Below are 121,896 nucleotides of genomic sequence, written 5' to 3' on the forward strand. Positions count from 1 at the left end.
AGCCAACCTCATTTTTTCCCCTTCAATTTTATTTGAAAGAAAAAGACATTTGAAAAACACAGTTTGCATTTTAGGATCATGAACGGACAAACATCTTTTAAACACGTTCCGAAACTGTTATGTTTCTCCCAGACTTGAGTTCTTTCAGTTTGAAGAATGGAAACCCAATTCTCTTATTTGTTTTCCAAAAATACTACATTTGTGAGTCTACATTTGTTCCTTTTTCGGTACACAATCGCCTTAAATCATGTCAGGTTTGTGTGTGGCTCAAAGGGAAGCGTCCCGATCCTTTGGGGGAGAAAATATTTGTGTAAGAATTGCTACTATCTAGTTCCTTTTTATATGCTTTTGGAAGGAAAGATGTCTATTTTTATGTTTATATATATTTTTTGGGGGAAAGGATTGCTATTTGTTGTTGTCTGACTTCCTTTTGCAAGTTCTTCTCAATTAAGGTTGAGGCTGTTGGATTTAATAAAGAGTTTATAGTTCTTGCATCAAACTGTTGTTAAGAACTGGTTGAGTTATCTTCAGTTAGTTGCCTGTAAAGGGAAGGATTATAACTAAACAGACTTATTTGGAAGGACGTTCCAGTTACTTTAGGGCAAGGAGCGTTTCAAAATTATATATATCTAGCATTGCAGAGATGATCTTGCTAAAGAGGAAGGGCACAAAATGTGGATGTTGACCTCCCAAATGATTAATTTTTTTCTCCGGTCTCCAAATTTCTAGCATTTAAGTAACTCGAAATGTCACTTGAGCATTAAGAAATACAGTCTAAGCATCCAAAAGAAAAAGAAAGGGAAAAGATGGGAAAGTGACCATGCAAACACAGCAGATGGAAAAGATCTAGGTGTGAACCATGTTCAGTGTTTCTCTTTGTGCAATGTTAGAAATTTGGGGACCAAAAATTTAACGGAGGGAACAGAATTTATTTTTGGGGAGCAATGCCCTCAATTCCTCCTTCTCCCCTTGAAGATATGCTTCTTTTACCTTTGCATCCATGATGCAGGTATCTAGTTGATGCAAGAGATCATTGCACCAATATAACTGGCCTAAACTGCAGAGCTATTGTGGAGCATTTTAATTTGGGACGGAGGAACGCTATGCTGCGTTTTCATTCAAACCTCCTCCGTGGAAAAGGAGATTTCTGCCCTTTCGGGTACCTGCCCTATTTTTGCAACCCGAACATTGGTTTTTGCATTTCCTTCCCCTGTGTCCTATTTCAAAGATTTTCATCCTGGTGCTACATAATCCATTTGAATTAAAACCTCCATTTCAGGATCTGAAAATTAAAGTTTTGTGACATTTTAGACAACGAAAGCATGATTGTGACACATGCTTTTGTGGGCAAGGGCAGACTTCAACAAGATGCATGGGTTACTCTCATAAACTGCAGTGGCATATAGCCTCATTTCTACCCTTTTGACACCCTTCCCCTGAACACTGCTTCAGATATTGTACAGGTAAAACAGACATAGGAGAAAAGCAGTCCATATAATATAAAACAATGATTCCCCAAACTCTGACCTTCCAGGTGTTTTGGACTTCAGCTCCCAGAATCCCAGACCATTGGCCAAGATGGCTGAGGCTTCTGGGAGTTAAAGTCCAAAACATCTGGAGAACCAGAGTTTGGGAATCACTGAAGGATATCTTGCCCCAAGAACAAATTACAGGGATAGTCAATAGACTTAATAAGTTCTATGAAATGGTGTTATTGCTGGGGCCAGGCAGACCTTCCTGGGGAGAGCATCCCATAAGTGGGAAAACATAACCAAACAGGCCTAGTCCCTTGACATCATTTCACAAAAACTACTTAGAGGAAGGCCTCAGAGGTTGATCCGAGTTGTTCCATTGATTCCAATTGATCTCCATCTGAATCCTCTCCATGATTTGGGTGGATTCTCAGCCATGAAGTCAGAGCAAAGGACAACTGCATTTCATAGTCTCCAACATTTCACAGGCCGTCCGTGGCCAAACAGCATCAGAGTGTGGCCAAGATGGCAAAAGGTTATTAATGGGGAAGAACAGACCAGCTAGGAGAGGCTGCAGCAGTTTGCTTTTGCCTGATCCCACTGAGAAGGGCACGATTCTGCCCCTGCCTCTACTTTCTCCACTTCTGAGATAAATGAGTGACCAATTTTGGCACTTTCAGCTCAGTTTGCAGCAACTGAAAGTTTGCAGAGGCCAAAGGGCAAAAGTGGGAAGAAGAGAGAGAAATGGGTACATTTTAAAAGCAGCTGGAAAAAGAAATGGGAGAACTGATGATTAAATGGGACTCTTTGCCAAATCAAGAAAGTTGAAGGATACGGCATTCAAATGTTAAGGTGACAATTCACAAAACAGTATCAATGGAGGTATATAATAGAACTGGGGTGTGTGACTCTGCATGCTAAGGACATACATGTGCACCTAAGATGGCATGTTATTACTGTGAGCCTGAATGGAGACAGCGGTTTGTGCCTTTTCCCATCCAAGCGAACCAACATAAGCCATGATTTGATTTCATGACTTCTGTTGCCATTACCTTAGGGTTTTGGTTTAAAACAAGCTGGATTTCAAATGCAGGAGCTGTGCAGGTAAAATATGTTGTGGGACTACAGTTCCCAGTTTCCCCATCACCTCTCCCTCCGCTGGACAGGACTGATGAGAGTTGGAGTCCAGCAACATCTAGAGAGCAAATGATTCCCACCTCGGCTTGTTTAATGGCTACACAAGCTTTAAGCAATGCCTAGATTGTTTTGCTGGCATCTTGAATGGACATCTTGATTCCTGGTTCATTCAAAGCAACAGTTCAAGGACTAGAACGTGAATCAAAACCACAATGTTGGCTTTTTTCCCGGTTGCATGGCGGGAGATATGGGGAGGGCATAAACCTGGCGCACGCACAGACTGTAATTTGTATGATTCCTGGTTCATACAAAGCAACGGTTCAGGGACTGGAAAGGGAAAGCCAAATCACAATTTCAAAGTTTATCACTCTGGGGAAAAAGGCAGGAGCATCATGGGATGCTTGCATCAATATCGCACAACTTGGCAAAGAATATCGCACGATGTCACAAATATCCCACAATTCTCCCATGAATAAAGAGGAATTTTAGTGCTGCTTTTTATTCATGGCCACATGGAGGGAAATGTGGAGACAGCATCATCCTGGGGCTTTGAACTCAGGGATACTCTAGAGTAAGAATGCTAAACCTTTCCATTCCTTGCCAATCTGGTGTGAACCTGGTCCTAGACTGATAAAAATAACAACAACCAAAACCCATTGTTTTGATTTAGGTCCAAAGGGATGGAACTGGACTCCGTTCTTTCAATAATTTCAAAGTGCAGTCTCTGTCTGAAGGCCCTGTGTTCAGTAATGGTTACATTAAGGATATTAGCATAGCATCTGCAGCCAGGGTTCAAAGCAAGGAGTGCCCCAATAATCACGTGAATGTGGTTTGCTGATGGCGGCACCCAATCGTTTGAGTGAAGTGAAAACAAAAAGTGATGCACAAAGTGCAAAGTGATGTATGCTGGACTTTCAGCTTTCAGGTGGGATTCACACTTATCCGTAAATAACGGCGATCATGTGAAAGGTTTTCAGATGAAGTTGCACAGATCCGGTCATTATCTCCCCATTAAGCTGTCATAAAAGTGACACTTGGCAGGATTTTGCATTGCGTTACTGCAATGCTGCTTTAATGAAATGTAAATGGTGGGATTGGCGCTACGATTTGAAAGCCTTTTGCACCAGGACAAGGATGAGGGAGCGATCCCATCCCTATCCTGTCTCTGTGTAAAAACGTCCTATGCTCTGATCCATCCTTGCAATTCTGCTGATGTTCCAAGCTGGTTAAAAGCAGAGCAACGTCTCACCCGCCTCCTATTTTTGGATAAACACGTTTTTAGATATACAATAAGTAGAATTTTGTATCCTTTGCGGTGCCAGCTGTCTCCTCCAGGAGTTCAAGACCTGAAGCTCCATCTTTTGGAACTGAAAATAGACATTGGGAATCAATAGAAAGGATAGGCCTTCTCCTCCCGGCCAGCAGCCCTCTCCTTATATTTTGGGATAAACAACGGATTAAAGTAACTGATTTTCTTTCTTTTTCTATTTTTGTTAAACCATCCAAGAACATGTTTTAGAAAATAGCCTCAAAAGAAACAAATATTCCTTCCCCAGCTTACTGGGAATGTGTGTGTGTGTGTGTGTTGTGTGCCTTCAAGTCATCTCCAACTTATGGCGACCCTAAGGCAAACCTTTCACAGGGTTTTCTTGGCAAGATTTGTTCCGAGGGTATTTGCCATTCCTTCCTCTGAGGCTGAGAGAGTATGACTTGCCCAAGGCTACTCAGTGGGTTTCATGGCCGAGCTGGGAATCGAACCCTGGTCTCCCAGTGTCTTAAGCCAACACTCAAACCACTATGCCCTGCTGGCTCTTTCAATAGGAATAGTAGACTGGCATCCTCCTCATGGCCTGGGCACAACTGGTCCTCCTAACCCCTCACTCCTATAATATGCTTTGTACCCACCGGGCAGTGAAGAAACCCTATAGTTCATGGGGCATCTATCTCCTTGTGGCCATTTACGGACATTATCCTGAATCTTCAAGTTGGTTAAAAAGTGGGTTTACCAAGGTGAGGGTCCATACCCTCCAAGATTTCACAGATGCAAACCAGGATGCAGGTGACCAAGCAACACCTGAATTTGGTCAAAATGGCAACAGTTAAGGAGGAGGAGGAGGAAGAGCACACAAACTAGGAGAGGTTGCAGCCGTTTGCAAGGCATGGTTTTCCTCTGCTCTCCTCTGTCCTCTTCTAAGAGTGCATACTACTTTTGCACTTTGCAGCAATAAGTTGAGGATAAAGGATGGAAATGGGAGGAGGAGAAGGAAACAGCTGAAAACTGGGATGACGGAGGATGAGTGAGGACTGTCCCAAATTGTTAGTGATGGAAGGTATGGATGGTCCACATTTGCAGAGCAGGGGATGCTCAGGCAATGTCTTGCTGACTTTTTGGACAACAACCCACTAGCATGGCCGCTGGTGATGCTGCGAAGGAGATTCTGGGAGTTGTGCCCCCCCAAAAGTGGCATTTCCAAGCTCAATAGGCCCATCGACTCCTCTATGATGAGACCAGTGCCAGCCTGGTTTTAATAGCTGTACAGAGAATAACTGCAAATGGCAATCACTGCCAGTCTTTTAAAAAGTGGTTTTTAAAAATTATATGTATGCAAGAAGGAAGATGGGGTCTTAGGACATGGCATGCAGGTAGGCATCCTTTACAAATACACCCAAAGTACTGTATGGCTTTGCCCTAGTGGTTGCATGTGTGCGTGCATGCCTTCAAGTTACCTGTCAATTTATGGTGACTTCCATGCATTTCACAGGGTTTTCCTTAGGCAAGGTATTTGTATAAGTGGTTTTGCCAGTTCCTTCCTCTGAAATGCAGTACTCAGTATCCATTGGCAATCTCTCATCTAAGTACTAACCAGGGCTGATCCTGCTTAGCTTCCAAGATCAGATGGGATCTTCTGCCTTGAGGGTCTTTAGGCCACCTTTAGTGGTTTTACTCATACACAGTTCTGACCAGTTGATCAACTGGTTAAAGATTTATTGAATGAAGTAGCAGCTCTAATAAAGAGGGGTATTAATCCCTCCAGTCCAATAAGGGTCCATGGCCATTTGAGGAGACTAGAATACAGTGCATAAAAATGGTGCCAGAAACACCAAGGGATCTCTTGACATAATGTTCCTGGATGTGCAAAATGCTCTGGGAGAAACCCCTGCTACTTAAAGCTGGGCCAAAGCATTCAGCCCAGTGTGCATGTGTGTTGGGAATGGCATTCTAATGCCTTTTTCTGGGTGAATCTTTCCTTTAAAAACCAGATGATCAAAGACTTCATTTTAAAAATGAAGCAAAGGGTGTTCCTGCTGCTCCCAGCAGTTTGCAGCTGCCTGCAACAGAACCTCACTATTAGCTTCCTGAGTTTGGAAAGTGTTACTTTTTGGACCATTCCTCAGTAGCCCATAACTAGCATGGCCACTGGTCATGCTGAAATGGAGCTTCTTGGAGTTATGTCCCCTGCATGAATTCTGGAAAATCGGTATTATTATTATTATTATTATTATTATTATTATTATTATTATTATTATTTGAGCTAGGTTACAGTTGCATCTACGCTACAGAATTAGTGCAATTTGGCACGGCTTTAACAATCATGACTCAATGCCCAAGAAGTCCTGGGTTTTGTAGTGTTGCATTTCACCTTCTCTGTCAGAGAGCTCTAGCGCCACAACAAACTACAAATCCCAGGATCCCATAGGATGGAGCCATGAGAGTTAAAGTGGTCTCAAACTGAATTAATTCTGCAGTGTGGCACCAACCTATGAGTTTCCTCCTTGTTGACCCTTTTCTTCCTTTCTTTTTATGCTAGTGCTACGTCACGATGATAATGATGATTCAGTTAACAAACTAATATCAACCTATGTCACGTATATGGTATCCTGCATATAAATATCACAGCTAGTATTGCATCTGTGCATCATTTAAAAGGACATCCAGTCCTAACATATTTATCACAGCTTTTGTGGCACCATCGACTGCATGGGAGACTTTGTTTCTCCAAATCAAGATCAATTATGTTCACCGCATTCCCACAGTCCATAAAGCAGAACGCAAGCAAGCCAAGGAGGAGAGAAATTCAACCTTCCCTTTGGAACTAGTATTCACAAATCATCGCTGGCTCCCATTGCAGATGCTTACAAATGGGCTCCTTCCCAAGCCATTTTCCCCAGTATGGAAGTCGGAGCAGACATAATGTCATTTTCCAGATCTTCCTATCCCTACGAGGATAATATTGGTCAGTCTCTAGACAAACGGCACGTCGCCTCTTAGAATACCTGTTCCCCAATATTTCTCAAAGACAGAAATGTTCAGAGGATGCCATAACCATTTAATACCTGAGGATGCGATTCATCTGACCCTGCGGAGATGTGCATTCGCTGGTATGTCTGCATGGTTCCTTTGGAAACGTATCGCTACCCTCTTGCTTCTCGATAGCCAAGAGAAATCACCTTCGGATGAGGAAGAGGAGGGAGGAAGTTATTACAAAAGCAATCCGCAAGCTCTGCTGCTTTAAACTCCACATTGAACTGAGCTGCTTTCCAGTCCTACCTTGTCTGGCAGGTGTAGAAGGGACTGGAACCCCAAACTCCAACTTTCTTGGTTAAGAAATCCCAGATACTGTAGGGACTCACCCAGCCCATTTTGGGTTGGATCTCCTTCACAGGAAAGGCGAGGAAGATGTTTTCTTTTCAGACTGGTGGATTTTCAAGCCTTTCCTGGACAGAGTTCCTATTGCCATTCCAGGCCCAGCCCTTTCTGCCCACCTAATCCATGCTTCCCCATGTGCTGCTCCATGACCATAATAAACATGAACAAGTTAGAACATGTTTCCCTCCACCAACCTTTGCCTAGTTTCCCACCAAATGTAGCCAACTAAATTCTTCTTTCCAGTGCATTTAGCCTGGCTGGGAGGTTGCATTTGTTGTTGTTGTGTGCCTTTTGTTTCCAAAAGGTGAACCTATCATGGGGCTTTCCTGGCAAGGTTTGTTCGGAGGGGGTTTGCCACAGCGATCCTCTGAGGCTGAGACAGTGTGGCTTGCCCAATGTTTTCATGTGTTTCATGGCAGAGCTGGGAATCAAACCCTGGTCTCCAGAGTCATTGCATAATTATGCCATTAAAGTCACGAAGAAGCATTAGCACGCATCTTTTTACTTTCGGGATATGCATGTCTGATGTCACTTTATTTGCGCAGTTGCGTATGATAATCATTTGTGCATTTTCACATTAATTGCGGGATGCTTTAAATGCATTTAAATCTCTCTTTAATGCCGAAATCAGCCCTAGTGTGATAAACTCCTATCGCAGGAGGGAGATTCAGGGGATTAAAAAGGTATTTCCCAGGAAGATTGTGTGATCGCGGCAAAGATTTTCATGTGTACCGCCATCTGAGAGGACCTATCCCAGGAAGAACCAGGAGTGCTCCAGCAACAGAGCCTTCATAGGGAAATCCCATTAACGATTTCTTGCTGGAGCATTCCTGGTTCTTCCCAGTGAGCCATTGTCCAGAATCTTCCTTCCAGGATGACCAGTGAGCCATTGTCCAGAATCTTCCTTCCAGGATGACCAGTGAGCCATTGTCCAGAATCTTCCTTCCAGGATGACCAGTGAGCCATTGTCCAGAATCTTCCTTCCAGGATGACCAGTGAGCCATTGTCCAGAATCTTCCTTCCAGGATGACCAGTGAGCCATTGTCCAGAATCTTCCTTCCAGGATGACCAGTGAGCCATTGTCCAGAATCTTCCTTCCAGGATGACCAGTGAGCCATTGTCCAGAATCTTCCTTCCAGGATGACCAGTGAGCCATTGTCCAGAATCTTCCTTCCAGGATGACCAGTGAGCCATTGTCGCTGGCGATTCTGGGAAATGTGGTCCAAAGTTTTCTAAGCTCTATAGCCAAATAAAGGGCATCATCAGTCGCTTCCAAAGGCCTTTGCTCTAATCCAGGACTTGGAAAACTTGAACGATCCGTGACTTGGAAAAGGAGAACAAAATATAAGCACAGGTAGCTGTGTTTGCATCCCTTTTGTGGGCTGAAGAAATGAGCTTTTCTGGCTGCAAAAATTACAGGTTTAGTATCGAAGATGGCAAAGCAGAATTCACAGCCTAACTGGCCAAAGGTTTAAAGCAGCTGCCAGGAAGGAGAGCAAAGAAAATCCAATGGCTAGGAATTGCCAGATTGAAAACTAGAGATGGTTCCTGTACCTGTATTGGTTATATACCTGAATTTCAGCAAGTTTTGCTGGTGGCATGATAAGCAATGGCTATTGGAATTCCCTCTTCAGCGCAACAGGGACCTTCTCTAGTTTGGAAACTGAAACTACAGATCTGGGATGCATCTATGCTGTAGAATCAATGCAGTTTGATACTGCCATGGGATTCTGGGATTTGTAGTTTTGTGATATATGAATCTCTCTCTGTTGGAGAGCTCTAGGGCCACAGCAAACTACAAATCCCAGGATTCCATCGGCCGGCACATCGACAGTTAGTGCCAAACTGCATCAATTTTTGCAAGTGTGGCAGCAGACTTGGAAGGTTATAACAATCTGGAAAACTTTTTTATTTCCAGGAAAAACTAAATTTAATAATGTTACATTGGTGCGATGGCTACATTTCTTGCCTGACTCTCTGTGCAACGAATGAGGAAATGTTCTCCTCCAAGGAAGCGAGTAAGAATATATTATATAGAGGCACATCTCAGATCACAAAACCTCTGAGCAAAGCAGTTGCTTTTTGTAAAGTCTTTTTATGTCATTCTTGGCATCACCATTTTTTCCCATATTCTTTCCTATGTTCTTCCTCATCCTCTGTCTAGCTGGAGGTTTTTAGAAGCAGTTTCCCACTCTATGGTTCAGTCCTATGGAATCCTGGGATTTACAGTTTTGTCGTTGTTGTGTGCTTTTGAGCCATTTCCGATTCAAAGGCAAACCTACCATGGTTTTTTCTTGGCAAGGTTTGTTCAGAGGGAGTTGGCCTTTGCCTTCCCCTGGGGAGGCTGAGAGAGTGTGACCTGCCCCAGGTCTCCCACTGGGTTTCCATGGCTGTGCAAGGATTTGAACCCAGACTCAAACTACTGCACCGCACTGGCTCTCGATTTGTGGTTTAGCGAAGGGTGACTAGGAGAGCAAAGTGGTTTAAACGTTGGGTTACGACTCTGAAGACCAGGATTCGAATCCCTGCACAGCCATGGAAACCCACTTTGTGACTTGGGGCAAGTCACACTCTCTCAGCCTCAGGGGAAGGCCATGGCAAACCTCCTCTGAACAAATCTTGCCAAGGAAACCCATGGATAGGTTTGCCTTAGGGTCGCCATAAGTCAGAAATGACCTGAAGGCACACAACAGCAACCAAATTGAAGTGCTCAGCTCTAGTGTGTCACTAGACTGCAAACACCAGGATGTTAAAACAGGATGATTGCACTATAAATGTATAGTGTGAACGGACTCTCTCCCAGTCTAGAGACTGACTCAGACGTTTCTCAGCAGTGAACGGAAAGCAAGGATGCTGTTTATTCCAGAAGTTGCTGCTCTGAGCACTAAAAGTGCTAAAGGCAATATCTTGCAAAGAAGTGACATGGTTCTCTTGAACTGTCTCAGCCCATTTCACAGCTGGAACGGCTCTATAGTTTCTCCTCTGAGAAGAGATAAAAAAGGAACAGGTAAACATTAGCGGTGGAAGAGCCCCCTTCTTTTAATTCCCTCCCCATCTGTGCTACTCGAAGCAGGAGAATCAGATTAAAGATAATGGAGACTTCAATAGTCACAGGGCTCCTGCAAAATGCAGAAATAGAGCACCAAGGGGGCATCTGCACTGTAGAAATAAGGCAGTTTGACACCAGCTCCAGGCCATGGGTTTTGGGATTTGTAGTTTTGCAAGGTCTGATGCCTGCGTTGCCAGAGTGCTGGTGACTCACAAAACTACACAATCCCAGGATACTGTCGCATGGAGCCATGACAGTTAAAGTGGTATCCAACTACATCTGGAGACACAATAAGCACCATTTAATCCAGCTGACCTGGGTCTAGCCAGAAGAATGATGCAGAGCAGAGTGGAAGGTGAGCCCTGGTTTCAGAGAATGAGGAAGATTAGTAAATTGGCACAAAAATCTGGAGAGTCTTTGCAACTTGAAGCAACAAATGCTTGCAAATTGTAGCCAGCGGCTGCTTTGTTAGTTGATCTGGAGATTGGCACAGAGCCTTTTTCTCTTGCTTGCAGTGGAGCCCTTCAGAATTGGAGACTCTACAATGCCTTGGAGATGATGACCCATGAAAAAGGGAGACTTGGGGCCATATCTGGAAATCTAGCAACACGACTGTCTTCTCTGACACTTCCCAAGACTATGTATAGGATGCATGGAGTTATAGGTCCAAATAGTATTGTTTCAGGCGGCGATGACTTACCTTTTGTTCTCTCCTTGGCAGGTGCAGGCACCTAAGAAAAACCAAAATTCAAAACCTGTGGAAGGGTCCCAGTTTTACTCTTATTACATCCAGTTCATACATTTGTACTTACATTCATAGGTTTAAGCAACATCTCACACAAGTGATTCAACTCACCGTTGCAATGCATCCGTCCTTTATTTACTTTCTTTGATCTGCTTACCTTTTCCTTTTCCTTTTCTGTGTTTGAAACTCTTGTAACAGAGTTGCTTGTTTCACTGTTCTTGTTGTTTTAAAGAACTCTTGTACAAATAAATAAGTTTGTTTTTTAAAGCTGGACTTGGTTTTAAACGGTTGCAAGCTGCTTTGTTGGTGTATAAAAAAATTAAATTAAATTAAAACTGTTAAAAAAACAATAATAATTTTTAAAAACAAAATTGCAATAAAATGGACCACAATGAAAAATGATCCTGACAAGGAGAAAAAAGGGAGAACCTTAACCCAGTTCAAGCAGAATACAGCAGTCCAATGGACTCAAATATATACATTAACATTACATCTTGTCTTTCTTTTCCCAGTAGACTCAGGCAAAAGCAAACAGCTGCAGCCTCTTCTACCTTCTGCGTTCTTCCTCTTTAATATCTTTTGCCATATTGACCACACTCCAATGGTATTTGGCCACATTCCTCCCATGTTTTCATCTCTACAATGTCAGATGCAAAATTATTCATAAAGAAGAACGCATAAACCAGGAGATGCTGCAGCGCTTTGTTTTTGCCTTAGACTAGTGCGAAGGGGAAGATTAGTTTTGGATGCCATCTTGCCATCTTGGGAGAAAGCAGGGTATGCATTCAATAAAGAAATGAATAATATCCCCTTCCTTCCTCTCCCATCCCTGACTTTTGCATTTTTAAATTTAGTTTGCAGCAATGGAAACTAGCTGAGGACAAAGTGGGTAAAGTGAGAGGAGGAGAAAGGAACCGGGACATTTTAAAAGCAGCTGAAAAGGTGGGACAGCAAAGAAGGAATTGGGACTCTCAGCACAAATCAGGACAATTTGAGGCTGTGACACTCATTGGTATACAGTATGCTAAACTTCAGAGAAGATGCTCATGTCACTAGGCAACTTCTTCTAATTCAAAAAAGATTGTATATAGGTTGCATCTGCATTGCAGAAATAATGCAGTTTGACACCACTTTAACTGCCATGGCCCAATGCTATGGAACTGTAGTTTTGTGAGACATTCATCCTGCTGTGTTGGAGAGCTGTGGTGCCGCAACAAACTACAATTCCCAGAATTCCATAGTGTTGAGCCGTGGCAGGTAAAGTGGTGTCAGACTGGATTATTTCTGCAATACGGTTGCAGCCATATGGATATGTGTCCTCTCTCTCTCTCTCAGTCTCTGCACTCAGCACATGTTAATCCATGCATAAGGAAGGAAGATCACCAACCCATGTGCAACTTCCTTTCCTCTCCGTAAGTTGTTTTTACTAAGATGTCAGTTTGCATTATATCCCCAAAGTCAGGTCCTTTGGGGAGAAACCATTTTAAAATGTTGTCTCTAGCCCCATCTTAGGGTGACTTACACAGCTGTTCCTCCAGGACGTAAATATCATCTTGCTGGAAATAAGAAGAGAGAAACATGTTACTTGGATAATTATAGAAACTGACATTTCCTAAACACCTTTGCAGGAATCAAGCCAATCCGGAGGAAAGGAAGGGCTGGTTTAGGCTGGCAATGGGTGACGCATGGCGCTGCGCCATTTTGTTTCGCTTCCTGATGCTTCCCCATCCAAATGCCTTCCTGGCTTTTGAAAAATGCCACCAAAAAGGGTGGCACTTTCCAACTTATGTTGACCCTAAGGCGATCGCATCACAGGTTTTTCTTGGCCAAATTTGTTCATAGCGGGTTTGCCTTTGCTTCTTCCTGAGGCTGAGGGATTTGCCCAAAGTCACCCAGTTGGTGTTCGATGGCGGAGCAGGGATTCGAAACCTGGTTGCAGCCTGCTTCTCTCACTCTACATTTTAAGCTTCAGATTTTGAGGCCCTTTCAAACTGACTGATCATTTTTTATGGGTTTTTCGGGCGACGAGGCCGTGTCCAAGAAGAGTTTATTCCTGACGTTTCACCAGCAGCTGTGGCTGGCATATATATGATTCTATGATCTTCCATGCCAGGATTCTCCACAGATGCTGGCAAAATGTCAGGAATAAACTCTTCTAGAACATGGCCTCATCGCCCAGAAAACCCACAAAATACTATATATAGGTGCTGGCTGTGAAAGCCTTCAAATTCACAACTGACTGCTAACCTCCCCTATCCATTTCCTCCCCTGAATCTGATGGGATCCAGCACAGACTTCAGCAATTCTCTGCAGAAGGGAATGATACCCACCAGTGATTCTTGAAGTTCCTTCAGCTGATGCACCTTCTTCTTGATCTTGTCATTGTCCCTGGAATGCAAAGGATAGAGAGTGGCATGAAGGAACTGTTTGATGCCAGGCTTCTCCAGTGCTGAATCTCAAGGAACATTCAGTCGCCTCCAAAGAATTTGGGCACATCTACATTGGCCAGAATACTCCAGGCCTCAGTGCTGCCCCAATTCCCACATTTGCCTCTGCACTGATGGTGGGCACTGTCTACACATGTGCCTCCATTGGCACCTGATGCCACCATGAACTGCTTTCCTTGCAGTCAGAAATGAGATGCCCATGCCCAGCATCGATCATAGGTCTGGACACTTCATTGTGACTTCAGAGGGAGTGACGCACATTGGTGGCTGTGCCACTGGGGGTTATTCAAATGGGGAAAATAATGCAGGTAGAATCTGGGTTGAATCTTTGTTGTTCACAAGCATTTCAAATGCATCACCCACTTAACCTGAGATAATCAATGTCGGATTTTTTTGCTGGGTTTCCCTAAAAGATTTGGCTTTTCAGATGTGTGAAAAAACAGATGCGAATAGACCTGGGATAAAGCTCCGCATGCCTTGAACATGTTTCATATAATTCACATTTTTTACCTCGTCTTATTCAAGTGCTGGCCCACGTTAGCACACCAAAGTTGCCAAAGATGTGGTTCCATAGTGTGCGCAACAAACCTGGAATGTGTTCGCGTCATTGGGTTAAAAACAAGGTATGAATGACCCCCGGGTGGCACAATGGCATGTTTGTGTCAACACCCACATTGCGTCACTGCAAAGTGCCCCAGGTTTTCAAGCAGGAATAGGTGGATTCGGTGCAGAATTGTCCTTCTATCATGGAGATATTCTGCACTCGAATTGGGGATCATGAAGACAGGGTGCCATGACAGCGGGGGGAAAGCGGTTTATTTCATCCATGTGGACATGCCCAACATCTCAGTCCAGAAAGCATGTCTGGGAGATGCCAGATGCAATTTCTATACAATTAATTCACAGTTCGAGATGTTTTCAAATGGAATTACATTTGGCCAAAGTACAGTTTATATTGATCCCTTTTAAAAATCATCAGATAAACTAATGCATTGATATATATATATATATTAAAAAATTACCTAAGTAAGATTTCTTCTGTTGACTTGAAGACTGTTAAAGAGGAAAAAGATGAGAGAGAAAAATCATGATTCTTTTGAGAAGAGAGGCAGGTGGTTGTTCAACGAAGCTTTCATCTGTTTTGCTTATATGGCCAGAAGGATGACCACCGGGTGACAAAGTGGCATCTAGCTGTGATCAGCTTTAGTAATGGGATTGTCAACATGCATGAAATCAGAGTTCTGGTGTTGTTGTCGTCTTTATGCATTTTGTATTTTATGTCTTTGAGTAATTTCCGACTTATGGTGGCCCTAAGGCGAACCTATCACAGGGTTTTCTGGGCTGAGAATATGCTCAAAGTCACTCAGTGAGTTTCCATGGTCAAACAGGAATTGGACCCAGGTCTCCAGAGTTGTAGTCCAATGCTCAAACCACTGTCCCATAATGGCTCTCTCAGAGGCCTTTAGGGCAGGTTTAAATGTGGAATGGGTTTAACATGGTAGGGAGGGTGATACTGTGTACCACTATTTACATAACAAATGTGGGCTGGAAGCATAGGGAAAAGATGGTGGAATAAAGGGGTATTTATTCTTTTCCCTTGAATATGCTGGTCAGTACAAGCAATTGCTTCATCTTTTCATGCTAAAGATGGGCCCAGATGCGGGAATAGCCTAAGACATTTAGCAACTGGAGACACAGATATACTGTCTGTTTCGCATCTGTTGGATGAGGCGGCTGCCTCACTGTGCCTGGATGACCTGTCATCAGATGGCCAAGCAACAATCGGAGTATTGCCAAGATGGCAAAAGTTATTAATGAGGAAGAACCCATCACCTAAGAGAGGCTGCAGCTGTTTGCTTTTGCCTGAGCCTCTGCTGGGAAGGGCATAATTCTGCCTCCACTTTTCCTTTCCTTTCTGCTGAATTGGCCGCAGACTGCTTTTGCAGTTTGAATGCAGTTTGCAGCCATTCAGGTAAGCTGAGGACAAGGGTGGAAGTAGTAGTAGTAGTAGTAGTAGTAGGAAACTGGGACATGTTAAAAGCAGTTGAAAAAGCAGATTAATCTGGACTGTCCCTACCAAAGTGGCCTCGAAGAATTGGTCCCACCAATCAGGCTAGCTATCCTTGGAATAAATGCAAAAATTAATCCATTTTTATGCCAACAAAGGCCCAGATCAGTTTCTCACCTTCATTTTCTTCCCTCAGTCTTGAATTCTGTGGAGAACAGCAGAAGATAGATTGGATTAGACATGGAAGACGTTTGCCTATGTTTGCTATCCTTCTGAGAGCAGAGGAAACATGCTGTGAGGAATTGAATAACTCCCAAAGAGTGTTTCGGGACAAACAGTGATGTAGGTTTTCCAGGGGGAAAGTGTGGTTACGGTGGTGATGTGTATCTCCAAGTCATTTCTGACTCATGGCACCCCTAAGGTGACTCTTGTTATAGGTTTTTCTTGCCCAGAGGAGGTTTGCCATTGCCATCTGCTGAGGCTGAGAAAGTGTGACTTGCACAAGGTCAACCAGCAGATTTCATGGCCAAGCTGGGACCCGAACCCTGATCTCCAGAGTCATAGTCCAAAGCTCAAACCACTACAAATCCTGGAAAAAAAAGTGGTCCTGGAAAATTGCAGCAGTTTAGCTTTCTTGCACTTAGGCTGCATCCGTCCTGCAGGAATAATCCACTTTGACACCACTGGAACTGCCATGGCTGAATGCTATGTACTTTGTTGTGGCACCGGAGCTCTCTGACAGAGAAGGCGAAATGTCTCCCAAAACGTCAATTCCCCAAATTCCATAGCATTCAGCTCTGGTGTCAATCTGGATTAATTTTGCAGTGTGGATGCAGCCTAACTGAGCAGGAAGAGCATTTGCAAGACAGAAATAAGCTTGTTTAGCAACGTGTTCCTCTGTTAGTCTATTTCCTTTGAATTTTAGTGTTTTCCATTTTGGACATTTTCAGAAAATTGAGTCATTTCTGCAGAAGATTTCCCAGCCCACATCTCTGGGGCAAGTAGTCTTTGGGCTGAATGTCATCTTCCTTCCTCAAGAAGGCAAAACATTGAGAAATCACATTTGCTAGCCATCCCACCTCTTAAAACCCAAGGAGTGCGAAGGATGCTCAGTGGTGCAACGCTTACCATTTGACGCAAGTTTGCATTGGCCTTCTGAAGGGATCTGATTTTCTCCATCTGTAGGGAAGAAAAGTTTCAGCTGCTTGGGATCCATCCTAGTGAGTGCTAGGATTTGTAGTTTAGCAAGAGGCATATACTTTTCTGCTGGAGAGCTCTAGTGCAGTAATTCAGATGAGTTCACTAGACTTTTCCAGCAGAGAATTCTAAATCCCTTGGCAAATCTCAAATCTCAGGACGCCATGGTTTTAGGGTTGCCGTTTGTCCCGGAAAACCTGGAAAATCCCAGATTGACGGGACTAAAAAAAGATGTCCCAGCTGCTAGGCCAGTTGAAGCAGTAAATCCCGGACTTCTCCTTTGTCACAGGTCAGTGGATAGGTTAAGATGTGGCAGTGGCAATGAAGCAAGGAGACTGGCATTGGCGGGAGCCTCATCCTGCCCTGTAGGCTCTGGTTGCTACTGCAAAGGCCTAGCGTTGCCATTTTATTCTTCCATTCCCTCCAGAAGCTGGGAAAGGGAAGCAGAGGTGGCCTTCTTTTGTGACTGACAACCAGGGTTACCAAACTGCTGCAAAGTTGGAGAGTAAACACACTCTTGTATTTTTTGGTTTAGCACTCACCAGAGTTTGATTCCGCTGTTCCAGCGAGAGCAGCCTCCTCTCTCGTTCTGCCATGTTGGGCAGCTACACATAGAAAGGGTTTGATAGGTTAATGCAACTACCTCTCCCATTCTCCTGCCACCCATTCATACCCAGTTTGGCAGGGACAGACCCAGTTCATCCTCTGCCGTCCCACTTTTTCCAACTGTTTTAAAAAATGTCCTGGCTTCTCTCTCCCTCTCCCTTTGTCCTCAGCTTACTCCAAGTTGCTGCAAACGGAGTTCAAGGTGGACAAAAAGTTTGCACTCAATTCAGCAGAGGACGATAGGAGAGGCACTCTTGCCTTCCCAGTTTGCAAAAGCAAACTCTTGCAGCCTCTCCTGGCTTATCTGTTCTTCCTCCATGATCAGTTTGGGCACCTTGGCCACACATTGATGTTGCTTGGCCATATATGTTCCAATCTTCATTTGTGAGATGCTGAAGGGTGTGCATACTTATCCTCTCACCCAGTGGTTCCCAAACTTTGGTTCTCCAGATGTTATGGACGTCAGCACCCAGAATTCTTGACCATGTTGGCCCAACTTGGAGGGGCATCTGGGAGTTGAAGTCCAATACACCTGGAGGACCAAAGTTTGGGAACCATTGCACTACGCAGCTTACAAATGTTGTGGCTATATGCCTTCAAGTCTATCAAGACCATCAACATACCTCTCTCAGATGCTGTTGGTGCTGCTGTTGTCTCCAGTGCACTCAGGGGTCACTCAGCATCTGGTGTCCCCCCATCTTGCCTTGTGACCTCACTTGTGACCTCACAGGATGCCTTGGTTTCAGAACCTCCTGGAAGGGTATCCATTTGGCACCTGCAAGAGTTTGGCTAGGGGAGCTATTTGGGGTGGAGATACGGCACCTTTCTTGGCATCCTTCCATAGGTAGATGTAGATCATGCATGGATACAGATATGTATGGATATGTGCATGCAAGGATGTGGATATGCATGGAAATGTGCATGGATACAGATTTCAGTAGGACTCTAGAGAGCAGAGTTTGAATCACAGCTCAGCCATGTAAACCCACTGGGCAAGTCACACTCTCTCAGCCTCCTGGGAAGCTTTGGGGAAAGCTCTGGTGCCACAAACGACAGTTCCCAGGATTCCATAGTACTGAGGCACATGGCAGTGTTGTCAAACTGGATTATTTCCGCAGCCTAAGAAGCAAACGGGGAAGGGGTGATTTCGAAAAGGCCAAGAAAGGGCAGAGGCCATATGTGCCTAACCCCTGAAGGATGCCCCGTCGTTGCCGTGGCAACTGCAGTGGCTGCATCTTGTTGCCATGGGAACCAGGAGGGGCTTTTTCGGTGTTATCCCTGCTCCCAAGGACAGGAGGAAAGAAAGGCAATATGGAGAAAAGTGGGGAAGAAATGAGGGGAATCAGGAGGTCCAGGGCTGAGAGGAACACATTTTTAGCATTGGGGAAGGTCAAAATAGGGATGACCTGAAGCCTTGCATATTGCAATCCTCTGTTTCCAAACTGAGAGTGCATCTATACTTGGTGATCTTGGCCGGGTCACACTCTCTCAGCTTCAGAGGATAGCAAAGTCAAACTGCCTCTGCAGAAACCTTTCCAAGAAAACCCTAAAATATGCTGGCCTTAGGGTTGCCATAAGTCGGAAATGAAGGCACACCACAACAACAACAATCCCAAAAAGAGGGCCTGACACACAGTTGTCAAACTTCTGCTGTCATTTTGCAAAAGTGCCACTAGAAGGCACCGGATGCCTTAATATATGGCAGGGAGACCTATTTCAGGCAAAACCTTGCAAGGAGATGCTTTCAAAAGCCTTCTGCTTCTTCATATGTTCCCTGCAAAAAAATATGCCTAAATCTGATACCTAAATTTGGCGTTTCCATCCATTCAGGATTGCTGGCACCTTCCTTTTTAAGGCCCTTCCTGCGAACTTGCTTTCAAGGGGAAAAATTAGAACAGTTTAGGAACGGCAGACAATGCCATAGGTTTTGTACCGTTTCCTCTCTTTGAAAAAGATCCTTTGGGTCGTGCGTTAAAATAGTCTCCCGCTAGACTCATATTTCTAAGGAACGGGGAAGGCTTAGACTCTGAAATATGTCGGATTTGGCTGAATGAGATGCTTCTGAAAGGCTGGACCCAGCAAGGGTTGGGATACAATAAAGGCGGCAGATTGTCGTCATCTCGGAAATGGAGCAGGTGGCCGGTTCTTTTGGGGGAATGAAAAGGGAGAATAATTCAGATTTGTCTCCTTGATGCCCGGCTTTGCCATTTTTCTATGGAAAGCGCAGGAGAAGCTATATGATACGGAGCGCTCAGGGGACAAAATATAGAGGAAAAAGGAAACCATGCTGAAAATTATTATGTACCGCCGACTCCAGCTTATGGCATCCTTCTCATAGGATTTTCTTATCAAGGGTTTTTCCCCAGAAGAGGTTTGCCATTGCCTTTCCTCTGAGGCTGTGAGAGTGTCACCAAGTGGATTTCCTCAGCTGAGTGGGTTTTGAACTCTTATCTTCCATAGAGCCTGCCGTTGTTGTTGTTGTGTGCTTTCAAGCCGTTTCCGACTTACGGCAACCTATCCTGGGGTTTTCTTGGCAAGTTTCTTCCGAATGGGTTTGCCATTGCCGTCCTCTGAGGCTGAGAGAATGTGACTTGTCCAACGTTGCCCAATGGGTTTCCATAGCTGAGCCAGGATTCGAACCCTGGCCTCAGAGTCTAGTCCAATGCTCAAACCAGTAAAGCACAAATGTGGATATTATACATGAAATGTTCATACTGTGATTATTGCAATTTTCAATTATTAGAAAATGGGCAATAAAAGAGGGGGAAATACTGTTTTTGTGGCTTGAGACTTTCAAAGGAGCATCATAGATCGCAGTGGCCCAAGGCGGTGAAGGATCAATCTGTCTCCCCATCTTTACCACGCTCTTTCCTTTCCAAATTTGGTCCACTTCCGGCAAGGATCTTATGGGGAAAGGGAAAGCATGATGCAACGCCAACACGATTTTGATTAAAAACCCAAAGTATGTGTTATTCCAGTCAGGGGAAATGAAGATTAAAAGAGCAGAATACTGCAAACACCCCATTTTAAAATTTGCTTTATTTGGCCACTGTCAGGATGAAAACTGCCGGGCAAAAAGGATGGCAGTGACAGAGGGCGGGGGGGGGGGGGTTTGCCTGTCTTTCTGTTAACTGTCCCTATATTGTCTCATCCGAAATTGCCTTGGAATGGATTGGCACAGCTGCAGCACTGGGCCTCCCTCGGCTTCCTTTCACATCCCCGGCCCAAACCCATCCAGCTCCCTGCCAGCCTGCATCCCGTTGCCATAGCAATGTGGTCCAGCTGAAAACCCTCCAGTCTCCTTGAAATAAACTAACACTGCTGGAGTGTGAAGGAAGGTGAAGAAAGGAGAAAGAGAAGATGGAAGGGAGGAAGAAGAGGAGGAGGAGGAGGAGGAAGGAGCATCATCACCGGCCACTTTTGCTCCTATGTTGGGCGGATTTGCTTGGCTCTAGTCTACATCTTCCTATGTAATACTAGATACTTAAGTTGGCCCTGTCATGTCAGGGAAGGTGAGGCAATTGCTTCACGTGGCAGATTCTGGGTAGCCTTCAAGGTGTTTGTTGTTGTTGTGTGCCTCCAAGTCGTTTCCAAATTATGGCAACCCCAAGGCAAACCTATCATGGGGTTTTCTTGGCAACTTTCTTCAGAGGGGGTTTGCCATTGCCATCCTCTGAGGATGAGAGAGTGTGACTTGCCCAGGGTCACCCAGTGGGTTTCATGGCTAAGCCGGGAATCGAACCCTGGTCTCCAGAGTCATAGTCCAACACTCAAACCACTACGCCATGCTGTCTCTCCGCCTGTAAAGTTATATACCCTCAAACATTTAATAGATGAAATCTGAGACATGTGTGACTGAACATTTGGTGAAGACATGGGACACAACCTTCTCAGTGGTTGCCCCAGCTTTTGGCATTTCCTCCCACGGCGAGTTATGTTAGTCCCCTTTTTGCTTTCGTTACACCAATACTCAAAGCAGATCGTCCAACATTTCACAGGGGAAAACAGCGTTTTTGTTATATGCGGTTTTTCCACATTGATAGGGGTCCTGTGCCCTTAACCCCAGTGAATGCAGACGGACGAATGTCAATGATGGCCAAGAAGGAGTACAGAGATGAAAGCATTTTACCTCCACTCCCTGCAAGAGATGCTGGGAGGCCTCCGGAAGCGGAGTATTGCAGCTGGACTGCCTTGATGCTATTTTATATCCATTCATTAACTTGTCCTTTTTCCCAGCCTAGCATCATCAGGGTATGAGTATGAGCCACTTTGCAGAATTCATTTCACAGGCAAAAAAGGATGCCAGCTGCAAAGGCGCTTGCTATATTGGGAGAAAACAGCAGCCAAGTGGAAGGAAGCGAAGGAGGGGCACAGGAAACAATGGGCGAATGGAAGAACATCCAGTGGCATGTAGTTTGGTGGCGCTTTGTTTGGAGGTGATGGTATCCATCCAACAGTGGCATCCAAGGAGATAAGCAGATATCATCTAAGCCTGAGCTCAGGTCTGGACAGAAAAGGCCACATAGTTCCATACCTTCCAACATTTCACAGCAAAAACCAGGAGACATGTGGCCAAGCAACATCAGGGAGCGGTCAAGATGGCAAAAGGTCACAATGAGGAAAACCACACAAGCTAGGAAAGCCTGCAGCAGTTCGCTTTTCACTGAGTGAACTTTGGGACTTTGAACTCAGTTTGCAGCAACCGAAATCAGCCAAGGACAAACTGGGACATTTTAAAAGCAGCTGAAAAAGTGGGAAGTCAGAGGATCAATCCGGACTGTCCCTGCAAAGCTGGAATAATTGTAGGGTATATGGTTTTAAGGAGAGCCAGAGTGGCTTGAGCATTTGACTCAGACTCTGGAGATTCACTGATCTGCATTAGAAACAACGCAGTTTGAAATCACATTAAGTGCTGTGGCTCTGATCCTGGGATCTGTAGTTTTGTGAGGCACTAGCACTCTTTGGCAAAGAAGGCTAAGGACATTGCAAAACTACAAAACCCAAGATGCCATAGGATGGAGCTACAGCACTGAAAGAGGGGTGTCAAGCTGCATTATTTCTACAACGTAGATCAGTGGTTCAAAAAATTTGGTCCTCCAGGTGTTTGGGACTTAACTCCCAGAAACTCCAGCCAACTTGGCCAGGAGTCAGGAATTCTGGGAGCTGATGTCCAAAACACCCGGAGGACCAAAGTTTGGGAAACACTGCTGTAGATGCACCCTTCTTCTGTGCCACAGTGTTGGCAATGGTGGGGACAACCAGGTATGTCCAAGGAAGGTCAGAAGAGAGAAGGATGCAGCAGGAGTCTAGGCAGATGACCAGAGCAGAAGTTTGTGTTGGAAACCAAAGAGATGGATTATTTTCCCAAGGGCTGAAAGAACGAAAGCTGTGGCGACACAGCTCTTGCAGCTTCAATGGTTGAAGCATGTGTTTCATCAGGTGTTGCTTGGCATGCAACCAGGTAATAAGCAGCACCTGCTGCTATGAAAGGCGCAAGAGCCCTCTCCGGTTTGCACCCTGGCAACCTAATTTTTCCAGCTCTCGACGGCTACAAGGCGACAGCCTCCTCTTCTTCCGTCTCAAACAGGCTTTCCGAACCGCTGCCCCTCTCTCCCCGTGACACGTACCATCCTCTCTGAGGACACCTTGGTGAATAATTCAGGGCTCTGGCTGGTTCTGACAGTCCCATGTCTTCTCCTTGGATGGGGCCTGTCATATTCCATCCTGTCTCTGAGACGCTGAGCTCCGGAAAGTGGCAAGAGTCCTGGCGCAACCTTCTCCGTTAAAGGAAAAGGAGGAGAAGGGCAGAACTTAATCCTCTTGGAACTTGAACCCTGAAACATAGCAGCACATGGAGATACTGCGTGAAGAAAATCCCAGTCCACCCCTGTGGCAAAATTCAGACTTTTACACACTCCAACTTGAATTGACAAAAGAGGGACAGAGAAACAAGCAATATAGTTTAAGGAGAGACGGCATGGCATAGTGGTCTGAGCACTGGATTATGTCTCTGGAGTCCAGGGTTTTATTCCCCACTTGGCCATGAAACCCACTGAGAGACTTAGGCAAGTCACACTCTCTCAACCTCAGAGGATGGCAATGGCAAACCCCCTCTGAACAAATCTTGCCAAGAAAACCCCATGATAGTCTCACCTTACGGTTGCTATAAGCTGGAAATGGCTTGAAGGCACACAACAAGAACAAAGTCACCAGCACTCAACCATACGAACCATGAGACTAAAAGATTCAAACAACTTTTCATTGGGAGAAAGTGTCCCTGACTAATAAGTTGAAATATGATTTTGAATGGAAATGCCTCCCCCAAAAAGGGAGCAAGACTGTTCCCATCTTTAAAAGGGACTTTCTCGCTTCCTCTTCACCCAGCAAGGAAAGATTCTGATCAATGATTCCAGTTACAAAAGATGTATGTGTGGCTGATCTGAAAACAGCAACAAGAAGTATGTTTTCTGCTTTAGAAATACTATTTTACCCATGACGTTTGGACTCGTACACCTGTGAAATGGCCCAAAGCTGCTGCAAAATGCAGACCTCCATGACCCTCACATACTTTAAAAACCCGCCAGAACCAGCACCATCCATTCATCCAAACTGAAAATAGAAAGTGATCAACATCTCCTAGCAGCTGCTTCTGGGAAATGCGGTCCAAAAAAGGTAACTTTTGTAAACTCTGGATCCAGCAGCGATTGCTAGGTGCTTAACACATAATGCATTGATGTTTCGTAAGCTCATTGTGAGTCTGAAGCAGGGAATGAAATCTGGGTGGGAGAGAATGGTGCACACCACCCTGAGCTCCGGAGAAAGAGGATTTATTACATTTGCATCACAATACATTTTATTTATTTATTCATTTATTTATAACATCACGCCTTTCTCAGCGTGAATTTAATATTAATACTGTTAATATTAACAGAAGGTCCTATCTTTTTAACTTTCCCTCCGCAGCTGCCATCTTGGGGAAAGGCACTTACAGGCAAATACCACCAATTGCCAAAGCAGCATCTAAGTCACCTTTTGGCAACTCAGTGCCCTCCTGATTTATTGGATTATAGTTTCTAGCACCCCAAGTCAGCATGATGGGAGTTTTAGTCCATTGCCAGTGCAGGGCAGCAAACTGGGCAGAAGAGGAGAGGCTGCTCTCATCCCAATGGTCCAGTGGAAGCTGATACCTTCCATATCAATGGAGCAGTTAATTGGTTTCTAGGTTTTAATACAAACCAAAAAGGCACTAGTCAAGGTAGTGAACTGTATCCTTGAAATAGGAGTTGGCCCTTCAGTAGCTCATTTAAAGTTCAACCTAGACGCCAGAGCAGATCTAGTTCCAACCCATTGGAGGCACCAGTATGTTTCCTTCTTCTATTTTGCCCATTAACATGTAGTCTAAGGAAGTTTTCATTCAACATTGTTGGTGATGATAGTGGAGACGGTGACGGTGAGCGTATTAGCTGTTCCGGATCAAGCACTTACCCTTCCTTTTTGTAAACATATCCAGGGGAAGCTGGGTTGGCCATACAGCAAAAGCTCCGTAACACCCCAAAATCATAATTTTAGGCCAACCAACATGCAGAAAATACACATTGCAAGCTTTCGAAGCGCCACTGGCTTGCAATGTTATGTAGAGAGATACTGCAGCCCCTTTGAGACTAACTGAAAGGAGTTGGCAGCAGGAGCTTTTGTAGACTTAAGTCTACTTCCTCAGATGCATTTGAAAATTTAGACAGAACGCAAAATGCATCTGAGGAAGTAGACTGAAGCCTAGGAAAGCTCATGTTGCCAACTATTTTTAGTTAGCCTCAAAGGTGCTGCAAGATCTCTCTACAGACTATGACTATATATTTGAATTCTGGCTTGCAACATGTGTTTTGTGCATTTTTATTGGTTAAAAAAAGGGGGGATCGCTGTTTTGTGGATCTTGGATGTTATTGTACCTTTCCTTCTGTGCTTTAAAAATGTACCTATTAAAGCAAATGTACGCAACAAAAGTTTTCCTTTTCTTAAATGTATTCCTCGGATCAATGATTGTCTGCATTCAGTTTTTGTTAAGCTACTTGAAGGAGGGGAAATAGACCCAGCCTAGTTCTTGGAAGCCCATATTCTCCAAAGTAAATTGTTATGTTCCTGTTTCCGTCATACTTGCTTAATGGTACCAAGCATTTTTAGTGTCTTCTAAGATACCTAGATAGAAGGGACTTTCCTGCCATACCATAGTGGCTGTTCATAATTTTCCTTAATCTGTTTAAATATGGCTTCATGCTGTCATCCTCAGTCAGGAGGAGCTGAAGATGATGGTGGTAGAAGTTAATGCTGATGAGTAAAGCACCATACTGACCCCTAGTGACAGAACAATGCCTTTACAACATCAACCATAAGGGAGGGGAAACGCATCTGTACTCACACCGAGGACTTCGGTTTCAGCTAAAAACCGCTCAGTCCAAATAATCCTGTTCATAAACTGATCAGAAACCCACCTCGGATATTTGGAATCACTTAGGTCTGAGATTCAAGTCGCTCTATGTCTTCCTTCTTGTCTCAAAGCCAGGCAGGATGAAGGGGGAATCCGCACAGTTTTGCTCCCGTAATTCAGTCCCACCCTCCTCCTTCCAGGCTGAAATAATTACGCTGATGCTTTCCAAACTTATTTTTCTCTGAGTTAACATTAGAAGCATGCTTTTCTCCTACAGGCAAAAGAACGGTTTACTTGCAGTGCATGCAGAAGTAGGGGAACCTATGGCATTCCAGAGGTTGTTGGCTTATGACCCTCATGATCTCATGATCTCTGGCCATTGGCCATATACAGGCCGGGGCAGAAGTGAGTTGAACCCAATCACATCTAGAAAGTCACATCTAGTATAAACAGTGTTGATTTAGCAGAGATCACCCATTGCCTCTCTCTAATAATCCCTTGAAATGTCTTGGGTGGTCTAGTTTTTCTGTTGCATTTGTGCCTTAAGAGCAATCGGATGATCCTATGCAGAGATGTGGCAAAGTTGACTTGTATGCAGTGGAAGGCAAGACGAAGGATAAGCTCACTCTCTTACGTCTTTTCAGCAGGAATGTTTGGATCATTCAAACGCGTAAGGGACCTCTCCCCTATCGACAAGCACTTTGGGGACAATGGGTTCACCCTTCTATGGTTTATCACATATCCTCACAAGACGCAAGCCACAGAGTCGGGGGGACGAATGGCCTGACCCCTTGGTCCAAGGGAGAGGGAACCTCTGGCGCCCGAGGACCACGCTCTAAGCTGACCCCACACTTCTTGGTTCATGGGACAAGGAAGGGGGTGGTGGTGGTGGAAGGGGAATGATGAGGCCTAGATGGCGCTCCCTTGCTGTGACACCCCCCGGCCCCCACCCGCCACCCGCAGCTCCATTAGTAAAAATGGGTTAAGAGATTGTCGTGAAATGTAAAGAAAAAACGACAACGGAAGACGGAAGTGATGTCGTGAGTGGACATTTATCATGACAGAAATGAGTTAATAGTATTAGCACTAAAAAAAATGCTGACTCCACTGAGCACAAAATCAATACACAACTTTACACTAAAAACACACAAAACCTACCAAGACATTCAATTTTTTTTGTTGCTATGTAGCCATGATGATGGGAGTTGGTTACTTGTTTGCTCTTATTCTATCTCTCTCTCCTTTTCTCTCTCTTTCTCTCTCTTTCTCATTTATTTATTGTTAACATTAAAAACATTTTCAATCATATCCTTCTTGTTTCCCCTCCTCCTCCCGGCCCACCCACCCCTTTGGCACCACCCCACCAGAATAAATAAGATTGCTGTCAAAAGGAGAGGTTGGATGGAGAACAAAAATCCAGAATGACTGGAGACAGTTGCATAAAAGGTATCGGAGCTTTGCAATATCGGTCCATGGTCACTGGGAGAGGCCTCTTGGCTAATAAAACCATCAGCCGATCTACTCCAGTGTCGCTATTCTGGCCGGCACTCACTCTCTGGAGCCTCAGACATGAATCCTTACTAACCTAAGATCCTGTATGAGAGATGTCAGTATTTTAACCCAGAACCTTCTGTGTACAATGTGTCTGCACTTCAGCCCACTGAAGGAAGAGATGGGCATTTGCAAGGTAATAGACAAAAGGGATTTAACCGCACATGGCCATCTCTGGTGTTGTGTAAGAAAAATCCCTTATAGGATACTGCATTCAAGGGAGATACTTGAAGAATCTCATTTGTGAGATGTGAATGCAGCAAAATTTAAAACGTCCACATTTCTCCCAATGTTGTCATATAAAGATATGCTTTCCCCACTCGCCAGACAGATTCGTAGCCAAGCGAGCGGACAAAATATGGTGTCAGGAGTGGGATCACAACCACTTCAGTAATACTCTGGGTTCACCCAAGACTGCCAATTTTCACCCACACGCTTTTCCCCAACAAGGTTTGGACTGCAGAGACGAAATTAAAATAGCAGCCCCTTCCAAGTCAAAAGCCATGGTCTCCTTTATCACAGGCTTGAGGTGGCAAAGGAAGCTGGCATCACATCATTTGCTGAACTGAACCAAATCCTGCCAAGCTCAGGTCCTGAAAGGAAACCTGAGGAGTAGTCACCTCTTGTTTGAATGTCATGACAGGGAAGAAATCTTTACATGTGTCTCTCTGCGTATGTATTTTTAAAGAGGAGAGAACATGTTGTGGCACATCTTTCTGTCTGACACACTTATTTACTACATACAAGTGGCTTGGTTGCTATTGTATGGGGCAATTCAAGGTACAACACCTGAACCTCTCCAGCGGTGTTTCCCAAACTTTGGTCCTCCAAGTGTTTTGGACTTCAGTTCCCAGAAATCCTAGCCAACAACTGGGAATTCTGGAAGCTGAAGTCCAAAACATCTGGAGGACCAAAGTTTGGGAACTACTGCTGTACAGTTTGAAGTGGGCTGACAGCATCATCTCCATCTATCTTTCTCTCCTACCTCCCCAAACCTTCTGGGACATGCAAATAGTTTTTTCTGTTCCCTTTTCCAAACCTCCAGCCCTTTTATGCACTGACATGTCTCTGATGTTTGAGAACACAAAATCGATGGCCTCCCGCTCTCTTCCCTTCCCTCCCCGCGCCCCGCAAACATGTTCAAACAGAAACAGAGTATTTACAATGAAGCGATGGTGGAGAAACATTTGCTGTTGTTGTTGTTGTTCACAGTTAAAAGAGGAAAATGTGACATCAAATCATCCCATTCAGTAGACTAAATTGTAAGAATTTGACAGTCTGTTGCACTTTTCATTTTTTCCCTAATATTTATATATTTATATATATAATTTTAATTTATTTTACTTCTGTTTTTTGTGGTTTTTTGTTTTGTTTTTTGTAACATGGAAGATGAGGAAAAACTCCAAAAAACACAGGTTTGATGAACACAGAAGGAGGGAGGCTAAAAGTTCAAAATGATGGAAGGGTGAAGCTCAAAAGTTCAGAAGACGGGTTGAAACATGGTGACGGTCCCCGGCAGCGAGAGAATTCGAGATGGAATCCCCCAAATTCGGATGAAGCAAAAGTTGACGTTTTAGAAAAACAAACAAACAAACTTTTGAAAGGTGAGAGGCTGCGTCCCCTGAAAAAACAACACGGCTAGAAATGTTCTTGATGCTGAGGAGGAGGATGAAGGTGGGTTTGGAAAAGCAGTCCGGAGGTAGCCAGCCACGGTATAAATAGTCCCACGCTGCTTTAGATAAGTGTTTTTTTAAAATAATAATAATATATATATATATGTACTTATATATATATTTATATATAGAACTTTGTGGCGGTGTGCGAACTTGGTCAAAATGCTGAATGGAAAGGATGCTCCAGATAATGAGTGTGTCCTGACACAAATTAAAAAGGCTTTTGGAGGAAGGGAGAGCGGCGGAAAGGGAGGATGAAGGCTTGGCACTCAAAACGGGGATGTAGACACACAAGTGGAGGAGAGGACTTTCACCTGGGATGTTCCCATTCAATCTTATCGAAGGCATTTCCTTCCTTTTTCCTTTTCTCCCTCACTTTGCCTTTCTCCTCCCGCCCTGCCATCAAACCCTCTTATCGTTTTAAACACGACTGCCTAGAAATCAAACAGAAAAGAGAAGAAAAACAAGAACAGTGATATGGCAAATGCAAGGAGAACAGTAAGTGGAGAGGAGATGATAACAAGACGGCTCTTGCTCCCCCCACTGCTCCCATGAGTCTGTCACTGGGCAAATGTATATGTTCGCTATGAGATATATAGGTGCATATTGGCCCTTCCGGACTCGGAATACGTATCCTTCGGTAAGGTACAGCCCATTCCTGCCTTGCCTTCCAAAGCTCTTTCTTGCTCCTTTAATTCAGAAGCACCCTTTGTACACACCTTGGTTTGGCAGGAGCAGCTTGGATGGCAAACCTCAAATGGAGAAAGTGGAGTTTCCCTTTAGGCTAGAGACTGAGGGCCAGCAGCAAAGTCCAGCTAGACCATCTCCATGGCAGACTTTTTCATTGTTTAATTCATAAAAATCTGGCTCGTATTTGGCACATTGAAAACTCATGGAGTCCCAGCTGTCACCACAGCAGATCTCACTCAAGCAACAGCATCTCCGTCTGAAGATGATGAGAGAGGGTCAAAGCACCCAGGGATTGCTGCCTTTGGAGCTTATTCAAAATAGAGGGAAAGAGGAAACAGGGTTTACCAGGACATCCTGGGAATGGAGTCTGGCGAAGAGAGAGGAGGCAATTGAAAAACCCAGCCGTTCAAAAGCGTGCGCAGTTATCGCCAAGGTTCACCATGTCTGTCATTCTATACAATATTATTCCCTCCATTTCCCATCCGGGCATCAAGGTCATAACTATGACCAAAGAATAAACAGATATTACCTTTTCTTATGGAATTCAGAGTTAAAGGGCTCTGGGACAAGCAGGGGAAATGTGTCTTCAGTTCCCCATCAAGACCCAACTTTGTCCCAGGATATCATGGAAAACAGCAAGAGGGTACAACCCAACAAAAGTGGATTCTGGTGGCAAAAGTTAATTCAACTTAACCTAGAAAATAGGTTCCAGTAGAATCAATGAATCTAATTCTGAGAAAACTGGTTCAGGACTCGGGTGCAACTCTACCGGAAAGCAATGAAACGGGACTTAAAACCTCATGGATTTCACCTCACTTTTGCTGGATTGTGCCCGCTAGATGTCCAGAGGTGCGTTTTCCTCCCCTATTCAACACTCCAGGTTGCCAGAGGAAGGATATCAAGTGTTAGCTAAGACTCAGAAAACACTGTTCACCAATCTACAGCATAGGGTCCATTTGAAAAGGTCTCCCCCACCATGTCCCCTCTCCTCTTTTGCACCTTTGCTCCAAAACCAGCATATGCACAAGGTGAGAGACGTTTCTACCAAAGTAAGATCGGGCTCAGCAGATCCAAGGAACTCTTCCTTGCTCTGAAAAAGCATGGTGTTTATATCAGATTTTTTTCCCTTTTAAACCATAAACATATAGACATTGAACATTGTTTCACAAAGCAGATCCCCTTCCCAAAAGGAGTCGGTACACAATTGCATGCTCCCTCCCTCCCTCCATTTTATGGTGCAAAGTATTTCAGACTCATACCTCCATCGCTGCAATTCAGCATCAAGACAGCTACAGAGAAAGAGAGCTGCAGAACGGACCAGAAGGTCTCTCGTTTTATAGAAAAAAGGTAATATATTTATTTAAAAGCCGCTAAGGATCCTGACTTCAGATCCACTAACAAGTCCTATGCTTCATTTTTTTTGTTAAACTTTTCTTTTTAAATATCAAAACCCCTGCAGCCCCCCGTTCCCACCCGCCCAACCCTAACCATTTTTTCCTTGTTTAAAAATTTGTTTAAATAGCTGCATGTCTATAAATAATAGTTTGGCACTTCAAAAATGAGGGGAGGAAAGGGAAAGTGCGTCTTTTTAAACAGGATATGTCAACAATATCCCCGAAACTCAATTGTTCCACAAAGGAGACATTCGGTCACGATACAGTAATTGTTCCAAAAGTGCAGTGGATACAAACGGTTTTGCAATGCTGCTCTCACCCCACCCGGCTCCCCTCAGCAAATTTGGTTTTCTTCGAAGAGAAGAGAGAAAGTGATTTTGCGGATTTGAAGGAGGGAAATGGAAGAGGAGCTAGGGGAAAAGTAAGACACAAGGAGCACAATGCTCCTGCTGCTGCTGCCTTGGAATGGGCAGGAGATGGACAACTTGGAGCCCCTTCTGCTGGCTCACATTTCAGTGGATCTGGTACCCTGGATGCTATCCCTAGTGTGGCAGTTGGGTCTTTTCAATGAAGGGCAGAGAAGAATCACATCCATCACATCTTCACCAAAAGCGCCTTTTCACTGAAGAAAGGAACTTGGCACAAAAAGTACATAAAATAGTCTCAGCAAGGAACTCCACTGTCCAAAGTGATTCTGCTGGTTTGTAACAGGGGCAGGTGAAGTTGCCCATGCACTGTCTGCTTGGACAGGTTCAGCATGGGCTCACCAAGGTTTGGCGCCCAAGATTCTTTGTGTTGGAGGTAACAGAAGTTTGGACACTGGGCAACACAAGTCAACAGAGAAGAAGAGAAAGAAAAATGGTTTTGCCTTTTGGAGAGATCCAGCATCTGAGCCAGTCACCAGAATGTTTATGGGATCCAAGGAAGTGCTGTGCCTGAAGGATGTATTTGTCAGGCTTAGAAGCCATCAACACTGACTTCTGCCAGTGTTTTTGTTTTTTAAAGTAAGTAAAGCATTCTGCAGAATGGCACACAATTCTGCAATCTAAAGTGCCATTGGCAAGGAGCTGGTGGTGCAAAAGGTATGTGTTCACAAACCTGGTGATTCAAATTTTCTGTCTTCAGGGGCATGACATTTACAGTGCAAGCACTGGAATTCTAAAAGTCTTGCTATCTTTATTTTCCATTAATCATATTTCTTGCTCAACTTGTCCTAAAAGCCCTAAAGGGAAGACTGCAGACTCTACAAAAGACTGGATGACCCACTCCCAAACCACACAAGGCACTATCTCCTATATGAGAGATCCTCAAGCAACATGCTCTTAGAATGCCTATTTGACTGGAAACTGCCCTGTTGAACTCATTGGGAATCCATGCCAGGTAGGCATGCTCAAGATTACACTCTGTATAAAAATTAACAGGTTAGGGAATTCAATAATAGCCCCTAGATGTTTTGTTCCAAGATTGTTTAAGCTATAGCCAGGTATTTGATATGTGATATATTGTGCCAATGATTGCAAAATTCTATGTCTTAATTTCATCTTGCAGTTGGGGGAGAAAAGGAGTTGACAAGAAGAAGTTCCCTTAAAAAAACTTTTCCAAACCAAGTGACGGAGTTGTGGAAGCAGTTTCCAATTGACATGTTTGGAGGTTCAGCCCATCTTCTGTCCCCTCCTCATGACTTGCAGAAAGAAGAGAGACTATGCAAAATTAGTAAGAAGTTGCGCAAGTCTGCCAAAGAGGAGAAAGGATTTTTTAAAAATGGTTTTCTACTACAATTGACCAGGTGGCAGCATCCATATGTGCCTTGGCACAAAATCATGATCCTGACAAAAGCTCTGTCTCTGAGCTCCCAAAGTAGGAACAGGAGGGCAGAAGAAAGATGACAGAAAAGAGTAGGAATGACAGATACTGTCAAAGTATCTGCAGCATTTTGGAGAAGGCAAGGGATGGAATGTAGCCACACTGCAGAATTAAAGCAGTTTAGCACCACTTTAACTGCCATGATTCTATCCTACAGAATACTGGGATCCACAGTTTGTTAGGTATTCATCCTTGTCTCTGTCAAGGAGAACTCTGAACTACAAATCACAGCATTCTGTAGGGCAGAGTCATGGCAGTTCAAATGGTTCAATCTTCATTCTCCTAACTCTTTAGAATCATAGAGTTGGAAGAATCTGTTTTAATTCTGCAATATGGATGTAACCTGGGTGGGGAATGTCCCTCTTTGTCTTATGCATCCGTAATATTTAAAAAGACGCAGACGAAAGAATTTGGCACAAGACGTTTCCTTTTTACCCTCCCCCCCCCCAACACAAAAGCCTGATATGCAACACACGTCTAAAACAGCAGCAATATTTTGTTCATCATAAAAACCGGGAGGCCTAGTGGAATCTCAGCCAGTGTAAACAGAGGCCACTCGCCGCTGCCTGTTTCCCCTCCACTAGCTAGCTAGCAAACCTTCCCAAGATAAAATGCTGGCTTCAGCAGCTCTCCTCACTCTGTAAGATCAGTGCAAGATACTATATAGATATTGCTTCCTTTACATTTTAATAGTATATAAGTTTCACATTTGAGTTTTGCTCCCTAGTGGTTTTAGAGTCTTAAGACTCTCCCTTCAGTCTAAGAAGGAAAAACAGAATCAAGATACATGCTACCACATAATAAGATATTAATTCTCTGCCCCTTCCCACCCCCATATATTCCCCAGACCCCACTCACCCCCGGACACAGAGTTGGCCTAAGAACTAGTCTAGCTGTTGCTCAAACTAACCTAGAAGAAGGACGGAGGGAGGTGCAAAGTCTTCTCCCACCCCGCACCCCGACCCAATACACATCCCTCCACCTCCATGCTTCAGAAAGAGTCAGGAAGGAAGTAACCTCTAGTGGTAATTGAAATATTGCACAAGTCCACACGCCTTGAAGCTGGGGTACAAACATTAGGCAAGTTGGACGTCTACACAACAGCAGAAAAGTCTGTGCTAATGGGAGCTACCTGTGCACTAAGAAGCAACCAAGAGGCAAAATCACCCTATAACTTCCCTTGCCTGCTTCCTCAGTATCATTTCCCCCAAACCCCAAAATCTTGGAGCATCACATGCTCAGTTTCTCCCCTATTTGAAACACTTCAGTGGTTGCAAAATAGGATTATCTCTCAAACTTAGCTCTGCCAAACAGAGAAATCTCCTGTCAGCAAACCAGTGCCAAACAGGCCAACCTATGCAGATATGTGTAGTTGAAGAGAAACACCTCACTATCTTGTGTTAGCCATTAACAGGTGCAATGGTTTGCCTGCAGGAATGCATGCACACAGCCTGAAAGAAAGTACAGTATAATGTGCCACAGGACGTCTAGGCGAGATCACAATGCGATTTGGGGTGATGAGGTAGACATCCACTTTGCCTCCACTTCGCAAGCCAGCGCTGTGAGCTCCCACTCTGCCTGGCTTCTAAGTGGCCTTTTAGTTTCAAAGAAAGAGAGGAAAACTGATGCAACCCAGTGCTTGACTTTGCAAGGCGGCTGTGTTCAGCCTCCTGGCAAATCCTGAACTTGCATGTTCCTATGACAGACACAAAACAATACTTGTGCAACAGCAAAGCTAGGCTCTTATTAACATGCTGGCACCTGCAAGAGCAGAAAGGGCTAAATCTTCTTCATGATTTAGGAGAAGCTCCAGGCCCTATATGTAAACACTACAGGGTGGTACCCTGATTTATTTCATTCCCCCCCCCCCTTTAAGGATGATAGGTATATGGGGTATCCCATGTCAGTCACTGAAAGACTAGCAAAAAGAGATAGCTCAAAAAAGATGACAGCAACACACAGCTCTGTGCTTGGACTACCAAACTGAAAGCCATCATTTGGATGAGGACAAAGAAAGAGGTTGGGGGTCATACTACATCGCGCAAGTCCCATGCGCCTGGTACTTGTCACCATTAAAATGCTAGCCTACATCCCTTTGGAAATTGGAAGCGCTGATCAAATTGCTCTGAGACTGAAACCTCTAGAGCAAATATTCACAAAGAAGCAGGCAAGCAACTGTAGCAGGGAAGTGGGATCCCTGCTGCATAATCACTGGGGTGAGGGCTTTCTTCCCCCACTACAGGACCATAATACTGCCATTTTTTACATGGAAGGGGATTAAAAGAGAGAAGGAAAGCCAAAGAGTGAGTCGAACAAGAGAGGCTCCACAAGAGGGGCGTCACAGCCTCTTTGCTGATATTCAGCATCACACAAAGCACTAATACTGATAACAGCTGCCCTCACAAAATGGCCGAGTGCTTTTCTTATGTTAGCAGAGGGCCAGGTTAGAGGGTGGCACTGAATTCAATAAGCTGGACTGGCAACAAGATAAGTGCATCAGTAGCAAGCATTTCCTTTCCACGTGTGCCATGCAGATTTTACCGAAAGGGGTGGCACTTGTAGATGAAATGAGGGTGGGGTTTGGGGGGGCTGTTGTTCTTGTCTTTTAAGAAAACAGGCCTCCCCTTCAGATGACAGCCCCTGCAAAACCAACAAAAAGCTTTCTTCCTGCTCTCAAAACACAATACGAGAAGAATTTCTGAAGTTTGGTGAAGGAACTTTATGAAGGGACAGTCAAGACAGGAAGTAGGCAAACACCACCCAAGAAGGGGACCACAACCTCAGGGCACCTTCTGAAGAAGTCACATAGACTGCCTAGAAATGGAAATCTGACTCTCACCTTAGAGAAATTAACCCTCAGTCTCAGCCATTTCTCATATCTCACACTACTTATTTGTCTTCTCTCTGGAACTGTGTTGTTTCTATACTCACAGGAGGACCAACCTAAGGGCTTCAAAGTCCCATCAAGTTATGACTTGCCCTTGGAAAAACTTCTCCAGTGTGAACGCTCAGATCCTGTTCTCTCGACTTCTTCTGTATCATGCAGTAAAACCCTTCAACCACAAACCTTCCACCCAAGTACCTCACTTTTTCTTCTTATCATACATATGACTGGGAAAAGGGAAAAGTATACCCACAGGGACACTTTTCTCCCTCCCAGATAAAAATATGCATGGAAGAATTGTGTCTTTTAAAAAGCCCACCACTTTGAACAAACCCACTCCCCTGTTCAAGAGCTCACTAATCCAACCCCTTTCCTCACTGTATTTTTCCTTACAGAGTACCTCACTTTAGTACACACTAGGCTGCCTAGAGGAAGAAAACCCCCACGTTGCTTCACTATGAACAATGGGTAGCTAAGATAATACACAAAGTAGTGTCACTTTCCGAGATCAAGATCATGAGGCAGAGGAGCCACCTCCTCATGAACTCAACCCATATTTTCCCTCCCCACTTATATCTTGAAACTCAAGTTTGAACATCTACAGGTGACAATACCTTGGGTGGGCATGAAGAGAAACACCAACAACCCATCAAGAAATCCTGAACTTGATCTACATACTCTGGGGACGGGGAAAGAAGAGACAGACCTTTCCCTGTCAAGATTGTTGAGAAAGAAAATTGGAAAGAAAAGAGGGAAAGAGGACTTCTTTTTCTTAAAAAAGGTTTTTCTATTAAAATCCATCAACTCAAAAAAGAAAAAAAAATGTTGCCATATATATATATATATATATACACACACACACATAAACAGATCGCACCATCAGCGAAATAAAGTTCCAGTAGAACAAATGCTGGGCTACTGCCCAGAAAGGGGGGTGCGTGTGTGAGAGATGGACACTGGACAGGGGCTGGTGTTGGGTAGGTTACAATTTTAATGATTAAAGAACTGATTTGAACTCTACTCCTTCCCCCAACCTTCTCTCCAGCCTTATCTTAACCCACTTTCTGTGGGTTGGTGGCCCGAACTCCTTGCTCATACGTTACTCGCTGGCTGATAAGATACTGTGCTGCTTGAGTAGCAGCCGGAGTGCCTGTGATGGTGACTTTTCGGTTCCTAGTACCCGGAATAAACTCCCCCTTTTTGGAAATCTGGATGCGGGCGCCCGTCAGCTCTTGGTACTCAACTAACGTCTTGCCGCCTTTTCCCAAAATGGCGCCCACTAGGTTCTCCGGCACAGCAATCTCCACCATATCTTTGGTGCTTTCCACAAGCTTCTCTGTGGCTAAGAAGGAGCTAGCCACCAAAGGAGAGGCTGTCCCCAGGTAGCCATTTGCTGCCCCAGTGGCTGCAGCTAAGGAGCCCAAGGTGAAGGCTCCGACTGCACCAGCTGGGGTGGTGGTACTAGTAGATGCTTCGTTGGCGTAAGAAGCTAAGAGGTTGGCAGCAGCAGCAGCAGCTGGATTTGCACCAGCAGCTACGGCAGCCAGCACCCCGGAGGCGGCCGCGGAGTTGAGGCCAAGCCCCAAAGAACTGGTGTTATATCCATAGCTGGCTAAGGTGTTGAGGGCTGTGCTGATGGCCAAAAGGTCACTGCCAGAGAAACCTGGCAGAGCAGCTGGGAAGGCCCCTACTCCAGCAAGGCTGGTGTGACCCAGGAGGCCGGATGCTGTGGCTGCAGCGGCAGCAGCTGGCAGCACGTCCGTGGAGTTAGCATAGGGTGATCCGGTTGGGTTGGAATTGGCCACTGGACCAGTAATGTTGGCATAGCTAATGTTGAGGCAGCTGCTGCTCTGAGGATCCTCCTGGATCTTCTGGACAATGATGTCAACAGCTTTGTGGATCTGTTCGGGTTCGCCACTGATGGTCACCACCCGTTCCTGAAGATTGATGCCCTCAGGCTTCTGGCTCAGCTGTACCCAGGCTCCGGACTGCTCCATAATGGCCTTTACTGTAGCCCCTCCTTTGCCGATGATCAACCCAGCCGTGCTGTTAGGAACGATCACCTTAGCCTGCATGGAGAGAAATGAGAGAAGTAGTTTATAGTTGCTGTTCTACATCTTTAAATGGCTATCTACTTTTACACCTACAGATCCTTCAAAATGACTGTGTTGACCTAGACTGTGAGTTTTGCTTGACATCACAGTGAGAAGACTATTAAATCAGAGGAGTAAATGCCATCTAAGAGGAAGTGGAGGAGATGGAGTCGAACTATAACTCATAACTGTAATTTTCCATCCTCTGCAAAATCCTATTATCCTGCTTACTTGTGTTGTGGAAGGGATTGTAGGTTCTTGAAGGCTTTGCTAGTGGAGTGCAAGCTTTGACAGTTTCTACCAAGCTGGTAGAGCTTTCAGTATGGCCATAATGTCAGAGTCCGAAGACTAGTCTAGATAAGTAGGGAGAAAGTCACCATCAAATAATGAATTGTCCACAACAATTACAGGCACAACAAAGGTGCAAAAAAGGTCTAATTTGCATCACAATAAAATCCCAGGAATGCCACATACTCAATTCTTTTCTTTTCTTTTGTTACCCATTACTATCTTATTCACCATCTAGGCTTCATGACAATGCATCAGACTAGAGCAAATAATAGGATGGAGGAAGCTTTTTCAGCACCACGGAGAGCACCACACTTCTTGCATTCAAGACACTAACCTTCATCTCTACTCAGCTGTGTTTGACCAGACAGCTTGGATTAGTGGTCTGAGAGTTGGACTAGCAGAGCAAGAGACCAGGGTTCGAATTATTACTCAGCCATGAAAACCCACTGGGTAACCTTGAGCAAGTCACTCTCCCTCACTCTCAGAGGAAGGCAATGGCAAACCCCTTCTGAAGAAATCTCGCCAAGAGAACCCCTTAATAGGATCACCTCATGGTACTACCAGTTGAAAATGACTTGCAGACACACAAAACAACCAATGCATCTTGCGTCCAGTGTGTTCAACTTAAACACAACTGTGAATGAAGGAGGGACACAGCCAACAAGCAGACAGGAGTCTTCCAAAACCATCCAAGTTGGGACTGTTCTGGGCTTATGGTGTTTTGCCAGGATTCTTCTGAATTAGGGTTTCTGTGTTGGGTTGGAGATGAGATTTGGGGTGCATGTCTTCTATCCTCACCTTGGTGGAAATAACAGCTTTGAAAAGTTAACTTCAGTTGTTTTAATTTGGTTTTTGTTATTAATAAATTGTTTCTTGCGTTAATTGTTATAGTTTTATTCAGGGGGATGGAGCTGAAGGGTTGGGGCGGAATTTAGTTTAGTTTAGTTATATTGGTAGATTAGTGTAAGGTTATGGTTTTTTTATATGTCATGTAACGGAGTGGTTTTTAGTATGCTTTTTGTGTTAGAATTAAATTTAAAATACAGATTTAAAAAGTTAGATTTCAGCAAAAACAAGTTAACTCCTCCAAGCTTTGAATACACAAACACACCAACATTTGAACACAGAAACTTTTCCAAACAGTGCGGAAGGGGGGGGGGAACCATTCTCCTTGCAGGCAGAGAGCCACATCTGTTCTGTGCTAAGACAGGGTGGAACGAATCAAAATTCTGCTCCAAGAGCTGAATCCTTCAGTTTGCATAATATGTGCAAATGGAGCCTGTTTGCCTGACTTCTCCCCTTCTGCATAGTTCACTCGCTTACTGATGCACAAGGAGAAACTGTGCTAGGACACACTTCCAGCCACTAATAAAATCTTCTACAACAATTCTGGCTTCTGAAATTTCAGTCAGCATTGCTCACCTACTTTTTATAAACAAAGCAAAATTTTCACAACTCCAAGGACCAGAAACATTATTATTACTATTATTTAGGTATTTAAAAAATTAAAGTGGTAATTCTGATGCATTATGCATTCCAGAGGCAATTCTACCTTTTGTTCATTTTCTCATCTGCAGAACTTCTGGCTACACAGCTCTGTTTCTAGCATACTCAGCTTATACCAGGAAAGAGTGTTGACTGGGGAGAAAAATGTGATTAAATGTAATGAGGGGGTGCTTCAAACATGGGGGTGGTTGTTAGAGTAGATCTGCAGTGAGGATCTGAAGCAATTCCTCCGGCTCCTGAGATTTCAGGAGAGATTGGGCCATTTTTTAGGAGCTGTTCAAAGGATAACCGTACAGGAGGATGGGAGCAGGAGGGAAGCAAGAGTGGGCTTTCAGAGAGATGGCTTCAGGGACTCTGTGATGAAGAAGGAGGGGGCTCCTCAACCCTGCCCACCCCACTGCCTTTTATATAACCACCGAGAAAGAGAAAGCCATACAGATTTAGCAAGAAAATGCTCTTATGTAATCAAGTCAGAGGCGCCTCCCGAAATCCATCACCTCGACCAACCCACAGCGATAGTGCTGGATTAGTGGAGAGGGAAAGCAAGAGAGCAGGAGGCAAGAGAAAGTCCTTCCACGCAGGCAGACTAGGTAGGACTGCATCCCGGATTTAAGGGCCATGTAATCTGAGAGTCAGCTGTCGCCTCCAAGCCCGCCAACTCTACAAACTCCCAATTTAAATCAAGAAAGATGCTTCTGAGAGGAGCCCAGAGAAGGAAAATGCCTGAAAAAAGCAAGGAAGAGGCCTCAGGTTTACCCACCGCAGCAGGAGTCCATCACAATCTGGGCAGATGTGAGGAATACAAGGAAAGGGTAAACCCAAGTTTGGAGATGGGAAGTAGATTCTTCCAGGGTTGACCTGTGCTTCCAAAATACTCTGAAGCATCACCAGAGCAATGACTGTACTATTTCAATCCCCTTTTCCAGCTCTAGAAGACGTCTGGGGTTAGTGTTTGTTCCATTGTGTTTCTAAGCAGAGCTAGGAAAACATTCCTTTTGTTAGACTACAACTCTCATAATGCCCCAAGCCAGGGAAAACAGTGGTCATGGGGGAATCTGGGTGTTTGTGGTCCAAAAAAGGAACTTTCCATGCTCTGTTTTTGAAACACAGCACAGAGGTGGGATGATGCATTACCCACTTAGAAAAGGACAAATCTAATAGAATCATATAATCCTAAAGTTGGAAGAGACCCCAAGGGCCACAGAGTCCAATCCCCTCCTGCTATGTAGGAACTCACAATCAAGGCACTCCTGACAGATGGCCATCCAACCTCTGTTTAAAAACCACCAAAGGAGAAGACTCCATTACATTCCGAGGCAGCGTCTTCCACTGGTCAGAACAACTCTGACCATCAGGAAGTTCTTCCTAATTTTTAGGTGGAATCTCTTTTCCTGTCATTTGCATCCATTGCTCCATGTCCTGTTCTCTGGAGCATCAGAAAACAAGCTTGCTCCATCCTCAATATGGCACCCCTTCAAATATTTAAGAGATGCAGATCCTCTTTGTCTTGGAAACAACCTACTCCCTCTCTCCCCAATAAAAATGGGGGTGCCACATAAAATCAGGGACTAGCCCTCCTCGCCTGTATTGGTTGCCAAGGCCAGATAAATATGTTGACACCTTTTCTATCCTGAGAAAGACATATAAAACCAGCTTGCTCACCTTATAAGTATCTTGAGTCACCTGTCCCAATTTGTGTCCCATTTCTGGTTATTTTAGGACTAAAATTAGTCTCTCCTGAAATACATACTCACCTTGCTAGAATGTCCTTTAGGTCACTCATTGGGACAAACACTTCGCCTTTTTTCTTCCCAGACATGACCTGCCTCCCCCCCTTGTAGGAACCCTGCTTCACGGTTTAGCCTAATCTCACATGTCAAACTATTGGTCTCAGAGCTTAGAGAAGTTATTCTTTTGGATTGATGCTTTCTGAATCTCCTAGCCAGCATGGCCATGGATGTTTCTGCGAGGCCAAGGCCAAAAATGTAAACTTTCCAAGTTCTGGAACTTTGACGCTATAGGATTTCTATCAGGAGTTTCTTTTTCAGGTGTTCTGTGTGTACAACAACAGGTGCTCTGTCACTGCACTAGAGACCCATCTCAATTTCTATACATGCTTTTTAGCTCTTTATGTTTGTGGGTGGAAATGGTCAGTTGCATAGAGACGCTTGCACATTTGGTGGAAATTCAGACTGGGACTAATTCATTTTAGCATTTATCTTGTGGAAAATCTTGGCTTCCAAAAAGAAAGGAAGGAAGGAAGGAAGGAAGGAAGGAAGGAAGGAAGGAAGGAAGGCAGGCTTGTTTCAATTACTCTGGGCCTTTTCCTACCCAGATTTTGTAACTTTTCCCTCTGTCTTTATCTGTTTGTTCTTAATAGCCATCAAGTCAACTCTGAATTATGTCCAGCTTTCACAAGCATACACAGAAATGGAAAATAGGATGGCGTGCATTATCATGACCTTAGTTTTCAATATCATTACACTATCTTGTCTAGTTCTTTCATAATCACTCTTCCAAGTCTTCTGATTTCTTAACTACAGCCTCTGTACCTGTTCTTAATTGTATTATAAGCTGCTTGAGTCAAAGGTCTGGGATAAAATCAGGATACAAGCCAAACAGACAAACAAACTTCCTATAATCTATGGACATTTCGGAAGAATTTCTGTAGCTTCCCTCCAAAAGGAAAGGCGCCTTTTTAACTGACAGGGGGCAGGAATGCACTTTTCATTCATTTCTCCTCATCCTAGCAGCCATGTAAATTCCTACTCCATACATACTTCCTGACCCCCACTCAAAGGTGGCTCTGCCAAGATCTTTGCTTTCAGCTTCCAACCCATAGCTGGCTTTCTTGTGCGCTGCCATAGCGACGGCACAACCAACAGACAATGAACAAACCTGCAGGCTGGCCTCTTCGACACACAACAACCTTGAGTGGAGGAAAAGGCACACCCCTCCCTGTTTAGCCATCTTTCCCTTGCAATGGGAAAGCAATGCACTGGAATAGAAACACCATGCATTGCACACTCCCACCAACATCTTGGCAGACCACTGTCATGTTTATAGATGGCTCAAGGATGACAAAAATATTGTCACATTGATCTTGGTCTTTTATGCTGTTCATGTTTTCTATTCTATTGGTTGGGAGGTGACACGATAGCCCAGTTTAAATGTCTGAAGGAAGATGGAGCAAACTGCTGCTCCAGAAACTAGAACACGAACCAATTCATTCAAACTGCAAGAAAAGAGGTTCTACTAGAACATGAACCAACTGATTCAAATTGCAAGAAAAGAGTTTCTGCTAGAACATGAGACTAGACCACGAACCAATTGATTCAAATTGCTTAGTAAACTTCCCCAGCATCAAAACCCAAAGTGGGTAACTGAATGTACAAAGCACAATACATTTTCAAATTCTCATTTGCAAGGACGCCTTTACAAAAAAAGTTTCTGCACTGAACTTCAGGGTGATGGTATTTTTTCTTCATCCCAAACTGACAAACAAAAATAGAAGCATAGGATCTTAGAGTAGGGAGGAACTGCAAGGGCCATTTTGTCTAATCCTCTGCCATCCAGATACACACAACTAAATCACTCCTGAGAGATGGCCATCCAACTTCTGTTTAAAGACCTCCAAAGAAAGAGACTCCACCACCCTGCAAGGCAGTCCACTCAACTGCTGAATAGCTTCTATCATTAAAAATAACAACGTTTCTTCCTAATGTTTAAGTGGAGTCATTTTTCTTGTATTTTAAATCCATTGGTTTGTGTTCTAGTCTCAGGAGTAGCAGAAAAGTAACAGGATCCATCTCCCTGTCATGCTGGCTGGAGATTGTGTAAGATGTGGTCCATAAACATGGCTTTTCCACACTCTGGACTGGACCAGACTTCTGCAACCAGTTCCCTCCAGATGGTCTATGTTGCTGTTACTGTGTGCCAGCAAGTTATTTCTGACTTATGGTGACCCTAAGGTAAACCTATCATGGGATTTTCTTGGCAACTTCCTTCAGAAGGGGTTTGCCATTGCCATCATCCAAGGCTGAGAGCATGTGACTTGCCCAAGATCACCCATGGGTTTCATGGCTGAGCTCGGATTCGATTCCTGGTGTCCAGAGTCACAGTCCAATGCTCAAACCACTACGCCACACTGGCTCTCATATAACAATCCACATGCTGGCTGTGGACAATGTAGGATTGTAGCGAAGGCACCAGATTGGGAGAGGCTGGACTAAACTGATGTTTGGTCCCATCGGGCAGAGTATCTTCTTTTCTTATAAGGGGCATTCCAAGCTGTATCCTCTCCTAGTAATCCCAAACCCTACACAAGAATGAGGTGCCTCCTTTCAGAGGACATTCACCTGCTTGGCTCGGTCAGGGTTCATGGTTGTCTGGGGCTGGAGGATGTTGACCGACTCAGGCTTCACCACGGACTGAGGGATCTCTCGGACCTTCTCCGCAATGAAGTTGTGAACTGCATTGAGGGCTTCCGCCGTGCCTTGGACGAGGCACACCCGCTCCGTGGTTCCTGTAGGGGCAAAAAAAGGTTGAGGATGTTTAAAGTAGAGTCTGGTGGCAACATGGGTCAGGCTTATCCAGAGGGTTTGGTTTCCCTGTATGGAATGAAAGGAGGAAATATCAGGAGGAAGGAATAGAGATAAACATGGAAGCAGAAGGAAATTTTAGGGCAACAGGCTGGGTGCATGAAGCTGGATGGTGGCAAATTCAGGACCGACAAAAAGGAAGTACAGTCGACCCTTTCCATTTGCAGCTCTGACTTTTACAGATTTGATTATTCACAGATGTGATTCCTATGTTCTCTCTAGGAATCTCTAGGTCCTCCAATGCAAGTCTGCCAAAAGTTGACCATAGAGTTGTGCTGGAGAACCAAGAAGTTCCTAGGCATTTGTAGATCCTCCAGCATGATTCTACTATCAACCTCTGGCAAATGTTGAGCATAGAGTTGCACTGGAGATTCCTAAAGAGGTGTTCTCTCAAGTAAAAAGAATAGAGGAGTTTTTTTATTTGCATTTTTTCCACGTTCATGGGGGTCCTTCACCCCTAACCTCAGCAAACTGTACTTCTTACAGCATGTAATCATGATGGTGGCTGTGTAGAACCTCAGGACCAGAGGCAGCACACCTTTTAATGCTAACCTCTGAGGAACACCAAGTAGGAAGGTGGCATTGCATTCATGTCCTCCTTCTCAACAGGGATCCAACTGACCACTCCAAGAAACAATAAGGCATTGGATGAGAGAGGCTTTTGGTCTGACCCAGGATAGTTCTTCTTAAATTAAAAATCCACCAATTTTTGATTGATTGGATTTGCAAAGTGGCCAACATGGCTACCCCTGGATGTCTTCTTAAATTAGGAATGGAAGAAGCTGCCTCATGCTCAGAGCTGGGAAGTCTTACATTTCTCGACTACAGCTCCCAGAGGCCCCAGCCAGCAGACCACTCCATGTTGGCTTGGGATTCTGGGTGCTGTAGTCCAAAGGGTAACAATTCCAGGTACTGCTCAAAGTGGGAGCGCTTATTCCAGACTTTTGGTTTGTTTTGGGGGTTTTTAGTGTGCCATCACCTTGCGTCAAACATATATAGGGAATCCTGGGAATTGTAGTACTAATATGTATTATGTTTAATTACAGTACTTTCATAGAATGTATGCCATCGGCAGGTTTATTTTATCTGTGAATTCAAAGGCTTTCATGGCCGGCATCCATAGATTTTTGTGGGTTTTTTGGGGCTATGTGGCCATGCTCTAGAAGAGTTTATTCCTGATGTTTCGCCAGCATCTGTGGCTGGCGTCTTCAGAGAATTTCTATTTTAATTGATTGTATGTACAGTTTGATGATGATGATAATAATAATAATAGTTTATTATGGCACCATTGCTCTCTGACAGAGGACTAAATGTCTCACAGAACTAGTACTGTATTCAGGATTCCCTAGCATTCAGCCAGGGTGGTTAAAGCGATCTCAAACTGGATTATTTCTGCAGTGTGTTTTGGACTTGTGTGGGAAGAGACACGGAAATGCTTTTTGCAGATGGAGGAGGCAAAGAGGAGGCAATGCTTTCGATTCTCGGAGACTGAAGGCTCCCATTTTCTAGCAACACCCTCCTCCTCTCCTCCTCCTTCTTGGGCCAAGTTCGGCTTCTGCATCTTCTCCTTTTCCTTCCTGCCTTCCCCTCAGCTGCTGCTGCTGCAACAAAGCCCCTCTCTGGCTCGGGGTTGCCATGGCAACACACAGAGGCCTTCTCCTCCCCATCACTACCACCAGTAGGCCTCAAGGGCCTGCCATCCTCGTTGTCATGGCAACCGGCGCCCCCTCATCTGCAAAATGGAGGAAGGAGGAGGGGGGATCACCTAGGCAACAAGACAATTCGGGATATGGGGAGAGAGGACCCCCCCACACACACTCATGGGGAAGGAGTGTTGGGGGACCCTCCATTGTCCTCTCTCTACTTATGATGGTGGGGTCTATGAGAAACCGGTCAGGACAGGTGCAGGGACAGATACCTGAGGCTGCATAAAAAGAAAGAAACATGGTCTCAATTCTGGAACATTGGTGCACAAGCCACATTGAAAACACTGGCGATGTTGGATTGCCACACTGAAAACACTGGGTTGCCACACTGATAACATTGCCAACTTAAGGACTGCCACACTGAAAACTAGAAAGGGCACTTCTACTTTTAGTGTAGAGAGATCTTGTAGCACCGTTGAGACTAACTGAAAGAAAGATGTTGGCTGCATGAGCTTTCGTAGACTTGACTTTACTTCCTCAGATGCATTTGGTTAAGTAGACTTAAGCCTACGAAAGCTCATGCTGCCAATGTCTTTCTTCCATGTCTCAAAGGTGCTACAAAATCTCTCTGCAGACTAACATAACCATATCTTCGAATTCTTTTCATAGTTCTGTGTGCATTGTGTGCCTTCGTTCGAAGTAGGTGGCCCTAAGGGGAAGCTATCAGTTTCTTGGCAAATTTCTTCAGAAGGTTTTGCTTTTACCATCCTCTGAGGCTGAGAGAGTGAGATTTGCCCATGGTGGGTTTTCATAGATATGAACCCTGGTCTCCAGAGTCATAGTCAAATGCTCAAACCACTACACTGGCTCTTTTAATAGTCGTGTATTACCGGATATTGCAGCAAGGTGTTGCTTGTCATGCAGTCAGGTATCAAGCCACGCCTTCTGAAATTCCCTCTTCTACATTACCATGAAGATGATATTTTATTATTATTATTATTATTATTGCAGAAGAAATGCAGAAGATGGATTCAACAATGTGCATGCATTCAAAACACATTCAAGGCATGCAAAGTTTTATTCCGGTTTATCCCCAGGTCTATTCACACAGCCGACAATGTGAATCGTTTAGTAAAACTCACGGGGGGGGGGGGGGGAATGTAAGATTGGTTATCCCGGGTTAAGTGGTGTGTTCCCACACATCTAGAACTACGACAAGATGGAAGTTTGTCACATAAAACGTGCAGCCTCTGGGTATAGAGGAATTCAAGCACCGCTCACATAAGATATGATTCATAACAGTGTTGCTAAAGCATGCTTCAAGCATTCTCTCACCAACCCTTAAAACAGCTGTGCAAAGTAAAGTGGGGGGGGGGGGAGTAGTAAAAATGCACAAATATTGTAGGATATGTGTGGAACTGAGATCTATGGATATGCCTCTGGTAAGATTTCCACAGGCTGCAGCCACACTGCGGAAATAATCTAGGTTGACACTGCTTTAAATGCCATGGCTCAATGCTATGGAATTTGTGGGCACTGTAGTTTATTGTGGCACCAGAGCTCTCTGACAGAGAAGGCTAAATGGCTCACAAAACTGCAGTTCCCAGAATTCTACAGCACTGAGCCATGGCAGTCGGACTAGGACTGGACTGATTCAAATCCCTTACAAACATAAAGCTTAGGAAGTAACCTTAGCCCAGCCCTGATCTTATAACCTGGGTTATTGTGAGGATAAAATGGATGGGGCAAGAAGGTACACTGAATGCCCTGAGCAACAGTAAAAGTTGCCACCCAGCATTTCCATGGAGTATTATATCCCCTTCCCATTAAATATCATCCCCAAAATACTGCCACAGAGCCCTTCCTCCTTATATGATGCTCTCCAGATGTCTTGGCCACAGTTCCTATCATTCCCTTCTGTCTGAGGCTGATGGGGGCTGTGGTCCAAATGGAGGACTTTCAGGCAGGAGCAAGTTGCACCAAAAATTATATAGCCAGCAATGATTTGTATCGCAATGCACATTATGAAGATGGCTGCTGCAGTAACACTACACAACAGACCAAAACAGTGAGCAATCAGAACAACCATGTCCACCCTTATAGCTATAACAGGATGACTAAACAGGAGTTAAAATTACTATTAATATCCATACCTGATGAAGAAGCTTGTGAGTTTTGAAAGCTTGTGTAATTTATTTTGCTCCTTTGGGTTGGCCTTAAAAAAGTATCATTGTAATGTGTTTCTCAGAAGTAGCTGTAACACATACACACCCCAAAACAAACCTGGATGCTGACAACATTCACCATAAACAGGTGTCATCTGAGTATATACCACTAATATTACAGTCACACCAATATAAGGCACCAGAACTTACATTCAGTACCTCCCTAAACCATTGTTCAAAGTAGAAGCCGCCATTTAAACAAACCAGCAGATTTTGTAAAGCAACTCACTAGCCACACCAGCCACCCAACTTGCCCACACTTGGGACACCACAGTATTGTAGATTCTGGAGACAGAAAGGGGCTGCAAGGGCTATTTTGTCTAATCCCTGCCATGCAGGAATACACAACTAAAGCACTCCTCAAAAATGGCCATCCAGCCTCTGTTTAAAGACCTACAAAGAGAGAGGGCACTACCCTCTAAGTCAGTTTATGCCACTGCCAAAAAGCTCTTATAGTAAAGTAGTTCTTCCTAATGTTTAGGTGGGATCTTTTTTCTTGCAATTTGAATCCACTGGTTTGGGTTCTAGTCTCCAGAGCAGTAGGAAACAAGCTCACTCCTTCTATATGATATCCCTTCCAAAATGTAAAGATCGCTATTACTGTATGTTACTTCTTGGGAGCCATTCAAATGATGTTGTTTTTAGTGCAACTATGCAAACAATCTCACTGACGCATTCCGGCTTTATTGTCCACGCTATTTTTTAAACCGGAACTGCACCTAGGTGCATCTCTGTGAGTTCTGTTGCTCACAGATGCCAACACTGTGAATAAAGATGGATTCGACAATGCGCATGTATTTGAAATACATTCAAGGTATGCAGAGTTTTATCCCGGATTATCCTGGGCCTATTCGCATCAGTTATTCACACAGCCGACAATGCGAATCTTTTAGGAAAACTCCGGGAAAATACTCGAGATCAATTATCTCAGTTTAAAATTGAATGAGATGTATTCTAAATGCATGTGAACAACAAAGATTCAACCCAGATTCTACTGGGGTTATTTTCACCATCTGAATAACCCCCTCAGTCATCTTTTCCCCAAGCTAAATAACCTAAGTAGTTTCTTATGAGACTTGGTTTCCGGACTTTGGATTATCTTCGTTGCCCTTCTCTGGACATGTTCCAGTTCCTTTTGAACTGTGACGTTCAGAAGTGGACACAGTATTCCAAGTGAGATCTTCCCAATATATTCAAGCAATAGTCAATAATCATCAATAATCCAGCCAGCCACAAAGGCCTATAGTATGTTCAAAGACCATTTAACCTTAATTAGTATCCTTAAGCCCCGTCCTTTGAACGAAGCGAGGGTTACATAATACAAGCTGTTGACTCCTGTTTCCACTAGTCACCTGGCGGCATACCTCCTTGGCATATCCTGTCTGCCCTTTTTATGCAGCTGTTCACTGCGAGCTGGACTGTCGTCCATCGAGAGCTGACTTCCAGAACAACCTCGAACTATCAGATATGCCAAAGGGAGCCTCCAAGTTCAGAGGCAGTCTATTTCAGAGCAAGCCTTGGAAAAGTCAGCTTGTTTAGACAGCAACCAGACTATCTCATGTTTATGCTGGCTGAAAGATTCTGGGATATGCAGCCAATAATAATAATAATAATAATAATAATAATAATAATAATGATGATGATGATGATGTAGCCTTTTCAGTCTCTCCCTGATGCTAGAGACAGATCAACATAGGAAGGTTTCCTTATGCCCTTATGCTTTGTTTGTGATCTTTGTTGGAGGCATCCGACTGGCCACCGTTGGATACAGGATGCTAGGCAAAATGGTCTATCCAGCGGGGACTCTTCTCATACTCTTATGTAGCACCCCATGGGTGCTATGAAGCTTACAGAGCAGCCAAGTCTTTTTGGAGGGTGCCTTGTGTTTGTGTTTCATTTTTGCAGCAGTCAACATCCAGCACCTCCAGAGACTTGTCTCTCTGACCACAGAATAAAAAAGTCAAGGGATCCATCACCTCCTTGCATGCCCTCCCCTGGCCACTACTACTGTACTAACAATCCCTTCACTTTCCCAGGAACAAAAACATCCCCCACCAAAAATTACTCAGCCCTGGAAAAATAGGAAAGGGAGCGGAGGGACCTGGTGCATTCCAGGGTCTGGAAAAACAAGGGGAAAGGAGGCTTCCAAGCTGGCAAAGCAGAGAAGGCTCATTGGTGTTCCCTCTAGGTAACCCAGATGCCTTCTGGCCTTCCTGGATAAATTGGCTAGGTGGAGTAAATTGGAAGTAAGGTGTTTGGTTTCTCAGAGGCCCAATACTGGTTGCTATTGTGTTTGTAGCCTGGCGGCCAGGCCTTTAACAGCTGTTTGGCAACCAGAAAAATTCAAAGCTCTTTGCTTTTTCTCAGCATGCAGGTGCAACACTAGGGACAGAGTTTGCTCTCAGACGGTTGCCCTGTGACCTGGCTGGCAAACAGGGACAACCCAACTGAGAGCACTAAGGGTTTTCTGTGAATGTTGCTGCAATTCACTGAAATGGCCAGGTTTAGACGTGTAAGAAATTGAAGCATCTGCACAGCCAGTCCAAATCACAGAGTTAGAAGGGATAGTAAGGCCCATTTAGTTCAACCCTGCACAAAATAGGAATACAGAACTAGGGGTGCATTTACACTGTAGAAGCAATGCAGTTTGGTGTCACTATATCTGCCAGGGCTCTATCTTACACAATCCTGGGATGGTAGTTTTGTGAGACACCAGCACTCTTTAGCAGACAAAGCTAAATATTCTGTAAAACTGCAAATCCCAGGATTCCATGGTAGACTGGAGCTACAGTGCTTAAATCAATTAAACATTAAAAAAACCAAACTGCATGACTTTTACAGTGTTGATGCACACTAGAGCACTCCTGAGAGCTGCCCATTCAACTTGTTTAAAGCTCTCCAAAGAAGAGGAGTCCGCCACCTCCTACTATCCAGAAGTTCTTTCTAATCTTGTTCTGCTTATCAACATTATTTTGTTTTTATTTATATATGTCAAGAAGTATTTTAAACGCCTTTATCTTTTCAACTATATTTTATTTTTTATGCAATCTGTTTCAGTATTGTAATAATTTAATTCTGTTTTAATGTAACATTTTCCTATGTTTTTAATTATGAGAGATAGATAGCAAAGAGCTATGGAGCCTTTCTGATACAAGACTGAATGCTGGATTTGAGTGTGGAAGAGAAAAACTCAAATTCGTCATCACAGTCCTCATTCTCCATCCTGCCCACTGCGCAGAGATGTGTTGGGGGATTATGGTTGTCTTCGTCGATAGAACAAAGTTTGCCTGTATTTAAAATTAAAGATATCTATAGAAAATTGCTACTTATTCGTGTAAATCACTTCTGTAATTCTAGGAACCAGGGTGTGTTAAGAATCGCCTCTAGGCAATCATGTGTTTGTAAAATGGAAGACAGTTGCATCACCCCATATTCCTTTTCAAACTGTTGGTATACCCCAAGTGGCTGTATACACTTTTAAAAAAAGGATTTTTAAAAAGAAAAGAAAAAACCCTGCTTGAGCTGAATGCTTTTATTTGAAAGGAAAAGTCGCTGCATGGAAAGCACCTGATCCAGCTTGAGGCCACACACCCATTTCCTGTCCAAACAATTTCCAGCCTCGGATGCTGGGAGTACAAACTGGTTCAGGCCTCTCCACGGCAGCTCTTCCTTAAAAATAAAAGTGGCCAAAATTCCTTTAAAAATACATGTATTTCATGCAACCTGTTGTTTGTCTCTTATGCAGCTGGGGATACATGATCCGGTTTACTTGCTTGTGGACTAGAAACATGTCAGATCTAGGTAGATCTGGAATAAGAACCATCTGGCATTCTCCAAGCATGAATTTATATGTGACTTTTAATTTTCCATACCATTCCCCAGATGGAAAACCTGAGCATACGTAGCCAAGCAGTATCACAATGTGGTCAAGGCAGGGAAAAAGGTACTAATGAGGAATGAATGGGGTTGCAGCAGTTTGCTTTTGCCTGAGTGTATTGGAAAGGACAAGATTTCACCCCTCCTCTCCTGTTCCTCCTGCTGAGTTAACTGAATTCAAAGTAGTTTTGCACATTGAACTCAATGTTTAGTCGAAGGCTTTCACGGCCAGCATCCATAGTTTTTTGTGGGTTTTTCGGGCTTTGTGGCTGTATTTTGGAAAAATTTATTCCTATAAATTGTTCTAGAACAGGGCCACTTGGCCTGAATTGAAGTAAGCTATAGACCAAGAGGGTACGTGGGAGGAAAAGAGAGAAAGTGGGACACTTTTAAAGCAGCTGAAAATGTCGCACAACAAAGGATGAATTGGGACCGTCCCTGTAAAATCAGGACAGTTGGAGGATATGGTTTTCCGACAGGCAGCCCTGTCGGCTTTCACTCTGATTTTTCCAGAGTGCATCAGCGATGACACACACAGGGCTCTTCCATTCCTACTTCCTCTCCCCTTTGATGTGGCATCTATTTCCAAGCATCTCAGGGCCACATGTACACCCTTGCAACAAGAGATGCCTCTGCCTGCGACCTCTAATTTAAGAAGATCCTTCCTGTTGGGTATTTCTTTCTTTTTCCTGCTCTTCAGGACTCCCAAATCTGGAAAAGGGGCAATGCACTCGGACTGGCTGGAGCAGTTACTCTATCTAGCCTGCAACCTTCTGGCCACCTTATCAGAAAGAGTGTTTCCTGCCATTCAGTCCATTTCCCTAGCTGGCCAGCCCAGCCAGGCTGCATTTCCTGTTTCCTTTCCTTACACTCCAACCCCCTCCAAATCCAGCCAAAGTTTGCAGTTGTAGAAATGAAGTATTGTTATGCTCTCACTGCCTTCTGCATGCAAATCCTGGAGCGCAATGACATACCTTCCAATATTTCAAAGACAAAAATGGGCACATGAGTGGCCAAGCTGCATCCAAGTGTGGTGCAGATGGCAAAGGTTATTCATGAGGATGAGCACAGAAGTTATTTGGGCCACATGACCGTTAAAGGGACAGGAGCCCTCTCCAGTTTGCATTATGGCAACCCTGATGTTTATAAAGATCTCTTTCATTTTCACATAGATATACACTACCCGCTGTCCAATTGGAAGGGAGTAGTAGCAGTAATATAGAGCCAGTCTAGTGGTTTGAGCTTTGGACTACAACTCCAAATCCAAGGCCAAGCAGGGTTTGAATCTTGGCTCAGCCATGCAAATCTACTGGGTGACCTTGGGCAAGTCACAGTCTCTCAGCCTCAGGGGATGGCCATGGCAAACCTCCACTGAACAACTCTTGCCCAGAAAACCCTATGATAGGTTCGCCTTAGGGCTGCCTTAGGGTTGCTGTAAATCAGAAACGACTTAGAAGCACATACAACAAAGGTAGCAGTAACGTTGCCATTAATTCATGCAGAACACAAGGATGCATTGTGTGTGTATGTGTGCATGTGTATATGTGTGTGTGTCTTAAACCCCTGCATCTCAGTCTCCATCTAAAGAAAAGGGCTCCATTAGAAATGCATTTGCATCCTACCCGCCAAACCCCATAAGCAATACAAAGGGTTTCCTTTCCCTTGGAAGAGAGGGGGAGGGAAGCAAAGGGAAGGGGGGGGGTCCTTTCCCGGAAGCCACAAACAAACAGGGCACCTGCTCCCTGTTGCCATGGCAACCAGATCCAGGCCTATTTCTCCCTCTCTGCCCCCTCCCCTCCATCCCTCTCCATCCTTTTGCACTGGTGAGGATTTGCAGTCTCCCAGCCCATAATCCCGCAATCAAGACCAGAGGATGTGGAGGGAAAGCGGCTTAGCCAGGGCTGCCCCATCGGGGCTTTGTCTGCCCTTCAATCACAGCCCGGATTAGCGAGAATGAGAGGGCAAGCGGGTCTCGGCCGTGCTAGCCCCACAGGCTATGAGCTCAGCTCATGGGTTTGGCTTGAGGATCTTTGCCAGGACAGCCCATGGGGTGGTGTAGTGGTGTAAGCATTGACTACAACTCTGGAGACCTGGGTTCGAATCCCTGCTCGACCATGGAAACCCACTGGGTGACCTTGGGCAAGGCACACTCTCTCCCAGCCTCAGAGGAAGGCAAGGGCGAACTCCTTCAGAAAAAATCTTGCCAAGTGAGGGATTCACGCTGTCTTTGTGTGCGTGCCTTCAAGGCAGCATCCACACTGGAAAAATAATGCAGTTTGACGCTGCTTTAACTGCCATGGTTCAATGCTATGGGATTCTGGGAATTGTAGTTCATTGTGGTGCCAGAGCTCTCTGAGGGAGAAGGCTCACAAAAATGCACTTTCCAGAATTCCATAGCATTGAGCCATGGCAGTTAAAGTAGTGTCAAACTGCAGCCCAAGTGGTCTCTTGAGTTATGATGACCCACACAAATGTCATAGGGTTTTCCTAGGCCAGGAATACTTAAGAGGTGGTTTTGACAGTTCCTTCCTCTGAAATAGGGGCAGTGGCACTTAGGATTAATTGCTGGTCTCCCATCCAAGTATGAACCAGGTTTAGGGAAATGATTGGAAGCCACACAACAACAACCACTTTTGCCAAATCTTAAAGGATTGGCTTTTTAAAGACCAAAATATCAAAACTCCCTAGACTAGCTGTCAGCAAACTTCTGGAAATTCAGTTCCCAAAGTCTTACTTCTCTGAAACTCTACAGTTTTCATTTTAAGGATCTTCTCATATCTTCCAACAGATAAAAAGCAGGACACGTGTGGCCAAATAACAATTAGAGTGTGCTTAAGATAGTAAAAGTTATTAATCAGCTAGGAGAGGATACAATAATGTGCTTTTGCCTTAGTTTACTGGGGAGGACAAGACTTCACTCTCTGTCCTCCTCTCTCACCTTCTGAATTAACTGAGTGCAAACTACTTTTGCACTATGAACTCAGTTTGCACCAATTGAAGGAAGCTGAGACTGAAAGAAGAACGTGGGAGGAGGAGAGAGAAACTGGGACATTTTAAAAGCAGCTGAAAAAGTGGGACAATAAAAGACATATCGGAACTGTTGGCAAGTATGTACTTGGATGACAGCCATCACATGAGGTACAGTTAGGTATGAACAAGCCTCTCTGTTTGCAATTTTGGAGAGTCTCCAAGGAAAAGGAAAGTTTGTGCAAATATAACAGTTTCCCCTACTTTTCAGTTTATAACCTGAAAAATGAACCCTTCTAACTGCTCACTCTCACCTGGATAGAAGTCCTTGGATTTGGAGAGCTTGATGGTGGCTCCAGTTTCCTTCTGCAACTGGACAATGGTTTGGCCTCCTTTGCCGATGATGGATCCAGCGGCATAGCTGGGAATCAGGACCTTAAGGAAGTACTCACCGTCCTCTGCAAGACAGGGAAGAGAAACAGATCTCATGAATGAGACATCATCCAAATCCTGGGCCAAGCAAAAGCCATTTCACACAACCATCACAGACTATGCTGCACTCAGCTGGAAGAAAAACCATTGTGTGCCAACTTCCAGATGCACCAAATCAATAAGAATCTGATGGTTTCTGCAAAATTCAGCTCAAATCAGCAACAGAATGGCTCAAAAAAAATTAGCAGGAAGATGCAGCTGGAATCAAGAAAAGGTGGCATTTCCTTCCATGGTTGCAATTGGCAAAATACTTTGCTCTTTTATAGATAATACATTCCCAAACAAAAAAAAATTGTATCAAGCCACACTGCAATTCCTTGGCTCCTACAAGGCCCTAGATCCACATAAACCATCCAAACTGGGCTCCTATGCCCTCATCTACAAATTCAGGTTTCTAGAACTCATGATCAGTAGTAATACATCTATCATCACATCATTCATGCACCTTCCAAAAAGGCCAGCGTTCAGGAACAAGAGTGCATTTATGTTCACGGCCAGGTATATAGTGCAATTCCACTGTAGAAGCAGAGAAATTTAGCACCCTGAAATGTTCAATTTATAGTCAATGGCAAGTTTCTAGCCCTCGAGGCTGTAGATGTAGATCGTGTTTGATAAAACCTCCAAATCTTAGAAGGTAAGGAAAGGGAGGAAGAATTAATCCTCCAGAAATTTCTTCCCTTGCCTAAATCTAGTGGGATTAGTACCACTAGCGTTTTTAAAGTCTGCACAGAATTTGTATGAATTTTTGTACACAATTTGTCCTACAATAGTTGCTTTTCCAAGCGATCTCCTCTAATGTAATATAGTTTTGTACATTATTTCCACAAATATGCACATTTTGTATGTGTTTTTTTAAACACAGGACCAGCACCGCAACATCCAGGAAAGTGTGAGTATCAGAATAACACAATATTCTATCACAATGGCAAAATTGCGATTTTGCACAACATAACTTTAAATATATTCTTGTTGCTGTTTTTTTTAATTTAGAGAAAAAAAACTTGTCCTTCTAACTAAAGGAACTCTCCGACATTTCACAGATGAAAAAACACGACACATGTGGCAAAGAAACCTCAGCGTGTGGTCAAGATGACAAAAGGTATTAACACAGAAGATCACACAAGGTAGGAGAGGCTGCAGCAGTTTGCTTTTGCCTGAGGTTACTGGAAAGGGCCCGACTCTTCTCCTCTTCCCTCTGCTGAGATAACTGAGTGCCAACTACTTTTGCACTTTGAATTCCATTTGTAAGCTGTGAATAAAGGGCACAGTGGGAGGAAACTGGGACTTTGTAAAAGCAGCTAATAAATAAAGACAGCAAAGGTTTAATGGGGACTGCATCTCTCAAATCACAATAGCTGGAGAGTTTGGAAACCATGCCTCATTCATTCACATGCTCTCAGCCTCAGGGGAAAGTAACGGCAAACCTCCTCTAAACAAATCTTGCCAAGAAAATCCTGCAATAGGTTAACCTTAGGGTGGCCATAAGTCGGAAATGACTTGAAGGCACACCACAGCAGAAGGCACTACTCCATCCATTGCATCATCCAGGCACAGAGCCCTTGCAACAAAATGCCTACAGTTCCCATTTCCATTTCCTTACCCCTGCTGCTTTAGGACCCCTGAGGACCAGCCCCACTGTTCCCCATTGCACAGACATGGGCTTTTAAGGCTGCTGTGCTTTATTTGCGCATGCCTGGCATAATAAGGGAAGAAGGGTTGCTGGGAATTTAGGGTCCCGCAGTTATTTCTAGCTGGTTGTTAAGATGCTCCTGAAGTTGCCACTCCGGAGCAGACTGGCTTCACCGCAATTTAATAAATGCTGCCATAAGCTACTGCTGAAACCTCAGACTACTCAGAATAAGAGCTTTTCCTGATTATAATTTTTTTAAAAGAAGCACACACGCACACCCACACACTGCTACAATTCTTTACAGGAGAGGCATGCCAGAGGAAATGATAAAAGCTCACTCACCTGGCCACCTCAATCGCTCTCCTTTAAACATTTATTTTTAGACTGAGTTTTGAACTGATTCGGTTAGCCTCAGCAAGTCCCCTGGGTCTCCAAAATGGCAGGCATTTGGATATGCTCTCTCTCTCTCTCTCTCTCTCTCTCTCTCTCTCACACACACACACACACACACACACACACTCACTCACTCATATCAGAGTGTAATGAATCTCCATGTGCAAAGAGAACAGAGGTGGACTGTTAAATGCTGTAACTCCATCCTATGGAATCCTAGGGTTTGTAGTTTTGCAAGGTCTTTAGCCTTCTCTGCCAAAGAGTGCGGGTGCTTCACCAAACTACACATCCCACGGATTCTGTAGCATGGAACCCTGGCCATCCAAGTGGTGTCAAACTGCATTATTTCTACAGTATAGACTGAGAGCCCTTGGAACAACAAACCACAAGGGATGGTCACTACTTCCACATCTTACTTCCAGAGTGACTTACTCATGGAAGCAGAATGCTAGCTTAAAAATTAGCATCCAAAGGGACTGGATCCAAAACCATCACCTTTCCTCAGGGTTGCCGGATCAGGACTAGCCCAAGTCCAAGCAATGTTTATTGTTAACTGCCTCCAAGTCGATTTTAAGTTTTACCAACCCTATAAATGAGAGCCCTCCAAGTCACCCTATTCTCAGACAAACGGTATCCACAGAACGCTTCTCCAGCATCACATTTCAAATGCATTGATCCCCCCCCCATCAGATTTCTTCATTCTCCAGCTTTCACAACCATACATAGAACTGGACTGGCCAGTGATAGAAAAACAACATTTTATTTCGTAATCAGTTCTAACAAGGAACAGCCCCTCGCCTTTATATGACAGCGCCTATTTTTATCTGGCCCCTGGATGGGTTATTGCTCTTGCATAGAGCTTACCTGAGATACAGACCTGACCTACTTATGCTTTCAGGCCCACGCTGGGGAAGATGCTCATGCCAGGACTGGTGAGGCACCTTGTGCTAAGCGATCTGGACCTGCTGTAGTGTCCAGATTGCAAAGGTCTCCCAGGGTACGAAATCAAAGAGACCTTGGTCGACAAAAACAGATCTCTGCTCCCTCTCCAAAGATCTCTGTCTCTTTGCCACAGCGAAAGAACTCTAAGAGATGGATGGATAGCAAGGCATATAGCTTGTGGTGTGTGTGTGTCTGCATGACTCCATGCATCTGTGCATGAATCTCTAACATACCTTACACATCTCATTCCCTCCACTGGAGCAGCTATTGCTCCTTCGCCATCACCTTGGTACCTGAAGTTGAAAATCTAAATGGCACCCCTAAATACAGTCAGCCCTCTGTATCCACAAATTCAAAAATCCATGGCTTGAAAGTATTTTAAAAATATATGAATGCCAATAAGCAAACCTGGATTTTGGCATTTTGTTTATAAGGGACACCATTTCACTGTTCCACTGTATTTAATGGGTTTTGAGCATTCATGGATTTTGGGATCCATGGGGGATCCTGGAACCAGCGGATACCAAGGGTTAACCGTACTCTCCAACTATCCCAATCTGACTGGGACAATCCCGATCAATCCCCTGTTGTTCCACTTTTTCAGTAGCTTTTAAAGTGCTCCAATTTCTCTCTCTTCAGTCTCCCTTTCCTCCTTCTGTCTCAGTTTACTTCGTTTTCTGCAAACCGAGTTCAAAGTGCAAAAGTAGTTTGCACACGCAGCAAGGGGAGAGGAGGTTGGTAAAGGCATCCATTATATACCGAGAAGTGTTTGGATTCCCAGCTGGACCATGAAACCCACTTGGTGACCTTGGGCAAGTCACATACTCTCAGCCTCAGGGGAAGGCCATGGAACAAATCTTGCCAAAAAAGCCCAATGCTAGGGTTGATTTAAGGTTGCCATCAGAAATTACTTGAAGGCACACAACAACAAAAGTGCTTGGAAAAGTTACTCTTTTGATCTCACAAAATAATAGTAGTAGTAGTAGTAGTAGTAGTAAAATAATAAAAGAAACCCAGCCTGGCCATTAGATTCTGGAAGTTGCAGTCCAAAAACAACCCCTAAAACCATGCTGACCCCTGATACTGAGAAACATCAGGAAGCTTGTAAACGCTATGAGCTTTTGTGTTTAGCATATTTAATGCAGTTGTTTAATAAATGATACATGATAACGGAAGCTGTATTTATGTCTGCACTAAGTGAATCGCTCTCTGATATGCTTAGGACACTATATTCTTTAAAGGTTTTTTTTAAAATAATATCTTTATTAAACATTTTAAAGGCATTTTTAAAACAAAACACAATACAAAACAATTATTAAACATTTATTTAGATTACATCTACATCTTCTTCCCTTACACCAGAATTTTGGTTACACATTTGGGATATGTCCACCTTTCCACACTATACTTTTAAATGGATTTTGATGCTAGTTTAACTTCTCTGGGTCTCAGCTAAAGAATCTCAACAACTAGGGTCCTGTATAGCTAGGGAATTCTTGAGAAATGTCCTACGGCTTTCATGCAAGAATAATTCCCAGATTGCTTTGAGTATTTCCTTCATCACTTCCTTGCACACAATGCTCTGAAGCTACAAGGCAAACTCAGTTACTTTCTATAGCTGAGGCTGAAGCCATAAGACACAAATCTATTATTATGGTGGGCCCTTGCTATCCACTAAGGTTTGGTTCCAGGACCTCCCATGGATACCAAAATCCATGGATGGTCAAATCCCATAATATACAATGGTATAGTAAAATGGTGTCCCTTATATAAAATGGCAAAATCATGGTTCGCTTTGGGAATTTATTTATTAAAATATTTCCAAGCCATGATAATTGAATCTGTGGCTAAGGAGGGAATCACTGTATTTAATGGACTTTGCTCCTGTTAAGTTGGCATCATCATGGTGCACTTTTGATCACAACAGAAACCATGAAAAAGCCCCAATTAATTTTGTTCTAAATTATATTACTGTACCCCCCAACATATTACAGATGTAACATCAGAATATGACTAAGATGGCAAAAGTTATTAATGGGGAAGATGATACAAGCTAGAAGAGGCTGCCGCAGTTTGCTTTTGCCAGAGATGACTGGGAAGGGTGAGATTCTGCCTCTCTCCTTTCCTCCTTGTTGAGCTAACTGAGGACAAACTAATTTTATGCTTTTAATTTAGTTTGCAGCAATGGACGTAAGCTGAGGACAAAAGGAGGGCAGAGAAACTGAGACATTTTTCAAGCAACTGAAAAAGCAGAATGACAGAGAATTAATTGGCATTGTTCCTGCCAAACCAGGACAGTTGGAGGATATGTATTAATGCAATGGGAAATAGCTGGCAGATTGAGTTCTAGGTGGTTACAGCCTTTGTTGCATCTCTTAAAATAAGGGAAAATCAGTGACCTTACTAAAAGGAAAATGGAGGGACGGTGTCAACATCCTCCATTTTTGGCGCACCTCTGCCTTCCATTTGGTCCCAACGCCTTGGCGAGCTTCCTGCCATAATTTCTCTAAGCTGGAGGATCTTCTGCCCAAATCCACTTAAAAGAATTCCCTCTTGGGTGGATTAAACCAGTTAAGTCATTAGAAGGCTGCGATGGAGTCCAAGCTGATCAGCAATGTGCAACCTGCTGTCCCTCTTTCCCATCTCTCTGCCCTTGGCTCCATTCACTCTCATGGCCTCTTTCCATTCAGAGAGAGTCATTCCCCTACCTATAGCAGCCCCTGTCCATGGTTCAAACCAAGTACAGACATGAAGGCCATCCCTGCATCCCTTGCTCAAAGAGGTATACTGCTCCTGGACATGGGAGGTTTATAACTATCATGGTTAAAAGCCAGTGGCCTCTCTGTATTTGTTTTATCTATGACTATCTTCTTTTACAATATCTCACAAACAGCTCCCAAATATCTTCCCTCTCTGTGATTATCTTATCTTTTAAGTACATAGTCTATCCAGTTGCATTATGTCTAATGTTCTCAGTAGCCAGTCACCTATGGAAGGTATCTCTTGAGTTCCTCCATTGTCTTGCAAATACCATTCTTGCCATAGTTATCATATATAGGATTATTTCCAGATGTTTTCTACATTCTTTTTCCTTTATTATATTTAATAAAAATAGTTCTGGTTCCATTTTTGTGTTTATCTTCAATATATCTTGTGCTGTTTCCTATGTTAGATCTTCCTGAGACGGGGCTTACAATGCAAACCCTCTACCTGTCCTGGTTTGGCAGAGACAGTCCCAATTAATCCTTTGCCATCCCACATTTCCAGTTGCTTTTAAAATGTCTCAATGCTTTTCCCCACTGTCTTTAGCTTCCTTCAGTTGCAGATGGCAGAACCTTGCCCTTTCCAAAAGCAAACTGCTGCAACCTCTCCCGACTTGGGCGCTCTTCCTCATTAAAAACCTTTGCCACCTTGGCCACACTCTGATGCTCCTCGGCCACACATGTACCACTTTTCATCTATGGCATTGCCTTTCTTCTTCTGCTTTTAACCCGCCTTTAGAACTCAAGTCTTTATGAATCAGAAGCTCAGAATACCTGACCCAGTTTTATCAGCCTGGGACAGGGAAGAATCAGGCTGATCACAGGGAGGGACGAAAAGCTAGTATTTTTAGCAGAAAGCTAATACTTTTCACAAGCATGGGGCTGAAGCCTGATGTAGGCTCAAATTAAAGAGATGTTGTGTTCAAGACTGTAGCTTTGGATCGTTTTTGGACTGCTAGGGTTCCCAAGACAGCTCCCATCACTTTTAAGGATGTAAGTATCAACAAGCTCAGGTCTGTCCAGAAGAACCTTATAAAACCCATTTTGCTGCTGTTGCTGTGTGCCTTGAAGTTGCTTTTGACTTATGGCGACCCTAAGGCAAACCTGTCGTAGGGTTTTCTTGGCACATTTCATCAGAGGGGTTTTTCCATTGCCTTCCTCTGAGGCTGAGAGTGTGTGACTCACCCAAGGTCACCCAGTAGGTTTCCATGGCCAAGTCAGGATTCAAACCCTGATCTCTAAGTGTCCTAGTCCAACGTTCAAACCAGTACACCACGCAGGCCCTCAAAACCGATTTTACAGATGGGAAAAACAGAGCAGCCAATAATACCAGGTCAAGGTTGTGAATACGCACACAAGTATTATTAGTAGTATTAGTATTAGTATTTGTATCCGGCTCTTTTCCCAGAACGGGGATCCAGAGTGGCTCACAATATTAAAAGTACAATTAAAAACATAGAAAAGTGGTACAGATATTCTCCCAGGAATTGGAAAGAAGAGTTACAAAACAACGAGTAGCTTATAATTGTTTTTTTTAATCCAATAATACAACTTTATATTATATTATATTTTATATTCTATTTTCTAGAATGTAGGCCACTTGCAGGTCCATTTTATTTTATTCTATTTTATGTACAGCACTGTGTAAACTTACAGCGCATTATAAATAAAGTTTAATAATAATCATAATAATATATTATATTATATCATAGCTGTAACTTAGCAAGGGATCATTTCATTCCCCTTCCTTTGTAACCTAATTTTAAGATACTGTTGTGTTTCTGGGTTGTGGTCTCACTAAATGTTGGAGAAGGAATATCACATGGTTCAAGACTTGGTTTGTGCCATGCACAGAGCGTGGAAGGGTTCCTTTTTCTTCCTCACTGGCCATGCTGGCAAGGGGGAATTTGGGAGTTGTGTATTCCATAAAAAGTACCTTTGTCAGGTTCAGTGAATTGTGCGGCTTCCTTATGATGTATTGCAGCTGTCAAAGTGACAAGAAGATGGATTGTGGATCAGAAGGAAGCATGCTTTGTAGCACAGGTCAGCAGCTTGTAGCATTCAGAGGTCTTTGCAACTAAAGCGTAACCAGTTACCTTTGATGATGAAAAGTCCAGAAACAAGTTACTTGTTTAAAATTGTAACTGCAACACTAATCCTGCTGTTGGGAGAAAATTCAGAGACATAGCTGTGTTAATTTGGAATATCAGTGTGCAAAAGGATCTTGTAGCACCTTTGAGACTAACTGTGCAAAAGAAATTGAGGCATAAGCTTTTGTAGACTTGCAGTTTGACACCACTTTAACTGTCATGGCTCCTTGCTATGGAATCCTGGGATTTGTAGAGAGCTCTCTGAGAGAGAAGTAGTCCACAAAACTACAAACCCTACAACTCCATAGCATCGAACCACGAGAAATTAAAGCGCTGTCAAACTGCATTAATTCTGAGGTGGAGATGCAGCTGTTTCTCCAGGTAGATCAGTAAGCCTTGTTGTATCCTTCAAGCACAGATTTTCAGTTCTTTTCTAGACTGGATCAGGTGCCAGATGTTTTGGACTTCAGCTCCCAGAAACCTCAGCCATCTTGTCCAATGGCCTGGGATTCTGGAAGCTGAAGTTCAAAACATCTGGAAGGCCAGAATTTGGGAATCGCTACAGGTTCATGACCAAACATCTTACTGTTACTTAGGTGCACAGGGTATTAAAACTTAACTAGAAACATTTGTCAAAATGTAAAAACCTTTAGTGGCAGCAGACTAAATATGAAGGAGCCCACACAAAAATTAAACTGGGGAGAGGGAGAGGTCTTTTAAGCAATTTATGTGCTTTCCAAATTAATTAAAAACTGTACAAAATCCATCCCAGTTTATGCAAAATTACAGGAAATCCTATGCCCAGCAAAATAGAGGAGGGCTTGCAAAAAGTTATTTTTCTCTCTACTTTCACAAGCACAGTTTGCGGGAACATGAGACGAAAAGCCTTCTTGGTGGCTGCTCCCACACTTTGGAACTCTCTCCATAGGAAAAATAAGGTGGCTCCTTTTCTGTTGTCTTTTTGGCAGCAGGTTAAGACCTTCCTTTTCCAGCAAGCTTTCGGGAACTGATTTTTAAAAAGAGAAGGGCTTTTTTTAAAATGGTGCTTTACTGTTTTTAATTGTTGTTTTAAAATAAGATTTTAGGCTCAACTCTCTGTGGAAGAGCGATGACTAAACTGTTGTCGTATTTTGGCCATATCCTGCAAAGACATGACTCACTAGAAACTAGAACTGACTACAATGCTTGGGAAAGTGGAAGGTAATAAGAAAAGAGGAAGACCACATTCCAGATGGATAGATTCAACCAGAGATGCCATGGCTATGAGTCTGCAAGAGCTGAGCAGGATAGCTGAGGATATGGTGACTTTGAGGTCCCTCATTCACAGGGCCATCATGAGTGGAGGTCAACTCAAAGGCTTAGTTCCTAGACTTAAGTCTACAATCTAAATGCATTGGCGGAAGTAGACTTAAGTCTATGAAAGCTCATGTTGCCAGCTTCTTTCATTTAGTCTCAAAGGTGCTCCAAGAGCTCTCTGCATACTGATTCCACAAACTAACGCAGCTGTATCTTTGAATTCTACCACTATGCAAAGCACCAAATTTAGCCGAATGGAGTGGAAATCCATCAGCCTCTAAGAAACTTGAAAGACCAAATGTATCTGAGGAAGTAGACTTAAGTCTACGAAAGACGCTCATGCTGCCAATCTTTCTTTCAGTTAGTTTCAAAGGTGCAACAAAATCTCTCTACATACTTTCTCTAGGAAGATATCAAGTATCACTTCCTGGTAGTAAAAGCTGTTTGACAGTGAAATGGACCGCTTCCGAAGGTAGGCAGAAGTTGGATCGTCACCTTCCAGACTTGTTTTAGGTGTGTATTCCTGAATGGCTGGGGTTTGGACTAAATTACCTTAGGATCCCTTCCAGCTCTGTGGTTCTTTTCTAAATAATAACTCTTTTCCATGGTTCCAGACTCTTTGCCCAAACCTGCCTGCTTTTAAACTGATGACCTGAAGGATGGGAAGAGGCATAAGGAAGATAACACAAGACAGAGAAAAGCAGGGCTAAGAAAAGTTATTGTTTGGAAAGCTGGCAGGGGAGGAAAGCTCTGGATTTATGGTCAAAAACAATAACTTTCTAGAGCAGAGTGCATGATACAAATACTGCCCATGACAATGCACTGCAGTCAATGGGCAAGTAAGGTGGGAAAGGCAAGTGACCAGCACACACAATACTTGTAAAGTTTTCTTCTAGCCCCTGAACCATCGCTGTCGCTCTTTAGTGTGCAAAAGTAGGTCAGGTTCAAGCCCTAGTCTTCACCATCCCCGGATCAGATCCGATGGCCGATTAGCCTCAGCCGCACCAGCTGCAGAAATCGGGTGATGCTGCTCACGTAGTCTGGGATGTGTGTAGAATTGTTTGGAACAAGACTGGTTATGTCTAAGCTAAAACGATTATCAGCCTCCCCCCCCCTTCCCCCAGACAGAACATCTGCAAACAGCTGCAAAAGCTCTGATCTCAAAGGACAAATCCTGAGATCAACAATGAGCCAAGAATTATAACCTCTTTGCCCCTTCCACCGCGCCACTTCTATCTGTTGGCATGATCGACATGGCAAACTGCACACCCTCCAACTACCCCAGTTTGGCAGGGACAGTCCCAGTTAATCCTCTGCCATCCCACGTTCCCAGCTGCTATTAAAATGCCCCGGTTTCTCTCTCCTTCTATCCCCCTTTGGCCTCAGCTTAGTTCAGTTGCTGCAAGCTGATCTCAGAGGGCAAAAATTGTTTGATTTCAGTTAACTGTTTCAATGGTCCTCAGGGCCAAAATGATCTCTAGGGGGTGTGGAGGCACTTCCACCACATTTGGAGACCCCAAGGAGTCAAAATAAAACTTTGCAGAGAGAGAGAGAGAGAGAGAGAGAGAGAGAGAAAGTAAAAATATTGTTTGTCCCAAAATGACCCACCATTCCCTCTAGGGAGGCCAGGAAGGAACAAAAACATGATGAGAATGGACCCTAGACAGTGTTTAAGTCATTTCTTGGCCAAAAATTGATGAAGATGATGAAGATGATGGTGAAGATGATGGTGTTTTGGGGGGAGGAGGTTAAGGGGGTGGGTGGGGTAGAAGGTGCAGCCCTCCAAGGTCTTCTGGGGGGCTAAGCTCCCTAGCCTTCCAGTTACCTACCCCTGATGTAGAAAAACAAATGTGCCCAAAGTAGTATAATACAGGCAGAGACTGTGATAAAAACTCTGGTCATGATTTTGAGTTGGAGGAAGAAATTGAGAAGGTACCTGAAGGGAAGAAATGCAACACATGGTAAAGCTGACTACCAGTACCTTGCTTGGTTGTGGCAATATGTGTGTGTGTGTGTAAATAGACAAAGGGTGGAAGACCAGAAAGTCTCTGATTTGGTTCCTGGTTTTTCCCCCCTTATTTTATTGTAGAGACCCATACAATTTTGTTTATTTATCTCAGAATATTTCTGCCAACTCCTGGGTACAATCAGAGAGCTTTTATACTGGCTTCCTAGGTTGGTTTATTTTAACCCAGTATAAAATTGGAAAGAAGAGGAACAAAATCTTGCAATCTGCTTCTGAACAGAAAGCACTGGGGCAAAGACAGGAGAAGGCAGCAGCATTTAGGCCCTTTCGCACTGCACAATTTTAGTGCTACAATTCCACTTGGACACTGCCATTGTTCCATCCTATGGAAACCTGGGATCTTTAGTTTAGGGAAAGGCATTTAGAATTGTGAGAAAGAGAGCTCCAGGGCCTCACTAAACTGCAGACCCCAGGATTTCATAAAATGGAACTATGGAAATTAAAGTGGAATCACAATACTGTAATAGTGTGGTGTGAAAGAGCCATTTGTGTCCTGGTTGTAGGCTTCCCAGAAACATTTGGCTCATGTTCTGGTCACCAGTGCTAGAAATGGAACGCTGGACTAAATCAGGGGGTGGAAATCATGTGGTCCTCCAGATGTTCTATGATTGCAACTCCCAGCAGCCATAGCCAGCCTAGTCAATGATAAGGAGGGTTAGGACTTGCACTCCACCAACATCTGAAAGGTTGCATGATTCCTGCAGACTAGATGGACCCTTAATCTGATGCTTACAGGGCATTTTGCTTGTGTGTAATCTCTATGGCATCCCACCATGCAGTATGGCAGTGCACCCTCCCAGGATGCTTTGCTTCTTGATGCCCTGGTAAAATGCATCAAATGATGAGAACCAGATGCCATCTCCCACAGAGGTTGCAAGATGGACCCACAGAAAGGTCTTCCTATTCCGCTCTTTTCGGAAACATTTGTTCATGCATACATTAAGAACTTTGCCATTCTCTCTCCCTATATTAGTGATGCCAGGGACCATACAAACAGGCCAAGGGACTGTCCACAAAGGTGTCTTCAAGTCCTGATGAGGTCCATTCCACATCAGTTGGAAAAGGAAAAACTGCTCAAAGCAGAGAGGAAAAAGAACAGACAGGCAGACTATCTATAGTAGTAGTTTCCAAACTGTGCTTCTCCAGGTGTTTGGGACTTCAGCTTCTAGAAGTCCCAGACAGCTTGGCCAACAGTCAAGAATTCTGGGAGATGAAGTCCAAAACACCTGGAGGACCAAAATTTGGAGACCACTGATCTAGAGCCAGGGTGGGCAACTAAGAAGGACCTGGGGGCTATTTCAGTCATTCACACCAGTTTCTCCAAAATTGGTTTAGGAGCTAAACTAAGGGATGGTTAGTTTATAGGGCAACCACACAACCAACTGTCCTGCTTTGATAGGGCCAATGCCAGTTAATCCTCTATCATCCCACTTTCTCAACTGCTTTAAAAATGTCCCAGTCTCTCTGTCTTTCCTCCTTTCTCCTTCACTTACTTCAATTGGTGCAAATTGAGTTCAAAATGCAAAATGAGTTTGCACTCAATTAAGGGTGCAGTTGGTGGAATATGCCCATTTCCAGAAGACCACAGAAAAAAGTTTTCCTCGTTCTCCTTCTTCATATGGAGGCCCTCACTTCAAGAGACCCCAATACTCCATAACAGCAGAAGCAGAGCTCGGAATAAAATTACTTTTTTTGGATCCCAGAATGGTCATGCTGGCCACAGAATTCTGGGAGCCGTCAAAAGTTTATTTTCCAAAGTTGTGAACAAGTGTTCAGCAGCCTGAGAGTGGAACTTCTCTACCACCTTCCCAATATCTTGCCTACATATCTTTGGGTTTCTCTCCACAACTACTAGTCAGCTACCTCAGCCTCAAAAAGATTTCAAAATTGGGGACTCACTGCACTGATCACACCCACTTGACCGCAAGCCATCATTCCCACAATGTCAGCAAAAAGCCATCACATAACTGGTATCGCACCTCATTACAAAACACTAGGTCACTCCCACAGAGCTGCTAGAATGCTCATTTTATTTGGGTTTTGATCATTTGAGGGGCTGTTGTTGTTTTATGCCAGGGTCTGTGTTTTGCATGTTCTCCAACTGTCCCGATTTGGCAGGGGTAGACCTGGTTAATCCTCTGTCACCCACTTTTTCAGCTGCTTTTAAAATGTCACAATTTCTCTCTCCTCCTCCCACTTTCCCCCTTTGTCCTCGGTTGCTGCAAAAGAGTTGAAAGTGCAAAAATAGTTTGCACTCTATTAACCCATCAGTAAGGAGAGGAGAAGAGTGGGAGGAATCTTGCCCTTCCGAGTGGGCCCAGGTAAAAGCAAACTGCAGCAGCCTCTCTTAGCATGTCTGTTCTTCTTTAATAACCTCTTCCATCTTGACAGAACTCTGATGTTGCTTGGCCACATGGATCCTGGTATAGGAAGAGGAGGAACAGACGGAAAGACCAATGTTTTGACTGGTTTCCACACCTTGCTTCCCAACTCACACAGGTGTCTAACTCACCTAGCACATTCTTCTCTCTTTCACGAGGCAAGCTTTCTCCTGTGCTCATAAACCTGCAATAGGTTTTATTCTCTCCCATTTCTCTCTCAACTCACCCCAAACCCATCTTGAGCAGAACAAAAAAACCCTTTTGCTGTGAAAGTGGTCTGCAATGGGCCTGGTTTCCCCCACCGCTGTTAAACAAGCTCAGGATGGGAAAAGAGTCGCTTTTGCAGCCATTTTGGGAAAGGAGGCGGCATGCCCGCATTCCAGCAAAAGGGAGGCTATGGTAAAGGAAACCCATTTTCCTCAACACTCACACAGGAGAGCTTCTTCTTGTTTTTAAAAACACCACACAAAATCAGGAAAGCAATGACTCCTCCAAGGTCATGGAGAGATGTCAGGAGCTGAACTCAAGACTCCCAGTGCTAACCTTGCCTTCTGGGCCGGGTCATCTTAAGGCTGCAAGAATGATGGGGCTGGAAACCTCAGTTTACAATCCTCTGTGTATATGTGTGTGTGTGTGTGTGTGTCCTTGCTGTGCATTTCTTTCTGCATGTCATCACTAGCTCTCACAACGCACACTCTGCAGCTCCAACCCAGAGGTCCTCCTTCACCCCTGGCTGCCCAGAGATGGAGATCCCTTCGACTGTGCTACAAAGCCGACAGTCACTGAGACAGCGAAGGTCTTTATCTTCCTCTGGCCACCACCGCCACCACCATCACTACCACTCCTTCTGGTGACGTCGGCTCTTCCCACTGCTGGGAAGGCCTGGGTTTCACTCCTAGAGCTCAAAGGGGACGTCCTGGTCTCAGTGGTGGAAGTCCCCAAGGGACCCACCAGGCCTGGCAAAACAATCTGCACCTTTGCTGCCAAAGAGTCTGAATGAATCAGATCATATACGCAACCTCGAATTTTGGGTCCCACCATTGCTAGTCCAGGCCAGGGGCAGAATGTCTCCAATCCCCTGAAATTCACCCTCCCCTTCTCAAGCAGAAAACGTCCCACCCCATTTGACCTTCACCCACCCATGAGGGATGACACAAAGACAGACAGACGGATGGCAGACACACACATGCACACACACACACACACACACACACAGATGATGATGCTCCTCAGCCACCGCACGCACTAACCTCCCAGCTGGGCCATGAGGCCTGCATGGCTCTCGCTTGTGTGCATTCTGTCTGCCATCGGTGTCCTTTGGCAACGCACACTAGTAGGTACCACTAATGCGTCCCCCTCCATCTCCGTCACACTCCTTCTCCCTCTTCCACCCCCCTACCCCGCAGCACCATCAATGCTTCCCCTTTTCCCTCCCCCAAATCCATCACTGGAATCAGCCCAACCGGCCAATCCTCCTCAACCCCAACCTGTCATCGCTTTGGAAGAAAACAACCCAGGAACAAAACAAGGTAGACTTATTGACCAGCCAAAGCAGGCAGGCACAACACATTTATCATATGTGCATGTGTGCATCCATATATATACACACACACACACACACACACACACACACACGCCATATTCTGGACAATATTCGGCAATATTCTGGTCAATACATGCATGCACACATGCAGTATTCTGGTCAATATTCTTGCTTGTATCTTGCAGCAACACCCACCAGATCTCCCTGCCATCTCCTCCAATGCAGCCAAGCCAGCCTCCTAAGACATGCTTAGAATATATATTTCCAGATCTTTCTCGCCTCCTTCACGCTCGCCGGTCCTGCCCCTGCCTTATTTTCTTCACCCCAAATCACAGAAACACATTTTGGGGTAACCTCATCCTCCAACTCCATTTTTATTTCTTGCCCATCGCTCCATTAGTGCCATCAGAAAGGCTTGTCCTATAGGAGGGAGATTTCCCCAGAGGGACCCAGGGTTGTTTCAGACTTGCAGTATTTATTGCTTCTTGCCTCTAATGCTGACACTCCAAATGCATCTCAAAATGTTAATTACATCTGGAGGGTGAGTGTGTAAAGTGTGTGTGTGTGTAAGAAAAAGAGAGAAAGAAAGGGAGAGCTTGCTCATGTGTGTCCATATACTCTCATCATTCCAAGCAATGAAACAGAAACACATTCAATTACTACCACTACTGCTACTAAATAATAAAGATTATTACAACTGGTCAGGCAGGAAAGTAAATAGCGATAGACAGCTATGACTGTTGGTTCAAAGGCACTGAAAGAAGCAAAATCTGCTCTTTTCACAAAAGGAGAGACACAAGAGAGACAGAACGTGGCATTTGACAAATACCTATTTTTATGCCGCCTAAGTGACAACTGCAAGAAACAGCAATGGTGCATTTTTAATGCTTCTTTTGCAAAATCCACCACCTTGGAAATGCTTAAGCATTTGCCTTCAGCCCTGCATTTGGTTGGTAATATTTCTCTCCCTCCCGCCCCCCATCATCTCTTACTAATCCCTGGATTCATAAAATGGCCCTTTTCAACATCCCAGTTCTCTGGCATCCTCTTTTGAGTTCAAAATTTCACATCCTTCCCGTCTTGACTTCCTTAGACAGATGGGAAGGCGGGGTGGGGTGGGGGTTAGGGGGCTGACAGGTTTTCCATAGCCTGTGTGTCTATGGGGGGGTGGAATAATTCTCCACCCCCTTCGCCTTTTCCCTTGCAAGCATATAGTTATTCTAACAGACTCCATTTTGACAGAACCGGCTGCATATAGACTGGGAAAATCTTTGCAGGGAGAGAAATAGAAGAGCTTGAAGATGGGGGGGGGGGGGGAGGACTGTTACATTTCCTACACTCCTCTTTACAAGTCAAGGGGAAATAAAATGGTGTATAGGATCCCCTGGATATGGTGAGGGAGGGGGACTGGAAACCAGGCTGACCAATACTCATGACAGTTTGTAGGAGGGAAGGTACAGAAGAAATTCACTGGGGGGGGTATTAAATTTGAAACAAAAACTTTATGGGGCTGAATCAGAAAAAATGGCACCCTGTCCCTTGAATCCTACACAACAGAGGTTGGGTTAAAGCCCCTATTGTTTAGGGAGGTAGGGATAAGGATGGAGAGCAGATTTGTAGGCTCTAGGTCCCCGAGAAAAATTTGATGAAGGAAGCAATTGAGGAATGGGAATAAAAGAAAACTAGACACAGAAAGAGAGAGATGGTAATAAGGTAATAATGAAAGAAGGGCCAGATGGAGGCAGGCGAGATATAGGGTGCCCATATGGAGGGCTTGGAGGTTTTTGGTGCAGAGGTGGAGAGAACAGGCTCAGGTGGGCGCACAGATGGAGGGCAGGGATGGAGTTGAAGAGAATATTTATGGGAGGGCGGGTAAAGAAATACAAATGCCCAGGGGGTGGGGGATGGATTTGTAGGGCAGATTTCGGGGTGGGGATGGGGAGATCCAAAGAGTAGGCCTCTAAAATGGGGAGATCCATTTAGAAGGGCCAGATGGCCCTCTTTGTCTATCCACCCTCCAAAAAATCAAAATAAAATCTCCATCTTGCAAAGAAAGCATTTGGGGGAAATGATCATCTCAAGGAGGGTGAGATTTCGGTGCCTTCTCCCCCATATCCCAGAATAGCCTTCCTCCAGGGCTCAAACCCCATCCACCCTCAACTTCCTCAACCCCTGTCTTCCTCCACAAAGAACATGTCACTTTCCAGCATCCTCCATAACCTTCCTCCAGTCCCCTTCTTCCTCCACAACCCTCAAAATACCACCCTCCACCTTCCACTGGCCTTTCGCTGGCAAGCAAAAACATTTCTATTCAAGAAAGCTTTTTTAAAATCAAGCAAGCCTGGTTTTCTTTGGGGGAGAGGGTTGGTTTGGATTATGTTTTAACTTTTGTATGTTTCACATTTTGATTTTTGAGTGTTTAATGAGGTTATTTTAATTGTTTTCTAAAATGTTGTTTTAATGTGTTTTTGTATTGCAAGCCGCCTTGGGTCCCTTTTGGGGAGAAAGACGAGGTAGAAATAAAATAAAGAAATAAATCTGCCATAGCCTTTCTCCAGATCCCCCCAATCATTTCCCAACACCCACCATAACCTTCTTCCATGCTTGTCTTCCTCCACACACCCTAAAAATACCACTTTCCAGCATCCATCATAACCTTGTTCCAGTCTGTCTTCCTCTATACACCCCCAAAAATCCCTGTCCAGCATCTACCTAGCCTTTCTCCAGATCTCTCCCAAAACATTACTTTCCAGCATCCTCCATTCCTGCCTTCCTTCACATCCCCCCAAAGAAAACAATGCCATTCCAACATCCCTCATAACCTTGTTCCAGTCGGTCTGTCTTCCTCCACACCCCAAAAACCATCACTTTCCAGGACCCTCCTAGCCTTTCTCCAGATCTTCCCCCTCCCAAAATCACTTCCCATCACCCTATCACCTTTCTCCAGGTGCTCCCCACAAAGAAAGCATCACTTTCCAGCATCCCCCATATAAGCCTTGCTCCACTGTCTTCCTTCCACTATAGCCTTTCTCCAGATCCCCCCCATGAGAATAATGCCACTTCCCAGCATCCCCCCCAACCTTTCTCCATCCCTGCCTTCCTTCACATCCCCCCAAAGACAATGCCGCTTTCCAGCATCCCCTCCAACCCTTGGTCCAGTCTGTCTTCCTCCACACCCCAAAAGATGTCCTTGTCCAGCATCTGCCTAGCTAGCCTTTCCCCAGAGAAGCCTGCCTGCCTGCCTGCCTGCCTGCCTTCCTTCCTTCCTTCCTTCCTTCCTTCCTTCCTTCCTTCCTTCCTTCCTTCCTTCCTTCCCTCGGCTGACCCACCTCCGGTGTTGCTCCTCTTGGTGCTACTGGCTTCGGTGGGGGTCTCCAGGGGCCTCTTCCTGGAGTCGGGGGGCTCGGCCTCCATGTGGGGGGCCTGGGCGGGGGCCTGCTGGCTCTGATGCTGATGGTGCTGATGCTGCTGGGCCGAGGGCCCGCTCTGCTGCTGCTGCTGCTGCTGCTGCTGGGGGCTCTGCTGCTGCTGTTGCTGCTGCTGCGGGGGCCCCGGAGGGAAGAGGCCGTTCTGGTGGAGGGAGCCGCCGCCGCCTGCCATCATCTTCATGCCCGGGAGGAGCACTGCCCCCCGGCGGGACCCACCGCCACGCTCAGCCTCCTCCTCCTCCTCCTCCTCCTCCTCCTCCAGCAGCAGCAAGGCAAGGCAAGGCAAGGCAAGGAGGATGCGCAGGGACCGCTCGAGCCTGGACGCTGGACCTTAGGCTCTAGTCTCTCCAGCCCTCCTCCTCCTCCTCTCCATCCCAGGAAAGGAAGGACAGCCCCTGCCCCCCCCAAACCCCAAGAGGGAAGAAGAAGGGGGAAAGGGCTCACCCCCAGCAAAGAGGTGGAGAAGGAGGGAAGGGGGAAGAGCAGGAGGAGGAGAGAAAGAGAGATGAGAGAGGGGGAGAAAAAGAGAAGGAGAGAGAGAGAGAGAGATGGATGGATAGATAGAGAAGAAGGAGAGAGAGGGAGAAAGAGGAGAGATGGAGGGAGAAAGAGGAGGAGGAAAGATAGAGGAGACGGAGGAGAGAGAGAGAGAAGGAGGAGGAGGATAAAGAAAGAGGAGTAGGGAGCAAAGGGGGAAAGATGCTGCTCCAACTTCGGAGGAGGGTCAGCTTTTAAAGCCAGCAGGGTCTGGGGAGGGGAGCTGGGGAAGAAAGGGCTGGGCTGGGGCATAGGGTCTGGGGGCTGCCAGGGGGCATGATGGAGGCTAGAGGGGGGGAAGAGAAAAAGTGGGGACCCAGCAGCACCCGAGAGGCTCGAGGGGGGGATGGAGGGGGGGGGATGAAGCAAGCAAGCTGGAGCCGGCCAGAGAAGGCTTCCTCTTCACTCACAGCATCCTTCTTTGAGGCTGCCCTGGGTGGCAATGGAGCCAGGAGGAGCCCAGCCCAGTCCCCCACTCTTGGAAAAGAGAGAGAGAGAGAGACCCACCTCCCTCTTCCTCCTCCTCCTCCTCCTCCCCTGGCAGGAGCAAGGCCAAACTGACAAGGGAAAGAGAGAGAGAGAGAGACTGAGAGAGAGAAGCTCTTCTTTGCCTTGGGGGCTTGGCAGGGCTGGGAGGAGGAAGGAGAGGCAGCTGGGAGCTGTGGGGCAGGGAGGGAGGGCAGAGGGGATGGGGGATGGCTGGAAGGGGGCTGGGACACACACAGACCCTGCTTTCCACAGGGAGAACTGCAAGGCAGGAAGAAGGAATGCATAGGTATAGGATGGGGGGGGGGGGGGACACCTGGCTGAACAAGACAACATGTTATGCATCTGAGGAAGTAGACTGAAAGCTCATGCCACCAACTTCTTTCTTTCAGTTACAGCCTCACAGGAGCTACAAGATCTCTCTACGGACCAAGACGACAGGTGAAAGGGACTTAGGAGTCCTAGTGGACTAAAAGTTGAACATGGCTCAATAGTGTGATGCAGCAGCTGCAAAAGCCCATGCAATTCTAGGCTGCATCAATAGACGGATAGTGTCAGACCAGAAGTAATGGTGCCACTCTATTCTGCTTTGGTCAGGCCTCACCTGGAATATTCCTGTGTCCAGTTCTGGAGAAGCTGGAGCGTGTCCAGAGGAGGGTCACCAAAATGGTGAAGGGTCTGGAAACCAGGTCTTATGATGAGAGACTTAGGGAGCTGGCTACATTCAGCCTGGAAAAGAGAAGGTTAGGTGATATGATAGCCCTGTTTAAATATCTAAAGGGATGTCATGTTGAGGATGGAGCAGAAAGCTTCTTTTCTGCTGCTCCACACTAGGACCTGGACCAATGGGTTCAAACTATAGGAAAAGAGATTCCACCTCAACATTAGGTAGAACTTCCTGAGGCTAAGGGCTGTTTGACACTGAAAGACACTCCCTCAGAGAGTGATGGAGTCTTCTTCTTTGGAGGTTTTTAAACAGAGTCTGGATGGCCGTCTGTCAGGGGTGCTTGGATTGTGAGTTCCTGCATGGCAGGGGATTGGACTGGGTGGCCCTTGGGGTCCCTTCCAACTCTACATCCTTCCATCCCTTACCTGACTACTCCTCCATAGTGGTCTTCCTGCCACCAGGGCATCTCCTCAATCCTCATCCTATTCTGGACACATTGATCTTGTTCAGTTTGGGAAGCTAAGCAGGCTGAAATTCCGGTTAGGACTTGGGAGGGAAACTGCCAGGGAATTCCTGTCTTTGGGTGGGTGTTGTGTGCCTTCAGGTCCTTTCCAGCTTTTATTTTTGTTGTTGGTTTTGTGCCTTTCTGACTTATGGCAATCCAAAGACAACCCAACCATAGGGCTTTCTTGGTAAAATTTGTTCAGAGGGGGTTTGCCATTGCCATCCCCTGAGGCTGAGAGAGTGTGAGTTGCCCAAGGTCACCCAGTGGGTTTCATGGCTGAATGGGGATTCAAACCCTGGTCTCCAGAGTCTTACTCCAACACTCAAACCACTATGCCACGCTGGCTCTCCATTTCCAACTTATGGCGACCCTTAAAGCAAAACCTAGTCCTAGTCCAGTGCTCAAACCACTCCACCGCACTGGTTCTCAAGCTACCTAGGCTTCCACAATTTCTCCACTATTTTAAGGATCTATTCATCCAGGGGCCCAAGGGCCTTAAACCAGAGTGTCCCTTACAACATAGCAATAACATAGTTTGACAATAGTGCCACCTGCTGACTTGCTGAAACATAAGGATACTTTTGCACATCCTCAAATACTTGTTTTGAAAAGGATGGGAAGCTAATAAATTTGACACGCCACAATTCCTGTAGGATTTCATAGGAATATAGATAGGGTTGTGATATGGCAACAAGACGTGAAGTTATGGTTAAAAAGAATCTCTTCAAAGTTTGTGAGTGGTCCTTAACACATTTTGCAAGACTGATGGGTTACAAAATGACATTGCCCCATAAAAAGGGTAAAATTTATGCACAGAAGTATAGTTTCCTGCACATAAAATGGTGCTTTGTGCATGTACGAATTTTGCACAGCACAAGTCCCCAAAGGTGAATATTTTTGCCAGTCCAGGATTCTTCTCATTAACATTTATCAACACTCAAGAAACCTATTGTCTGACAATGTCTTGAATATTGTAAAAAATAGCCTCTGTCACAGCCTAGCCAGTGCTACTTAAAGCCTACTATGATCTCTTTTTTAAAAATAAAATTACCAGCTTGGTAGAAGTAGGGAATGCTGTGACTGTAGAGTATTTTGATTTCAATGAGGCCTTTGACACGGTCCCCCCATGATATTCTTACAAACAAGCTAGTAAAATGTGAACTAGACAATGCAACCATCAGTTAATGGGTTAATTGGTTAAACAATTTAACCCAAAGGGTACTCACCAATGTCTCCTCGTCTTCATCCTGGAGAGAAGTGACCAGCAGAGTGCCACAAGCTTCTGTCCTGGGCCCAGTGTTATTCAGCATCTTTATCCTTCCTTCATCTTTACTTGGATGAAAGAACAGAAGGTGTGCTTACCAAATTTGCAGATTTTTAGATCCTTCACCAAATTAGGAAAAGTAGTTAATAACCCAGAGGACAGGATCAAAATTCAAAATGACCACAATAGATTAGAAAGCTGGGCCAAAACTAACAAAACAAATTTAAACAGGGAGAAATGCAAAGTACTACACTTAGGCAGAAAAAAAAATTAAATGCACAGATATAAGATGGGAAACACCTGGCTTGAAAACAGTAGATGTGAAAGGGATCTAGGAATCCTAGTAGACCACAAGTTGAGCATGAGTCAACAGTGTGATGTGCCAGCTAAAAAAGCCAATGCAATTCTAGGGGGCATTAATAGCAGTATAGTATCTAGATCGAGGGAAGTAATAGTGCCACTCTATTCTGCTTTGGTCAAGCCTCACCCGAAATACTGTGTCCAGTTCTGGGCCCCACAATTCAATGTTGAAAAGCTGTAAAGTGTCCAGAGGAGGGTGACCAAAATGGTGAAAGGCCTGGAAACAGTAAAGCCCTATGAGGAGCAACTTAGGGAGCTGGGGATGTTTAGCCTAGAGAAGAGAAGGTGAAGAGGTGATAGGAGAGCCTGTTTGAATATTTGAAAGGCTGTCATTGTGAAGATGGAGCAAGTTTGTTTTCTGCAGCTCCAGAGACTAGGACATGGAGCAATGGATTCCACAGAAAAAGAGATTCCACCTCAACATTAGGATAAACCTCCTGACAGTAAGAGTTGTTTGACAGTGGAATACACTCCCTTTTCTCTGTCAGTAGTGCTTTGATGGTGTATTCCTGCATAGCAGGGGATTGGGCTTTATTACCTTTGGGGTCTCTTCCAATTCTATGATTCTATGATCAAGAAACTTTGACCAGGATAGAGTTTTGAAATGCAGATGCCAAACAGTAGAGACTATAGTGTGCTCATGGAGACACACTGCACCCACCTATGAGGCTCTAGCAATATAAATGTACTGTCTTTCCATCTGCAGCTACATTTATACTTTGCTTGTCACACTGAAGGTCATTTTGCAAGCCTGCCATCTCCATCAGTTGAATTCTCTCTCTCTTTCTCTCTTTTCCTCGCTCTGTAGATTCTGTCTCCCACATGAGCACAAAAATAAATGAACTGATTTCCTGAGGAGCTCAGCATCTTGTTAAACGGAGCCTGAAAAGAGATTGCTGAGCTGTTTTGAAAATCCTGGCTGGCGATAAAATTTGGCCCCGATTCTGCTAAGGGTATTGGACTTTTCCAGTACAGTAAGCCAGGCAGCTGGTAGACCCAAGTCCTGGCTGCCACTGACCTGCAAGATCTTTTTTAGAATATTATTATAACCTTGGGGTGACAGGATCCACATTCATTCTACCTTTTGATTCCTGTTCTTTCTTTACCTGTTCTCATGCAGTACCTACTTTTATTCTTCTCCTCCTTTTATCTTCTCTTTCGTCTTCTCTTTTTCCCAGTTTGCATGCCTGAGAGCAGGACTTGCCTCTCTTTTGGGAAGATGTGACCCACTTTGGGAAACAATAATTATCTGAAAAAAACAGGATAAATATCCAATAAACTTAACAGATCTTTTCTAATGCCTCTCTGAAGGTAGAACTGTGAATGTGTTCATACAGCCAGGCTCCCGGTTATAAATGTTTGATAGCCCTGGAGCATGTCCAGAGGAGGGTGGCCAAAATGGTGAAAGATCTAGAAACTATGACCTCTGAAGACTTAGGGAGCTGGGTATGTTTAGCCTGGAGAAGAGAGGGTTAAGAGGTGATATGATAGCCCTGTTTAAATACTTGAAGGGGTGTCACTGGGGATGGAGCAACTTTCTTTTCTGCTGCTCCAGAGACTAGGACCTGGAGCAGTGGGTGAAAACTACAGGAAAAGAGATTCTCCCTGAACATTAGGAAGACCTTCCTGACAGCAAGAGCTATTTGGCAATGGAACACATTCCCTCAGACAGTGATGGAGTCTCCTTCTTTGGATATTTTTCTCCAAATCTCTTTGGAGATTTTCAGCCTTCCATCCTTTCGTAGGTCGGTAAAATGAGTCCCCAGTTTGTTGGGGGCAATTGGCTTACATATTGTAAACCACTTAGTTCACTACGAAGTGGTATAGAAATGTAAGTGCTATTTCTATTGCTGTTACTAAACAGAGGCTGGGTGGCCATCTGTCAGGGGTGCTTTGATTCTGTATTCCTACATAGCAAGGGGTTGGACTGGATGACCCTTGAGGTCTCCTCCAACTCTATGATTCAACGGTTCTTTGATTCCATGTTTACAGTTAGAACCAATTTCTCTGCCTCGGTTCTCCCAGCCTGTAGAATGGGTGCAAATTGCAAGGAATTAAAAATAAAGGAAGAGCCGTTAAAAAATGATCAATATGTGTTCTGGAGAAAATGAGAAGAAATGCATGTTCTCTTTGGCCATCTCTGCTTCTCAGTTGAGCTGGAGAAGGGGAGGGGGGCCTTGAAGAGACTGAGAAAAAGAGAGAGCTTTGAGCAGATGGGCTTTGGCGAGGCCTTTTCATCCGGCAGCCTTTGGCTGGCTCAATAGCGGAGCAGGCCGAGGGGGAAGGGAAATGGCAAGTCAGCCGAGCACAGCTCTTGAATGCTAAACGGCTGGGCCATTGTGTCAGCTGGCCCATCTGTCTGTCCTTTCCCCACTTGCCTATTGTCCAAGGATGACACATCTGGACTCTGTGCAACCCTTTCACCCCCTCCTCCTGCCCAGACTCCACAGCCTCCAGTCCCTTACTGGGATGCTGGAGTCCCTTCGACCATTGCCCCTGCTGCTAAACTGGTCCCCCAGTCCACAAAGGTTGGCTTCCCCATCATCACCCAGTTGTCTTTACTCAACACCGTTTAATAAGGATGGTGGTTCCCTTGAGAAAGGATGGTGGAAAGAATGCAATCACAAACTATTGGGGGGGAAAGAATGGAAATCATGAACACTAGAACCATGAGATCTAAACAGAACTATCTCTTTCTGAAATCAGAAGTGTAAATTAGACAATGTAGATTATGTGAGACAGAGAGTTTAAAGTGATCTAAACGACAGAAAATACACACACACACACACACACACACACACACAGCAAAAATAATGTTAATCTATGCAAAATAAGAAAATGCTAGGCGACGGAGAAATATGCATACTATGGGTTAAAGGGAACTTATTGATATGATTATGTATATTCAGAAGACATCAATCATTGTTGAAATTTAAATAGGCTTTTGCATACTGATACAGTGGGCCCTTGGTATCTGCTGGGATTTGGTTCCAGGACACACACACACACACACACACACACACACGCTATTAAACACAATGGAAGTTAAATGGTGTCCCTTACATCAAGTGGCAAAAATCAAGCTTTGCTTTTTTGAACTTATCTATGCTTTTGAATACTTTCAAGCTGTGGGTGCTTACATCCATGGATAAAGATTTTGTGGATATGTCGGGCTGGCTGTATATAACCAAAATCAATGAATATTTGTTTATTTATGATTTTATATCACTTCATGTATTCTTTTTAAAAATATATTTGGGGGAAAAGAAAAAGAAAGGGCGGTAGTTCATGCATTCTTCGCCAAGTGTATACGATGGCTCAGAAATTCAGTTACCTCCATTAGCACTTTTCAAACCCACCGACAGAAAAAAAGGCAAACACCCCACTGGAAAATTAATTGCTACTCTAGAGGAAAAGCTTCCCCCCTGCTGTCACTGACCCATTTCATAGACTACAACATCCATACTGTCCTTAAGGAAAAAGGGACTAACGTGAAGGCATCTGCTCCCTCTCGTGGTCAGCAATGGAGCGCACCAGGATTTCGAACTCAATTCTCCAGCCCTGGCAGCATTCAAGCATGATCAAACTAAGCCTTGGCACATAAACAAGGTGTCTTTTGTGGCACTTTTAAGACTTCACAGATTTATTTTAGACTAAACCTGCTAGTCTCAGAAGGTGCTACAAAGGTGTTTCTTGGTATACTGGGGCAGACAAATACAATTGCTCTTTGGAGTAAGAGGAGACATTTATACACCTTTCAAGCATCCTTTCAAACATTATTTTAGCAACCTTTCAACATTCCCTTGCGGGAGAATTCAGAGACATAGGGTGCATCTACACTGTAGAAATAATGCCCTTTGACACTTCTTTACGTGCTGCAGCTGCATCCTATGGAATAGTGGGATATGTAGCTTCACAAGGTCTTCAGCCTTCTCTGCCAAAAAAGGCTGGTGCCTCATCAAACTATAAGTCCCTGGATTCTGTAGAATGGTGCCATGGAAGTTAAAGTGGTGTCAAACTGCATTATTTCAACAGTAGATGCACCCATAGCCATGTTAGTCTGGACTATCGGTATGCAAAGGGATCTTGTGCACCTTTGAGACAAAATCCTTTTGTATTCCAACATTCCTGTAAATATCTCCGCTATCTTGCGGATGAAAAACTGGGCTGGAGACAACGGTCCAAAACACACTGCAGCATTAATCCCATTTGAGACTGCTTTAACTGCTGGCTCAATGCTAGGGAATCCAGGGAATTGTAGCCTATTGTGGCACAAGAGCTCTTTGATAGAGAAAGCTAAATGGATCACAAAACTACAGTTCCCAAAATTCACTAGCACTGAGCCAGGCCAGTTAAATTGGTCTCAAACTGGTTTATTTCTGCAGTGTGTTTTGGATCAATGCTGCCAATTAATGGCTTGATCTGGAGAAGCTGTTTGTGTCTGAGGTATGATTTGAATTAGGTTCCTCACCATTTATTAGAGTTAGTGTGGTTGGAGTGGCAGACTCCAGGAGACCAGAGTTCGAATCCTCACTCAGCCATGGAAACCCTCTGGTTGACCTGGGCAAGTCACACTCTCTCAGCCTCAGAAGAAGGCAAATGACAAACCTCTTCGGAACAAGTCTTGCCAAGAGTTGAAGGAATCTAGGGGCAACTTTAATTAACTGACTTATTTTAAGCATATCAATATATTCATCTTGGTTTTGTTTTTTAAACTAATGGTTTTAATAAAGGATTTTGTATGTATTCCATTTAAATAATGAAAATTGATCTGTCTTCTTCACATTTGACAGTATTTTTTTTTTAATTTTAATCTTGCCTGCATTTCTAAGGCACATACTTTCTTCCACATTTCATTTAAAGTCTTGCCATTAATCTCAATCGTTATTTTAATTTTAATTTCCAGGCTTGCTTTTGTGTTTTTATTTTATTTCATGTGCTTATTTCCAGGCTTGCTTTTCTGCTGCCACCTGCTGAACATTCAGTCCCATAACACTGCAATGAATACAAATTTTGCATCAGAACTAGTCACTGCACTACTCACCTGCAAAGTAGGGCATTTGTCCAGCCTAGAAAGGTGGTTTAGGTAAGCATTCGAACTCTGGAATAGGTTACTCAAGAGTAACCTGAATTCCAAAAACAAGAGAAGCATATCTTTACTAAGTATCAGATACTGGGGGATAGAGAAGAGAAAGAAGACCATTTCTCCAATTTCTAGACAATCTGGATTCTTATCATTGGATACATAACAGTGGACCAGAAAATCCCACTGCTTTGATCCAGAAAGCCCATTCTTAGAAGAGGTAGCATACAATCCATAATGGTTAGAGAATGCCTGATCCATAGGAGTTTATCACACAAAGGAATCGGGGTTTTTTCCTGTGAATATCCAGGAAAAATCGCATAATTACACGAAACGATTTCACACATCGCACAAAACCCACCATTAAAGTCGTCACAAAGAAGCATTAACGCACATCTTTTTATTTTTGGGATTTCAGCAACAATACATTTCCAATATCACTTTATTTGTGCAATTGCGTGTGATAATCATTTGCGCAATTACTCGTCATTTTCGCTTAGTTTGCGGGATGCTTTAAATGCGCTTTAATCTCTCTTTAATGCCGAAATTAGCCCATGTGATAAACTCCTAGGAAGGGTTGGCTTCCAATCTTAGCTCAGAAACAAAGCTTACAGTTGGTCCTCCACATTTGCGGCTTTGACTTTTGAAGCTTTGATTATTCACGGATTTGATTAATATGTTCTCTCTAGCAATCTCTAGGTCCTCCAGCGCAACTCTGTGGTCAACTTTAACTAAAAGTCTCACTGAAGGACCTAAAGATTTCTCTTCTCTAGGCAGCTGTAGGCCCTCTGGCGCCCTGGAATTGCCTTCTTTGTCATGCTCAAAATGGAGGACATTTTGAAAGTCCTCCAGGACAGAAGGCTAAATGCAGGTCATGTCCTGGAAGGAGGATGTCTGGCCGCCCTGCATTGAAGAGACAAGAGAGGCCTCAAATTTTCAGTCCGACTCCTAGTCAAAGTCCAATCTAAGTCCAAAATGACTTTGGATTAACAACAAGAAATGCATGTGTTGTGTGCCTTCAAGTTATTTCCAGTTTATAGCAACCCTAAGGCAATGGAGCCAGTGTAGTGTAGTGGCTTGAGTGTTGGACTATGACTCTGGAGACCAGGGTTCGATTCCCCTGGGAGAAAGGCAGCATAGGAATTAAATGAAATGAACAAATGGAACAAAGGGGAGGCTGTGCGAGGCACAGGTGAGAAAGTGCACATGTCTATAACACAACAATGTGTTTGTGTTTGTGTGTTGCCTGGGGTATCCCTGTAAAAGAGGAAGCCTTGGGCGAATAGGCAAGGCAGGCTCCAGTTGCTGTGGCAACCAACCAGGCCGCTCTTTGGCTGGCAGGGACTAGTGCGGCTAAGCAGTGCGCATGACTGAAGAAGAGGAGGAGGAGGAAGCAAGAGCATCAGCACCCAGCAAGGATGCGCCAAAGCAGCTGAGCAAAAAGAAGAGCCTGAGAACGATAATGGGGTGACCTGGCAGGCTGGGGGGCAGGCAGTAGTGCTGCGGAGCCTCCTAGAGACCCCTCTGCCAAAGAAAAAGACTGGCAAAGTGCCCCTTCCCCTGCTTTGCCTGGTGCCACACTGTGCCAGGCTGGTACCATCAGGAGGAGGAAGCTGGCAGGCACCTGTCCAACAATGATGCCAGGAAGAGAGCATCTTTCTTGCTCCTTCAGGACCCAAACCTTTGCCACTGCCCTCTCCTGCATGGCGGAGATGCCCACTGCAGGGTGCCAGGAAGTGTAAGACACTCTTGCAACTGCTGAAATTGGCACCAGAGGAGAAGAAAGGCAAGCCCGGGATGTCTGGAGACAACGAAGAGATCACCCGCCTTCGCAAGCCACGTTTCTCCTATGAGGAGAACCAGATCCTGATCCAAGAAGTGCGTGCCAATTATGCCAAGCTCTACGGCACCCAGAGCCGCCGGGTGACAGTGGCCGAGCGCCGGCGGGTCTGGGAGGGCATTGCCACCAAGATCAACAGCATCACCAGCTGGAAGCGGACTGGCCAGGAGGTCCAGAAGCGATGGAATGACTTCAAGCGGCGCACCAAGGAGAAATTGGCACGGGTGCCCCATTCAACCCAAGGGGCTGGCACTGCCTGTGACGAGAGCTTCTCAGCAGAGGAAGAGACCATCTTTGCCATCCTGGGGCCTGGCGTGATGATGGGCGCAGCAGGTGCCGGGGCAGAACCTGGGGCCTGCCAGAACACTACGCCAAGGTTTGCTGCTCATAGTTACCGCCTGGCAGTGGAGCAGGGCACAGGTGGGTGCTGTTGAGGAGGGCAGGTGGGTGGATTCACTCATTGGCAGCATTCTCCAATGTGGGCTAATGGGCAGGTGGTGTGCCGCGGTGGCAGCTGTGAGATTGGCAATTTCGATGCCAGCTGAAGAAATATGATTTGTGTGGGACAGAACAGTGCGGTGTTGGAACCACTCACCAAAGTGCCGCCTCCACATGGAGGCATTTTTATAGATGCGGTAAAACCATGGGAACGTTGTGTCATTCTTTGAAAATGTTTCTTTATCAGACGATGGATTAATAAACCCCACGTCCCATCCAACTGGTACAGATGTCTGAGTGACACGGTGCACCTGCACAATGCATTGCTAGGTGCATTATTACCTTCCCTGAGGCTGAGAAAGTGTGACCATCCCGGGTTTTTTTCTTTCTTTCTTCTAATCAGCAGGAGACAGGAGGGTTACAAAACATCCCAGAAACCACATTTTCTAATGCCACATGTCACTCAGTGGCCAAGGGAAAGCACTCCTATGCATGCTCAGAAGTACATTGTACTCTGAGAATGGCCTGTGGCAGAGGAGAGAATCTGTTGTTGAATTGTATCTCCCAGCAGCCCTAGTTAAAGATGAAAATAAAGATAAAGATGAAGAATGCTGAGAGCTGCAATCCAGCAAGATCTCGGGGACCCAATGTTTGCTATCCTAGCCTATGTCATCCAACTGACTTGAAGATGGAGCTGTAGGGGGCCAAAATTAAGAAATCTCCCCTCCTAGGAAAAAATCCAATTTAGAAATACACCTTGGGCATCCAAAGGAAAGGGCCAGCCAAAGTTGAGCACAGCAAATTGAAGACATATTGGTATCAACCGTTTTTGATATCTCGCCCTCTTGCAATGCTAAAAAATTGGGGTCTGAAGGAAAGATTCATTTGGAAGGCTCAATATCCTCATTTTGTGCCCCCCTTCCCAAAAGCTGCACCTTGAGAATGGAGCCCTGAAGGAATGCTATTTTTAACTTCACATTCTCACCCACGCTCTATGGATCCCTGCGCCTGAGCTCAAATGAAGCGGAGGGAGTAATTTTGGCATCACACAAGAAGAGAAGAAGGGCAGCGGTGGTGAAGGCCACCCTAAGATGTCATTTTTGGTGACAGTTTTGCTGTTTGTCATCAAATTGACTTTGACTATCCTACAGAGTTCTGGGATATGTAGTTTCATGAAGCACCAGAACTCTCTGACAGATCAGACTGAATATTTCACCATGTTGGTGTATACTACAAATACCAGGATTGTGTAGGATAGAATCGTGGCAGTTAAAGTAGCTTCAAGCTGCTTTAACTCTGCAGTGTGGATGCACAGCTAGTCTTAGGATTTCTTGACTTTTTTGTAGCTTTTTTGTAGCAGCTATAAATAATTAGAGCACTTATTAATTGCTGATAGTTTGAACAACAAGCTAGGAACAACTGGAGTTTGATACTTAATGCATAATACTTAACGCCATCACTGGGGTTGTGAGTTCAGGAGTTTCCCAGGCCCTGAGGTTTCCAGACCAAAACCAGAAACCTAGGGATGGCCCCTGATGATGTAAATCAGGGTGCATCTACACTGTAGAAATAATGCAGTTTGGATTTCTCAAGAGGTCTTAATGCTTTTGCATCGGGAAAACTTTAGGTAGGGTAGAAGGAGCCAGCCTAGCTGTACTTGAACCCTTCTCTGGGTAGAATAGTGTAAGGTGGGAGCTTAGTCCATCCAGGAGCACCCAAAAGAAGCACTGACCCCCCTCTATTCCCTCATCCATTCAGCCTTTAGAGTAAGCAGAAACAGTTATGCCTGCTAGGATTTTATAAGCTATTTGGAATTGTTTTCTTTTTCTTTGTCCTTTACATCCTTTGTTACAGGCCCCTAAGTTTTTCCCTCTACTTATCCACGGGTCATATCAAAATCCATAATTTTGACCCCAAAACCTGCCCTTGACTTGTACATGAGGTCGACTTACAGTCAAGTATATATGGTAGGCTGATGGGGGGAAATGTCCCCTGGGAAGTGGGTCTCCAAGGGTCAGCATGGTCATTCTCCTCTCTTCCTCCCTCTATCAGATCTGCCAACTAGAGGCAACACATCATGCAGCCCAGAGACTTCTGCCCACCAGCCTTCTTGTTGCACTTTAGATGGGGGCTTCTTGCGACCCAAGGAACGTGACTCACCAGTGCCTCCATCAGCCCAGCCTGCATCATTACAGATAGTCCACCTGGCACCATCTCCAGCCAGCTTGGGTTGTAGGTCACATCTTGAACACTCCCCCACTCCGTGCCCATCCACATCACCACCCCTGCGGCGCCGAAGGACCCGCCTCGACCCACCCAGCTATGAGCCCCCTCTGGATTTTCTGCAGGCTCAGAGGGAGACGGCTGAAGCCATTCGTGAGCTGACCTACACCTTGCGGCAAGGTCTGGAGCGCCTCACTGATATGGTGGCCGCCTTGTTGCCCCTAATTCCGGCCCAGACAGAACACCAGGAGAGGATCTGTACCCTGGAGACCCCTCTTTCTGGAGAGACTCTGCCTCCTCGAGATAACTTTGCTGCCAAGCTGGAACCGTCCTCAGAGCAGGGGGAGACTGAGGCCAGGCTCCCTCTGCAAGAAGAAGGGCAGGCTGTGCCCGAAACAGAGCCATTCTCAAGCAGGCCTCCTCTACCCCAGAAGCGGAGGAAAGGGATCCCCACTCGCAAGCGTAGAGGACGTTGGAAGAACCTGTGAGCCTTGGGTGGGGGGCATGGTCTTAATGACTTCTCTTTAGACCTTGTCCCGAAAGAGATCCCGTTCCCACAGCCATTCTGTGGATGATGCAAGTTGGAACTCTTTCCAAAACACACTCCTGCTGTCCCCACCTGTGCTTATGGCCAGAGCTTGGGAAAGGAACCTTTGAGGACAATGACTCCCAGAATCCCCCAGTCATCATTCAAAAAAGTTGCTTTTCCAGGCTCTGGTTATTGCTAAAAAGGCTGCCACATGTACGCAGTTCATTGCTCACCAAACACAGCTCCCTGCTCCTTGCTTGTGGGTTTGGCACTCTCAGGATCGCAGCCAAACCAAAAGGCTTCAATCGCATTCCCCACTGGACTGCCACCTCCAGCCTGCCAGGTCCTCACAATTTGTGCTGATCTCGTTTTTTAAAATCCTGGACTTGAAAGGCAACCAAATAGCTGCAGGAAAAGAAAAAAGAGGAAAGTTCAGTGAGAAGTCAGACAAGCTCTTCTGTCAACCCTATAGCTCTGGCAATATCACCCTGATCCCATTAGCCTTCCCTACCCAAACATATTCGATCTTGTATGCAAAGGGATCTTGTAGCACTTTTGAGACCAACTGAAGGAAAGAAATTGGTAGCATGAGCTTTTGTAGACTTGAAGTAGACTTTGGAGAACCCACTCGAAAACATGCATCTGAGGAACTAGGCTCAAGTCTACAAAAGCTCATGCTGCCTACTTCTTTCAGTTGGCCTCAAAGGTGCTACAAGAACAAGATCCATTTGCATACAGTGGACCTTTGTTATACGCTGGGGTTTGGTTCCAAGATCCCCGTGTATAACAAAATCCGTGTATACTTAAGTCCCATTAAGTATAATGACATAGCAAAATGGTGTCCCTAATAAAAAATGGAACATCAAGGTAAATTTATACTTTTTTGGAACATTTTCAAACCATGTATGCTTGAATCCGTGTATAAAAAATCCGTGTATAAGAAGGGCCGACTGTACTGATTTTCCAGTCTAACAAGGCTATATCTTTGAATGCTAGATTTTGGTGAGCGTGGGGTAACCTGACCAACTTCCAGTCCTACAAAGATGCTCTCCTTCAGCCTGTCTGAAACCCATTCTTGCAAAGCCCCCAAACCAGCTGAAAACCAGCTCCTGGGAAGCCATAGTTGGAGAAACAGGGACAAGGCAAGGCATGCAGTCTGTTAATCCCACAGACAACAATAACCGCCTCACATGAACACCGTTTTAGCGATATGCTGATGCTCCTTACTTCACTAAATCCCATCCTGGTGGAAACTCTCAATAAAGTATTTTTCATACTAGTTCTCCCTCGTATTTGTAGACTCTTGGGGGGAAAAAGAGATGTTAACAGTTGTAGAGAAACAATTTGCATATGAACACATGATGAGCTATCTTGGAGACGGGACCCAAATCTAAACACAACATTCATTGATGTTTCCTATATACCTTATACACTGGGCACTTGTTATCTGCTAGAGCTTGGTTCCAGAACCCCCTGTAGATACCAAAATCCCATTATGTACAATGGGGTAGTAAAATGGTGAGAGTCAGAATGGTGCAGTGGTTTGAGCATTGGACAATGACTCTGGGTTCAAATCCCAACTCAGCTATGTAAACTCACTGGGTGACGTTGGGCAAGGCACACTCTCTTAGCCTCAAGAGGATGGCAAGGGCAGAAAGCCCCTCTAAACAAAGCCTGCCCAAAAAAACCCATGGATCGCCATAGGTCAGAGACAAAAGCGCAACACAACAAAATAAAATGGCCTCCCTTACCTAAAATAGCAAAATCAAGGTTTGCTTTTTTGGAATTGATGTATCTTGGGAATATTGTAACTTGGAAATGAAGGCACCCAAAACAAAATGGAGTCTCTTACCTAAAAGAGGAAAACCAGTTTGCTTTTGGGAATTTATATATTTTGAGAGTATTGTAAGTTGGAAATGAAAGCACACAGCAACAAAACAAAATGGTGTCCATTACCTAAAATAGCAAAACTCTCTTCCATACCAGCATTCTCTGAAGATGCCAAAGCCACAGATGCTGCTGGCGAAACGTCAGGAATAAAGAACAGGGCCACAGAGCCCCCAAAAACCCCACAAAAACTAGCAAAACCAAGGTTTGCTTTTGGGAATTTATATATTTTGGGGAATATTATAAGTCAGAAATGAAGACACACAACAGCAAAATAAAATGGTGTCCCTTGTTTAAAACAGGGGAAATCAAGGTTGGCTTTTTGGGATTTATATTATTTTGGGGGATATTTTCAAGCTGTATGTGGTTGAATCTGTGGATTGAAAAAGCCATGGATGGCAGAAGGCCTTCTTTATGCATGGCCTGAAGGCAATTTTATGCAATATATATATATATATATATATATTAATAATTTAATAATTTTGGGAACGAAACAAGGTTTGTGTGCATTGAACACTCTGAAAACAAGGGTGCCACTGTCTCCCAGGGGGAAAATGTTTTGGTTTTTGGAGTGTTTAGGAATTCTGGATAAAGGAAGGAAGTCTGTATTTTAATAATAATAATGATGATGATGATGATGATAATGATAATAATTTATTTTTCTCCTCCATTTGCCAATAACCCCCTTAAGACCTCCCTAAATCTGAACTATGATCTGTTGCAAGAACAGGAAAAGGAGGAGGCTATTTGCAGAAGAGAAAGAAGGTATTAATGAGGGCCGGAAGTGCGCAACAACATCCGGGCTTTCTCTGCGCTTTGCATTCTGGGAAGTGTAGTTTCTTCCCCATTACAGCCCAGAAGCTGTATTAACCCTTTAGGGTCACAAGAGCCTCTCCTTGAGGAGGAATTTAAGGTGGAACTTGTGAAGAAATAGTGCAGTTGTTGACTCTGCTTTAAGTGCCACAGCCCCATCCTACAGAAATCCTAGGATTTGCATCAACACTCCTTGTCAGAGAGGGCTGTAGATCCTGTGAAACTATAAATCCCAGCATCCTTAGTGAAACTACAAATCCCAGGATTCCATAGAATGGAGCTGCTCAGCTGCAGCACTTAAACATGGTGTCAAACTTGCACTATTTCTACAGTTTACTAGATGCACCCAAAGAGAATAAAATAAACAAAATGGAGGGACATGAAGGAGAAAGAGGGGGAAGATTTAAGGAATGCAGAGGATCCTGGGATTTGTTGTGGCCCCAGGGCTTTCTGACAGAGAAGGCTAAATCTCCCACAAAAACTACAAATCCCAGGATTCCATAGCATGCATGCAGCCATGACAGTTAAAGGTTTTCAATAAGGCCAAAGAGAATGGAAATGAGCTCTCTGACAGAGAAGGCAAATATCTCACCAAACTACAAATACTAGAATTCTATAGCATGGAGCCATGGCAGTTAAAGAGGCATAAAACTGCACTATTACACAAACACACACACACATTTTATACATATATAGTGTATTATATATATATATACACACACACACACCAAAAATGTGTAAATCTACAGCGCTATATAAATAAAGTATAATAATAAGAATAAACCTGGCTTTGTGTTTATGTGTGTGTGTGGGTGGGTCCATGTTGCTGTGTTTCCAGTCATTTCCAGTTTATGGCCACTCTGAGGTGACACTATCACAGTGTTTTCTTAGCAAAATTCATCCGGAGGGTTTTTTTGCCATTGCCATCCTCTGAAGCTGAGAAAGTGTGACCTGCCCCATGTTGTTTTTATTGTGTGCCTCCAAGTCATTTCTGAGGGAGTGCGACTAGCCCAGTGTTGTTATTGTGTGCCTTTGAGCCACTTCCAACTTATGGCCACCAGCCAGAGGTGCCACTATCACAACCTTCCTTCTACAAAATCTACTCAGAGGGGTTTGCCATTGCCATCCTCTGGGGCTGAGAGAGTGTGGCTTGCCCCGGTGTTGTTGTTATTGTGTGCCTCCAAGTCATTTCTGAGGGAGTGTGACTAGTTATTGTGTTATTATGCCTTCAAGCCAGTTCAGAATAACTTCAGAATAAGTTTCCTTGAGGAAAGGTTGTGCCACTATCACAACCATTCCTCAATGAAACTTATTCTGAGTGGGTTGCCATGACCATCCTGAGGCTGAGAGAGTGTGACCTGCGCCATATTGTTTTTAATTGTGTGTCTCCAAGTAATTCCTGAGGGGGCTGGGATTGTCCCAATGTTGTTGTTGTGTGCCTTTGAGCCACTTCCAGTTTATGGCCTGTGGTAACAGTTATCACAACCTTCCGGGGACGAAACTGATTCAGCGAGTAATTATGGGTTGGCCTTTGACTTTGGACTTTGAGGCTGCAATCATGGCGGGTCTCCCTTAAGAGCCCCCTCCTTCCCCTTTTCCCTCAGAACTACATCCCCCAGCAGCCTTTGCGGCGGAGTTATGTAAGTTAGTTTCTCCGTGTACGAAGAAGAAGAAGAGGGCAGGCGAGGAGGGAGGTATTAAAAAGAGAGAGAGAGAGAAAGAGGGAAAGAAAGAGAGGAGGAGGGAAAGGGGGGAAAGGAGGAAAAACGGGGGAGGAGAGAGAGAGAGAGACGGGCGAGGAAAAGAGTCGGAGGGCAAAAATTAGCACAACGGAAACGGAGCCGCAAGAGCGTCGGGAGGCGTCGCCTGAGGCCTAGGCCGCGGCCTGCTGTTGGTTCGGGCTCCTTCGGTCCCGCTCTTGTCGCGCGTCGGTCGCGCGCCGGGGCCTCGTCCGCACCAGGATGTCTTCCTCCTCCTCGTCGTCGTCGTCGTCGTCCTCGCTGCCTCCGTCTCGGCGTCAGTGGTGCTACCTGTGCGACCTGCCGAAGATGCCCTGGGCCATGATCTGGGACTTCAGCGAAGCCGTCTGCCGCGGCTGCGTCAACTTCGAAGGCGCCGACCGCATCGAGTTCCTGATCGAGACGGCGCGGCAGCTGAAGAGGAACCACGTCCTGCAGGAGGGCCGCTCCCCGGGGCCCCCGGGGGCCAAGCACGGCAAGGATGGGGCCGGAGGAGGAGGAGGAGCAGCGGGGGTGCCCTTGGAGAGATACGAGCGGGGCTGCGGAGGACGCCTCTCCGGGGCCGAGTACGCCCTCAGCCCCCGCCTGCCCAACGGACTGGCCCGAGGAGGAGGAGGAGGAGCAGAGGAAGGGGAAGGCAGCCGGCAGAGCCCCACGGCCAGGAGGGCCCTGCTAGGCCCGGTGGTGCCCCCCAGCCTGGTCCCGCAGGGGCTCCTGGGGGCGCCCCAAGGGCTGCTGGCGGCCGTCTCCGGCCTGGGCCCCCCCTCGCGCCCGGGGGCCTCCCTGGCCATGGCCTCCCCCATGTTGGCCGAACTGGCCAAGCCCTCGCGCCTGGCCTACGCAGACTACGAGAAGGAGAAGCAGCGCAACAGCGAGTGCCTGGCGGAGCTGAACGAAGCCATGCGCGGCCGGGCGGAAGAGTGGCACGGGAAGCCCAAGGCGGTGCGGGAGCGGCTGCTGGCCCTCTACGGCTGCGCCCCCTTCAACGTGCGCTTCAAGAAGGACCACGCGCTGGTCGGCAGGATCTTCGCCTTCGACGCCGCGCCCCGGCCCAGCTACGAGTACGAGCTCAAGCTCTTCACGGAGTACCCCTGCGGCTCCGGCAGCGTCTACGCCGGCGTCTTAGGGGTGGCCAAGCAGATGTTCCAGGACTGCCTCAAGGAGCCCGGCAAAGTCATCTCCTCGGGTTACAAGTACCTGGAGTACGAGAAGTGCCACGGGTCCAATGAGTGGCGCCTCCTCGGGGAGCTCTTCACCGAGAACGTGCGCTTCTTCAGAGAGCCCCCGGCTCCGGAGGCCCTGCCTCAGCAGTACCTCGACAGCAACTGCGCCATGCCCCCCAGTCTCCTCCTCAGGGCCGTGCCGCCTTCCCGGGCCGTCATGCGTAGGCGCAAGGCCTCCCCCGAGCCGGAAGGGGAGCTGTCCGGCAAGCTGACCGGAGAAGAGCAACAGCAGAGGCAGCACTGGTTGACCCAAGGGGCCGGTGGTGGCATCTACCCGTCCAGCATGGCCCACTTGCCAACGTCCGCAGGCCAAGGCCCCTTGCCAGAGGGCTCCTTACGAAACGACCCTTCGCCCATCACGGCTCTGAAGAACGTGGCTGACACCCTGGGGAAGGAGGTCAACCCAGTCCACTCCACCACCACCCGGCAAAACAGCACCAGTCCGGCCTCCCCAGCTGCCTCAGGCCAACACCGCCTGGTGCCCCGCAATGGGGAGCCGGGCCAAGCGACCACCACCTCTTCCTCCTCCTCTTCTTCCTCCTCCTCCTCTTCTTCCTCCGGAGCCCACTCTTCTGGAGGAGTCGAGCCCAGCGGCACTCAGAGTGCCCCGGATTCATCGGGAGGTGCCAGCAGCGCCCCTCTGTGCTGCACCATTTGCCACGAGCGCCTGGAAGATACCCACTTCGTCCAGTGCCCTTCCGTGCCCGGGCACAAGTTCTGTTTCCCTTGCTCCCGGGATTTCATTAAAGCCCAAGGAGCAGCCGGAGAGGTTTATTGTCCCAGCGGGGAGAAATGCCCCTTGGTTGGATCCAACGTCCCCTGGGCCTTTATGCAGGGCGAAATCGCCACCATCTTAGCCGGAGACGTGAAAGTAAAAAAGGAGCGTGACCTGTGAGGAAAGGGAGAACGGCCAGCATACGGGACATTGTGCCAGGGGGTGCCCGCCTGCCCCGCACACCCCCCGCCCGCCCGCCCACCCGCCCGCCCTCTCCCATCCACTGTGGCAGTGACTGGAATTAGTAACTTATTCCCCACCCGCAGGCACCCTTGCTTTAACCCACTGTGGACTGGGGTATTGTATATAAATCTATTTTTTAAATAATATTTCCATAGCAAGCTGATATATGAAGCCACATCTATGTTTAATCTACTATGGGAGGGGAGGGGAGGGGAGGGGGCAATCATCTGTGCTGTTCTGTAAGGTCTTGGGAAGGGAGGATTCATAAAGGTGGACAGACATTGGGCGCATTCACACTTACCTTTTCGTCGCGGGGAGATCCAGATCTCCTCTGTAACGCAATACCAGGTCGCCGTTCCCACTCTGATTTAAATGCCCAGATTTCTCTATGGCAGTTAAACCCAGTTTGGCGGTTCCCACTTGTGCCAGATCATTTCCAAATGGAGGTGCCTCCATTTTCAGAAGCGATCCAGTAGCACATTCTCACGACCGAAGAGCCGGATTGTTGCGGCACCAAGAAAAACACATGGTAAGGGACCCGATGCAAAATGCACCGGGTTAAGTGGGTTTTTTTTCATGCTCCCCCCTAAACTGCACCAAGTGCAGCTGGGGCAAGTGTGAATGCCACGCAAATAACCCGGTTTGCACACTGGGTTGTTTAATAGTGCAAATGCGCCCAAAGATAAACCAGGAGAGTTACAAAATATGTTCTTTAGGCATAGGGGCAGCTGTTTATCAAAGTATCCCACCCACGTCAAGCTTATGCTATCCCCAAACCAAACCCCCCCTTCCTGTCCTATCTGTATGTGTCCTTCCACCTTTGCAGGTGCCCTTTCATTCTGGGTGCAGCAGTCCTTTTGTCTGTTCCTTCCCAATCCAATCTAATCCATGCCCTCCTCACCTTGCACCCTGAGATACTCCGTTCCTACCAATGTTTCCAACCTACCCCTCCCTAAACATTGTGTGTGCGTGTGTGTACATGAGACAGTCCGAAATCTGTGCAGCGTGTGTGTGTGTGTGTGTGTGTGTGTGTGTGTATATATATATATATATACACACACACACACAAAAAAAAAATCCAGAGTTCTGTACTAGCCAGTTTCGATTCTTTTATTCTAAGCAGGAGCGAAAAGGAAGACAAGTTGGGTGGGAATCGTATTTGGAGGTTCTGGAAAATTACGGATGCGCAGGAGAGAGAGACGATGGAAAAAGTGCCTCTTGTGTAGAGTTTTATGTTGGAGGGAGAAGGCGGGTGTTCCCCCGCCATACCAAAAGACTTAAGCATGCACACCAAAAACAGAAGAAAATGAAAGAAAATCACCTTTTCGGTGGAATCTGAACAGTGGCATTTTCGGGAGAACAAGCCGTTTTCAACTTCTGGCCTTCAGCTCCCAGAACCCCTGGCTGTCATCCATGTAGGTTGGGGTTTCTAGGAGCTGATGTCTGGCAACATCTAAACAGCCAAAGGTTGAGAACCATGGCAAGCAAAGGCCAGTTCTTCATCACCTGGGACAGTTCCCTAAATTGGGCATCAAGGGGAAAGATAAAAGAGGGTTTGTATTTTAATCCCTAGCCCCAAGCAAAATGAAAACATGGCAGTGATTGTGAGGGAGGTGGGAATGGGATCCTCTCCATAAATCAATACCCATTTCCAAACAAAGGGGTTTTAATTGGGGAGGTATACTTAAATTAAGAGGGCGGTCATTGCAAAGTGATTGGGCAAGGCAGAGAGATTTCAGAGGCAGACACATATAAAAGTTAGACTTGTGTGGTTCTCGAACAATGTTAATGCATTAGCAGATGGCTCTGTATTTTTTTAATGTTGCTATCTGGTGAGGGTCAAGGCAAAGAGAGAAGGAGAAGTGGGGTTGCATTCCCACATTTAAGACTGTGGGGGAAAGAAAGGAGGGGAAAGAGAGAATGTTAAATTTGTTTTTGTATTTCTTTTACTTGTTTCTGTCAATAAACTTGATTATCTTTTTTTCCATTTATTACTATACTGTGCATAGTATTTTGCTTGTGGCAATGAAATCTCTCAGTGCTCACTGGGTTAGGCAACTTATTTATTTCCTTTCAGGAGCCATTGTATGTGTCCATCCCTTCTGTTTTATTCTCACAACAGTTGTGTGAGGTATAGGTCAAGAAGCAGTGATAGGCAAGCGTCGCCCAACAAAGTTTGTGGCTGGAAGGGGAGTTCCAAGTGTGCTTTCTCCCATGTAGCAGCTCTGGTGTTCTCTGGCAGTTCATAAATAGTCTAGCTTCCTTGACAACCAAAGTCTCCGAAGGTTTGTAGGCCAGTTCCTATTAAGAAGGGAAAAGCCGTCAAGTTGAGATGAAGTTACACAGAAGAGGGACATCTATCTGTCTGTCTCCAGCTTCTGTTGTTGCTGAAGCATTTGTGATTTGACAACCAAAGAAGGCTGTATAGCTTACTTTACCTGTTATTTTAGCCTTGTTTAATAATCTGAAGGGGTGTCTTATTGAGGATGAAGCAAGCTTGTTTTCTGCTGCTCCAGAGAATTGGACCCGGAACAATGCATTCGACCTACAGGAAAAGAGATTCCACTTCAACATCAGGAAGAACTGACAGTAAGAGCTATTCAACACTTCCTCAGAGAGTGGTGGAGTCTCCTTCTTTGGCTGTTTTTAAACAGATGCTGGATGGCCATTGGTTGCGGGTACTTTGATTGTGAGTTCCTGCATGGCAGAGGGTCGGACTGGTGGCCCCTGTGGTCTCTTCCAACTCTATGCTTCTATGGGTCGACCTTATGACCCTGCAAACCTCATGATTTCAGCATCAAGAAAGACTTGCTTTAACTTTTTCCTCAGCAATATCGCCTTCTTTGAGTTGCTGCCACCTTGCTTACTGGATCGCAAGCCACTAAAAACCATCCGATTTAGGGTTCCTTTATGTATGTGTCCACCATCATCTGGGTCAGATCAAGTGGTGGGCAAACAAGGAGGCCACAACTATAAAAAAGAAGAATACTGTGGTTTTAGAAGGCTCTTATTATCCCTGGGCCAGCTGCTGGGATATGGGCCGCTTGCCATACCTGGATGCCAGCCCTGGTCATAGGGATTTTACTGTCAGTTGCAATTAGAGGTGAAGATTTCAGGATTCAGCCAGGGCTTATGAAGAAATGGACCTACATGGAACATGCTGAAAAGATCTCCAGAAAACGCCATTATTTTATAATGTTTTAATAGTCCCTGCAGAAGAGTTGGGTCTTTAGCATTTGAGATGCCTGACTCTGTACTTTATGTTGCTTTGGAGTCATAAATAAGTTGTCTCTGGGACCCTGAATTAGTTCACAAGGGTTTAAATGCGGAGGAGCATTATGTGGAGGAATATCTTGTACACCAAAACTGGAAAAATAATACAACCACAGCATCCTTGGGAATACTGCTCTGGTAACAATGCCCAGTTATTGCTGACCTAAAGTGCCAATGAACTTGTGAAAGGGGCATGCTCCCAGGAGACATGTCTGCAACACAACATCCACAAAATAGAAGACTTAGGGAAAGTGTAGTAGCACCTTTGGCACAATCCATGCCAGTGGTGCCACCTGTCCTCAGGCGTCCCAAAGAAGCACCATGCATTTTGCATGACAAGAAAAACGGTGTCTTTAGGCCCTGTCTGGCAGGCCAAAATTAAGCCCTATGAGGAAACAGGTTGAGGGAATAGACAGGTTTAGCTCAGTTAGGAAAAAAAATGGCGACATGGTTGCTATCTTTAAATATCTGGAGGCTGTCATGTAAAAAGATGGAGTAAAGCTTCTTTTCTGCCACTTTAGAAGCTATGACCCAAACCAATGGATTCAAATTACAAGAAAGATTATTTTCAAGCCGTGGATGCTTAACAGATAAACAACATCAGTTAAAACACATCAATTAAAACACATATCATTTTAAAAAGGACAAATGAGGTATACACCTATTAAAACAACCCACATTTAAAATCCATCGTTTAAAATTCACATTTTAAAACTGAACCCATGGATGCAGAATATGGATAAATGACTGTATGTTAATACAGCGCAAAATGAAGGGGTTTTCCTGGCACAGCTCCTCTGTCTTTGTCAGCCATACAATGTGGAGATTCAATGGAAAGGTCTTTCATAACAAAAATGGAAGCAGAGTGGTGTATTGTACCCTCTGAGATTCCTGCCTCATTGTTCTTCAGCTTCTTTTAACATTTCCAGACTTCCTTCTCCTCCTCCCGCTTTCCCTGTTTCACTTCTGCTTACTTCAGTTGATGCAAACTGAATCCAAAGGGCAAAAGTAGTTTTATAGTCCAATAACACAGGAGGGAAGTGAGGAGAGAAGGGGCAAAATCTTCCTCTTCCCAGTTGGCTCAGGCAAAAGCAAAATGCGGCAGCATCTTCTAGTTCTGCTTCATGAACAACTTTTGCCTCCTAGGACCACACTCTGATGTTGCTTGGCCACATGCGTCCTGGTTTTCATCTATGAAATGTTGAAGGGTATGCTATATGCCAGCTCCTTTTTATGGGGAACATGGAGAGAAAATAGAGGGAAACCAGGATGCATGTGGCCAGAGATGGAAGCACATCTCTGAAGGGCATAGAGCAGTCAGCGCATGCACTTATTGAGGGGCTTATTGAGGTAGACTACACTGTGTTCCCCTTGACACACAAAAAAGGGGAGAGATTACAAATGAACATGCAGCCCCCATCCTGCTCCTTGCAGTCTTATCCTGAGGTTGGCAGAAGCCGGATCGCACCAAGGTGTGGGAAAGGTGTGCACCACTCCCTAACACACAAAGACACAACACCTGCGGAAACCTCAGAGCTTTTGTTGCCCAGCATCCGGGAGTGACAAGATCCTGAAAAGAGACAGGTGAGGTTGCCAGAAGGTCAATGACTGCCATGGCCAGGGACTCTAGAGACAGCAGAGTGTGTTAGTTTGGTGCATTTACTCCATCCACATTTCTTATAAGAAACAATCTCAGTTGTTTTCAATTCTGAGTTGGGCTGCTTCCACTCCAAATCTAGATAGCTTAACCAGGACCAATTCAATAGAACTAGGCAGCAAAGAAATAACTCTCTCCTTGTCATTAAGGTTAGTTACAGGCTCAGTGCTATGGAATTATGGGCTTTGTAGTTCTGTTAGACATTTAGCCGTCTCGGTCAATGAGATCTGGTCCCACAACAAACTACACATTCCAGGGTCCCATAACATTGAGCCATTGCAGTTAAAGCTGTGCCAAAAAGAACCAAAATGCAGTCAACCAAGCATCGCAAAGTTTGGCTTTAAATTTGTTGTTGGTGGTGGGGTTTTTCAAGTCAATTCTGACCTACGGCAACCTTCTCATAGGTCCTGCATTATTAGTACAGTACACAACAACAACACATTAAACCTAGATCTCCAGGGGACTAGGGTTCAAATCCTGACTCAGCCATGGAAACCCACTGGGTGACCTTTGCCAAGTTGCGCACTCTCGGGCTCCGAGGAAAACCATGGTGAACTTATGAGAAGGTTTCCTATCCATGGAAACCTAGGAGGAGGTGGCTGTAAGTCAGAAAGGACTTGAAAACACTCAACAACACCAAATTTAAAGCCAAACTGTGATACTTAAATGCATTTTGGTTCTCTTTTTTTGCATTATGGTTCTTTTTTTAGTTCTGTGGTTGCATGCTGCAGTTATGGATTGTCATAAAGAAAAGTTCCTTAAAAGCCCCAACAAACTGTGCACCTGCCAGAGAGGAGAAGGAGAGAAGTTTCTGGATGGCCCTTGTGGTCTATTCTATGACTCTTTAGTGATGCACCGTTGGCAGGCCATGCTCTGCCTTGTCGGACGGCTCCCTTCCACCAGATGGCAGAGGTAACCTGGCCTTCCTCTGCATGCCATGAAGCTCACCTAGGCCAAATAGGCTTTTTTTAAGCATTGCCAACCAGCGGGCGGAGTATTGGGAAGCGTCTAGCTTTATAAAGACTTGGTTCTGTCTTCCAGAGGGCCAGCCCTTCCTATAGACTGGGAGACCAAGCTGTGTGGACACCCAGCGGGTTCCTGTCCCTATTGCGCGGAAGCCGTCCCAAGCTAGGAAAAGCCCATCGCAAAACCATTTTCCCTTCCCCGAGAGGCACAGCAGACTCGGTGTCCCAATATTGGATGGATCGTCCCGTTTCATTTGACACCATGGAAGCCTGTTGACTCTCCTTGGCTTCTAGGGAAAGTCGCTGCTCTCCACCGGCAGCAAGCCAACTTCAAGACGGGTTCAATTCAGCGCCGGACTCAAAACCGTTGCTCATTTTGGTGGGTTGAGTTGAACTGATGTGCTGGAAAGAACACATCTTTTTTTAAAAAAGAAGAAGAACCCCAAATAAAAGTGATTCCAGGATTTTTTAAAAAAATAAAATAAATACGTAAATACAATATTATTTTATTTTCCCCATTAACTTGGCGGGATTTTGGAATGCTGGGCTCCGTCAAAATGGAATCGCACGACATCTCAGAATGGACCTCGTACTACAACGAACCCACAGAGGTAAGTCCCATTGAAACCTTTCTGGAATACATACCATTTTTAAATGAATAGCTATCAGGTTGAAAGCAGCAGCAGCAATGGTTGGATGGAGGGGCGCTTGCGTTTCTTTCTTTTTGGGGGGGATGTGACATAGCCAAAACAATATCACAAACACTTAGGAAACTCAGATGTCCCTGCGATAGCCATGGGGCAGGAACGTGTGCTTTGGGGTTAGCTCTGGTGTGTAGCTTCTTTCACTTTAAAACACAACTCAGTCCGTTATTATAAAGAACAGCCGTGGCCAAGTACACATGGCTTAAAAACTAGAAGGAAAACAAGATGTATGTGTAAATCTGTTAGGACTCATAGTAGCCCTTCAAAACCTGAGAGTTACCTTCAGTATTCTGTATAAGTCTCTCCTTGCTCCAAGATCTTTCCCAACCACGGCTGGTGAGATGTTTCTAGGAAGACAATATTTGGTGGCACATTTATGGCTATCATCTCTATCGGTTCCACTCAGTTCTCATACCCAGAGCTTGGAAAAGTTACTTTTAGGGGATGGCAGGTCCCTGAATAGCCAATGGCCACAGTGGCCAGGGTTTCCAGGAGCTGTAATCCAAAAAGCTAGGGATTCTAGGTGCTGTCATCCAAAAAACACCATTTCCTCAAGCTCTGCTTGTGGCTGGTGGTGAAATGTTCCCTGTTCTGTCTTCACCCAAATCATTTTCAATATCCTGGTAAAACCACCCTACACAACCCTTTTTTAAAAATGCAACACAATGCATCAAAATATCACAGGAGCCTATAGCATCCTAGTATTTTGCATTTTAATATATTACAGCCTACCTTTCCCCAACCTGGTGCCTTCCAGATATTTGGGACTATAGTTTCCATCACCCCCAGCCGACAAAGCCACTCAAAGTGGTCAGATCAGGAAAGCCCACATTTTCAAAACTCAGTGCCCACCAACAATGTGTTAAGTATACACAGTTTGCCCATTTCATGGGAGTGGCAGAGTCCCAGATGCTATTCAAATCCTGGTGCTGCAGTTACTTCTTCCTAGCTCCTTCATCATAGTCGCCTCTCCTACAGATTGAAAAAATTATTACCCATTCCATGTTAATCTCTCCCCATTTCTGCATGACTGTTGCAACTTTAAAAATTGGGATCACTGACACTTCCATTAGTAAAGATACTATCCTCTGTTTCTGGGTAGGGCAGGTTAAACTGAATTATTTATTCTACTGCCAAACATACAGCCATATTATAGCCAGCCCTCCCTATACAGCGATTCTGCATTGACGGATTCAACCTTCTGTGGCTTGAAAATATCCCCCTTCCCACAAAAAAACCAAAAAAGCAAACCCTGGTTTTGCCATTATATATAAGGGACACCATTTTACTACCCTGTTGCATATAATGGGACTTGAGTATTCATAGATTTTGATATCCATGGGGAGTCCTGGAACCAAACTCCAGCAGATACCAAAGGCCCACTGTATTTTGTGGCTCAGCCACTTGGCTCAGAACAGGATTAAAGTAAATTGTTGGTTCGTAACGCCAATTTCCAAAATGGCTGTGCAAGCAGACATTGGACACACAAGAAGGCTCGGGGTTGGCCTCATGCCAGGGATTGCCAGCTGGGGAATTCAGAATGTTATAGTCAAAAAGTGATATTTTACAATCCATTAATGGCAGCTCAGCTGTCTTTTGCTGGAAACATGTTTGGTGGGGTACGATACAAAATACAGTGGGCCCTTGGTATCCGCTGGGGTTTGGTTCCAGGACCCCTATGGATACCAAAATTTGTGAATGCTCAAGTCCTATTATACACAATGGCATAATAAAACGGTTCCCCTTATATAAAATAGCAAAATCATATTTTGCTTTTTGTAATTTACATAGTTTTGAAATATTTTCAAGCCGTGGATCATTGAATCCGAGGATAAAGAACTTGTGGATATGGAGGCTTGGCTGCGCTAGCCTTTTTAAAGGATATCTTCCATGTTCCAAACTAACTACTGTGTGAAGCCTTCTGCCATCTGAGAATGTGCCTTTTGCACAAGAGGCCCAGAATCTAGTCCATCTATCTCTTTGGCTTAGTCCTTTGACACTCTCGGGAAGAAACACATAGCAAGGAGTGGTCTTCAGATTGCTGCAAACACATCTATTCTGGCGATAATCTTTCCACACATAAGTGACTCAGGCGCAACTCTCTAAAACAAGACTGAAGCTGCCTAGGAGTAAGCCCCTCTGAATTCAAGATAACTTCCTTCTTAGCAGACATTGGATCCCACTCTAAAACTGTGACTCTGGGCCACTTTAAAAACCTAACTGAAGACAATGGAAATGAATCCTGTGTCAATGTAAAATCTTTGTTTTCTCCTGGCATCTCCCAAATACTAAAAATCAAGACCACCCCAGCAATGGCAAGAGGCACAGGATTGATAAAAAGAGTGCAGTAACTGAAATGTGAAACTCTCCCATGCAAGGTGTGATAAGTTTTGTGCTTTTCGAACAGATTAGATAAAAACCAGTAAGCCAGGGCAGGTAACAGCTTAGCGCCACTAAGAGCTTAAAATGGAGGGGGGGACAACAACCGTGGCCTCCGAAAGCCAGATGACACCCATCTCATTGTGTTGTCCTTTTTGTGAGTCACTCCCAAAGTGTCGTAAAATCAAATGTGAGCCCAGATGGATGTTTTTTGGTCTTGAGCCGTGAAAAGGGTCCCGCATTCAGTGTGAGTTTTTCAATTCCGAGTGGCCAATGTAAATATTTCATTTAAATTTTTTTGAACTGTGTTCCAACATGACCTCTTCTATATGCATAAATTGTTAGGGAAAGGCATCTTAGTAATGTCAAGGAAGGGATTGAATTTTCAGAGAGGATCACGGGCCACAGGTTCCCACGTCACTAAAGCATCTCCATCTGTGCAAGGCGCCCAGCTCTCATTCCAGCTTCACCTTTGGGCAAACCTTTCTTCCCAATATTCTGGGGGAAAGGAGGTGATTCCCTTTGCAAACAAGAGGCTGCGAAGGGGTGGTCCATGCAACCATCTACGTCATTTAATCTCTGGTTGCTTGATGACTCTTATTTATTTAGAGAGGTCTCTCATGCTTTCCCAAAACATACTCCAAACAGTTAGCAAGAACACAGCAGCAAGAACCCCATCACCTTCACTTCATTTTATCGGAAGCACTTGTCAGTCGCTTCTCTACCCACCAAGGCCCTCCAAAGCAATGGGTGATTAAATCATTAAAGAACCTTTTTCAACACCCAATTTTTAAAAGTAAGAGGTTGGAAAGAATACAGATAATGAATCCAATGTGTTCCTAGGCATGGCCTCTTTCACAGACACTTTGGTCCCAGAGGCAGAAATAACATGGAAAGACTATGGATGGTTTCCTTAACTACAAAAGGGACTAAAGCAGTTCAAAGTCTTTCAGCAAACTTTTTATTCCAAACTAAAAATACGCACATGCGAAATGAAACCACTGGTCAGGTAAGCCTTGAGTAAGGAAAAACATTTTGGACCTTCCAGAGTCAACTTGAAGGTTTCTTCCAAATAATAATAATAATAATAATAATAATAATAGTCAGTCAGTCAACTTTTATTAGGCATAGAATAATAATAATAATTATGTGTCCAGGGATTGCTTTTTCTTTCGCCAGCCTCCCCATTTCTTATGCTTTCCATTGTGGTGGCTAAATTTATAGATCTGTCCTTTTTTAACATGGCGGAGGAAGCTGGTGAGGCAGAATTATCCGCTCCAAAGGTTTTGCTATGTTTTATTGTTCATGTAAAGCAAAGGATTCTGGAGGAAGCTCCTGTTTGTCTTGCCTCTTGTAGGCAGGCAGACACAGCTGTATTCGGAGCAGCCTGCTTTTTCCAACTCAAGCTCTGTTATATTGTTTATGAAGATATATTGCTGCGACTGGATGCTGGAAGTTTGCGTTTCTCCAGCCCTCCTTCGCCATCCTCCTGATGCAGATGCTGCTAAAATAAAACCCAGCTAGCTAGGGAGAAAAGGGAGCTAGCCAGGCATATATCTTTTAAATATATCTTTATTCAACAAATATACAAAACATACAAAGCATTAAAGCAGCCGCATAAACATCCATGTAAATATCATTCACAGTAACGTCAAACATGCTAACATCTTAACATTGCCAACATCAAGTACATTCTAGTTCATACTCATTAGTAACCTCTTATCTCCTCCAAGATTATTTAACCATCTTCATTAACCTCTTAATACATTTACATATCACAACAATACATTTATTTAAAAGGACTCCATGCAATAACAGTTGTTCTCTGAGCCAATGGAATAAGACTAAAAGAATGAGATAAGAATCCGCAATGAGCTCTAAACTGATAGCAATTAGCACAGGAGAGAAAGATTCGTTCAGTTGCTGCAAATGGCGTTCAAAGTAGAAAAGCGGTTTGCATTCAGTTAAGCCAGAAGGGAAGATAGAACCTGGCCCTTTCCAAAAGGCTCAGGCCAAAGCAAACTGCTGCAGCCTATCCTAGCTGGTCTATCCTTCCTTAACAACCTTTGCCATCTTGACCAGACAGACTCTAATGCTGAAGTTGAAGGCTTTCATGGCCAGCATCCATAGTTTTTTGTGGGTATTTCGGGCTACGTGGCCATGTTCTAGAAGAGTTTACTCCTGACGTTTCTCTGAAGATGCCAGCCACAGATGCTGGCGAAACGTCAGGAATAAACTCTTCTAGAACATGGCCACATAGCCCGAAATACCCACAAAAAACTACAGACTCTAATGCTGCTTGGCTGCATATGTCATGATTTTCATCTGCAAAATGTTGCAGGATATGGGTGGGACTTGGAACCCAACACAAATCGGAGTCAATATAGCTAATGGCTATGTTGACTACAATGGGAATATGTACAATTGGCATGGGTCTTATCATAGACTAGGTGAGTAAACCAATGGGCCCCTGTTTTAAGTATATCCCTGACATATCTGCCTTAAATGGATCCCCCCCCCAAAGCTTTCCAAAGCTAGAAACCTACCCTTAGGCATCATCAACCCAAGAAGTCTGCAGTTGGTCAACATGTATTGATCTCTATAACCAATTTGCACTGAAAGGATCCAGGACTGAAGGAAGAGGAAGCAATAAGGGAAGTGACATTTGGGGCAATTGTTTCACTCATTCGTTTCTTTTCATTCAGCGCTACAGATAAATTAATCCAGATTGGATCACACCCAGCAATGGCGGATTGCACAACAGCCATCTATCTCCCTTGGTCAGATTTCCAAAGGGGTGGCTATATTTCGCAGCAAAAATAGCAATGTCTTTCTTCCAAACCTCTCCTCCAGTTTTCATGCCAATATTTATCATGGAGAGAGGGTTTGCCCTTGCGTTCCTCTGAGGCAGAAAGAGTGGGATCTGCCTAAAATCATTCCAGGGGTTTTCCTGGCTGAGCTGCAAATCAGACCCTGGTCTCAAGCCTCAGCACCATCTGCCTCAACATCTTATGGCACATTAAAAGGCTAATAATAAAATATATTCATCTTTAGGACTTTATCCGCACTGCAGAAATAATCTGTCTTGATACTGCTTTAACTGCCATGGCTCAATGCTAGGGAATTCTAAAAACTGTAGTTTGCCAAGGCACCAGAACTCCATGAAAACCAAAGGGAGGCTTGCCTATCGTGTCCGTATTGATCAGGATTTCAGCCAAAGAGCCGAATGTACTGATCAAACTGATTTTATACTAGCAGACTTGCACACAATGGACTGAATTCAGGCTGTTAGCCATTGCAGCGGTGAGAGCCGCCCCTCCTGCAGATTAATACATGTTTATTGTATTGCTGAAGATTTTACGATTGGGCCAGTCTCTGAGTCACTTGAAAGATCTGGATTAATAAATAACTTTGGTGTGGCTCCAAACAAACATCGGTTTCATTCCGGTTGGTGAGGAGTTCTGTATAAAAACCTAAAGCTTTCAAACTAGGTCATCCATGGCTGTAATTTGTTAGAGAACAGATCAGTTTAAAAGGGTCTTCAGTCAGTAATAGATTTGTGTTCTTGACACTTGGATATTCCAATTGCAACAGAAACCTGAATAAAAGAAAGGTCCTATCGTAACAAAAGAGACTGTGTTAAAGCTTAGTTTCTGATTCATGAACCCAAATTGGCTGCTAGTTAATTTATTTAATTAAAAATGTATCTTGTTATTGGCCACCCTTCAAGTCAGTTTTGACTGGTGCTGACCCTAAGGCAAATGTTTCACAGGGTTTTACTGGCAAGATTTATTCAGAGGAGGTTTGCCATTGCCTTACTCTGAGGATGAGAGACAGCAAGATCATGTCCAGCAATGTGCCATTTTCTCTTTTACGATGAACACCTCTGCTCTTATCTAGGGCATGAGAGAGAGCTCTCCATCTGTGCACCATTCTTCCTCTTCTGGAATAAGGTTGCCCTTGGTTGCACTTCATCTGAGAGACCTTGAAATTCTGGATCCGATACCAGAATTTGGGGAGAGGTTGTGATGATGGGCCATCCCATTATCTGGGCAACATGGCTGAGAGCAAGATAGTCTTCCTTCCAGAAGGACAAAGGGATGGTTTGGGACTGAGAGGAGCTGCTCAAGACTGGACAAAGGTGTCCAGACTCCTAGTTACCCCCATGAACATCCAAGACATTGAATCCCATTGCTTTCGTGAGTAGATTTGCAAAAGGAATAGCTAGTCACGTCAGGCCTTTATGCTTATATTTGTGAACTCGGTATGATCTCTAGACCAGTAGCTTCCAACCTTTGGTCCTCCATTTGTTTTTGACTTCAGATCCCAGATACTCCAGTCAACTTGACCAACACTCAGGAATTATAGGATTATAGAATTATAGGAGCTGAAGTCCCAAACATCTGGAGGACCAAAGGCTGGGAACCACTGGTCTAAACTATTCTACAGCTTTCAAAGATATAGCTGTGTTAGTCCCTAGAATCAGTACATAGAATCTTGTAGCACAAAGTCTAGAAGATCTCTCTGTATTCTATAGCTTGTAACTTCTTCTAAGGATGCCTGAAGGGAGGTACCTTTAATGTGGGAGATATTCTTTTGCCGTGTAGATCACAGTTTAGAATCAGCCTCTCTTTACAGACTTCCACTCTTCCAAACTCTTCCACATACATGTTCAGTCTCATCTCATGCAACAGTGATAGGGAGAAAAATCTCTGCAGAGACAGAAGTGGAAAGTGCAAGTGAATGCAAAGTAACTTCGCAATGAGTTTCTAGAAAGAGGGGTTAAAAAAGGATGGTGGCATCCTGTCTAGATGCCCTCAAGGGATCTCAACCAGCAGAAGCAAGATGTAGGGACCCGCAAGTGCATGACACTTGGAGAAATTATATTCCTAGCTGCTTACATAAGGATGTAGCCAACAGAGGTTGGAGGTTGCGTTTTTCTTTGGACTGCAACTCTCAAAATCCCACAGTGCTGGAATTGCATTGCCCAAAAAGTGTCAAAAAAGTAAAGCAATTCTATAAGCCATGATGGTTGGCTCTCCCAGGTTTAAGGTTTCCTCCAAAGTAAGGGCCCTGGGCTGACGTGCGAAAATACCTGCGTGATGAAAAGGTGTGCGGCTCACGCCCAGCATGACGAAGGCCTGAGTACGGGAAAGTGCACTGAGCCTCAGATATCAGACCGTTCGATGGGCGCGACTCGGAAATGGGAATAATTTTGACAAAGGTGATTTCACCATTGACATACAGTTTTTAAGTTATGAATGCATACGATCAGGGGTCTGCAATCTTTGGAGCCAATGCTCAAAAGGAATGCGGAGAGAGAAACACCATGAAATGGGGAAGGTGATATATTTTTATGGGGGAAAGTGCATCAAAAGAGGTGAGGTGGCAGGTTTAGGTTTAGTTTCTAAAGTCACTGCTTTTTAAAATAATGAATGTTCAAAGCAGAACGGAACAAGGGTGAGTTTTGTAGATGGCAGCTTGCTTTGTTGTTGTTGCTGTTGTTGTTGTTGTGTGCCTTCACATTGTTTCTGACTTTTGGAAACCCCAAGACAAACCTATCATGGAATTTCCTTGGCAAGAGTTGTTCAGCGGAGGTTTGTCATTGCCTTCCCCTGAGGCTGAGAGAGTGTGACTTGCCCACCTATTGGGTTTCACGGTCGAGCTGGGAATTGAACCCTGGTCTCCAGAGTCGTAGTCCATCATTCAAACCACTATGCAATGTTGTCTCTCACACAGTTTGCTACATGCTGGTTCTTGGAGGCCAAAGCATCTCTGAGGACTGAAGCCAGTTTTGATTCCCATGATCCCCTAGCCATTACAAATCCCAGAATCCCCCAACAAGGGTCAACGTGCTTCCACGTATTGTACAGAAACCTATCCAACTGGCAGCCAGGAGTTGTAGTCCAGAAAAAATAATAATAGCTTGTCCAAACTTTGAACCTTGCAAGGAATAATAGCCAGGTATGGCACAGTGGTTTTAGTATTGGACTAAGACACTGGGAGACCAGGGTTTGAATCCCAGCTTGACCATGGGAAGCTATTGGGTGAACTGGGACAACTCACAATATCCTGATCTTATTGGAGAGACGGTGTAGATGATCTTATTATTATTATTATTATTATTATTATTATTATTACCCCAGCCTCAGAGGAAGGCAAAGGCAACAAATTTTGCCAAGAACACCTTGTGACCGGTTCTCCTTAGAGTCAGAAATACCAGTAAGTCAGAAATAACCTCAAGACACACAACAGCAATTCTATCATCTCTTTTGCTCAGCTTTCTTGACTATGCTCAGCTTTCTGGAAATGTATATATCTGACTTTAAAAAAGATAATCACAATTTATTCCAAACTAGTAGACATGTAAACCTGGGAAACGATTGCCAACTTTTTAAAAAGGCATTGCACCTGCACCTTTATACCAGTGACAGGTCAGACAGACATTCAATAGGGAAGGCTTTTCCCAGCCCAGAGCAAATATGGAAAAGGGGGTTTTCTGTGGCTGGGCTTTGATTTTTGTCAGCTCGCTGGAGCCGGGGAACATCTGGCAACCCTACGTGATCCAGGTCCTCCTGTGGGCTGGTCAAAAAGAAAAGGCCTATTGCGAGCCCGGGTCGTGTTGACGTCTATGGCCCCGGTGAAAGACAACGGTCCTTTTCTCTGCCCCGTAGCAGTGGGCCAGTCCGCCGTCCCTTCCAGCCCCCAGACTTGCAGAATTGGCCCAAAATTTCCCATGCAAGGAAAATCAACTTAATTTTAGCACCTTCTGTGGTCTTCGTGGAATGGAGCAAACAGAAAACCTGCTGAGCAGGATATACAATTTGTCCAGGAACCAATGGGTGTCCATCAGAGGAAGGTGAGGACAGGATATGGGCGAAGGGCGGAACGGGCGGCGGTGGCCGAGGAGGAGGAGGAGGAGGAGAAGGAGGCATTATTTGGGCTCAGCCGGTCCTCCTCAAGTTCAGGTGGGATTCTGCACAACAGTGGCAGGATTTAATTCAAGTCAGGGTTCAAACAAAAGGGAGCTCCAGAATCGGTTTACGGTGCCAAAATTCATTCTTCGGATACTGACCAGGATGATAACACATGCATCTTAAGAGGCTAGAAGTTGTGCCAAAGCTACACTCCAGTCCTTAAGACTGGAGCATGGCTTTGGCGCAGCTTCCGGCCTCTTAGGACGCATGCAGCATTTAAACAGCACACCTCCAAAGTGACCCGAAGCAGCCTTATTTTGGCCTGTCTGTTCGGGCAGGCCTAAAGTCCTATTAATACTTAGGGTTGCCAGATCAGGTTCCAAGGTTTTAAGGACTAGAACATGAGACCTAAGAATGACCACTTGTGCCGTTACAAGGGACAACTCCTCGTGACACCAGTAAGCATGATGCATTAAGCATCCACCATAGTGGCACAAAGTATGCCATTCAAAACACCAAGTAGAGCTCATGAGAAATGCACACACTTTGCAAGGAGTGCTCTTGCCTTGAGATTCTTCCCTTTGAGAACCGGAGAAGAAGGGTCAGGCCCTGAAATATATCAGGGATGGGGTTAGTGGGACTCACGGGCTGCTGTTTTTTTTTTTTTTTTTGGGGGGGGGGTCCTGCCATAAGCATGCCCCAAGTTAGAAAAAGGTGTGCCCCTCCAAGTGCTTTTTAAGTAGGGGTAATAATAATAATAATAATAATAATAATAATAATAATAATATCATCTGTATCTCCTCGAGGCGGAGTACAACACATTAAAATGCAAAACGCAATTAAAAAATAAAACACATAAAACCAGCAGTTAAAATACAATACTATGAAACAATTAAAATCCAAATCAGTTTTGCACTGAAACTAGTTGCAGCTTCCCCTCAAAGCTTCAAAACCAAATGGATTTCCAGTCATTTCTTGTCTGTCTGTTTGTTTGTTTGTTTGTTTGCATGTTTGGCTTGGTTTCCAGCCCGGGGAAATTGCCTCCCAGACCCTCCAAAATAGGTGTGATGAACACAAGAGCTTTGGCCTAAATACTCCAAAGGCACCAGATTGTGTCTGATCTTGGAAGCTAAGCAGGATCAACTCTGGTTAGCACCTGGATGGGAGACCACCAATAAATACCAGGTGCTGTGGATTGCAGAAAAAAGTACTGGCTAAACCACCCTTGGGGATTCCTTGCCTAAGAAAATCCCATGAAATTCATGGGGCGGCCATAAGTCAACAGGCAACTTGAAGGTACACACATTTACACATACTTACACACACCTTTGTGGCATGAAAAGAAAAATCTATTGCCCCAGGAGATTTACAATGTTGATTAAAACAACTGAGTAGAGAATAAGTAAGAGATGCATAAAGCAGAGTGAATTTGGGATCTGCACAAACAGGCTTCCCACATGAGATTATGGAAAGCTGATCATGGATTGACTCCATACTGAAAAAAAGTAATTCTCTGGTTTTCAGGCTGGCACCAGGGGGTAAAGGTGGGTTTTCCCCCTTTCTCAGCCCTGTTTCGAAATGGTGGGATTGAACCCAAGGTCTTCAGTATGCCAAGTTTGTCCTTTGTCACTGAGCAGACAATAGAGTCAGGGAGCTTTAACCCACCCAGTCAGGATGAAGAAAGTTAGTTGGACAGCTGGGAACAGAGATCTTCCATTTGTTTAAAAAATGTGCAATGATGTGTTTGTTGAGTGCAAGGAGTCATTCCATCACTAAGTGCACAGTGGGAATCATGCAATCCTGCAAAAGTGGGTGGACTGCAACTCCCATCATTCCTCGCCCTTGGGTATGTTGGCTAGGGAGTGCTGGGAACTGCAGACTAACAACATCTGGAGGTCCGCATGACTCTCACCCTTTGCACTTGAGCATAGTCAAAATACAAAATACATAGATGAAGGGAAAAGTTGGGCTCAGTACAGATCTCAGCTGTTAATCTTTCCTCCATCGCTAGTTGTGTTTGTGGTGGGTTGTTGTTGCTAATTCTGGGAGAAATCTAACATACATGCATATGCTTTCTATTGAGAACATGTGTGTTTATGTATGTGTGTTGAAGTCGCCTGTCAACTCATGGCGACCCCATTTATTTCACAGGGCTTTCTTAGGCAAGGATTCCTCAGAGGTGGTTTTGCCAGCTCCTTCCTCTGAAATGCAGCCGACTGCATCTAGTATAAGTTTGCAGTCTCCCATCCAAGTACTAACCAGAAGCTGACCTTGCTTAGCTTCCCAGATCAGAAAGGATCTGGCGCCTTTCAGGTATTTAGGTGATGGGGAAAATAGTTTTTGCTAAAAGACAGCTTGAGATGCAGCCCTGGAAAGTGAGGTGAGAAAGTGCATGATGCCATTATTCCAATTTAGCTACTCCGGAATAAACAGGTATGATGGTACCAATCGCTTGAGCCCTGGCCACTCTTGTTCGTGACAGTTGCCAAGACTCAAGAGTATAAAAGGCTGGGTTCTTACCCACACAAGTCATTATTTTATGAGTAACAATGCTTTATGGCTAGCAATAAGCGAGGGAGATTCCAGTGAACAATACATATTTACAGCCAGGTGACAGATGTGAAGCAGAATCCCCATTTCAGGCATTGGTGTGGTGTGACATGGTGCAGGAGAGCCAGCGTGGCATCGTGGTTTGAGTGTTGGACTACAATTCTGGAGACCAGGGTTTAATTCCCAGTTCGGCCATGAAACTCACTGGGTGAGCTTGGGCAAGTCACACTCTCTCCGTCTCAAGATGGCAATGGTAAACCCTCTGGACAAATCTTGCCAAGAAAACCCCATGATAGGGTTGCCTTAGGGTTGGCATAAGTCGGAAACAACTTGAAAAGTGGTGGAGTCTCCTGCCTTGGAAGTCTTTAAACAGAGGCTGGATGGCCATCTGTCGGGGATGCTTTGATTGTGATTTCCTGCATGGCAGAATGGGGTTGGAATGGATGGCCCTTGCGGTCTCTTCCAACTCTAGGACTCTAACCCAGCAGGAAACCCATTCTCTGATACCCCTGTGATGCCAAGAGGCAATTGGTCTAAAAAGATCGCCACTGTTCTTCCCTTACACTTCCTTCCTTCCCCACTTTCTCCCAATAGGGCACCCCATATACCTTGAAAACTCACTCCTCCTTTGTTAAACATGCCCCTTCCATGCCTTTTGCCATCTTTTCTTTGAGCAAGTGGGGGCATAATTTGATTTTGGAAAGACCCGACTTCTCCCAGTATGTGCCCAAAGAACTTACACTGTGATTGAGATCAAGTTTGCACAGGAATAAATCCCAATGGGTTTACAATGTAGAATTACTGAAGTTTGACACCACTTTAAGTGCTGTGGCTCTGTCCTATGGAAACCTGGTATTGGTAGTTTTACATACGAGATTGTATAAGCCTTCTCTGCCAAATTGTGCAAATTCCAGCATTCTGTAAGATGGAGCAATAGTAGTTGTCACTTGTGTTTTTTCTGCAGCATTGATGCACTTAGGGTTTAATCCCTGTAAAGGTCATTTAGGAGTGACTCTTGAGCTCATTTTGTTGCTAATTCACTTATTACACTGGCATTAATCAGGGAGAGAGAAAGTGTGTGTGTGTGTGTGTGTGTGTGTGTGTGTGTGTGTGTGTGTGTGTTGCTTCATTTATGGCCATCCATGCATACAGACTTCCCTAGCCATGCCCAATGGGAATGATGGGAGTTGCAATCCAACCCATCCAGAAAGCGCTGGGCTGGGTCGGTCTGTATTAAACAGGAGGAAACACAAAATCCCAGCTTCAGCGTCAACCTGGATCATTTCTGCAGTGTGGATGCAGCCTTTATTAGTAAGCATGCATCAGAGTGCGCTGCCATGCGGCCAATAAATCAAGGTGGGGTAGCAATGCAGGTTTAAATAACCACGTATAAATGTATACAACCCATGAGCAATTCTCTTTTAAGATGTTGCAAGTCTTTCTCAAGATTTTGCCAAATGCCCCTCTCTCTTTCTCTTTGGATTGGAGGGGAGGTTTAGGATGACACAGGAAGGCCTGACTCCAGGTTTCCCAATGAAGGAGTGGGCTGCAGTGTCACCGTTGTCATGTTTCAAAGGTCTTCTTGCACACAGGAGGAGGAGGAGAGTTCCCTCTGTCCTTTTGGGAAAAGACCAAGCGCAGGGCTGGCGTCCAGACCCCCTTGCAAACAACAGATTCTAATGTCCAAGGCTGACCGCCGCAGGGGGCAGGGAGGAAGGGTGAGGGGTGATGGCCCCGGTTTGGCTTGCACAACTCGAGAGTCTGCTCTGCTGTTTGGAAAGGATTTGGGGCTATCTGAGAGATGAGAGAGGCCATGGAAAAACTAAATCCTGCAGCCTCTGGAGCTGTACTTACAGCTGCCTCCTCTGCAGACTTGCAAAACCTGCAATGGAAAATACTCCGTCTCATTGCCTGCAAGTGAAAAGATGGAGGATGGGGTGCAAAATCTACACGCACTAGATCTGGTGGCTTTCCCAGTAAACCGGTTTCAGCTTTTATCCAGTCCTCATCAGGCCACAGAATAATTTTATTTGGAAAAACACGTAGGACCAAGGGCATCCAAAAGAGTCCTGGGTTTTAAAAGATTTGATCTCATTTCTTCTTGGTCAGAATTTAAGCTGAGTACGGATCTGTGGTCGAAAAAAAACCTTTCCCTAGCTCTGAGTTTAACACAATGCCCACCGTGCCACACATGTTATTTTTATATATGAGAAACATTTGGAAGAATCTCATACAAATGGACAAAGTGGAAGCCTAAAACACTGTTTGCAGCTGCAACCATGTGGACCAATGTGCTTGACCCAAATCACAATTAATGGAGCACATTGTGTTTGCTGTATACACACTAGTATGTAGCAGTCAACACCATAAAAGCGCATGGCATTGTTGTGTCTTTATAAATACATTGAGGGATGCCAAAAATCACACATGCTCCGCACATGTGCCTTTTTGCACTCGTCACACGTCACATCTGTAAACATGAAGTGTGAACATGCTGCGTTGCAATGTGAATCGAAACAGCCGCTAGTGTTCCTCCATGTCATTACAGTACGCTCCTCATAAGTAGTTTCTCCATGGATCGTAGCCAAGGGCTGCTCTCTCATCCGAGGGAAAGTATCTTACTGGACCCCAGCAATATCTGGCTAGTAAATTCCAACCACGTCAGAAGGGAGTTTCAGAAATGGCCCTGAAATAGCTCCCTTTAATCCAAGATAATGAAAGAAGGTTCAAAAGCCATCTGTTTTCTTGAAGACAATAGGCAACCGGCCTTGGTTGGGAGTGGGCTAATCTTCTTCACTCATCCTAAGAGAGTTTTATAATGTTTGGCTCACAAAACCAAGCCGCTGGACAGACACACCCAAGGCAGGCCTCGGGCCGATAGACAAGGACAGATCAGGTGGAAGGACTAGTCTAAAGCCCACTTTAGAAACATTCTTTTCAGACTACAACTCCCAGAATCCACCTAGGGGATGATGGGAGTTGTTGTTTTAAAAATAACTTGTCCAAACTCTGATCTAAGTATCGGTTGAACTGCACTTTTGCGACTGAGAGAGAAGTTGGTAGTATGAGCTTTCGTAGACTTGAGTCTACTTCCTCAGATGCATCTGAGTCTGAGAGTGAGAGGCAATATATAATGAATGCAGAGAGATATTGTTGCACCTTTGAGACTAAATGAGAAAGAGAAGTTGGGAGTATGAGCTTCCTCGGATGCATAGCTATGCTACCAACGTCTCTCTCTGAGTTAGTCTCAAAAGTGCTACAAGACCCCTTTGCTACTAGAAAGAAAGCCCTATTATGGGTCAGACCTATCAGCCTTCAATGGTGGTGGGGCATCAAAGTCCCTCTGCTGAAGATCTCCAATTTCCAATAGGCTCACATGGCTACCCAGACCATGAATTGAAAACCCATAGTTTCCAACACTAACTGAAGCCTCTGTGTCAAGTAGAGAGGTCTCTGGCACAATCTTCGTACCTAGGATTCTTTCACTTGGAGATGCCAGAGTGACTTTCAAATGAGTTTTTAGGGTTCATTCATTTAATAGGACAAGGTCTTCCCATGTAGTCATCTTCCACCCATAAGCCTACCTCACTTTTTCACTGTTTTCCTTGGAAATCTGTTCAAGAAGCAAAAGATGGAAGAACTGCAGAGAGCCTCTGAGGAAGCAGGCTTGGTCTACAAAAGCTTGTGCTGCAACTTCTTTCGCACACTGACTTTCAAAGGTGCTGCAAGATCCCTTTGCATAACGATATTCCAGACTTAACATGGTTATGTCCCTGTAGAGTGCCTTCTAGTTGAAGGCAAAGGAAAAAGAGAAAGAAACCTTACAAGTAGATTGTGGCCATCAAGTAAGCCCACCCTGGATACCAAGGATCCACTATACTTAGGAGAGGTATATTCTTCCATCCTCTTCTCCGTCCGTTCATCTGTCATCATCTCTCCTATTGTGTTTCAGAGTGGAGGGCATAGTCATCCCTATGTATCACTAATAAATTGGTGTTCCTAGAGCCAGTAGGAGTGGATTTAGCTCTTGAATCAGGATCAGGGCCTTCTCCTAGAAGAAGGAGGACCTACCCCTACCTTCTGCAAACTATGGTCTTAGCAGGAACAAGAGCAGTCGGTGAAGCCATCAAACAGGCCACCCTTAACTGCAAGGATGGTGAGGTGGAGCAGGGAAACTGGTTGTATAAGGCTGCGTGTTAGACAAACATATGGGTGAATGACTTTAGGTGGATTCAGTCCACGAAGTGAGAGGAAGAAATGATCTTGTATTGCTGGAAAATCCCCAGGTCACATCTCAATCCGGAATAACAAGGTGGCCAGCTGGCACAACCAGAATCTAGGGTGGTTCCTTTTTAGTTGTTGTTGGGCTACAGCTCCCAGAATCCCCCAACCAGCACAACTTGTAGTCCTAAAAGTAATGGTCCCAAGGGAAACAGTCTCTTTAAACATCACTCTCTGATATGGAGATGTTACTGTGATCACAATCACACAGTGAGCTCAGAACACCCCAGAGGTACTTGGTCAACTCTAAGCTCTCCATCCTTCCCATCACCAAAAAGGAGACTGGGACAATTTTTGATACACAATCTCTACTCAGTTGTATGTCCCCCAAAGTTTGACACTGATGGATCAAATGTGTGTTTATGTGCCTTCAAGTCGCCTGTTGATTTATGGCAAAGCCTTGAATTTCATAGGGTTTTCCTAAGCAAGGAATCCTCAGAGGTAGTGTCTTCAGTTCTTTCTTAGCTTCCAAGATCAGATGGGATCGGGTGCCTCTAGTGTATTTAGAGTTGTAAAGCAGCAACATATGAACTTTGTATTTTCAGCCCAGACTTGAGCAAAGACGTAATTCCCACTGAGGCCAATGGGGCTTTGCTCCCAAGTAAATGTAGATAGGATTGTAGTGCACCTTATAGGGGCTGCCGTGTGCCTGTTTACTAGGATGTAGTCTTACTTACTAGATTCAGTGGGACGTTCCTTCATAAGCACATTCAGGAATGCATTGCAGACTTGTCCACCATGTATGAGGAATTATGGGAATGACAATTCCAAAACCCTTCCCAGAACTTGGAAAGTTGCTTTTAAGATGAATGTATACAGTACAGTGATATGCTGAAGAGTTGTCTATAACTCAGCAATGGTAGGATGATGCTCTGGGACTAAGAACATCATCTGCTTGCAGGATGTTGGGTCAGTTCAACTAAGTTATTCACATGAGATATGACCGCACTATTACCACACCTCCATATATACTGGACTACAGCATCCACCATCTCTAACCAACATGGCCATTAGAAGGGGATGATGGGCACTGTAGTCTAATGTACCTGCAGAATGCCAGCTATGGAAAGCCTGTTATGAATTATGATGTATTTCACATTTGTAGTATCTTGATGTTCTAAGCCCTTTCTCTTAAACACATTCACTTCTCACATGCATACGGTTGTCTTTTTGAATGTCTTGCAAAGCCTATCAAACAGGTTCTGTGACTAGATCCAAGGGCTGGGTCATTGCAGCAGCAGCAGCAGACAACCAGATGGCCACCGAGGCCCATGGCTCCAAACTATATTGATCAATATCACCCAACACCAGCAGCGTGTCCTCACTTATCAATGAAAATCAATAGCTTTGCCAATTAAGCCTCTATCTTATGTAAATAGGAGGTAGGCCCTGCTGCTGTTTCTTTTCCCTTTAGCACCTGATTCTCCTTCAGCGGTTTGGATGAGCAGATAGCCATTTGGTAAAGAAAAGATGGTACCCAAAGGGGAAATTATTGGCTTCATCAACCACACATCTAGCCCCTTGTAAAGCAAGGGAAGACCTCAGCAGCACAGTTTTCTGAAAAGGACCAAAAACACCAGTCCAAGCCACCAAATAAGATCTGCATCCTTCTCCAGACTGAAGACAGAGCTCCCACTGAATTCTCTACTGAAAGTATGTCTGAAGGAAAATTCGAGAGGGAGTTCCTTCCTGGCTACTGTTATTTCAACATTCTCTCGTGGAGCAATGCTTCTCAAACTTTGGTCCTCCAGACTTAGAGTTTTGAGAAATGAAGCCCAGGGTATTTGTAGGACCAAAGATTGAGAATCATTGCTCTGTGAATCAATAGTAAAACAGTGGTAATCCTCGAGTTCCTCTTGAATTTTCCTTCAGGTGAAATGTCTGCCATGGAAGGCATTTCATTACCACCGTGTGGATCCTCAAGCTGCTTGGACTGATGGAATATAAATATATATATATTTATATGATTAAAATTTCAGAATGAGAAAACTTTCCTAAATTCCTATGAAAGTCCCTATGCAACAGACTAGGCAGTTAATAGTACGTATAAGTCTGTATTTTGAAAGCAATTTTGGGTGGAGCCGGAACTGGTAGAAATGCTCTGACTACAACTCCACCCAAAATTGCTTTCGGCTCCAACTCTGACTCCACAGCCCTGACATCAGCTGTAGGAAATGGTTCACCCATCGGTTTATGCTTGGTGTGTGGCTATTAAGGCACATTTGACCCTGTATTGGTCTATGACCGTAATAAAGATTGTATTCTATTCCATTCATTTGTCCCTTTCCCCGCTACTCGCCTTCCTACAAAACACAAGTCTCTCTTTTAACAGCCTCTCTTTGCTTCCTATAGGTATTTCCTTCCGTGAGCACAATGGCATCCAGCTTGGGACCTATGAACCCCATAAATTCCTACGTGACACTGAATCCCCTGAGTTCCCCCAGCTCTATGAACATGGCGTACCCCAACAGCGGCTTGAGTAGCCCTTCTCTGACCGGACTAACCAACGCCGCCAGCCCCATGGGTCTTCCAACAGTGGCCTCTCCCGTCAGTCCGGTATTGACTCCATTGGGAGCTCAGGCCTCCAGTCTCAACTCTCTCTCGCCTTATCAAAATGTCAGCCAGTCAATGACCCAGCTGGGCTACTCGCCGTCAAGCATGAACAGACCCAAAGAGATCAGCAAGTCCTACCGGCGCACCTTGACCCATGCCAAGCCACCCTACTCCTACATCTCCCTCATCACTATGGCAATCCAGCAGGCCCCGAGCAAGATGTTGACCCTCAACGAGATCTACCAGTGGATCATGGACCTTTTCCCGTACTACCGCGAAAACCAGCAGCGCTGGCAGAACTCCATCCGCCATTCCCTCTCCTTCAACGACTGCTTTGTCAAAGTGGCCCGTTCCCCGGACAAGCCCGGCAAAGGCTCCTACTGGGCCCTCCACCCAAATTCAGGCAACATGTTTGAGAACGGATGCTACCTGCGGCGCCAGAAGCGTTTCAAAATTGAAGACAAGGCCAAGAAGACCAACTCTAAGACTTCCAGTGCCCAAGACCAGGCTTCCAAGATTTCGGAAGGTCTTCAGGAAGGCCAGAGTCCCAACACGGGTTCAGAAGGGGCAGAGTCAGGCCATTCAGACACCTCTCACGGCTCCGAGGAGCAACGAGGGTTGGTCCAACTCGATTGTTCAGGGGGCCAAGGCTCGTCCCCAGCTTCTGAAGCCTCTCCAGCCCCTATTTCCCAGTCCCTGAACAGCCACTACTTTGCCACCTCCATCACCAACCTGGATCTTCCCAGCGACCTCAAAATGGACCCTCAGTTCAACTTCAACCATCCCTTTTCCATCACCAATCTGATGTCAAGTGAGCAGAGTCAAAAGGTTGACCTGAAGTCTTATGAGCAGGCCATGGCATATAGTGGTTACAACTCGCCACACTCAGTGGAAAGCAAGCATGCCTATGAGACGTCCACCTCTCTCAGCGAGACCGGCTCCTACTATCAGAGCCTCTACAACCGTTCTTTGCTCAATGCTTCCTAAGACTGTTAGACTTGTTGCAATGGAGGGGGGAAAAGGAGAAGGAGACCAAAGAAATAACAGAAACTATGCCTGGTGCCATCACCAGCAAGACCATCCATGAGATGTTCCCTCCCAGTGCCAATCTATTGCAACCGTGGAAAGGAATAACAACCATCAAGAGGCCTGGTCTACCGGACTCTCAGCAACCACATGCTTTCCAGATCGACACTGTCTCATAGTGGTCAACAGCTTCTTTGGAGCCCTGTCATTTCAATAGACTCATTTGCTCATAATGATCAGGAGAGCAGCAAGAAAGGAAACATCCATGCCTTAGCGCAATCCAACAACCACCAAATGGGTCAGAAGAATATCCATGGATCCATCTTCACTTTGGCAAGGTTGTACTGTTGCCAGCATGGATTTCCAAAAGCAAAGTCAAAAGGAAAAGTCCCACTCTTGGATACCTCCAGGAGCGGAGCATTGATGGGAATCCATCTACCCATGAGAAGCAACATAGGAAAGGTAACTCTTAAGATGGACCAAGCCGAGGACCATCCCTTGGCCTAGGACAGTTGACTTTCCTGCTTTGACACAGATGTTACAGTCAATGGTTGAACTCTCATGTTAGGATTTTTGAACCCACCTTTAGGTCAGAATCATACTTGGCAGACTCTGTTGTTACAATGCATACACACAAAGGGGTTTGGTTACGCCAAAGACAATGTAAGCCTCAGCCTGAAAAGGAGCAAGGAGAATATAGTTCCAATGTTTTTTTTTAAGTGGCTTTATATTTAAATATTTGTGCTATCTCTCGGGGAAAAAGGGTAAGAGTTGATTTAATATATCGTACTTTAGAGACAATTCAGGGGGTGTCTTTGTTTTTCTCTCTCTTTTTGGTATTAACAATAATTAAAACAAATGATATCCAGTCCCCTTACCCCTGTTTATCAATCTGATCTTGTGGCGAAGAATCTGCGTTCCGTTATGTGAGGCACAAAAAGTATTTATTGCAGTTGAAATCCAGCCCTTGTTGTTGTTGTTGTTGTTGTGTACCTTCAAGTCATTTTCAACTCATGGCAAACCTAAGTTTAACCTATCAAGGGTATTTTTTGGGGGGTGGGGGAC

General features: G+C 44.9%; 4 protein-coding genes and 1 long non-coding RNA gene across 7 annotated transcripts; 3 read left to right on the plus strand and 2 right to left on the minus strand.

Moving 5' to 3' along the window:
- Positions 1-33,757: 33,757 nt before the first annotated feature.
- NOVA2 (NOVA alternative splicing regulator 2) lies at positions 33,758-74,214 on the minus strand. 3 transcript variants are annotated; one of them, XM_089478164.1, is made up of 4 exons: positions 73,876-74,214; positions 55,306-55,449; positions 44,035-44,201; positions 33,758-37,855 (listed from the first exon to the last, which is right to left on the minus strand). In XM_089478164.1, exons 1-4 carry the CDS (start codon positions 74,153-74,155, stop codon positions 36,839-36,841), a joined length of 1,608 nt encoding a protein of 535 aa, XP_089334290.1. In that variant the 5' UTR covers positions 74,156-74,214; the 3' UTR covers positions 33,758-36,838. The 3 variants fall into 3 exon arrangements, with proteins under 3 accessions (XP_089334290.1, XP_089334291.1, XP_089334292.1); XM_089478165.1 differs by lacking the exon at positions 73,876-74,214 and adding an exon at positions 70,254-70,358; XM_089478166.1 differs by lacking the exon at positions 73,876-74,214 and adding an exon at positions 57,456-57,543.
- A 1,393-nt stretch (positions 74,215-75,607) lies between these two features.
- LOC149304587 (uncharacterized) lies at positions 75,608-88,636 on the minus strand. Its single transcript, XR_016271802.1, has 4 exons — positions 88,140-88,636; positions 78,921-79,042; positions 77,396-77,501; positions 75,608-75,726 (listed from the first exon to the last, which is right to left on the minus strand). It is a non-coding gene; the product is annotated as an uncharacterized LOC149304587 (long non-coding RNA).
- Positions 84,263-88,146, plus strand: MYPOP (Myb related transcription factor, partner of profilin). The gene is made up of 2 exons (XM_089478167.1): positions 84,263-85,136; positions 87,207-88,146. Exons 1-2 carry the CDS (start codon positions 84,674-84,676, stop codon positions 87,863-87,865), a joined length of 1,122 nt encoding a protein of 373 aa, XP_089334293.1. The 5' UTR covers positions 84,263-84,673; the 3' UTR covers positions 87,866-88,146.
- A 3,454-nt stretch (positions 88,637-92,090) lies between the features above and the next one.
- IRF2BP1 (interferon regulatory factor 2 binding protein 1) lies at positions 92,091-94,734 on the plus strand. Its single transcript, XM_089478472.1, has one exon. The coding sequence runs from the start codon at positions 92,568-92,570 to the stop codon at positions 94,461-94,463; it is 1,896 nt and encodes a 631-aa protein (XP_089334598.1). The 5' UTR covers positions 92,091-92,567; the 3' UTR covers positions 94,464-94,734.
- A 5,776-nt stretch (positions 94,735-100,510) lies between these two features.
- Positions 100,511-121,693, plus strand: FOXA3 (forkhead box A3). Its single transcript, XM_089478770.1, has 2 exons — positions 100,511-101,032; positions 119,605-121,693. Exons 1-2 carry the CDS (start codon positions 100,961-100,963, stop codon positions 120,790-120,792), a joined length of 1,260 nt encoding a protein of 419 aa, XP_089334896.1. The 5' UTR covers positions 100,511-100,960; the 3' UTR covers positions 120,793-121,693.
- The last annotated feature ends 203 nt before the right edge of the window (positions 121,694-121,896 follow it).

The sequence above is a fragment of the Sceloporus occidentalis genome, unplaced genomic scaffold (assembly GCF_023333645.1).
Source record: "Sceloporus occidentalis isolate IW3139 unplaced genomic scaffold, rSceOcc1.0.p SCAF_13, whole genome shotgun sequence".
NCBI lineage: Eukaryota > Metazoa > Chordata > Lepidosauria > Squamata > Phrynosomatidae > Sceloporus > Sceloporus occidentalis.

What these genes read in the sequence shown, in the direction of transcription:
- NOVA2 (XM_089478164.1), bottom strand. Translation starts at nt 74,155, where the DNA reads ATGAAGATGATGGCAGGCGGCGGCGGCTCCCTCCACCAGAACGGCCTC. An exon ending in ATCCAAGGACTTCTATCCAG is followed by an intron (nt 44,202 to 55,305) that starts GTGAGAGTGAGC and finishes TTGCCCCTACAG; the next exon opens with GAACCACGGAGCGGGTGTGC. An exon ending in ACCCTGACCGAGCCAAGCAG is followed by an intron (nt 37,856 to 44,034) that starts GTGAATGTCCTC and finishes CTCTCCATGCAG; the next exon opens with GCTAAGGTGATCGTTCCTAA.
- MYPOP (XM_089478167.1), top strand. Translation starts at nt 84,674, where the DNA reads ATGTCTGGAGACAACGAAGAGATCACCCGCCTTCGCAAGCCACGTTTC. An exon ending in GGCAGTGGAGCAGGGCACAG is followed by an intron (nt 85,137 to 87,206) that starts GTGGGTGCTGTT and finishes TCCCTCTATCAG; the next exon opens with ATCTGCCAACTAGAGGCAAC.
- IRF2BP1 (XM_089478472.1), top strand. Translation starts at nt 92,568, where the DNA reads ATGTCTTCCTCCTCCTCGTCGTCGTCGTCGTCGTCCTCGCTGCCTCCG.
- FOXA3 (XM_089478770.1), top strand. Translation starts at nt 100,961, where the DNA reads ATGCTGGGCTCCGTCAAAATGGAATCGCACGACATCTCAGAATGGACC. An exon ending in ACTACAACGAACCCACAGAG is followed by an intron (nt 101,033 to 119,604) that starts GTAAGTCCCATT and finishes TGCTTCCTATAG; the next exon opens with GTATTTCCTTCCGTGAGCAC.